This window comes from Psittacula echo (genome assembly GCF_963264785.1).
Source record: "Psittacula echo genome assembly, chromosome: 1".
In the NCBI taxonomy this organism is placed as follows: Eukaryota; Metazoa; Chordata; class Aves; order Psittaciformes; family Psittacidae; genus Psittacula; species Psittacula echo.
In genome coordinates this window covers 83,617,503-83,749,669 of record NC_137735.1, presented here as the reverse complement: position 1 = coordinate 83,749,669, position 132,167 = coordinate 83,617,503, and the positions used below count along the sequence as shown (strand labels likewise).

The following is a 132,167-nucleotide window of genomic DNA, read 5'->3' as shown; positions in this document are numbered from 1 at the left end:
TTGATTCACCATGATGGCAGAGACAAGTTTATTGATTTTTTTGTTTGTCTGCTTGGGGGTTTGTTTGGTTGGTTTGGTTTTGGTTTAAGTTGCATTGCCTTTTTGCATTGCGCTACCACAGAGCTGTGCTTTACCACACAATTCCCATTGATTTGATTCCAGTCACAAAGACTCCAATCAGAGCCAAAGCCAATGCTGCTTTGAAACAAAGCCAGGTTACTCTGAACACTAACATAGGATTCATGTATTCCCAGAGCTTCATCTTCAGATCCCCATGTTCTTTCTGAGCTAGAAAGGAGAGCTCACTGAAATCTTGTGCTGCCTATCAAGAACTGGAGAGGAGTACTGGGAAATACAAGTACCTCTTCCATTGTATCTCTGAGCTACTGGCTTGCATGTGTCAGATATCACTACAAAGCTACAGTTGGGGAAGCATAGACATTCTAAATCCAATAGGAAACAAATGTTAAGTCTTCCAGGCCAGAACCAGTCATTTTGAGTATATGGCTCCTTATCTTGCTGACAGTAATTCTTCCAGGGGCTGCAGGCTAACTGAGCTCTGAATATTTTGCACCATCACCAAGTACATGTCATAACTGCGGCAGTGCCATTTTAAGCAACCCAGAGCAGAACTGCTGGCTCATACTATTCTTAAGAAGGGCTAAGGACAACTCACATTAAGATTTCAAAGCTTACAGATTGAACCAAGCCTACTGGTGTTCAGGGACTCTGCAAATGTTTACTACTAATTTGTTACCAAGTTATCAAGTAATCTCTCTTCCTCACACAGACTCCTTAAACAGAAGACAGCATTTCAGGACAGCGGCCATTCAAAAATCCTTTGAAAACTTTGCACGAGCCTTTGAAAATACTTCTTTTTCCCTTCTATTCATCCTTTGTCTCCTCAGATGTTTGAGACAAAAATATTTTGATTATGTACAGGAATGCAGTTATCCCAGTTCCTTCCCTGGACAGGTTATCTGATGCTGTCTGTTCCTGTAAACCAACAACTTCAAAACATAATTAGCACTACTGTCAAAAAATCCTGCAAGTAATTAGGACTGTATCTGGCCAATGGTTACATTACTTGAAGGACTGTGTTGTGCTTTCCAGTATGGACTGATCAAAAAGATTTGATAGTTCAGGGAAGCAACTGAATTAAGTTCGGTGGCTGTTTCCTTTTCCTGTTTCCACTCTATCACCTTAGACTGAGTGGAAGCATAGAACAGCAAATGGCTACGAAAGGAAACATAGGTCAACCCCCTTCTTCAGGTGTGTATCTTCATTTTAAATTGAGTTATGTTTCAGTGTGACTCATACACCTTTGGGACATCCTTCACTACAGTCTCTCCTGGGCATCAGTCACCTACCAGATAATCTGGTGTCCTCAGCCAGGATGTTCCGCCTCACGACATCTCAACAGCTTCTGGGAGCATAACCCTAAGAAATACCCTGTCCCAACTGTACTGTCATTGAGAACAGTGCAAGATACTTGTGGGAGCTACATAAAAGTCCAGTTCTTTCTGAAAGCTAGTGAAGTATTTGGCTCTACCACTTCCTTCAGCAATGAATTTACCAATGTAATCTCATGATCTGGAAAAGCGTTTCCCCATCTTCACTCCCCAGTTTCATTGAATGGTCCCTTGTTCTCACATTGTGATACAGGAAGAACAGAAGCTCCAAGTCTACTTTTCCTACTCCAGCAATTATTTTATAAACTATCTGTCCACTTTCGTATCTCTCCTTTCCAAAATAGCAATCTCAGTTTTTCCAATCCCTCTCTCTGAGTCCTTACATGCATTAATAGCTCATGTCATCATTTCCTGAAGTCCCCTCTTTAAGGGCAGATGTCCATGTCCTCCCCAGAGCATTCAGGTAAGATTGTCCACACAATGGACATCACACAATGTGTGATGAAATCTCATGTCTGTGATTAATGTAGAGTTAATTTAAACACAGAAGGAGTAACATCAGCCCTTGCCACTGCACTGTTGATATAGAATTTCAATTACTGTGTGCTGTCCAGACTCCTTCCCTGTTTAGGTCTGACCAAAGTATTCCAGAAACCTCTCTAATACAGTTACTCTGAGTAACTTTGTCTTCTGTAGAGGTTGTTGCTTCACTCTTCACTTTTTTTCCTCTTACCAGATGAACAATAGAGAAACACAACACAGGACACAGGATAAATCCTCAAGAGATTCTGCTTTTAACCTTTTGCCATGAAAATTAATTGCTCAATTCCACCCTTTGCTTGCTGCTTATAGGACAGGTCTTGTTTAAAACCAGTTCTTCTCATCTTACACTGTAATGCTTAATGCTTGAAATTCTTACACATTTTTTGTTTGCACAATTTAGGGGAGGCCAATTTTGAAAGTCCCTACTTAGTTCTGATTGTTTTTTTCCTACAGTTCAGCCTGACTTCGGCCACTTTATACATATTCAGTCTTAAACTAGTAGCATCCTTCCAATTACAAGCTCCTTTCCCTACCTGTTGCTTACCACCAGGTGTGCTTCTGGCCAGATCCCTTCCCAGTCTCCATTTTCCCAGGTGAAGTTTTTAAGACCAAAGTTCTGGTGATAGTATCTTCATTCTCCAGAAAATCCTAGAGGCCATTCTTACTCCTGCTTCAGTTTGAATGAATCATTACTGAGAATGAATGATCAGAATTATGAACAATATTCTATACAGGATTTTTAAAATAGAAAATACTCTTGATACTTTCCTGGATCCCATTTACCTTTTAGCAGTTCGTTGTGTGTGATCACCTAATACTCAAAGATCCTTTTCCTCCTTCTCTTTCATTTCCAAGAACTGAGTTCCCAGGGGGAATAAATAAATAAATAAATGTATGTTAGTCCCTATATTCATGGCACTAAATTTTGCATACCCGAATCTCATCCAAGATTTCATTTCATCCAAATCTCAGAGGTCTTTCAGTATTCATTTATAATAGCCTATCATTCTGTCCTTGTGCCATCAGCAAATTTCATCCAAATGCTCTTTTTATTTATGCCAAGGCCATGAATTCAAATATGAAGCAAGATAAGGCCCCAAAGTGACCTACATTAGTAATCCCTTTTCCCTATCAGAATTCTGCCTTTGTGGAGCAGCCTCAAATGCCTTTTAAAAACCTAAATATATCAGATTAAATGTTTCTCTTTTATTAACTTCTTTATTGACACATCCAGAACACTGAGGAGGGGATTTATGAGATACTCTTTGCTTAAATAATTCATCTTGGTTATCATAGTCTTCCAGGTGCTTTGACACATTTTTAATTACCATTCTGACCAGCTTTCAAGAAACAGATAAAAACTTCACTATTCTATTTCCCTGCTTCATCCCCACCTAGCACCTTTTATTTAATTGCAGGTACAGTCTGTATTGTCTCTCTTGATGCTCTGGTACCATGGCATCTTTCTCTGAGAAACCACATATTTCCAAACCCAAGAATCCCAGGTGTCCAACTACTTCTCACTTGAAGTTCTCTGGAATTCTTGGAGGTACGCCATATTATGGTTTAAAATTATTAATTTGGTCCAACATTTCTCCTTACGAGAGCTCAAGCGCAAAAAGCTGCTGCATTGTAAAAAACCAGATTGTTCACAGGATAAGAATATAAAAGCCTCCTACATCCTCAAACCTGAAGGTAGCTATGAAAAAGCAAACTCTCTCTTAATTGTTCCCTTAACCTCCCTTAATTCCAACACATCCAGTAATTCTTTCACAGCCTTCCTGGTCCTCACAGCCTGGAAGACTTTCATTTATACTTTTCAGTAATTTCATTGTTTGCTCTGCGACTTCCCATTCTAGCTTCCCTCCTAATTATTACATGCTGGAAATTCAAGCTTCTGCCTACTGTAAATTTTGAAGAACCTCTTGCCTGACTCCCAGCTTCTCAGAAATTATAACTGAAGTCACATGGGTATCCTATTTTCCTTTTGATCCTCAGGAATGCTTGTCATCCGAGACTATTATTGCTGATATGATAGGTATCCGCAGCACTTCTAAGGATTTTAATATTTGACTATTAACTCTGATGTCTACTTCTCAGTCAGAAAATGCAACAGCATGAACTGCTCATTAGTTTGAGCTATTGCGATCAAACCTTACATCCTGTCTGCACTTTCATAGCATCAGCTTTTGAAGTGGTAGACAGCCTGCTAATCAGACTTACTCTGTGTCAGTGTCTGCCGAGTTTAGTGGCTCTTTGAAAAGCGAGTTGAGATGGTTCTACATTTACCATTTCACAGCAACTTCTTTCCTCACTTAAGGAAGGCAGAGCTTTCCTTGCTGTCAGTCCTGGGATATGACAACAGTTTTCCTTTCCTAGCACCATTGCCTAATATGAAGACTCAAACTCTGAAGCACAACCCAGAGGTTTCCTTTAAGGACAGTTACTAATTGATCTTGTGGTTTGTTCACTATGACTATCTGAAACTTAGAATACAATTTTGTCAATTCAGTACAGAAAGGAGCAATATCCAGCTTCCTCTCTTAGAACTATTTTTTTAATTCTGCAGGGTTAACAGGCAAGAAAAGCAGTAAAAAATATCTCAGCCTGCCAAGCCAGAAGGTTAGTCAGAACGGACCTAAGCATCTTAACTGCTGAGTAAGAAGGTACCTTTTCACGTACAGCTTTTTAGCAGAGAATCGCTAAAAACTCTGCTGCATTGTTTTTTACATTCATTGAACCTATCTAACATAACGCGTAAGAATACCTCTGAGCTTTCGGGCCTTAGAAACTGATATTCATTATAATTTTGTCTAACTACTGAAATGTCTTACTTGTAAGTACTTCATAATCCTTAACATAGGAACACTACATAAACCTTCTGAGTCAGGAAAGTTCAGTTATCACAAAAATAATTTTCTCACGGAAAACTTTTTAGATGTTTTACACTGAAAGAAAACCAGCAGGAACTGAAAATGCACATAGAACAAATTCACTTCTTTCATTGACATCTCCTTCTCCGCCCAAGAAAGCTCCTTTCTTTCATCCAAGTCTGCTAGAATAAAGCACAGCAGAATAGGCCACTGAAAACACTTCAGAAGACCTCAAAGCACTGGTCAGCCAAGAATCCCATTCCCAGGTGTCCCCAGCTCTCTAGCCTTACGAGCACCAAAGTCATGGAGAAGTCTGCATTTAAGTATGACTTCTGTCACCTCTGACTTTACACTCCAAACTGTTCAGCTTGAATGGAAGCTCCAGAACAAGATTCCTGTGTCCGATTTCCCCCCACTAGTCTAGAAGTTATCGCTCATGGAGGCCCATTCAGAGCACATCTCTGCCACAAGGAACCCATAGGAAGGGCTGGGCAGACCAAGCATGTCATGGTTAAAACATCTTCCCCAGCTTGTGGGAGATGTGGACCCCAAATCCTGCCTCCCCACGTTGCTTTCTATCAGAGATATCACAGTCTGAACATGCAATTAAGGATTTTGCTGTAAGCATCTGTCATTTTGCATCTTCCTGGTATCCCACATATATTGATCAAATGTCCTGAAGACAGGAGTTTATAATCCATCTATTTTTGTCTCCATGAATATTTAATCATTCATACAAAGAGGAAGAGCTTCAAGAAAAAAAGGCTTAAAGGAGCAACTGCCTCCAACTATCCAAAGCTGGTAACAAGCATTGACCTAAGATATGCTATCACATCTCTTTCAAATACAGCATTCAACCTTGGGCAGACACAGAAAGAGCAGTCTCCTGCTCATGATCCTTGGGAGTGAGCCCCACTCTGCTCTGGTACTTATCTACAGCCACTGCACCTGTCTGAAAGACTGAGGGCGAAGCAGGTGCCCAGGTTTAAACATTTGCTATAGAGCTACAGTAAGAATGAAAGTCCCTTGAAGAGATCTAAAAAAAACCCCCAAGAACTCTTGTAGAGTTCATGAAAATAAAGAGACCAAACACAGGAGAAAGACTTTATTTTTGTCCTTGCAGAGGGAAGGTCATGGTACACACTAGATTTAAAAGGCATAAGAGAACCAGAATGAAAAGAGACATTACCAATTAGGGGAAAAGCATCAGTTAGAACTTGTGCTTTATCAGTTGTCAAAGAATTCAATTGTGAGACCAAAACTGATAAGCAACCAGGCTTTGTTAGTTCTGCAATTACACAACTACCTGCTTCAAAGCACATTAAAGTGCAGCTGTAGTCTGAAAAATTACTATCACAACCAAGCCGATGGCTTGGAGCCTACACAGTCAGGCCTGGAAGGAACAAAGACCAAACCATCAGTCACTGAGAAATGGAGACTAGAGCTTCACTTCTTTTGCAAAAGACTTTCTGTATTGAAATTACTACTAACGTCCTGCTCTAGGCTTGCGCAGGCTTCAGGGAAAGCCTCCTACAGTTGCAGGTCCTCCTTGAAAGCAGGATTGGGCCCATGGCAGAGACAGGGCAGTCCATGTAAAACTACTTCTGTGGGTGGTGACAGACAGAAGGGCTTCTGTCTACCTGAAGTATTCCATTATCTTTCCTGCGACTGACTCCTCTGAAGCAGGGCTGACTTTATTTTTTTAATGTAATCTGGCACAGGTACACTGGCACACTCCTTTAGCAGTCACAGTTGTAACAGACAGAACACATTCTGAGCTCGAGTGGAGCCTAGGTGGGGAAAGGATATACTTCATCGCGTGAATTCAGTCACAGCTGCTGCGCAAATGACTCAATCAAATTTAATGGCTCCTTTTACTCCCATTTACAGTGGCACGATAGCCAAGTATGACAGCAAGAGGGATACTGCGCTGCCCCGCGTCATCACCATCACACACCCAAGCGCTGCACGGTACGCTTGAACCGAGCACCCCAACGCCTGACACTGGGCACAGCCCCGCTCCACCCGCAAACGTAACAGACGCTGCGTGAAACTGCGGGAAACAACACGCAGACGCCTTCTGCCATTTTACCCGAGCCGCTCCCCACACGTAGCGAGGCACCGGCTACCAGGAGACTGCGAGGCGAAACAGCCCGGCGCCGCCCCAACATGACATGCGCGGCTGCAGCCGCACGGCCCGACGCCACCATCCCCGCCGCGCATGCGCTGGCCGCCGGCCGAAGGACACGGACACCCGGCGGGGGCGGCGGCGCTCTCCGGAAACCGTCGGCCCCGGACAGGAAGTGACTGGTGCGCACGGTGACAAACAGCCCCGCCGTGACGACCCGCGCTCCGCTCCAGCCGGCCGCGCGGCCCTTTATGACTCATCTGACTGACAAGCTGGGGGTGACCAATGGGAGCTGCTCTTCCCTTCCCTCTGGCCCGCCTTCTGTCGGGCAGAGGCCAATCGGAAGGACGCATTCTCCTCCGCCGCCGTCGCCCTTTGATGGACGTTCGCAGGAGCCAACCAGGCAGAGGGCTGCGGGATAGCCCTGCCCCCGCTTCCCGCCAATGAGCGCTGTGGAATGAAGGCGCTAGCGGGACTGCGCCAGGCACCCCCGCCCCAGCACACCCGCCGCCGCTCTTGCCCCTCTGCCCGTGGGAGGCGTGCGCCCTGTCCCCTGGGCCGGGGCAGTCTCGGCGGCGCGTCCCCGCAGCGGCTGGGCGCCCCGCCACACGTTCCCAGGCTGGATGCGACACGGGGCGGGGAGGAGCCGCCCGCGCGCTGCGTGCGGGGGCTCCTCGCGCTCTTAAGGTGGCCCCATACCCTTCCTCGCGGCCTGGCCGCGGCGGGAGGGGGAGCAGCTTGTGGGGTGCCCCGCTCCGCCGATGGGAGCGGCTGTCCTGGAGAGGGGTGGGAAATGAAGCTGCGCACGGTAGCGGCGGCCACGTTGCTTCAGGCGGCAGCCGCGTGGAGTGAGGGCGGCGCAGGGAGTGCTCGGCGGCTTCACTGCCCCAGCAGGCTTCCAGGGCAAGGAGTTGCCCGGGGAGAACGACCCGCTTTGCCGTCCGGGTGAGGGGGCCGGGAGGAAGAAGAGGCCTGTGCTGGCTTAATGTTCCGGGAGATAAGAGCCTGTCACATGAGCCTGACTGCTGTGGAGACGGGGCGCAGTCACACCGAGGGAAAGGCAGCTGGAGACCAAGTGTCTGCTGTCACAGGTGTCCGAGGCCGGGCCACCAAGCACGTCGTGCCCAGACTCCCGTCCCGAGCAGCCCCGGTTGGTGTGGTAGAGATGAAGAGTACACATCCTTTCTTGTAATCAAGATCCTAAACGTGCTCTAAGAGCCCGGTTTTAACCACGAGTTTCAGCCTCTTGATCATTGCATGGGGCTACCCTGAAAAGGGGGCAGATACGTAATTTCCTTAAAGCACACTGAGAAATGATTCAGGGAACATAACCTGAGCATCTAAATTTTTCTATAAATATTTACACACAAATACATAAAGGAAGGATTTTGCTGGTTAAGAAGAGGTTTTGGAAAAAAGCCACAAACCAACCACCAAACCCTACTCAAGGAGGAAAATAGATTAGAATACCTGTATGTCACTGAGATTACTGTGATGCTTGTTTACTACTAATTACAAATGAAAGAGTCCTTCAGCTAGGAAGTGGAAGAGAATTCCTTCCCAAATACCATCAGTTTCAATGTCAAAATTTGTAGCTTTCCCTAGACAAGTGTTAAGAATTCAGTCATGCACAAATCCAACGGCATCCTGAGAAACTGTGAGAAGAATAAAATACATTGAAACTAATGTAAAAAGTTATGTGGTGACTAGTTTACTTTTTCCCCCATGTCTCTGTTATTCTCTATCTTCTGCTTAGCTTGCAAAGGCTTTGGGTTTAGGTTGTCTGAATGCTAAATATGATAATGGATCGTGAGCCATCCACGTGTGCATTTCCACAGTACTGATTCTTTGACTTGCCTCCCTATGGCTTTGTGTGTGTGTTGGACGGCATTTTTGTATTTACATTCTTTCAAGTAGTGGAATAAATTAGTTACATCATATATTCATTTGGGAGAGAGAATCCTGAAAACCAAAAGGAAAAATAAATAGGGAACACACATTGGAAGCCTGGCACATGCCAAATCCAACCACAGTTTTCTAACACCTCTGCAGTTGGCTATAGATCAAAGAAGTCGCAGATACCACCCATCAGTGCCTCCCAGCACAATGATTCTTCTGCCTAGTCTGTCAGTAGAGTTAAGAGAAACCTGTGCACAGTATGGACACAAATCCTAGCTAGAGAGGAACTGGAGAGCTTGGTGTGTGAATAGCAGAGACCCAAAGACCACCTAGCCCAAACAGAAGTCAAAGGAGGGGCAGAAGGCCAGAGAACTGGAGCTAAGATGTTTATTCAGGACTGGAAGGAGGCTCGGAGAAAGGACAGAATAAGACACAGCTCTGATGTGGATGTGTGAGGGATTGAGATTGTTGTTGGCCCTTGGTAATGATTAGGAACACTGTAATGGGATCTGCAATGGGATAATATGAAGAAACCTCTCCTTGTCAGAACAGGTAGTAGCATAAGGAGAAGAGCTATGGACAGAGCTGCTAGCATAGAAGCAGAGAAAGGTTTGGTGTAGAAGAGGACACAGCATCCAGAGAGATTGGAGATTGAGGTGCATTCTTGTGACTTCTTGAAATAAAGGCATGGGACACTGGCACAGCTTTTGACCTGTTGAAGGAACACAAATGTGAAACTACCCATGGAAAGAAGAGATTATCAAATACAGGGTGTCTTTGAGAGAGCTTGGGGTAGGACCCCCACGAGAGGGTGTTTCATGGTAATGCATTTTGGATTTCCGTGTAAAAGTGGCCTGCCAACTACACTGGCTTCACATGTAGGGGGATCTCAGGCAGTGCCTGTTCCTTCTTACAGACACATTTTGAAGTATTTGATCGATTCAGTTTACTTCACTGGAGAGAAACCTTTAATGTTGTAAAATAATGGATGGTTGCCTTGGTCTGTCCCAAAGACCGGCCTTGAAACATACCAACAAGAGACTCCCAGTTTTCAGCTAAGTGGGTAAAAGTGAAACAATTAATGTGGGTTTTGGTATGGTTTTACCTGGTTGTAACAGAGAGGTAGCAATGGGTTGTAATGGAAACACCTCCTAAGATGCGGGGATGTTACCGCCGTAGTTTATTGGCAAATATAAGGTGCAAAGAAATACCAGGGATGAACTGAGAAATTTTCTGGGGAGCGAGAGAAGCCTCTGAGCAGACAGTTCTGGACCAGCATACAACCACTCTGTGCCTTACGTGAGCAGAGATCACCCAAGGTGGCCAGCCCGATCCTGCCGGGCCCGGTCCTAGGCGCGGACCCAAGCAGCCATTCGGGAGCTACACCGGGCCGGAGGAGATGAGCGGGTGAGCGCCTGCTGCAAGGGTAGCCCAACAGCTGCCGCTGCCAACTGGGGGGCGGCAAGAGGCTGCTGCTGGCAGCGCCCAAGGCGCAAGAGTCCCGCAGCCGGCAGCCATCTTCGGGGTGATTCGAACCCCCGGGCCGAGGTAGGAGCAAGTGAGGCCGGGGCAGGCCGCGGTCCCGGCTGGTGCCGACGGGCTGCCAGACCCTCCGAGCAGAGCCTGGCTCTCACTTCCAGCGGGTAGAAGGGCGCGGCCCCTGCTGGGCAGCCGCAGGGCTCCAGACCGGCTCCTCCTTAACCCGCGGAGGCGGGGGCGGCCGCGGCCAGGGGGGAGCCGGGGGAGGCGGGGCGGAGGCCGGGGAGGAGCCGGGGCCTGCAGTGGAGCCGCAGCCAGGAGCGGGAGCGGCGGGGCCTGGAGAGGTTGAACGTCGCCCGGCTGGGGTCCCTCGCACCGGAACCCGGGGAGCCCCCCGGGGACGAAGCCGAGGCCCGGCGGAAGGCGGCGGAGACGGCCGCTCATCCCGGCGAGCTGCCGCGGCCTCTCCTGGTAGCCGGGCCCGGGCAAGAGGAGCTAGGGCCTGGGGGGGAAGCCAGGGACAAGCTCCGGGCAGCCGGGGTGGGGGGACACCCCCGTAGCCTGCAGGGGTGGGGGAGAGACCCTGCCTGCCGCCCCCCGCCCCATCCGCAGCCGTGAAGGGCCACCGGGTTAGGCAGTCCCGCTCACGGCGGCGGGGGACACCCCGGCGGCCCCGCCTCGCTGGCAGGCCGGGGCGCACCCGCCTGCCAGCCCCCTTCCCTGCAGCTGGTGGGGGAGCTTAACACTTGCCCCCATCCCCACTAACGAGCCCAGGGTGGGCAGAGGTCCCCGGCACCAAGCCCTCGTAACTATCTAGAATCGGGTCTGCTCTTCCTCTCTGTGGAATAGAGCCTCCTGGAGCTCCTTCAGTACCTGTTTTGTGGAGAGGTGTTCTCGGACCCCAGTTTCTGAGGGCTTTGAGAATAACCCTTAACACCTACTCCCCCCCTGCTACTGAGGAAATTCTTCCCCCAAGCAGAGGAGGAGGCAGTTCTTGCCCAGACCAGCTGGTAACAGGGCAGTCTTCACCGAAGAAACCCCGTGTGCCCAAGAGAGGCAGTCCCCAAGACAGAAATAAGCAGGAGCTCCTGATACTACCTAGTAATTTTGATTATTTATATCTGCTTAGCAGGCAACAGAGAAAGCAAATCAGGGGAGAGAAAGCAGAGGCAGATTTAGATACTCTTCTTCCCTTTTCCAGTTGCTGTTAACCACTGGAGATAAAGGTAATTTCCAATACTGACCTCATCCTCCTCCATCCCAAGGAAGATCCCTCATCCCTTAATCCCAAGAGGGTTTTCTTCAGATATCCTGTGCAAGGAGAGAAGACTCACCTCCCAATTCCAGGGAAAGAAAAAGGCAGATTTTGCTAATAATATCCACAGAGATAGCAAGATTTAATTTTTTTCTTCCAGAGAAACAGATTTGTCCACACTTAAGGACAAGGTGCACCTAGAGGAAGGAGAAGAGAGGTTTACAGGTAGGGACATTGGAGAAACTGATCTCTCAAATAATCTGAGAATCAGTGAAAAGGTTGTCTTCCAGGGAACACCGCTTTAGTAGTTAGCTGCCGGAGGGGAGAGAGGAGCTTCATCCTGGGATAAAACCAGCAGGTTTAGGGGACTGACAATCCCAAGCAGATTGTTTTAATACTGAAGATCCTGATTTCATCCACAATCCCTTCGCCCTCAAAATATTTCTTGAAGAAGCTCCTGGAATAGCTGACAGCAACGCTCTGAGGATGGGTCTCAGAGAAGGAGCGTGAAGGGCAGCACCGCAGAAACCAGCACTGAAGATAATCCACCTCCCACCAGAAAATCTTCCAGAGTGAGTGACCAGATTATATCACCTCTCTATTCCTAGCAGTCCTTGTATTTTTGCCTTCTCGTTTTCCATATGTCTTCTCACTGTATCTGCTTGCTTTTTAATCTTTTCTCTCTCTTGTTTCTGAAGCTCTCCCCAGGCTTCTTTTTTCCTGTGTGCCTTTCTTCATCTCTCTCATTTAGCTCCCTTATATGCTATATGGAATTGACCTGATTCTTCCCCTCAGTGTTTAGCTTACATGAGACCTTAGCCCTATTTAATTGTAAGAAACCTCTCTGCTCTTTCCATTTTACTTTCTTTCACTGGTGTGTTCATACTCTACTCAGTCGTTATCATCACCAATGTGAAATTAATTTCTGTCATTCAGGGGTCATTGAGAAGGATAATCCTAGCCAAAAGGCTTTGAGGAGGCAGAAGCAGTGATTTCTAGTGCTACTGTCCAAGGATGCAGTCGTGGGGTTGGAGTGTTAGTTGTTCTCCATGTGGGTCCTACTATGCTCATTACTGTGGGAATAAAATCCTTGTGTGATGCAGACCTCGCTGTGCTTGGGGGCTGAACGTTCAGATTCCAGTGCTAGTACTCTGAGATGTGTGCCTTAATGTACCTAAGGGTTGTGGGATGAATTCTGGAAAGAGTGCCCTTGAGACTGAGTTCTGTGGTGTCCAAGGGCCTGGGAATGAAAATCGTGGCAGTGCTGGTGGAAGCTGCTCTTAAAGCCAGAAGAAGCCATTCCATTGCCATTAGTCTTCATCTGTGTTTTATGCTGTGTTCAGGGGCTAGAAATGTTAATTCTAATGCTACTGAGCCAAGCTGGCTGCTTTTTGTAAATGAGGCTGTTAATTTCCAATCACAAATGAGTATTCTCACATTAATGCAGTGATTTCTTGAGAAATCAAGTCCAAGGGGGACTTCATCTCAGATGAAGCCAAAGCAGATCCCTGTAGCTGAAGAATTGTGCCTAAGGATATCTCACCTGACATATTCCTGTTTCTGTTCTCCAGTGAAATAGCAGTGAGGAAATACAAGATCACAGGGTCCTTGGTCAGGACAGGAACCCTTCTGGAATCCATTTGGGAGCACAGTGGTTAACAGGGAGTCCCTGAATAAGGAACTCCTGGGTGTAATTTGCTAGCAAGATCAGACAAAAGATGCCAAAGTGATTCCCCATTTTGGCAGAGAATTTTGACAGTTATCCGTAGCTTCAGAAGGTGCATTTCTCTGAGGGTAGGCTGAACCATGAAGTGTACATATGTTCTGGGGGTACTGTCAGATGCCCTCCTACCTGTTGCCCTATAGTTATGCAATCAGCCTGTTTTTGAGTACAGCTGTGTTATCTAGCACAAGGGAAGAGATAACTGAGGCATATTGGCCTTTGTACATTCAAGGGGGGAACTGACTTTTTATACTTCTGAGGTAAATTTACCTTGTTCTGTCCCCCTTCCTCACAGTAATGACTTGACATTTTTCAAGTGCTTTTGGCTCTGGTGGACGCCAGGGCACTTCACAGAATATTTATGCCAGCCTTACAGAATTCTGCTCTCCCACAACAAGTATCTTTCTATATACTAAATGGGTTGGTTTGTTTTGAGTTTTTTTTTCTTCATTATTATTGATAAAGAGTAAGATTTTTGTATTAGCTGCCTGATCTTTATGTGTTCATGACAGACATATAAGGCTGGAAGTCATGTGCTGTAGAGTGATTGTTATTTATTTGTTAACTGCTAACAGGGCAGTTGGTGCTGACTCGGACCACAAAATTAAGATGATCTCTGTTCTGATGATCTCATAGTCTAAAACAAAGCAATACAAAAGCTAGGACAAACTGATAAATTGGAGGAGGTGAATAATTTTTAGACAGCATAGGTCTTTGGCGTGATCATGATATTTCCATCAAATGTTTATCACAGGTGAAAATGCAGTTTCCTCTGAAGTGGAATACTGCAGCTGTTGTGCACCATTTACTTTATACAAAAGTATGCGTACAGGAAAAAGGAAGAGTATTATTTGTCTTCATAAAAGTGCAAGGTACTCAATAGACACATTTAAATGAAAGTGTTATATCTTTAAGAGTTTACATTAAGCATATTAAACCTGAACACCTAAAATTAGACTTTAAAAACCCCATTTGGGTACCTGAGTAAATAGTAAATTCTCCTAAATGCCCATAAACGTAGAGTTGACTTCAACAGAAGCAATGAAGTCTTCAACATTGAAGTAAAGAGACAGTTACACTTATATGGGTTTGTAAATTTAAATTTGGACATGCATGCTTCCAAAAGTTGACTTCTAAAGTTGAAGCACTCTCATCCTGTCCTATGGGCACTCTGCGCCCATCTGAGAACTGTGAGTGTGGCATTTTTCAGGTCAAGCAATTAAGTGAAATGAAATGAGAAGGTCTGGAGAGTTATGGGAAAAGGATTATGTTGCTGCAAGATCATGAGGTTATATTAATGTTTAAGTATGCATTCTGTAAGTTCTTGGATTTTTTTCTTGGAATCTGGTTCTTTAGGGAAGTTTCTAGGATAGAATAAAAAAAAATCACAAAAGCTGGGATGAAATGCAGTAAACAGTTTGAGGTTGGATATAATTTCCCAGTCCGAGACAGGATTGTGACTACTGTAGTTTTTTGAAGGGTTTTCTTTGGGTTGTATTATTATTATATTTTATTTTATTATGTTTCCCCTACAAAAATGCAGCCAAATGCTGGTGTCTGAAGAAATTTTTTCTTACTGCAGAGGTTGAGGTATCTTTGCTTGCTACCTCCTCCCCTAAACTTCAGCTGACTTTCTTAATAGTGGATGACTCAATCTGTATCACAGTTTGGATCTTTGGCCCTTTCCTTCCAGTATCAGAAAGGAGGTATGGTTAATGGCAACTGTGATATGGACAGCTGTCCCTCAAGAGCAGGACTGAGCTGATTATCTCATTTCACACAGCTGTCAGGAATTACATCTCAGTCATTAGCAACCAAAAGATGAAATATGTTTGGACTCATTTTTCCATTTGCTTCTCCCAACCTTGGGTAGAATTGTAACCAGCAACTTTCACAAAGAACCCTCTGTGTTTTGTACTACTCCATTTACAGAATCTGTTACTGAGTGGTGCTGCTTCAGAATTGAAACTTTAAAATACATTGGTTCTAGCATTTTTGGTTTGGAAGACAACTTTGAAAAGATGAGTAGTGCCTAGATTAATGGACAGCCAAAAATAGTATCTCCGAAGTTTTTCAACTCCCCAGTGGTGTTAACTCTGAGGCCTGAAGAAAAGCATTTAAATCTCTGTATTGCTGGCTCTTGCACATTGTGTTACTGTAGCAAAAATATCCAGTTGATATGTTCAACCCCCAAATGTTTATCATCTTGGTAGGAGTCAGTATTGCTGCTTGCTATGGATTCTGCTGTTTTTGTTTTCTTATTCCTTCTAAGGAATGTATGAGCTTAAAAACCTGTAACACATTTGTGTCCGCTCATCTTTTCACTTTTAAAGGAAATCTGTGTATGTATGTTACGGCGAGCAAGCATGCTGCAGTATGTTTTCACAATTAAGGCAAACTTTCATTTTAAGTTTGAAATGAAAATGCAGAATATTGGGAATGTTTCAGTATTCAGAGAGCTCACAGCATTTAATATTGTGTCTGTGGTGCTTTGCAAAGATTTGGACTAGACCATTGTTTTATCATTCTGTCTTTGACCTGCCCCATCCACCTACTCAATCCTGTCATGAACTTCGGAGTTGGTGTCACAGATTTTGCTGGTTCCTGTCCTTTATGAACCCTTTCCTGAACCTTGTCCTGGGCTTCCTAGCATCTTATCACAGCCAAGTTCCTCTCCTGCACCTTTAAGGCCCAGCATATTTCCACCCCGCCTACTTCTTCACTCTCATTTCCTCCTACATCCCACTCCTCCTCCCAGCTCTCTCTGTACTGCTGTTTGCATCTCATTTTCCGTGCTGTCCCTTTGGCATTCTGTCCTGTAGTCCTATAAGCCTAAAACGCGGCTTCTCTCTTCACCAGGCATGCATCCCTCATCTCCTCTCTAGGATTCTTCACTGACATGAATCCTTTCTTACTAAATCTTACAGGCCCCACTTTTACTTTCACACCTGCATTTGACCTGTTCTTGGTTTGTCTTTCATTAGATTACGTGCTTGTGGACACACAGAGGATTTTTTTGTCTGAGGTTACGTCAAGAAACCTGTTCTTTTTTCCACTTTATAATAAATAGAATTTTGAAATATCCAGTTCTGCTAGGCTGGGAAATGGCACTTCTGTCACTCATTCTCTCACCATCCCTTTTCCCCTGCCCTCTTCCCTTCCTCAGGAACAGCTGGATTTTAGTTGGTTAGCACAAAAATCCCTTGTGTGACATTCTCTAGTCCTTCCAGTGCTTCAGTATCTTGGTTTTGAGAATTGGGATGAGCAACTCATGCAAGGCCCCCTGCCTCATTCCTCATCTTTCTGAGCTGGTCAATTTACTTGATGTGAAGTCAAGAAATCAGGGAATATGTGGGGGTTTTTATGTATAAGAGAGACTGAGTAATGAGGGAGAGATGACGAGTGACAGCTTTTTACCTCGAGGAAAAAAATATTTACTTTTTTGGTTTTTACAATTAGCAATTCAAATTTTGTTTATGCTCTGTGCTATATAAAGACTGTGGCTGGTTATAGCAGAAATATGTAATTACTGTTAAAAGTTCAAAAGTTCAAATCTGAATAATTGGAGAGGGATCTGAACTCTTTGTGGTCACAAATTAAACGAGTAAAGTTTCTGAATTCTTATTTTCCCCAAAAAACCCTCTTGTTGAGTAAAACTAAAGCAATTCTCCCTCCCTATCAGAAATTTGCAGAGAAAAATAAGCTGCTCAAATAGTTACCTCTGAAATTTGCTTTATCTCTATCTGAACAAAGCAGACAAGCTTTGAAAGCAGAGAATGAGTCTGGGATTTGAGACCTGTGTTCTCTGCATGGTTCCGCTACTCCTTTGCTATTTGACCTTGGGCTTCGTGCTTCTCCATGCATGGCTTCCCATTTATCCTGGAATAGGGTATTGATCCTTTTTAAGGGCTATGAAATATAAGGATGAAAACACTTTGTAAAGGCTGGCTGTTCTTTTTGCTGTTGATTACCTTAATTACAGTGCAGTACTGAACTCAAAACCTCTGTATGCCACTTCTTGTGGCATTAAGAAACAGTAAAAGCATGATGCCTGGATTAATTTTTGTTTCATTGAAGGACCTGTGACTCTAGAACTGAAAGATCCTGCATCTGTCCGCAGCCTAGAACTGTTTTTTAAGTTGACTTAAGTATAGATGTTCTAACTCCCTTGAAGCTTCTCCTAAGTTCTCTAATGACCTTTTCTTGGCCAGGTCTCAGGGTCTCTATTCCATCTTCATCCTTCTTGGCTTCCCTGCTGTTTTTGACACTTGATCATGCCCAGTCTTGTCCTCCTTTGACTTATGTGTCAGTATTTTCCTGGTTTCCCTCCTACTGTTCTAGTAATTCAGTAGCTCCTGCACTAATTTATTTACCTTCCTCCATATTTTATTTTTTTTTTCTTTTAAAATTAGATACAAAGCCCCACCTTTTATCTTCTTGTTTCTTTTCTTTACCTCCTTCATGCCAGTGACATTCAATTATGCAGCTTGGCATACTACCTTAACAGCTTTTTTGAATGATTTGCTGCAAGTTTAAGACTGCTGAGGCCAAGATGGAACTCCAGAAAGCTCCTTTGAGATTTCCCTTTGTTTCCTGCTTTCCTCTGTGAGTAGCCACAGTTGAGCCTATAACACAGGGTTTCTTGCACTCTTCTTGCTCTTCGTATACAGGATAGGGATGACTCATCCAGATTCATGGCCTGAATCTCCAGTTTCTTTCTTAGTCTCTTTGGGTAACCCTTACGCTTTCTCCTTCATTTACCATCTTGTTTACTAATAGCTGTTCTTGCTGGCGTCTCACAACTGTGTTACCTTCTTGTCTTCTTAAAAACACAGTTACTGAAGCTGTGCTCCTGGCATGTCTTGTCAACATGTGGCTGCCTCCTCCTTGACAAGCCTGTTTTTTGGCTATCATCCACCACATAAGCTTTCAGCTTCTTGTACTCACTCTAAGGGGTCTTCACGTTTATATCTCTGCCCTATTTGTTGCTGTGTCTTATTGTTTTGTCCTTTGCTTTGCCAGCAACACAAGCACGACATCGTGCTTTTTCCATTTCTTGCATGAGCATCTCTTCACATTCTTCTTCAGCTGACTCATACCTTGATACATATAGAAAAATTGCCAGCCAGTAGAGGCCAGACATACTGGAAACCACTTATTTTCATGGTTTAAAATAATTTGAAAGGTCTAACTAACTCAGAGGTAGTTGTCATATTACATGTACCTTCCTCTCCCTGGCTTCTGTTGCGAAGACACAACATCTCAAAGACTAGAAAGATAAGGGTTAAAGTGGAATAATATTTACTTGCAGTTGCAAGTTGGCAAGTGGTGTGGAAGAAAGCATCTTCTTTCAGTATCTTTAAGGAAATGAACAGAAGATTTAGTTTCAGGATGATACACAAAATGGAGTGTTTTAGGAGGAGGATGCAGAAAGCCAAGTAGCAATAGTAGTGTTTTAGGACAGAAGAAACTGTTAATGGGGGTGTGTTCCTTGCTATTGTGGTTCTGAATCCTCTTGACTTTCAAGCTTGGTACAGACATTTACGAGTTGTGAGCCTGGCTAGGGATTGTCAGGTGTTTGTCTCCTGGAGGACAGTTCATTCTGTTTAGTTCAGAATAACAACTAACAGAATAGTGAAAAGGAATTGTGTTAAAACAGTGGTTGAGACCTAATTTATGAACTTCACACAGTATTACTTAAGTCTTCTGATCATTATCCAGCTTCAATTTCAGCTGTGTGTTGCTTCCAGACTCCTCTTTAACAAGCTTTTCTGCAGTGCTTTGGTAATTTTAACTCTGGCAGTATGTGCTGTGTGTATGTTTTGCCCACATGGGGCTAATCTGCACTTGATACAAATTTCCTAATTTTCTATGAATTCAGTACATAGTTTTTGTTGGTGCTTGATACCCATTTCCACAAGTGGGACAGAATGGGTTGTGGCTCCTTTCAGCAACTATTGCAGAGTTGATATTGGCTAATCTGTTTTCAGTGGTTCAGCCTTTGTTGAACAGGTTTTGACCACTTGCAGTCAGATTTTCATTTTCACTATGCCTGGCTGGCATTCATTTAGCCTGGAGAGCTCTCTTACATAGAAGCTTTGTAGTATTACTATTACTAAACTGCCAGGTTAGCTGTCATTTTCCCCTGATAGACCCATTTTTTAAATAGGAAAAATAATACAGTTTTTATGTATAATTACATACATGTATTCTTTTAACCTGGGTTTCTGTACCATTCTTTGCAATGATGTGAAGATCTTCTGAGCAAGATATTCTGCATGCTGATCTACTTCTGATGTTTAATCTAATTTCAGAGACAGTCTGGGTATTGTATCAGTGTTTGCATATTCTGTACTGAAGGCTTACCTACTGGATGTGATTCTGATGGGCTACTAAAATTGCAGTCCTTCTTTCAGGTTGAAAACCTGGGTGCTCCCAAAAAGCTGGGGGAAATACCTTCTCTTGGATACAGTTTCTGTCCTGCAGACTTCCTGGTTTCCATGGGAGAATTTCATTCCAGATACGTGCTCATAAATTTGAGTTATTCCAAAACCAGTACCTGATACCTTTCTCAGTGTAAGAATAATTGTTCTGTTAATGTTCTTAAAGAACATGCTGAAGATTTCTCTTGCTTGCTTTGGCATATGTTTAAAATTGCAGTTCCTGCTTCCAATGGTAAAATATTGCATAGTGGTACTGAGGAAAGAGGGATGCTGTAGAGACGTTTCTGCTGTAGTGATGTATTTTCATTGTGCTTCTTCAAAGTGCTTGGTCTACTTCTTATTTCAAATCTGTTATTGGGAGGGTTGTCCTGGGACATTTGGCTTATTATTACAATAAATCTTTTATAGAAGTCTTATTGTAAAGAAAATAATGCTCAAAAGTATTTTAGGCATACCAGTATTCTCAGTATCATTTGCTCTTTCTTTTGACGTGTTATGTATTCGCCACTTCACTTACAGCATTAATAAGCAAACTAATCTTAACTTTGAACACATATTTTCAGACTGTCTGAGGGGTCTTTGCAATGTTTGTGTAGGATTTCTCAGTGCATTTTTGCTGCATGCTTATATAGCAGACAACAAAAATACTTGATTAGTTGGTCTTCTTAAAATCTGGTGAGGGACTAGTTGTGCTTAATCATAGCCTTTTATGTCTGTAAAGATACTGTCTCCCTTGACATGAGCATATTTTAGACTTCGGCTGTAATGCCATCTGTTAATAAGTTTAAATAAGCGGGTCAGGTTTTGTAAACTATACCATTTCGTCAGTAGTTTCATATAAAACTAGGACATAATTGCTTCCTGACACGCTTCCAACATGGGGGTTTTGGTGACTTTATAGGCCCCACAAGAAGTCATCCTTCGTTAGTACCAAGTATGCATGCGTAGTCAGTGCTCTTCATTCACTAAATTCAAACAAAAAAATTATATGCTCCTCATGCACCTTTCACAAAATGGAGGGAATCAAAAGCTCCTAAGTTAAAATATGTTGTTGTGATATTTCTGTTATTAATAACTATTATGAAAACAAATTTATTTTTCCTTGAGACTTACATGAACCTTGTTGCTGAGATTTGTTTGTTAGAGGAAAACCATAGCTGTATAAGAACTGAACTATAATAAAATAAACAGTCCAGTGATTTATATTAAGCTATGCATGATCTAAGAGTTTTCATCTTCCTCTAACTGATTTTTTTGCAGTACCATCTTAGTGAATTATGGTGTAACTTGTAACAAATTTCCAGTTCAGGGTGCCGTAATTGCGGTACCACTTGTGTGCTTTTACGCAACATAGCATTGACCATTCAAAGACATTGGCTTGCACACCAGGTAATTTTGAGCAGAGTCAGACTAGTGTGACATAGGCACAGATTGTGACAGTTTGTATTCGTATAGGTGATACCATATTGTGTGCTCTTAGGTGATAGTAACTTCCTTTGGTTGAATTCTTTTTTCCTTTGTGGTTTATGCCTAGCAAGAACTGTGTGCCCCCTGTTGCCAGATCTGCAAGCATATAGTGTATTGGGGAAAGGTTTTTCAGCTTGCTCCCAAAGAAGGGAACTGTGGCTGTAGGGTATGATTTCTCTTACATCTTTGCCCCAGGGACTGTTTTCCTTCCTCTCATGTGGCACTGCAGACAGAAGTGTACTTTCAAACTGCAGCGCTTTTCTTTTGGTTTGCTGATACACTAACATGACACCTACCACTCCTTCCAGGTTAAGTTTCATTTCATGAACAATACCCAGCAGCTTCTGTCTCCCTTCTGTGTTTGATTCCAGAAACATAAACATTTCCTGAAGGCTTCTCACAAGTAGTTTCCAAGTGATGCATAACTATTTCAGACTGTGCAGGTAATCAGTATCCTTTTTTTCCATTTTTTTTACATGAAATTAATATCTCTCAGTGAGAATGTTTGCTTGGAGAAGATATGAGTGTTTTGTTCCTGCCTTATTAGTTCGTATCTCCTTATTTTCGAGGGAAAGCACGTCTTAAAATGGCAAGTGTCTCTTCCTGCCAGAGTTAGCAAAGTTCTTTCCCTCTCTCTGTATTGGTATAAGAATACAGGTTTCTTGCATGTGTAATTTATACATGTATGTCAACATTACCTTTTTCCATCAAAGCAGAAGCTGTCCATTTCTCCATGCATGTGGTATTCTTATGTTTTACTTCCTTACTCTTTGAGGCATTTTCTTCTAATTGGCATCATGTTCACCTTTCTCCTTCTGAAAGGTTACAGTCAAATGGTGGTTTTTTGCCAGTTTGGGCTTGAGGTGTTTTGTTTGTTAAATACTGCAGAAGCTAGGTGTTCCTCTGAGTGTATTGGTTCTATATTGTTAGATCCCTGGATTCAGGCACCTAAATAGAAGTGGCCTTATTTTAATAGTGTTCTACAGCAATGCCTCTCACTGCTTGGTAGCCTGTTGCACATTTCTTCCTTCTCAAAGTTTGAGTGTCCTTTGAATGTTTGCCAGTAGTGTTTCATTGGGTTGGAATAGGAGCCAATAAAGCAACAGTGAAAGTAAATATAGAAAAGTAAACATACAGATTTATGCTAGAACAGGCATCTTCTGTAGGCTGTGCACAGTGTTATTTCATTCATTGTATGACTCTCTACTTTAGTCATAACTGATTATGACGGGCCAGCCTTTGAGTTCAGCCTTAGAGAATGTTTCAAGCTATAAATGTTTATTAACTGCATTCAGAATGACCCTTAGAGTGCCATTTCCTACATTTCATACATTTTTCGGTCCTGATACATAAGTAGCAGTGACCTTGGATAAGATTTGGCTGGCTTAGAGCAAGCATTTGCAGAATAGTACGGCAGGCAAAGTACAGATTTCTTCAGTCCTGCTGCAGGGATAGTGCTAGCTCATAGACACAAGGCTGGTTTGCATTTTCAGCCTGAGGTTTGATTTGCTACTTGCAAATATTCAAAGTAAGGCAATAGCTTTCCTGGAACACTGTAGTGAAGTATTACTAGTTCCAAGTGATGAATTAGTGGTTATTAAAAGGTGTTCAGTGCTAGGATTTTATTTTATATATTCTTCTTATGAATCAGATTCTAGTCCATCTAATTGTAGTTTCGGGTCAGTGCTCAGCTGTCATTTTTGCATGTCTCTGACCTGTTTTGACTTGGGGTTGTACTGGAACTAGCTAGTGCTTGAGAAGACTCTGTAGTCAATTTCCAGCTGTTGATGGTGGTTATGACTTGGCTACCTTACCCTTGGCTTTTTAAGTCAACAAAATACAGATACAGATACCACTTACCATGTAAAGTGGGAGGTTATGAATTCTGGTCTTTGACTTTCTTTTTACTTCTTCAAAGTTAATTCTGGCTTGCTAATGTGGTAGGATTTTTCTTAAACACCCTTGATTTCAGTTCAATGTGTTTGTTAGTCATTAGTGGTTTGGGTTGGTTTTTTTTTCCTTTGTTGAGTAGGATCATAAGAGAAGAGTTTGAAAGAAGGTTTGCCAGGCAATAAACTGGGAAGGGAAAGTTGGAAGACTCACGAGTTGTTCTGGTTTGGCTGTGGTCTCATTTTATCTTACCATTAAGTAGTGTCAAGTGTGCTGCTTGGATCAGGTGAATGAGATATGCAGCACGAAGTCTAGCAAGCATTACTGTTAGAGTAGGTATTATTTCAAATAATTTAATAGCTAATTACACCAAGTCATTTTTGTACTGAGAAGTGGTGAATGCTCCATCCCTGGGAATGTTCAAGGCAAGGCTGGACAGAGCCTTGGCAACATGTTCTGGTGTGAGGTGCCCCTGCCCATTGGAGAGGGGTTGAAACTGGGCGGTATTAAGGTCCTGCCCAACCCAAACCATTCTGTTGATAGTGTTCTGGAAGTGCTACCTTACCTAAGGTTTGACTGTGCCTGATTATTACAAGATCCCATATTGCAGGATACAGACTTAGAAATCCAGTATCACGATCAAGTACAAATTGGGAAAAAAAGCCTTATTCCACTGTCTTTGAAATTTCCCGTATGATTCCTATTGGGTCAGTCTTCACTTTCTGCCCTAAATTACTGTCTAGCTTATATGTTCTTGAAGAGCTGCTGATTTTACTGAAAAGTGGTTGTTTCAGTACTGGGTGATCACTGCATGTGTATAAACAGGATTTTTTTATTTAATATTTTGGAGGTTTGTTTTGTCATTGAAGATTTTTATAACGCAGGGAATGAGAATGCTCAGCTGCTTAATATGAGCGTAATATGACTCAATTCTAACCTTGCTTGCCTCCCTCACAAGTGTATTTACACAAATACACAGAATTTTGTGTATTTGACAATGGGTGTTTTTCTTATTGACCTTACATTTCACTGCATAGCAGATAATCCCAAAAGCTCTAGTGACATAACCTGGGCAAATCTGAAGCTCTGTGCAAACTGCAGTGCTTTTTTCTGCTGCTTGATTTTCTGGTGTTTCAAATTGGTATCTTAAACTGACATAGGCTTTTATAACCTATTGTCTTGATTTCTGTGTTTGTCTTAAAAGGGGGGGGAGGATGGGAAATTTGTATTGTTAGTGCAGTGATATTTCATTATGGTTTCAACATGCATATGATAAGCAGCAGTAATTTGTTCTCTGATTGCACTGTGGAAATTAAAATCTATATGAGGCACACTCACAGAATTAAGCGTTCAACTGATACTTAGTTCATGTTTGTTTTCTCCCAAACTGAGTATTACTTTCAGTGAGGACTGTAGCTGTAAACTTACCATGCAAATGTAACTATGTTTCAGTGACTTGGATACCTCAGTGGTCTGTCCATCCCCCACAAGATAAAAATACATTGGTGCTTTTCCCTTGTATAATTCAAGAAGGAATAGTGCTGCTTGCCGTTTTCTTTTTTAATTTAAAATGTTTTAGACTAGATCAGTTCAGCCAAAAAGAGCAATTATATTCAATAAGCACCAACTTGAGGAGGGTGGATAATGGAAAGCCTTTTTCGGCTCTGATGGTCCAGTTAGCTGTGTAACAAGTAGTCGTCGCTATCATATGTGATAAGTGTGGCAGATGAGTAGATAGATAAGTTAGTAGCAGTCGGGCTTTTCCTTTCCTCCACAGACAGAAAAATGTTTCCACTCACTATAGATACTGTAGTGCTGCAATTTTGTTTCTTGGTCTGCGCGTGCACATGAGTGTGAGTGATAATGTTAGCTGTGCAGTTAGGAGGTGTTTTCTGAGCTCAGGGCTTTGGAGCCACTGCCTGTGGCAGTTGAGGGATGGATTTTGTTGTGGTTTGAGCCCTAAGAGGTGTGATTAGCGTGTGTATGAAAATTAAAGGTTTAGTGCAGACAAACGTGTTGGAGTGTAGATTCTTGCGTGCTTTTGTTTTGCAAGAGCGCTTAAGTGCTTAAGTGCAAGGTGTAATGCATATGTTTGTGGGGGAAGAACAGGGAGCTTCTGTGTCAAAATGCTGGGCGCATCTGTCTCTGGATCTGTGCATCCACACTGTGTTATTGTCAAATACCTATTTTTAGAATGAGTATCTAATTGGTATTCATGCAGATGAGTGTCTCCCTGTCTCATCTGATCCACTCCTCTGAGTGATGCACTTGGTGGGAGGTGTCTGCTGATGAATCTTTCCTAAGCAGAGTGTGTTCATGTCTGTCAGTTCTCTCTTACTGTGCTTCATTTGTTACATGAGTGTGTATGTAAGTGTATGTGTTTGTGCATTTACCTTTTGTATGCACTAGCATGCTCAAGTATTGCCTAATTCTCTACAAAGATTAATTTCAAAATGAAAGATGCAGAAATGAAAGATGCAGCCCTTCAAGACATGATTCTTCTTGTTATGCAAAGAATAAATGCAAAGGAGTGCAGGTTGTGGCCATGGAAACTTAAGCTACCTCAGTCCAGACTTCAAGGGATTGCTTCTGGTATAGTGATGAGTAAGAGTGTGATGATCTTTCTCCTGCCTTGACTACTACAAAAGACAGCATACAAGTTTGTGTGCTAAGTGTACAAGTTCATACAAGTTCATGCTGCTAAATATTTTCTTCATATAAAATAATTAGTAAGTAGAAAACCCTGAGTACAAGTGCTAGTCATGTTGGACAGGTGTGTTTTATAAAGGGAAATATATAATATTTATGAGGGGAAAGATCCAGAGTCTGTTTATACCCTGTGGCAAACTTGTTGTGTGACTTTGGACAAGTAAGTTTTTATTGTGTCTCAGATAGGGGAAAATACTTGCTTGTTATATTGTGAATTAAGCGAGACTTAATAAAATCATATGTATATTTAGGAAAAATAGGTTATGGTAGGCAAAGTTTTAACTATTATGAGCTTAATATAGTCTGTTCCGCCTCAACATGGTAGATGTAATTATCTATATATAGTATTATGCATGATCTTGGTGTTTTAAAATGATATGTAATCCTAGCTCTAAGGAGTAGGATTCATTATGTCACCTAAGGCAAAAAGAGAGGTTAGGCCTTAGATAGAAATTAATTAATCTCCAAATTAAGATAGTCACAATGCTGAGTTTCCAGATGATCTAATTAAATTGTGAGTTTGTATATGGCATGAAGGAGTATTCCCTTTTAGCTATGATTTTCCTCTTATCTGACACAGTAAACCTACTAGATTATAGGTAATCCTTGTGAAGGGTCCCAAAGTTATATCACTTATATGGCAAAAGAGTGAATGTGATACAGCTGCTGAAAAGGCTCTACATCCTTTGAGGAGATCTTAGTTCTTTGTCTGGGAACAGTTGAGATGCTCTGGCTAAGACTGTTCTAGCACTGTTACCATCAGCACTGTCCCAGCTGCTATGAACAAGGATGGCCCTCCCAGAGACATGGTCATAGTTGGGTTTGGATGATTCTTTCTGGCTGAGAATAAGGTATATGAAGTAGGATGATCTTCACACTGGTATTTGTGGTAGGGGGAGAAGCAGAGGAGGAATGCAAACAAATGTTTCTGTTCTTAATGTTCACCTTGTTTGTGTCTCAGGAGTTCCTTTCTCTTTTCTTTTCTCCTTACAGATACTCCTGCTTCCAGCATCATGGCCTCTGACCTAGAAAGCAGCCTCACTTCCATAGACTGGCTCCCACAGCTTACTTTAAGGGCTACTATTGAAAAATTAGGGGGTTCCTCACAAGCAGGACCTCCAGGGACTGCCCGAAAGTGTCCCCCAGGCTCACCAACTGATCCCAATGCCACCCTGAGTAAGGATGAGGCTGCAGTGCACCAAGATGGGAAGCCACGTTACAGCTATGCCACTTTGATTACGTATGCCATCAATTCATCACCTGCCAAGAAGATGACGCTTAGCGAGATCTACCGTTGGATCTGTGACAACTTTCCCTATTACAAAAATGCTGGTATTGGTTGGAAGGTGAGGGCTTGCATTGCTAAGGTACCCTTTTTGTCTAATTACAAGAATTATTTTCTTAATTGTATGCAAACTATCCTCATTGAGCAAAATATAAAGATGGATGTGAAACTAAGTTGACCAACTGGAGAAAATGCAGAGCCAGAAGTTCTTGTTTTCTCCAAGAATTTTGTTGTATGTATGTCATGGCCTCTAGGAAGGAGTATGCAAAACCCCACCACCAACAACCAAGAAAAACAAAACCACCACCACCCTTCCCCAAAACCTACATCACTACCAACCTCTGCATCACACTGATACTGTTTTCACTGCGTCTTCTGTAGATGTATGCATGGTTCAGCCCCATATTCATCCTAATCCATCCCTTTCCTTTACACAGCTTCTGCTGTGCTCTGTTCTGGGCATATGTAGTGAGCTTTGGCTTTTGAGCCTGCAGCATCCTTCTATTTTCTGTGCCTGCTCCCACTCTTACTCAGAAGGCTGTATGTTTTTGTTATAGCACTTACCTGTATCTCTTACTGTCTCCTCAGAACTCTATTCGTCACAACCTCTCTCTAAATAAATGTTTCCGGAAGGTGCCTCGACCAAGAGATGATCCTGGGAAGGTAAGAAATCTGCATGCTCCTAGGCAAGCAGTTTAAAACTGCAGGGAATAAGCTGGGCTTGCCCTTTCTAACTCATGCTTGGAATTTGAAACCTAAAGTGTAGGCAGAAATGGAAGCAGTAGTAAGATTTACTGCAGTGCTTTGGCATTCACTTTAAAGGGAACTTGTAAAGGGGCCTTAACAGTTTTAGCAGGTATTTTTTCTTACCTGTTATCTTCAGTTGACTTTGAAGATACTGGAAGAAGGGAAAAATGGGGTTGAATGTACTTTATTATTTTTGTTTCTTTTTCTTCTTGATCTTTATGTGTGAAATGTGGGTCTAGTCTACCCTGTTTTATTATGAAAGTCTGTTAGTGGCTGCTGGTGAATGGCAGCACTATAATGTGACATTATGGGTTTCATGGAGACAAGATCCATGGAAGTGAGAGCAGAACTACTACCTATTTAGGCTGCAAAATGTTTTGTGTTTGGGGGGGGAAATTCACCATAAGATAGTTCAAGTCTGTAGAAATGATTTACAAGTAAAACTCAAGAATTTAGGAATTTGATGGCTAAGTAAGAACTAATAATGCTCTCTTAGTATATATAGATTATAAAGGGGAATTGCTAGCAAAACCAAGACTTGGCATCTTGGCATGCAGATATTACTGTCAAGAAAAAAAAAAACAAACCCAAAAACCGAACAAGCAGAAGGAGAAAGTGGGGACAAGAAGCTGTGTATTTAGAGAGAAAGATTTTTTCTTTTTTTTTTTTCCCTCTCCACCATCCTAAAGTTACCAGGAAGGGCCACTTGCTCAGACCTTTTACTTCAGGTTATATTTAAAGGACTAGGTGGTGTTCAGTTGGCATCTGTAAATGGAAGTAGTATATCTTTGAAGATCACTGCTCAAAAATACCATTGATTATATGGCTTATTCTGGGAAATCCTCACTGACTTCAGTGTACATGTCTGCAAGTGTTCATTGGCATGTTGGGCTGGGTTTGTAATGAAAACCAATTCTGTGCTTGTTACTGATTCTTCAGATTTCAATTAGAGGCCAAAGTGAGCTAAATAACACTCTAGAGTTCTCTTTACACTTATTCAGAAAACAACAGACATAATTATAGACTGTTCTATGTTGGAAGGGACCTCTGGAGGTCAACATGTATCCCCATCCCACAAAGGAACAATTAAATTGGGTTATTGAGGTCCCCGCTGAGTATTTAATATCTCCAGGGATGGGGATACCGCAGCCGGGCACTTGTTCCAGTGCTGCACCACACCATTGTGAAGAAATTTTTCTTTATACCTGACTGTAATTTCCCTTGCTATAACTTGTGTTTGTTGCCTTTTATTCTTGTGCTGTGCATTTTTGAGAAGAGTTTGATTCTGTGTTCTTTATAATCTCCTTATACAGTTGAAGACAATGATTAGATCCCCTTAGCCTTCTTTTGTCTTCTTGGTTTCCTGTTTCAGAGTGATGGAAGTGTAGAGCATTTTGGCTTCCACCAGTAGCATCATACCTCACTATTCAGTACAAATCAGTGCAAGAAATGAATCTCTTTCCAACATGCACGTCTCTCTTGCCTGATGTTGTGCAGAGTGGGCCTTGTGGTCCTAATGTTTAGTTGCTGCATTCTTTAAGTCAGTAACCTCCTGCTTCAAGATGCTTTCTCATTTAATCATACATTCACCAATGGGTTTTCTTTCCAGGGCTCTTACTGGACAATAGATACGTGTCCAGATATATCTCGCAAGAGGCGGCATCCTCCAGATGATGACGTGAGTGTTGTTCTTTACAGACAGCGTGAAGCAGGAGGGGGAATTCCTTTCTTGTTCCTAGTAGTCCTTTCAGCACTGAACTATGTTATCCTTTTGGGGCAGGGTATATACAGAAGGGGAGACAAAGCCTAGGACAGAATGAACTAGCATGTATGTCCTTCTGATTGGCTGTTGTTACTGCTGTTCAGTGAAGTTTAAGCTTGTTTAAAGTCCTTTATCCTGACTCTTCAGTGATTAAGGCCTAGTCCTCCTATTTTCTAAGCCATGAACTTCTACAGTGGGGGAGCTGGCTTCCTATCTGCAGTTTCACTTCTCCATCTGTTTTTGATTTCTGCTCCTTTCCTTTTCTCTTCCTTCCCCATCCACAGATCCCACAAGACTCCCCAGAGCAAGAGGCAAGTAAAAGCCCTCGAGGGGCTGTTCCAGTCAGCACAGAAGCCTCTTTGCCACCTGAGGCCACCCCTCAGCTGTCACTCCAGAGCAACACCTCCATTGCCAACTATAGTCAGGTAAGCAGCGCAAAGGATAGAAGCCTTATAAGGGTGGGAAGAAAGGGAGAGAATAACATGAATAGAAAAGCAGAATGGTGAGAATAGAGGGAATCGTGAAAATTGTGATAGAGAGGCAAAAACAAGGGAAGAAGCTGAAATTGCAGAGATGGAAAATTAAGGAGGAAGTAAATTTTAACAAAGGGCTGGATGGGGATAAGGGTAAAGGCATAATGGTATGAGATAGCTGAAGGAAAGGCTGAAGCCAGTGTGCTGCAGAGGGAGGGAGGTGGTTGATTTTTCTCTAGGCAAATGGCATTTGGGAAGATTGGTTGGGAGATGAGCTAAGTGATACGGGATATCAGTGCATGTTCACCTGTATTTAGTCTCCAGATCCCTGTCTCAACTTACAGACCCTAGTACATTCTAAAGGCCTTCCTTCTACCTTCCTTAGCAGGGTGCAGGGCCTGTGGATGTTGCCTCTACTGTAGCAGGGGGGCAGGGCCGTGAAGGGGCTGATGTGCCACCCCCACTGTACAGTGCCAACCATGACTTCAAGTTCTCCTACTCTGAGATCAACTTCCAGGATCTTAGCTGGTCCTTCCGAAACCTCTACAAATCTATGCTGGAGAAATCATCTTCCTCTCAGCATGGTGAGTAACTATATGCGTCATGTGGGGTGGGCAGGTATCTGCCCACACAGTCTTGTCCACCGATCTATCCTTGGTATCTCTCAGATCTTTCCCTGTTTTTAGGAGCCTGTGCAAACAGACTTTCCTTGTTTGGCATGCTGTAATTAGTTCTGCCAGGAGCAGATAAGAAATCTGCATGTCTTTTTCTATTGCTACCTCTTATTCTCTCAGAATAAAGAGAATAATGATTTAAAAATACCTTGTATTGATACAAAAGTGAATACTAAAATGGCAGAAGCTTAGAGAAAAGCGTGTTGGAGAAGTACTCACAATGTCAGGCTGGAAACCATGAGAGGAGGGGGATTGTTGCATGTGGAATTTCTCTAAAAGGAGAGTGAAAAGTTGTCAGTGCTCAGATGTGTTAAAGCTAGTATTGTTCAAGGCCTTGGAGAAATGAGCTTTGTGGAGAGCGCAGAAGAGATCCTACAGCTCCATTCATAGCTTGCATTTCTGGGATTGAGGAAGCAGCCACAAGAGGGCAGAATGACAGTAGGAATATGATCAGACGTCCATGGGAAACAAGAACAATCTGCAGTTGCTGTTCCCACCTTTAAACACTCTTACAGTCTGGTGTAAAAAGGAATACATTATTACCTATGCTGTCAGACATCACACAGCGCAGGCAGTTTTCTACTTTAGGAGGAGCCTCCTGACTTGTAGCTTCAGTGAAATAAAAATGTATTACTTTTACTGCTTTCATCATGCTGGCACTCATAGTAGAAGCCTGATGTGTGAGGTACTGTAGAATGGACAAGCTACAAAAATGTAGAGAAGAACCATGCCTCTGTTTGTAAAACGTAGCAGCAGTCAGGTTTTTTGTCCTCAGGTCTTCAGCTGTAAGGTAGCCCAGGAAAACTTGAGTTTTGAGGGAATTTTGAGTCAGGGTGGCACATCATCCTTTTGCCACATCACAGTAGTAGTAAGCTCTAAGGGTTGATTTTAAATCTAGTGAAAAACTGATGTTTGCTTGTGAATGGTCAAGTAAGGGCACTCAAAGTAGGAAATGGGTAGCTCAGGTTAGTGGCATGTAATGCCCTTTACTGGTTTTTTTTTTTTTTGTTTTTTTTTCTTCTTTCCTGGAGGTTCCACAATATAAGGGGAGAAGCATGGTTTCAAGAGAACACGGGTTACTTTGGTAAATATAGGGAAAATCCAGCGAGGAATTTAAGTTCCTAACTTTGTACTAGAAGATTAAATCTTGTTGGGGCTTTGCTGTAGAGCCTTTTGTTTTGAAGAGAACCTGGAGCAACTGTGCAGGTGATAGTTGTTAGCAGCCTGTAGAGGGGACTCCAAAAGCTTCACAAATAGCAGAATGAGCAGTGTGAAATTGGAGATGCATAATTTAAGCAGAGGTCTAATCTAGGAGGCTCTTAAAGTTCCCTTCTTTTACTTGGCAGGTTTCTCTTCTCTCCTTGGTGACATGCAGCCTTCCAACCACAACTACTACATGTACCAGCAGCAGCAGCAAGGCCCCTCATCAGTGGGTGCTGCTCCCCCACTCCACACTCCAACCCCAGAGGGTTGCCCATCCCAAGGGGCGAAACAGCAGGGTGGTGAAGGTTATGGCCCTCCGCCAGTGATGTCCATGCACCCACCTCCAATGCAGCATGGAGGCTACCACCAGCATCAGCAACATCACCCACACTCCCACCCACAGCAGCAGCCACATCAGCACCAGCAGCAGCAGTCACAGGCTTCAATCAACAATGCTGGCTTTGGTGAGTCAGGGGCAATGGAAAGAACATCCAGGGAAAAGGGAACAGTGAAACAGTGAAGAGCCCCCAGGCAGAAATTCCACAAGTGAGCTTTCCCTAAATGGTGCCTAAATTGTGTGTGGGAAAAGGGTGAAAGCAAATTATGATTGAAATCTGAGAGGGAAAATGCTTTCTTACTGATTGGAAGGAGAATACATCCACACTGGGTTTGGGATTCTGTTCAGGGATGCAGAATAAAGTCAGGGGCTTAATGAAAGGCACCATCCCTGATCTTCCAAGTGAAAAAGGATTGCCAGTGACCGTAGCATCAGGCTCTTTGGTGAAGAAGGGTCAATCATTTTTATTAAGGGGTGGAGGGAAGGGGCAGTCTGTATTGGAATAATCTTTTCCCCATTTCATTCCAGCATTTCCCCCTGATTGGTGCTCCAACATTGATTCCCTGAAGGAAAGCTTCAAGATGGTAAACCGGCTGAACTGGTCTAGCATTGAGCATTCCCAATTCTCAGGTCAGTGTTGACTTACTGACTGGGTCTAGTGATTCAGTGACTAGGGCTGTAGTCCAGAATGTGAGTGTTGGGCCCAGATCTTTGGGTTTTTTCCAATGTAACGGTGTCAAGTCCATGGGTTTCTCAGGGACTCAACAATTCTATGTGTAAAATGAGGTGTCCTACTTCATGGGTTTTGTTAAAGACCCTGAAACTCTTGAACACTGCAGGAATTTGGGGCAGAGGCAATTAATTCATACAAGAACATCAGTAAGCTAACTCAGATTTTTCCCTTCCCATCCCTACCTGAGTCAGTGAGACAGTATCCTAGATATGGAGCTCTCCAAGAGTTTGGTGACAGATTCAGAGCAGTGAAGTTGGGCTTGTGGGGAGAAGGTAGGATTTAGGGGTAGAAGACAGAAACTCTGCACGGAAGACCACATTGTGAGTGCTGTCTTTGACATTGTCGTTTGTCCCCTGCAGAGCTGATGGAGAGTCTGCGCCAGGCTGAGCGGAAGAACTGGACGCTGGATCAACATCATATTGCTAACCTCTGTGACTCTCTTAATCACTTCCTTACCCAGACTGGCCAGCTTCCTCATCTGGTTGGCCCACAGCACCCCCCCCGAATCTCTGATTCTTGTGCCCTGAACAGTGGCAAACAGGAGCAGTCCATGAACCAAGGTAATTAGGAGGGAGACTAAAATGACATTTAATTCAGGGACAGTTCTGTGAGTGTCCTGAACTACTTGCAGCTTTGCCAGGCAAAGTAGCAGCGAGCAACTCGGGGCTAAGCTGTTAGAGCTGTTCATAGCAACTCAGCTTCTCTGGCTTTAAAGAATTAGTATGTCCTATGGCTGTAGCCTAGGCAGGCCATTACTGTGTGATGCTTACGACTGACATGCAACCTTTCCAGGCAGAAATACATTTGAAAGTTAAACCCATAAAAGAAGGGGGTGGGATGGCTTTTGTAGGGACTAACAGAAAGGAATGGCATGGTAAAGAGATTGCTATTCCAGATGGCAAGAGCTGTAGGAGCTGTTAAGAAGAAAGCTCTTGCATCATTGTTGGGGAAATACTGGCTGGATGAGAAGTAGGAGGATTCACTCTGAATTCTGAGGAGAGCACAGAGGATATTGTGGTCTTGATAGGACTGTGATGGTGTGCGTCGTCTAATACAAAGTGGATGATACTGAGCCAGCTTGTGGTGCTTCTGGATGAAAATGTTCTTCTTTTACAATAGTAGAGAAATTCCTGCTGGCTCCAAAGAACAAGATCTCTGGCCAAGCTATAGCTTGCAGTTAGGACCCAAGAGCTGAACATCTCCCGCAGTATCCTGTGGGTCTAAGTGAGTTGCTCTGTGGCTGAGCTGCCTCCCACTCAGGGCCAAGACAGCTGACCAGCACATTGACAGTTTGGTTTATTTTGGTTTTGGGTTTTTTTGGGGTTTAGGTTTTTCGTTTTTCTTTCTTTTTTTTGTTTTTGTTTTGTTGATTTGGTTTTGGGTTGTTTTTTTTTTTACTCCTTTCACAGTGAACTCCTATGGCCAGCCCCAGCCCCCCCATCTCTTCTCCGGGCCATCTCCTATGTACCAGATTTCCACCCAGGACTCTCCAGGATATAATCGCCCAGGTAAGGGGTGACATTACAGGTAAGGGGTGTGTAGTTCTGGTGTCCTCAATATAAGGACATGAAGCTGTTGGAGCAAGTTCAGAGGAGGCCATGAGGATGATCAGGGGACTGGAGCACCTCCCACACAAAAACAGGCTGAGAAAGCTGGGGCTGTTCAAACTAGAGAAGAGAAGGCTGCGTGGAGACCTTATAGCAGCCTTCCAGTATCTGAAGAGGACTTACAGAGGATGCTGGAGAGGGACTCTTCATCAGGGACTGTAGTGATAGGTCAAGGGGTAATGGGTTCAAACATAAACAGGGGAGGTTCAGGTTACATATAAGGAAGAAGTTCTTTATTGTGAGGCTGGTGAGGCATTCACACAGGCTGCCCAAGGAAGTTGTGAATGCTCCATCCCTGGCAGTGTTCAAGGCCAGGTTGGACAGAGCCTTGGGTGATATGGTCTAGTGTGAGGTGTCCCTGCGCACGGCCGGGGGGTTGGAACTAGGTGGTCTTAAGGTCCTTTCCCACCCAAACCAGTCTATTGATTCTATGATTAAGGTGTATTATACCAGGGAACATCAACGAGCTGGCTCCCAAGCCCTTTGTGCATTTCTCCCAAAGCACTTATTAATCAAATGGAGCACTGAGGGTAGAGAAGGAGACTGGATTACAAGGGGCCCTCCATTTAGGGCTCTGCCATAGCTCTGGCAAGGTTTAAGATTTCAGTGGCCTGATTTCTTTCACTTTACATAAATAGTCTTCTAGCTCAGCCTTGCCCTCAGTTACTTGAAGGCAGCTTTACACAAGAAGCCTCTGTTGATGAAGTCTTTTGTGGTCCATCAGCAGTAAGCTGTAAGGAAGGTTAAGGAGACTCAAACTTAACCTCCATAGAAGCTGTTACGGAGAATTTTATAGCAGACCACCTACAGACATTGGTAGGTGCTGTCTGACAGAGAAAATCATGCCAGTAGTGTTCTTGCTTGTTCAACTGTTGGAAAGGAGAAGGCCCAAATCTCTTATGCTTTCTTTTGCGCAAGGGCCCACTGTGAAAAAAGCGTGACATTTTTTATTCTAACTGTTCTCTTTCCTTTCTGTTCTATTTTTCTGTTGGTTTTGGGCAGCTCACCATCTGGTCCCTCGGCCTCCAGGGCCTCCTCCAGGCGCCACTGAGGAAATCCCTGATGATTTTGACTGGGACTTGATCACCTAACGAGTTATAGACTTGATAGCCCGTCCTTTGTGAAGGACGCGGGAGGGGAGGGAGACATGGGGTCACTGGTGCCAACACCACCCTCCCCAGCCTCCCTGCCTTGCCTGTATATAGATATATATTCTCTATCTCCGCCAGAGAAGCCACCGCAAGATGCTGCCGAAGATAATCCTTCCTTGCGTCCTGTTTTATCTTCTTTTTCTTCTTTTGTTTATTATTATTATTATTGTTATTATTATTACCAATAATTGAGCACAGCCCTCCCCCTCCTCTGGTGGCCTTGGACGCATCAGATTGGCTCTTTTGTGTTGCGTGGTGCCCTGTGGAGGGCGGAAAGATGGGTCCTTGGTGCCATGAAAAGACCTTGGAAGGCTGAATCCTTGAGTGCATCTTTCTCTGCCTCCGTCATTTTGCGTTTAACAATCCCTCTTTCCCTTCAAGGTGGCCGGTGAATTTGTTGTATTGGCTACTGGAGTGAGAGAGCCTAGTGGACCCTGGGAGCCTGTAGTTCTGTTGTTTCGTAAATGTTGTAAAGGTCCGGGGGCTAAAGGGACACTGGGGAGGTGATCTTAGCTCTGTGAACTTTCTTGCACCAGCAGGAAAAGAAGTAGAGTTCCAAAGTACAAAAAGAGGGTAATCCCTGAGATAGGGAGAGCTGAGCTGAGCTGGGAGGGTTGACCTGAGCTTGGAGGAAGGAGAATGTAGCAGAGAAGTTGGGTTTTGGAATGCAGTGCCATCTGTGACAACTGAGGGTGATTTTAAGGGAATCCTGACCTATTTTCGACACTGCCTTTTGCGGTCTCCAGGTGAAGCCTACATGCCCATCAGGTAAAAGAAGCAGTCAGAGGTGTCACATGTGATTCAGCAAATTCTGTTCCCCAGAGCTTTTAACTTCACCCCCCACCCCTTCAAGCCCTTCTTGAAAATAGTATTGAGGCTCTTACTTGCATATGCAAATTTGGAGGTTTTCTCCCATCAATATTTGTTCAGTTGTTTTTGATCCTCCAGCCCTCGGATTTCTTTGGAGACTGCTCTTGCCTGTGGTTCGAGAGTACCAACAGCAACAGGGCTCTCGGTGGTGGTTCCCACTGTGTGAATGGGCTGTGGTGGGAAGAGTTAAGCTGCTTCTCAGAGTGGAGGTGAATGACAGAATGATGGGCAAGGGGCTGGACCCTCTGGTCAAGTAACTGGGAGGCCTTCACGAGTGTTTTTTCTAAGAGGTGCATTAGAAGAGAGGATGAAGTGGGGCAGATTATTAGAATGAACAGCCAAAGAGTGTAGTATAGAATGGAGGATAGTGGGTCAGACCCCTTTGCAATTCAGCTGGGGAGATTGTGGAATCTAGTGTAAATCCCAAAGGATAGGTTTTGTCAGCACTTGTGAATCAGGAAGGTGCAGGAGCAGGAGTGAGTGTTGAGATGCCTCCTCCCCAAAGCTGTGTCCTCTGTTCCCCTTTTTGCTGGTATTGACTCCATTCTGTCAAACCTCTTGTTTCTTCTTAATATTTTGTAAAGCCTCCCCCCAGCCCTTATTCCCTGTTCACCAGTGAAGGGAACCAGGATAGAAATAAAACATTAGGACTGCTTGACAGATCTGGGGCAGGGGAGTAATAACCTCTACTCTGACTGCAGGAAGGTGGGGAACTAGCATTGCTTTTAAAAATTTGCTCTAGGGATAAAGTGATTGGATCTTTGTCAGGGAAGTGGACAGAGTCTCCCTGGGTTGGGAGGGTGGACAGTTTTGGTTTTGTTTTGGGTTTGGTTTTTTTTTCCCTTTTTAAGTGTGTTTTTGGGGGGGAGTTCATCATTGAGTGTTTCCAAGAGAAATGAGGAATCCCAGACAACTGCAGTGTGGAGTCAGCTATTCTCTCTGCTGCCTCAGAATGGGAACGATACAGCTCGGAAGCATGCATGATGGGTTTCTGTGGAAAGTGGCACCAGAGACAGCCAGGAGATGATCTCTGGTGGGTGCCAGTTAGTGCTTTGCAGAGGGTGTTACTGAGAGCCAGACCTGTGGAAGTCTGAAAACACCACTGGAAGAGAAACCACCTGCGATGGCTCCTTCTGCGTATAAAGTGCTCCTCATTTTCATATTTGCCTCATTTGCGTATTAAGTTGTGCCTCATTTGCATATGTAAATACATGCCGGTCAGTGTGCAAATCAGCCTCGTTCCTCTGCCCTGAGATAAACGTGTGTTGTTGGTGCGTGGTTCAGCCCTGGGCAGGCGTGTGGAGCTCCGCAGGGTGCGCGGTGCCAGTCCCCCTCTGCAGGCCCCCCCATGCTTTGTGTCAGTGGCCAGGAGAGAGGAGCGTGGTCTCACGAGTTTATTTTTGTGCATGCTTTCTTAATAAAAACAAAAAGTGAATGTTTATGGTTTAACCCTCTTGGTGCCAGTATTGACTTCTTTGCCAGCGACGCCCAGCTGGTGGGCATGGTTCCCACCTAGTTGCATCAGAACCAGAACTCAGGGGCTAAATGAACAGCCCCCACTGCTTATGTACTTCAAGACCAAGACTTTTTAGGATGTCAGAAGTTCTCAGGGCACAGAGATCAGTGAGTCTCTCAACTCGTGCTTGCCAGAAAGGCAAAGAAAAACTATGCCAATGCTTAGGGACTGTTTGTCAGACCATGTAGTTAGTTTACTCCTTTAGGGAAGGACTAACACAGAAAGGTGGTTTTTAAACCACGTCAGAGTTCCTAGGAAATGTACTTGCACTTTTCAGGAGCAGAGTATCCAGACTTGTAAAACACCCCCAACTAGCCTGACAGGGCACAATTTTTTCCTCTTCCACCAGCAAGACATGAAAGCAGGTTATGACTGTACTGCAACAGGCTTATTCCCCACCTTCTTGGGGTCATAGTGGAGGTTATTATTTCTCAATTCCAAGGCTTTACCAAATGCCTGACAGTCCAGCAGCCACCTAATCTGGTTCAGCAATGAGTGCAGTTGCTCAAATTCTGCTGGTGTGCCATTTTAAAATGCAGTAGGTACATCTGCATGTACCTCCTAAAAGGAAGATTTGGGACTCCAGTGGCAGAGGGAGTGAATGACTGCAGGCTAATGAATATAGCCATAGCATGTGCATTTGACCAGTTACTGCTGTACAGTGGTGTATTTGCCAGGACAAAGAAACATCTTAGGCATCATCTACCAGGGCATGGAAGGCAGCTCAATGCACCTTACTGGGGCAAGTGCTCTTCTAATGCACTGCTGTAAGAAAGTGTAGCACTACCCTCTAGGGAAATGTTCAGAGGAAAAAACCCAACCCTTAGACCCCAAGTACATTCAAAGGAGAGGGAAAAGAGGATGACAGATTCCAAGGAGACATCAAAAGTTGCTTTCATCTGCAGTTTATCAGAGACAGGAGATGTAGAATGTAGACATATGCAAATAACTCTAATGATGTTCTCCTCTAGCAATTCAGAGGTTAAACTACATGATCCCACCACAAATCATCCTGCAAGCCTGCTTTCATCTTTAAAGGTTGAAGTACTACTCTGTCTCCTCCTTCACAAGCATCTTCCCTGACATTATTACTCTTGGTACTTCAACTTCCCATCTCTGTAGGATCTAAAGGGGGTTTGCTGTTGTGAGCTGAACCATCTCAGTGCTTTGTGTGTGGAGCTGCAGATTAATCAAATGTGCTGGAGAAAAAAAAAAAAAAGAAAGCTGTTAAGTGGAGAGTGATTGATCTGCAGGGCGATAGCTCCTATCTCTACAGTGGTTATCGGAAGTCTTGCATTACACTGTGCTGCTCGTGTCCTTCTCTGCTGAAGTCTTGCTTCTTTGAAGAGAGGAGGGGGTGGAACGTGTTGACTCAGTAAAGACACCTTCCAAGATTCCTTGCAGTGAGTGTCGTGCCTTTGCCCTGAAGTCCCGCCCCACAAAAACATAGAGCAGGGGATTGATGCAGCTGTTGGCATATGCAAGTGCTGTAGAGAGGTGATCCCAGAGGATCAATGACTGCCCCAGTCGTGTTCCAAAAGTAGGTATAAGGTACAGAATCCCAACAACGTGGTATGGAGCCCAGCAAATGAAGAATGCAGCTACCACGAGCACAATTGTTTTCAGCATTCTGTTGTGTGGCTTGTGAAACTGTTTTGCATGTGTTCTGAAACCAATGAGGGCATAGCAAACTGCCATTGTGCCAAAGGGGAGTATGAAGCCGAAGACAGCCCTAGTGATGTTTACTGCCACTAAGGCAAGTGACATAGAATAATCACCTTCATAGATGTTAACCCAGGAGTCATTACGACTGTAGTCTAACAGTGAGTATTCTTCCTGTAACTCATTTACAGGACTATCCACATAATCTGGCACTATGTGATCTCCAAAATTGTACCCACACTCAGTTTTGCCATCATGAGTGCTAGTCTCACGGTAGTGGAAGACAGGACAGCAAAAAATGAAGGCCAGGATCCAAATGCCACTGCATATTAGTAATACAGATTTCACTGTTCGATGATTTTGACACCAGATAGGTTTCATCACAAGAAGGCACCGGTCAATGCTGATGGCCGTAAGTAGGAAGACGCTAGCAAACATGGTGAAGATTATGACTGATGGGATGACTTTGCAGAGGAACCAACCATACAGCCAACGTTCATGGAGGGCCAGGTGAACAATGGAAAATGGCAAGGATAGGCAGCAAATGAAGTCAGCCACAGCAAGGTTTAGGAACCAGACAATGTTCACAGACCTTTTCATTTTCAGACCAGCTACCCATATCACCAGTCCGTTGCCTGGGATACCTATGATGAAAATGATGATGAAGATACCAATGGAGACAATGGATTCTGATGCATAATGTTCAGCAGCAGCCTGTTCATGTGAACTGCTGTTATCCAGGAGTTGAGGCATTCTGTAGCTATAAAACAGAAAGCAAATTAGTCAGCAATTCGTGTCCTCCTTTCCAATTCTTCTCTTTATTTGTATGGAAGCATCTCTGAGTCAGGTGACAGTACAGAGCTGTCAGGGTGCAAAGACAGTTTGTGCTAAAGGCTTAACTAATCTGGCCATTATACATGTTCTTCATTCTCATGGTGGCTAAGCTACATAAGCCTCACTATTCGAACAGGAGGGTTGTATACGCTTAAGTCCTCCTGTCACTGTCATCCCCCTTAACTGCAGTCTGGTTCCTTTTAGTCTCCAAAGTGGAGCTGTCTGTTCACATGTCCACGCTGTCACCAGGTGTCTTTTCTGATCAACTTCCAGCTTTGTATACACTTCTTCAGAAAAGTAAGTCAGCATTTAGTTCCTTTTCCCTTTAAAACAAGTGATTTCTTGGCATAATCAGTGTAATAGGTTTAGGTTAAGAAAGCAATGCTTGTCTTCAAGAAATAACCCTGCTCCACTTTCTGGGCATTATAAATAGAACAGACAGGACAGCAATCCTGTTTGCTAAGGGGTATTTTTAGGGAAGTTTCAGTAAGCACTTCCTTCTCCCTGCTTTTGTTCTGAGCTCTCAGCTGGTCCCTTGGAAAGCTAGTCTTGATGAGAAGAAACGCAAGAAATTAATGGTTTAAGAAGAACAGGCATAGATTTGGTTGTAGAAAGAAAAAATACTGAGCAATAGCAGCAATGTTCTTGAGCATTTCAGATATAAGAAGAGGTGTCATTGCAAGACAACTAAACTGAGTCACAGAATGCTTCAGTAACATTTTAGAACTGTGAGAATAGTAATGGAAAAACTTTTAATTGCTCAATTATTGTTGGACTTAGATATTAGTAAACTTAGAAATGAAAGAAAATCCAGCAAAGTCAAGACAGAACTGAGAAAGAGTCTGATTGTCATCCTTTAGGCATTAATAGAATTGTTTATAAAATCCCTGTTAACCCTTTCCATGTGAATGAAGACAGTTGTGTTGCTGAAAGCACTACCAGAATGGAAGGGAGCTGCATAGGTAAGAGCTGAATACAGCTGCAGAAGCAACGGAGGAGACATAAACAACCCAGACTGACTATTTTAACCTCTATTATGCCAGTACTTAAATGCCAGTTGTGTCCAGTCTGTTGTGTGCAGGACTAAGTATCAATATAATTAAAAAAAAAATAAAATCCAAATCAGCAACTGGGGCTTAACTTAAAATCCTAACAAGTCTTGCTGATATATGAAGAAGCAACTTTTACAGGGAAAACTGGAGAACAAGAACTGAATTTTGCTGCCTCCCCATACTGGCTACAGATGATTCTATGAAGGGGAGAGGGAGTCAAGGAACGCTGTGAAGATAGATAGGAATACACATCCTACTCCATAGCAAACTGATGGATGAATCAATAAGAAGATCATGACCACGCTATGTTTTCAAAAGTGCTAACAGGGCTGCTATGTAGTTATGAAAATGGAAGGGGGTAACTGGAGGGGAGGGAGAGGTTTTGAGGAGTGAAGAATAAGAAATTGAAAGGTAAAGAGGAAAGGAGAATTCAGTTTATTATACCTACCCGAGTAAAGCAGGGTATTCCAGTGTGTCCATCAGTCCTGCTCCTGAAGTGACTGAAAACAGAAACTCATATAACATTTTAGGAACTGCTTTTTTTCCTGTGTGTGCATGTGTATGCTAAGTATGTTCTTTCACCATGATGGAAAGGCTTAGAATGACTCAGTTTTGGATGAGATCTGCTGATAAAATAACAAAACCAAAGAAGCTGTCTCAACACCATCAAAATAATTAGTGCCCTGTGTCAAAGAATCATACAAAGCAAGGGAATGTGAGGCACAGACACATACTTCACTGCAGTCTCCGTATGACAACCAGATCACATCTTGCCTGTTGGCATAACGCTGACTTTTGCTTGATGTAATTCATAACTCCAAATCCTGCCATCAGGTGTCTGATCTGTTATCTTGTAGTCATTTCCATGTTTTATCAGATCAGCACATTTACACAGACAATACCATTTCTGGGATTCTTATCAATCTAGATCAGCTTCTGTCCCAGCTTGAGACAGCTTAGTTTACCAAACACATAACATTGTATTTGGCAAACCATAATTGGTCACATCAAAGGGATTCAAATCTGATTTCTGTCCTTTCAGGGTATTTCAAGTCTTATTGTTGGCAGGGGTTTTTTGTTGTTGTTTTAAAGAAGGAACTTGACAGATGAAAAGTTAGAAGTGGTTTAACTGAAATGCTGATAGCACAAAATGTGACAAGACTATAAAAAGAAAAGGCATGTAGAGCAAGGCATTTCAAATGTGCAACAGTAGGGTTCCCCCTCACCCCTCCAATCTAGGAAACCAAGACTGCTAACAGAAGTGACAAAGCTCAGACATACAAGAATCAGTCTTGCTATTTTGGTTTCAGTCTGGAAAATGAACCAGGATGGAGCAGAGTTCCATGCCTGAGCATGTCTCAGTGAAACACAGGAATGCCGCCTCCAACACAAACAAAATCTGAAAGCAGAAACAGGAAGGCAGGCTAGGGCTGGGCTGTACCCCAGAGATGGACAGGCTGGCAGCAGCCTGCCACAAAAATTCCTCTAGCTGCATCCTGTTCTCAGCTGGCATCTTTACTGGGGACTCCTCAGACCCTGGCAGAAAGTGTGCGCAGGAGGATACACCTATTGGCTCCTTTTGGCAAAGGGACACGCAGCCTTTTCCCCACCATGTGCTGGTTCTACTCAAACTCTCCTTTGCAAGCAGCCAGCTCCGATCTTCTCAGTTAAACCCTCTCCCCTGCAGCCAACACTGACACAGCCAGCACTTTACCTTTAGTCTAGCCAGCTCACCCTGGACAGTGGTGAGATGATGTAGCACCTCTCTGTACAGCTTTCCAGATCAATGAGCTTTTTAAGCTATTTGACTAGTGAAGCATTTTGCACCTCAGCAAAAAGGGCCAAGTAACAAAGACACTCAAAGAAGATAGTGCCAGGAGGAAAAAAGGCATTTTTTAACTTCCATAAAATGGTTACATAGAGCAGACCAGACCTTTGACTTGCAGCTTTGATGGCAATCCCAGATCACTATGCTGCATTCTTTTTTTCTCTTCTGGATCTATTTTCTCCGCTGAAGTGTGCTTTTTTGTACATTGCTGAGTACAATCAAGTAAGCACAAGCTTTGGATACCAAGCAGGGAACCACGCTTGGTAAAATTTGCACATTTATAGATCGTGCATAATTAAACGTAGCTCTTCACAATAACAGGTTCTCAGTACTGGCTGAGTGTTCAGGTCCAGTGTTTTGCCAGGGCACTTTCTGGGAAGGAAACACCATTTGTAATAGTAGTTGGATTGTTTTGTAAAAATAATCTTGAGGTTAACCTTTAAGTTATCTCATGAGTTGTTCTGTGAGACTGGTTCCCCTGTACCTTCTGGGCAGAGAAGGAAAATTCCAAATATTTGGTCCATCCATTCTTGGACAATGCCTTATTTTTTTTTTTTTTACATAAGCAAAACAAATGCAAAAAAACAAAAGCCCAAATTATTCTTCTGCATGGTTTATTATGAGGCTACCTATGGATTGGCATGGACATTTTACTCTGCTTGTGTAGGCCTTTTTATTTGCACACCTCATATGATTGAATATTGTAGAGTCCCAGCTAAGATTTCTGCTACTGCTTGGTTTTCAATCATTGAAGATTTCTGTGTGGGAAGAACATGAATCCTCCATTGCTTTCATAGTCCGAGTTTAAATATGTTCTCCTTCAAGATTTCAACCTCACTACTTAATCCTTTAAAAAACAAACAAAACAAAACCCAAAACTTTAGCTATTTTTGGCAATGCTTTGTATTTTCTAGGTCGAGAGATGCTTGTTTATAAAAGAAAATGTTATGTTCTCTGCTAGTTAAGTCTCAGTGGAAATTGAATGGGAGATGTATTCCCAGTGCCCTAGTGCTGCTTGTGCATCTTTCCTCATATGCCTTAGAGAAGTTGGCCCTTGGCCACTCTCTCATCTGAGATTTTGTCCTTCTAGAAGAACTGTGGGAAGATAGTGGCACACTGAATGACACCATAATAAAGAGGCAGGTGAAATTTGATATTGCCAGTTGCAAATTATTGAATTTGGAAAAGCAACCGTAACTACACAGAGTGATGTAAATAAGTTATTACCATTCAAAGAAAAAACTTAGCAGTTACTGCAGAAAGGTTTGTGAAAAACCAATACTAATCAAAAGTTTAAATATAACAGAAGCATTCAGTTGCTTCTTGAATATTGAATGCTGTAACGATCCTCAATCTTAAAAACAATTAGAGAATCACAAATGATACAGAAAATTATGACTAGACAGCCATAGCTCAGAATGGCTTCTTTTGGTGGACAGGCTAAATAGATGAGAATGATTCACCTTGGGAAAGAAACATCTAGGTAGCAGTATGAGAGACACATGAAGAAGGTGACATAAATTCTTACAGCACTAGAACTAGGACATATCAAATTATCAGGTAGAAGTTTGAAAACAAAAATATTACACTTTTTCATGTTGCACAATTAAATTCATGGCTCCAGGGATGATATGGGTAACCGAAAGTATAAAGAAAAACCCAAGTAAATGAATCTACACTGAACAAAAGCCTATAAAATACTGCTAACAAATGCACACAAGCGCCTGGCCCACACAAAGCCCTTATATTAGACTGTGAAGCCAGTATAGTAGGAAAGTAATTCTGTACTGTTTTATAGGCTTTCTTCAGGCAGCTCTCCAGGGTTGGTCTCGTTGGCTTCTTTGCCTTAGTTCTGGCAGTCTGGCAAGCAATATAACAGCGACATATTGCAAGCAGGGAGGCAGAGCCTTCTTTTACACTGTGGCACGTACCTGCATTGAGTATTGGTGCTGTGTATTCCTAGGAGTTCTTGTGTGGGGTGCATGAAATGGTTCAAATCTATCTGCCCACCCCAGCGCGCAGCTTGGCAAGGCACCCCCTCAGCTGGCAGAAGGGAAGGGGAAAAGGAAGCTGCACGTTCACGTCATTCTGTATCTGTTCATCTGCTTAGCTCACACCGCTCACAAGGCTTTCCTGTGTATCTACTCAAACAGCTGTCAATATCATTTCTGGGGAAAACTACGCCAGTGGCACTTAGATATGCTTGTTAAATTGCAAGTATCCTACTTTGCTAGTCTCAGCAACCCAATACTATTCCTGTCCTTGTCTTCAAAACAGTACTTACCAGATCCATGGAATCAGCAAGCTCCCTTTGTTTCAAAGTTTTTCTGCACTGGGCAGCGTCAGAGATTCAATGCTGGGCTAGTTGGAAGTTTGGCCTGACAGAAGGACAGCTTGTTTGACTGCTATGATTGAGGTTCATTACCATCCTGTTCTACTTCTCAATGGAAACAGCAGGAAACAAAACTCCAGATGCAGTTTCAGCTCTCGCTGCATTAACTAATGCGACCCATAGCAGGGGAAAAAAATAAAACAATTCCTTAAACTTAGTGATGTTTCATTCACTTTTTGCTTTACACTCACCAATAAGCTGCACTCACCCAGTCTTCCATGGAAAGCTTAAATGACTGCCTAGCACAATTAGCCCATGCTATACCCATCCCTGGCTACCTGGATATAGAACTTTGTAGCTTTCCTCATGCCTATTCTTCCCGTTTTCAGAGTAAACATTTAGTTGTTTTACGTACTCAGTCACAGGCTACTGCACAGCAGTTAAGCTTCAACACCAGTTTTCACTGGGAAGTCATGATTAAAGTAACTAGTTTAAATGCTACTGGCCTTATTGTATTTGTTAAATAAACTAGTATCTATACACTTATCTTCGCCACATTTCTGGAAAGTCACACTCCTGAAATTAACCTTTATATAACAGGCATTTTCACCACTTCCAGTTGCAAAACTTGGAATGGTTTATGCCACATTTTTGCTTTGGTTTGTGATTTTACCAAAGGCTGCAAAAGCGCTACAGGCCACACAAAAACCCATTTTCACTTAAACCACAAGCTGTAACCCAAGTCTGCAGAAAAGCAAGCCACGCTGGAGAGAAGGCGCTGAGGGCACGCAGGAATCTACAAGCCCCCAGTAGATATTCATGTGGCAGCACAAACCCCAGCCCCCTGTTTTGGCACGTCCCAGCCGTGGCTTCCCAGTTCCCGGAGCGACACCAGCGCCTTTTGCCTGGTGACACCGGTGGTCCAGGAACAGCAGCAAGCGGCACGCCCCATACACCCGCGAACCAAGCTGGCGGAAGGCCGCCCGCCGTGCCCTTCAGGGCCTTCCCAACATCCAGGGCGGGCACCTTGGCTCCCCAGGGCGCCTTAGCCCGCCCGGCTCCGCCCACTCCGCCCAGCTCCAGCATGGCGCCCGGCACCACTTCATCAACCCGAACCAAACATGGCTGCCGTAGGGGAATTGCCAGGGTCCAAGATGGTGCCAGTCGCCGTTGCTTTGTCAGAATCGGCTTCAAGATGGTCGCCTCCCCACCCCGCGCTTTGCTGCCAGGATCTAAGATGCCTTCCTCCACCAGTCCGACGTGCCTCGCTTCCTGCCCGGCGCCCCAGCGACCCTAGGTAGTGTCTGCCCTCATCAAAGATGGCGGTCGGAAGCACCCGGGGTTATTAGGCTCCCACCCCTCGCTCCTCGCCTGGTCGTTGGGGTTCGCGGGCGAGATGGCGGCGGCTGAGCTGGAGTACGAGTCCGTCCTCTGCGTGAAGCCCGATGTCAACGTCTACCGCATCCCGCCGCGAACGTCCAACCGCGGGTACAGGTGAGGGAGCGTGCGGCAGCTAGGATCGCCCAGCCTCGGCTCGGCACGGCACGGCACGGTCCACCCAGCCCCTGCCCGCGGGGATGGGGCCGCAGGCCTGAAAGCAGGACAGCCGCGGGTTGGGCCTGGGACCCCGGGCACAGGTGTCCTCGTCCCGAGTGGGGCCTTGGGAAGCCGTGGCCTGCGGCCGCAAGCAAATCGGGCCTGTGCCCTGCGGCTTTACTTAGTGCAGCGACCGCCGCTTTGGGGACATAGCGGCTTGAGTTGCCAGTTGTGGGTTGTCCGCTGCTTGTGCGGAGGAGGTGAGGGCACCTGAGCAGCTTGCTTCTCCAACCTTAGCTCCTAATATGCCCAGTTCCCTGGGATGTAATGTGATATAATGGCACATTGAATTTGGCCTGTTGGCTCTCACAGCAGCAGGGAGGAAGCCAAGTGTTAAGCATGATTTTTTTTCAGAAGAGGTTGCAGGACCAGGAGTTAGAAATGCTTTCTGTCATGGACTGAAACCAGTTTAGTGTGGCTTTGTAAGCTGTGCCCACAGACTTGCTGGAGAACGGACAGGGCTTGTGCTCTGAAGAGCTGATGGGTGTTGGTGGTACTCAAGACTTTGGCAGGCTGTTGCTGCTGTGGATGTTGTGCCTGGCCGTAGATGTTTGTTTTCAGTTGTAAAATCTTGGAGGTTGGGGGTTTACTCTCTTTTTTCCCGTTTTTCTCCTTCACAACAGTCTGAGTTTGATGGGATAATCAACATCATTGTGTGTATGATGCTTTACCCAGTTAAGCTAGCTGCCTCTAGGTTCAAGTACTTGATACTATTTTACAACAATAGGGTAGTAGCATAATGGAGTGGCTTTTCAGCATGCTATTAATTAATTTTTGTGGTCTTCCTGATGCTCACAAGTCACTTCCTAGTTGCTTTTGGCTTTACTGTTCTAAGTGAATGTCTGAGTTGTCTCGCCTCTTCTGCAAGCTTATGAAGGTAAAGACAGAGTTGTTCTCTGGACTGTATCTATTTCCATTTACTCAGAGGAAAGAGAGATCAGTCAGAGCCAAGTGTGTCAGTTGGCAGCAACAGAGAGTAACTGAGACCCTCTGTATTGTTTGGAGAGAGAAGTGGAATAAAGCAGCTGCACATGTTAAAGGTGTGGGAGCAGAGGCTTTTGATAAGATGGTTGGGCAGAAGTGAAGGGGGTTGATGGTCAGTGAACAGTTGCTTTTCTTTTCAGGGCGTCTGACTGGAAACTGGACCATCCGGACTGGACAGGGCGGCTTCGTGTCACTTCCAAAGGCAAAACTGCATACATAAAACTGGAGGATAAGGTTTCAGGTAAGGGAAAAGCTGTGGCTTGGCAAGACTGCGACCATGATTGCTGCTTATGAGCCTGTGCTTCTAAGTCTACTTAGAGCTGTGCATGGCAGCCCTGGCCATGGTTTACCACAGGGTTGCTCTTCTTAACACCTAGTTCTTTGTGTGCAGGAGAACTCTTCGCCCAGGCTCCTATAGATCAATACCCTGGCATTGCAGTAGAGACTGTGACAGATTCCAGCCGATATTTTGTCATTCGAATTCAGGATGGGACTGGTGAGTTGGGGGATTATGTATGTGCCAAGTGTTAGGGGTGGAGGAGACTTCAGCCTTATGAGGTTGGGATGTCTGTCAGGCGGATTAAAATGGTGTTGGGAGTGCTGAAAAGGCTGGGTAGTGTGTCTGGAGGGGTAGGAAGGTAAGGTTAACAGAGGAGGGTTCTCAAAGTGCACAGATTCCAGGGGCTGAGAAGGAATGTTCAGTTTCTGAGACTGCCATGTGGGAAGAACGGTGCATCCTGAAGGCTAGGAACAGTGAACTGCTGTGAGCTGCTGGTGTCCAGCTGCAGGTGTGTCAGAGGGAGGTAGCACAAGGTGGTTTAGATGAAGCAGAAGGATTATGGAGTGAATGAACACAAGAGCCCAGTTGCAGGCAGGGCACCTCCAATGACAACTCCTGTCTCCTTGCTAGGACGAAGTGCTTTTATAGGCATTGGCTTCACGGATCGTGGTGATGCCTTTGACTTCAACGTCTCTTTGCAAGATCACTTCAAGTGAGTTGTGCTTTTCTGGAATGCTGTTTTTCCTCTGGCCTGTAGAACGTGGCGGGTGGTGGTGTATGTTCATTTAGCGCAGGCTTTGTTGGGATGGTCATGAAGCCCTACTATGGCTCCATCATGCAGGCTGAGTCCTGCAAGGTCAGATCTGTATGTCCTAAGCTTAGGTCCTGTGATGCTACAAGTGCAGTGGTAGACAGTCTCTTAGGTTTGTGGTGGTTCCAGCTTTTTGCTGAGCTACGCTGGGAGTAGGGAGGTAGCTGGTTTGACAGCGAAAGGTAGATCTTTGGCAGGATGGGGAGAGGAACCAGGTATGTGTTTGTCTGAAACCCTGTTCTGCTTTGCTGCAGGATCTTATGTCTTCCTCTTGTGTTTTTAGGTGGGTGAAGCAGGAGTCTGAGATCTCCAAGGAGTCCCAGGAAGCTGAAACACGTCCCAAATTAGACTTGGGGTTTAAGGAAGGGCAGACCATCAAATTGAACATTGGAGTAAGCAGCCCAGTTTACCCTGCTTCTTTCTTTGGATATGCCAGTGGAGACTTCTCCTCACTTGTCCTTTCTTTTTATACAGAACATGACAACAAAGAAAGGAGGAGCAGCCAAGCCCCGTGTGTCTGGATCAGGGGGCCTAAGCCTGCTGCCACCTCCACCAGGAGGCAAAATTGCTGTCCCTCCTATACCTCCACCTTCTTCCACAGCCATTGCTAACCACGTCACACCTCCACCTGTGCTGAAATCCACTAACATGAGCAGTGCAGGTAAATACTAGCGTAGAGCAAACAGTCTGTCTGCCACTAGAGAGGACTTCCAATATCTGAAGGGGGCCTGCAAGAATGCTGGAGAGGGACTCTTCATCAGGGACTTTAACAACATGACAAGTGGTGATGGATTGAAGAGTTCTTGAAAATGGTGTACCCCAGTAGCATGAGCTGGAGGCTCTGTGCATATTCAGCAAAAGGAGCTGCTGTTACAGCAAAAGCCTTAAAAAGCCTAACTTCCTTTTTCTGGAGGGCAGGCTGGAGTCCCTTTTCTGCCCCTACATCCAGCAGTTTGTATATATCAGTTTGAGCAGTTGTGATATTTTAAATCCTGTGGGTTTTCTACCTCATTAGCTTGATTTGGCTTGTTTTGTTTTTTTGTTTTTGTTTTTTTTTTGTTTTGTTTTCTTTTTTTGTTTAATTTGCTTTAGATATTCTACTAGACTTAGATGCTCCTGCATCTGCATCCAAGGCACCAGCATCAGCTACCACAGACCTCTGGGGAGACTTCAGCACTGCATCTAGGTAAACTGTGGTGAAGAGAGCTGCAGATGAGACGGGTGGTGTCCTGATGGGCACTGGAAGAGCCGTAAGTTAAGAAGTCTTATTAGATCCGCTCCTTTGATTCTCTTCTCTTTATTTCAGTGCTGTTCCAAATCAGACTCCTCAACAGTCCAACTGGGTCCAGTTCTGAATGGTTAAAGTGGAATGGGACAAACTGATGACCAAGAGGCTCTAGAGGCACCAAATGGGATCAGAAGGGGCACAAACCAATCTAGTCTTCAATCAAAAACAAGTTGGGACAATCCTTCCTTTTTAAAGCAGATCTTCACTTCAGTGAGAACTGATCCCACAATGAAATCACTGAACTTAAAGAGATCATACTCACTCCTCACAAGATGGGCAAGGAGGAGAGAGGTAGCCTCATCTCTTCCACCCCCTCAGCTGTTACATGGTACACCCTAGCTCTTTTTGCCCATTTTTTCATACAGGGAAACGAAAATCCTGAAGAAGGTGGATACGGGAGGAGGCTGGGTAGGTGCCTCTGGGTCCCTTGTCCTTTAAATTTTCTCTGGTTAGACTGCTGCTTTTTGTGTGGCTGCTTTCAGTAGTGACTCAAGTCTGCAGCTTTGCCTGCAGTGCTGAGGACAGCCACATTTGGCTGCAGCATGTAAATGGAAGCTGTAAGGAGACAGATGTTGTCTCAACACAAAACCCTTTCTGATTAATTATATCTGTGGTGAGGAGTGAACTACTCCTTGCACACACTACTTTTCTTCTCTTTAGTGCAATTCTTGATAGTGCTGGATGTTCCCATGCTCTTGTGGGAGGAGTCATGCAAGTCCTTGAATAGACCTGCTGCCATTGTGCTGTAGCTCCAGGTGGGCACCCCATCTTGAGGCTCCTTGTTTGACTTGCAGGTTTACTGGAGGAAATTCTCTTATTTTCACTCATATCTCTTGGTCATGCAAAGGCCTCATTGTCATTGAGCTGTTTTAGACCACCAAGTAATCCCACCACTGAGCGTTTCATGTTCCTGCATCGCTATCATGAGCCCTGGCCTTGTGTTGTGACTTGGCACTGTGTTACAAGTATTGCATAACCATGCCACAATAAGATCTGTGGTGGGACAGTAGGTTATTCTTATCCTTTTCAGCTCACGTTTAGAATAAGCCCAGTCTTGAGAACTGTGGCAGCACAATTTTCCCACCTGTGTTCTTTCATGTGGCTTTTCTGAGGCTACTTTCTAGTGATGTGAGCTGGTTATTGTAACTTGGAATTTTTATTTTTTTTATTAAGTTCTTAATATGCCCCAAACCCCCTTTATTTCCTCTGTGGTTTAGGGGGTTAGAAAGAGGTAAAAGGCCCTCACTATCCGCTGTTCTCTTTGGGAGAGTTTCTTAAGGCCCTTTGATCTGGACACTGTTCCATCCTCTGCAGCTATGGCTGTGATCTGGGGTGTGAGTCTGCTGATTCTTTTGGGCAAAGCCCACAGGCAGGCTGGAAACATCACAGTGCCAGCTACCCTCTGTGGTAGATGATAAGCCAAAACACTGGCTGGGAAGGCCATGTCAGTGACTCTTCTGCAACTGTACTGACATTCTTAGAGCACTAGGGTTTTGGTGCTTGAAGTAGAAGGCTTCTTCCTGCTTTGATCATTCAACCAGCAGCAGCACTTTTGTAACTGGGACACACTCTGCATGCATACTTGTGCAAGTAAATTTTTCACTTTGGGCAAAGTCTTCTGGTGAGGCTTTTAAAAGAGAGTAGTTAGCTGTAGACACCATGTACTTGCAAGGGTGTCTTGTCGTTTTTGACTTCTTTTCTGCACCGAGGGCATTTTGGAGATGAAGTTTCACTTAGACCATCCCTCTGGGAAGCAAAATTCTTGAAAATAGCTCTAAAGCTGCTGTAGTTCCACTTATGGAAGTGGGGACCAGACTGCTCTTGGATGTATTTAAGTAGTCGTTTGATTCTGATCCCCTTTCTCTCTTGGTGTTCCCCCTGCCGTCCCTCCCTGCCTTCATAGTCACTCCTGCAATCTTGTACTTCCTGCCTCTACTGGATCTGTGGGTGGCTGTTAATCTGCTGGCAAAGTCATGGACTCTGCTGGTTGGTTTTGGGGTTTTTTTGTTGTGTGTTTTTTTTTTGTTTTGTGTGGGGTTTTTTTTTTTTGGTTTTTTTTGTTTTTTTTTTTTTTTTTTTTGTTTTTTTTTTTTGTTGTTGTTGTTGTTGTTGTTGGTTTGGGTTTTGTTGGTTTTGGGGGGGGGGGGATGGTGTTTGGTTTTTTTTGTTTTCTCTCAAGTTGTTGTGAGGTCCTGTCATTTCAACTATGTATCAGTTCCCCAAACCAAGGAAGTTCATAGCACCAATTAACAGCTAAGTAGGAGCCTCTTCTGTATTGTCTTAGTATTCTGGAGATAATATATTATGTATTTGAAGAGTTGAAGAAGCAAAAATTAAAGATATATGTATATAAAGCATAAGATGTACTGGTGCAAATGGTAATTAAACAAGTAATATCGGGGAAAAGAATGTTCTGAGTCTTCCACGGTGTTGAATTGTTGTCGCTTTGGAAGCCCTTCAGATTGGAGGTCTTTGTATCTCCAGCAAGATGCTAAGTAGCCTGCTTACCTTCTGCAAGTGTGCCTGCAGGCTGGACAGGAGCATCTTTAGGAGTGAACAGGTTCAGGCTGTCTGAGTGAAGAAGTAGGAGCATGGGAGGAGGACACAAAAATAACCTGTGTCTGTTCCAAATAATGTAAAAAAAACCCAAAAAAACAAACAAAAAAAAAAAAACATCAAAAAAACCCCAAACAAACCAAACCCAAACAAAACAGCAATATGGAAACAGCCCTGACTGTAGGGGATGGTGTGATGCTTGGTGAGAATGTGGATAAAGCTAGCAAGTGAGAAAACGTAGTTGCCCTGCCATTTGACATTTTGGACAGATGTTTTAAGAATAGGGTCTTGCCACACTTGTAAATGGGAAGCAGTCTCTGCTGACTGCAGAGGTGAGCAAGGGGAGGTAAGTGGGCCCTTTATCAGGCAGCACCAAGGGCAGGTTGCTCTGAAAAGGAGAGCAAGCTAGGAAGCTGTGTCACAGCAAGGCAAGCAGGGGCAGTGGCCTTGCTGACAGGAGCAGTGCCACAGTATTTCATCAGGAAGATAGAGGAGGTCAGGATAAGGGTTTAGATCAGCGGAGTAGTACATGGCCAGGCAGTGGGTATGGCTGTACTAGCTCAGGCAGGGAATAAGGGTGAGAGCCTTAACTGAGATAAGCTTGCCAACAAACCTTGCTGAGATTTCTCAAAGCCAGACGCCAGTATTATCCCATGTCTTTCTTCAGTGAGGCCTGCTAGAGTGTCAGCTTGATGTGTCTTGTGTAAATCTTCTCCCCCTTCTTGATGACCATCAGGGACGGCTTTTCCATCTGCAGGGAGAGAAGTTGGCTGTGATGGTAAGGTACTGGTGAAATGGCTTGACCTGTGACTTCACTGGCCGAATCTTCTCATCTGTTCTTGCACTTTCTGTTGCCAGTGGTTTCTTGTAACATAGCAAAAGCCAGTATGCAGGCTGCTTGTTATGTACAGTCTCTGATGTTGCAGACAATAGCCTTCTCTAGGTAAAGGATAAGGCCAGGCCTTTAATGTGGATCAGCAGATCAAACTGAGCAGTATCTCCTGAACACTGATTTTGTTCCACGTAATAGATCAGCTGGTTTACTTAGGCAGCTAGGAGGGGCTGCCCCTTGGTCTAAGAGGGGCAATGGTCAAAGGAGGAGATAAGTGCATGCCAACTGGGAGGCAGACTAGCACGTAGAAAGGGTAAAGAAACAAGTGTCAAAGAGAAAATCCCATTTTGTCTGGTTATTGGTTGTCTTTTCTTCTCTAAGAGCTGTTGTTGAGGTGGGATGTGAGCATTTCTTCCCCTCCTCCCATTCTGTTCTGTGTTCTGTAGCTTAAAATTCTAGTACAGTGACTACTACAGCTGTGCAGTGGCTACTACAGCCACACAATCTGGATTGCAGGCACAAGCTCGCTAGCTTTAGCTAAGCCTTGGTGCTGTGTGTGGGCTCCTGAAGAAATTGAAAGGAAGAGATATCCTTTGGAGGAAATCAAACAAAAACCAAACAAGAAACCAAAAACCCTGAAGTCTTCCTGAGCTTTGGTGATGGAGGAACAGGATCTGAACCTGAACTCACCCTGTTAAATCAGTATAAGTCTACAAAGCTCCAGCAGGGAGCACAGCTAGGCTGTCATGCATAAAAATGGAGCACTGGGACCTATGTAGCCAACACACTCTGTAATGCATTAAGGTCAAGGCATTCTACTACGTGCTCATTGTTATATGAACAACAGATTCTGAGTCTAGAGACTGTTTTGGGTCTCTTTCTTCCAAGTTAATAGGTTTGTCCATGCAATAGGAAAAGCACATAGCAGGATGAAGTTTTGTCTTAATTTTGCCAGCTGCCGTTAGCTGTGGCAGTGTGCCCTCATCCAGAGTTGGGGCTCTGAAAGACATTTGAAAATGCCTCTGAGCATGGGAAGATCAATCAGCAGCAGCTGGTACATGTAGTGGCTCTTGATCAGAACCATGTTATGCCATCTGTCACTGCTGGCAGCTTGTGGTGAACTTTCTGCATCACTTGTGTTTGGGGCAGGCCAGCCAGGTAACTTGCAATAGCCTGCTTTCCCAGGCATTGTAGGATGGCAGCTCCTGCATGTTGAGGCAGAGGCATCTGGCTTGCTTAGGAGACCAGATTGAAGAGAACATTCCCTGAAGGAGGGAGCTGCGTGTAACTTGCAGCCCTTGTGTTGAGTCTTGTGGTTTAGGGATGTGAAGAGGCATGGTGCTCCCCTGCCCTCCTACCTGGTCTGCAAGTCTCGCTGGGTTGCTAATGCCTGCGACCAGGGCGTGCAATCTCAGTGTCATCCACGATCACATGCTGCCATCTGCTGCTGAATCCCCCTTGATGAGGGGCTTGCTGCAATCCCTGGGCTCAGCCATCATCTCCAGAGACCGGCTGGGCCCCCAGCAGTTGGAAGGCGGGTATACAGGCAACCATTTCCTAGCACCTAGGCTAGCACTGATTCTTTGGCTCTCTGAAGAGGAATTGCAGCTGGCATCTGTCAGCAAGAGCATGCAGACTCCTGCAGCGATGACTTCTGGGCAGGGGAGAGCCGTGTCTGGGAGGGACATGGACAAGTGCTGGACCTGAGTATGGAACAAGCCACAAAGCAGAACTGCAGCATCTGGAGGTGTTCTCAGGAGCATCTGAGATAGAAAGGGAAAGGAACCGGTGTCTTGACTTTAACGTGCAGGAGTCATAAAGAAGAAGGAGGTAGGCAATCATAAGATGCCAGAACAAGAGCTTTGATGGGTCTGGTTTAAAATGGACCAGAACAGCTTTGCATGACAGCAGAGTTTGTATGGGCTTTTATTGAAAGCTTCCTTCAGTCCAATAGCGGCTTTGCCTTCATGCCCACCAGTATCATAGCTTGTAACTCAAATGCTTTCCTGAATGACGACCCCGGTTGAGTTTACAGAAGCACAATTTAAAGATTTTTATTTTCTTCATCTCTCTTGACAGGTTGGCAGTAATGGAGCTGATGCTTCCAAGTGTAACCATGTTCTGCTATCCTAATCCCCACTGCCTCATTGCCTTCATGCACAGACAGCGTAGTGTAGGGCTTGGAATCAAGATGTCTCGGAGCAGGCACATATCTCATTTTGTGGTCTGCCAGTGTGCATGCATGTGTGTACGTATGTTGTCTTCAAAGTTTAGTTCATAGGAGCTGAACTCCTAGTCTTTTTTAAAGTGTAGTCTAAGCACTTGTCCATAAGCGCTGACATGGTGTTAAGCAAACTGTTCAAAGATGTGTGGAGGTGCTACATCAGTAGTACTAAACAAACCATCACTTTGTTTAGCTGTCAGGGGCAAGGAACTGGATTCCAGTACCAAGAAGAAAGGGATAGGAAAGCATTTTCTTTGGAGAATATGTGTTACAGTGCTATAGATGCAGCATCATAGGCTCTGTCTGGCCCAGAGTTAGGGACTGCTGTCACTAATACCTAAAGCTGAAGTCAGTGTCATTGGTATGTGTACAAAGTACGCTTGGACATGACTGCTGCAGATTTTTGGGGTAGAAGAACAGGAGAAGTCCTTAAGCAAAATATCCCATGCAGAAATAGGTTACTGTAAGCAGAGAACCTGCCCTGAGTAGCCTGGTCTAGCTTCACAAGTAGTCCTGCTTTGTGCAAGGTTTGAACAAAATACCTACAGCATGAACTATTTCCTAGCACAACTTTTGCGTTAGGCTCTGGTGAGGTAGGTCCTGCAGTGGGCTGGCAGTCTCTCTGGTGAGACGTCTGGCATGCAGGGTTGGTAGGTGGCGAGGAGAGCTGATGGTGATCCTTCAGCTCGGGGAGGGCAGAGGCTGTGCAAGGACCAGCAGGGTGTGCTGTGCCTGCCCGCTCTTAAAATGCTGAGTATGCAGGTAACTCTGAATGAGAGGCAGAGTCTAAGAGACGGGGCCACGGTGCCACAGGCCAGCGTGAGTGAGTCAGCAAGGAGTACTTCACTCTCTGCATCAGTTGCTGCTGTTCTGCAGGGAGGCAGCAGCAGGGCCCTTCCTCATTTGAGTCAATGCTGGCTCTGTGCTGGAGGCTGGCACCCAGGAGTGCCTTTTGCCTGCCCTTCACTTTACTGTGCAGATGCTGACTTTAGTGTGGTAAAAGCAGGTGATGTGGTCACCTAAAGAGTGTGCTCTTTAAAACCCAAAGTGATTGTGTTGATGTCTATGTCATGAGGAGGCTACTATGTGTGGTTGAACCCAACAGCTAGAGTACTCGCTGCCTGTCATTAAAACCTCCCCAGCATATTTCAGTGATGCAGTGCCAGGGAGCGCCTGGCTGAGTTGGCTGTACTCCCTGGGTTTAATTCAGCTTTATGCAGTTGTTTCCAGATGGCGTTTGCCTTGTCCCACCGTGGCTGGACATGCAGGATGGCTGCATGGGCTCTGGGGGCAGGTTGGTGTCCCTTTCACTGACGCTGGCTGCCGAAAGCATAGCACACAATGGGTGCAGAGGCTCCAAACGGCATGCAGGGCCTCCCTGTCTTTAAGGCACAGGGTAGACGACGGGGGAGGCTATTTACAATCTTCCTGCCGAATTTACCCTTGAGGCTAGCAGCAGTGTGAAGGAGCCACGCGATGCCCGTCCGTGGTCGGGTCTGGGAGGTTTCTCGTGCTGTTCCAGTGCCATCTGGTGGGACAGTCTAACCAGTGCAGCTCTCCCGAAGGCCTCTCTCTGAGAAGGCTTTACTGCACTCCGCTCGTGCACGGAGAGGATGTAACGGAAACAGCTTGAAATCAAATCAGAGCAGTCCTCAAGTTACCGCATGGGGCTGGAGGACCTTACCTTCCACCTTCCATGCTTGCCTGGCAACTGTGGTTGTTTTCTATTTTTGTGCTTTTCTTCCCACTCCCCCTGAACCCCCTTAAAAAGGGAGATGAGGTGCATTCACCTTACTGAGCAGAGGTGTAGCCAAACGGAATCCAAGACCATTGAGATCTTGGACAGAACTAACAAAGAAGCAGGAAGGCTTGCTTCTGTGGGGAGGTATTATGTAGCTACAGCTTGTCCGTGTAAGTCCTATGTGCCTGCTCTGGCAAGACAAACTTCACAGCCCTGCCTCTGAAACAGGCCACAGGGTCTGACGAGGACTTGGATATGGCCCAGGTTTGGAGTCATATGTGCACCTGGGGCAAGCAACTGCAGTATCTGGATCTGATCTCCAACAGTTTCTGGCCTTGACACCTGTGGCTCAGATCCAAAAGAGGAAGGGGATGAAGATGCAATGTTCCCAGTAATAGCATAGAACAAAGCTGTGAGATAATGCATCGTAAGGAAGTTGTCCTCTGTTGGCTTTGTTTGGATAATTTGTTAATTAGGGGAAATAAACATGTCTCTTCTCTTCTGAAGAAACAATCCTGGGTTAATGCTATAGGTAAAGAAGTGGGTTGGGGCTTCTTGTCTGTTTGAAAGTTTCCTGGATACTGTTCTTCCTTCTCTTATTTCTTCCCTTACTGAGGGATTTTGGGAGCCTATCATCACAGGTGAGCACATGACTTTGCCTTTCTGAAGCTGATTGAGTTTGAACTCCCTCAGCTCAGATAGCTTGGGACATGGTCTGGAATGCTTGAACAGCTCTTGCTAAAACTTGGCAGACATAGAGCAGAGGAGGAATGCACAAACCCATTTATTTGGAGGAACATTTCTTTCTCATCCCTGCTACTTTTCTTTCCTTCCACCATATTCTGCATGGGACTGTAACTAGCATTTTGGGGAGTTGCTGGTCTCTGTCAAAGTGCTACAGTGTTACTCTGTGTGGTTTTGCTCAGAGGACAGTGCTGCTGCTGACTCAGGCCTGCTTACAGTGAGGTGCTGCCACATGCTAGAAATTAGTGTGGCTTTGCAGCGCTACCTTCTGTTTCACCCATCCCTCTCTCTGCTTCTATCTCCCTTTCTCACTCTCCCTTCAGTTCTTCCCTTTTTCCTCCTTACTTCTGGATGCTCAGATGTCCTTTTCTCTGAGCTTTCACAGATCCATGTAACCCATTTCTTCCTAGGTCTCCTAGTATAGCTGTATGGCTCCCTGGTTCACTTTCTGTCATCAGTAGAAGTACCTGCCTTCCAGAAGAGGTCTCTTCTCCCTGCAGCTCTGGCCAGTGTTGTCAGCCTTGCATGACAAGTGGGTAGGATGCCTTTCTCTCTGGTCCCAGCAGGCTTTGGTGCTTCATTGTCCCCTGGAGCTGGGGCAATTCAGCTCCTGCAGTGAGAACTTCAGCATCCTGTTCTAACCAGTTCCTTGCAGCAGGATACACAGTGGGATCTCTTATTGCTAGATCCCCCCTAACCAGCCAAATTCCTCATGAGTTCTAAAGAAGATCCCTTTGATTACATATGTGCCATCCCTTACTGACTACTCAATGTCAGGCCTTGGGGCCCCATTCTCCATGCTTTGACGCCTTTTTATGCTCTTCTCTTAGCTCTAAGGGTTCTGCTCTCCATGGCCTTTGTGCCTAGGAGAGGAGCAAGGTGGTGTGGAGAGGGAAGACCAAGAGGGCAGCATGCATTCACTTCTGATGCTCTTCTCACCCAGGTGCAGGGACAAAAAGCCAGGATTGGGTTTAGGCTTTGTCTGAGTGAGCTGGAGAATTGTGGTAGCTAGAGGGTGCCGTAAGAGCAGGTGATGCAGAGCTGTTATTTCAGTGGGCACCTATGGTCCAGGTAAGATCAGAGCAGAGTGTTTTATGAAAGGACTGTGTGTGAGCTGTGCTTGAATAAGTCTTGTGAGAAGATCTTGTGTTATCAATGCTCCATTCAAGAAACTGAACAAAACCACACATAAGGCTGAGTGATGATAAATATTTGGTTACATGAATGACAGTAAACTGAGAAAATACAGTTTGGTTAGAAAAATTTCCCACTGCTTCCTCCCCATTTCTGTCTTTCTGCCTTTTTTGCTCTCTGTTTTTCTTTCCAGAAAGCAGCAAGCTGCCTTCCCTGTGTCTGTGCTTCTGCCACAAATGGCAGAAGACTGCTCCCTGAAAAACTGCTTTTCTACCAAAGGTCGCCCCACTGTCAGCCCAGCTGGTTGGGGAAACTGAAACCTGCTCAGAGGATGAGAACCACATCAGCAACAGCCCTCATGCTGTTGGCTGCAGAACCTGAAGGTGTGTTCTCTGCACCTGGCCAACCTTCACTCGCTATATGCTTTGGACAAATGATCTGAGAAAGACCACACTGATGTCAGTGCCTAAAGAATAAAAAGAGGGCATGCATACAAATTGTTCTGCTTTAGTGCTTTGCCTCATATCAAATGTTATCAGAATAGGAACTTGCTGACTAGAGTGTGGTTACTTTGCATTAAGTAAACTCTCAGTGCATCTCTCACATTAGTTTTTGACACTTTCCACCTTTAAGCCAAGTAAGCTTTCAGGATGACCAGCATCCTGGATAAAGGAGTGTATTGCTCTAAGCTGTGTTTGTGAAGAACCACCTTGCTTCATTAACTGACCCCTTTTATCACCCATAGTTCTTGTATTAAAAGAAACAGAAATGACTCAGTCCTCACTCAGCCTTTCCTTGATGGTTCTGTAAACCTCTTGTCTCTTCCCATCTTCAGGGTAGAACTGTCCTATTTCTATTGTTCTTTATGCAGCAGTCATGCTACACCATTTTTTCACCCTTTTTTTGTTCTGAGCCTTTTCTGGACCTGCTGTGCACTTCTTCAGGTGGTTTGAGTTATGAGGACATAACAACACAGTGCCACAACAATATTTTCTGTTTCATTCTTTGTGCCCTTTTCACTGTGCCGGGTGTTTAATTTGCTGCTCATTCTTCCTCAGATCAGGTTTTCTCACACAACTATTACAGTGTGAGTTATATTTTCTTTACGTGTGCAATAGTTACCTCCAAACCCGCTATTTTATGTGTGAAGTTAGTGCTGATTTTCCTAAAGTGCTTTGCTTCATTACCCACTTCCCTAAAGAGCATTGCTTTACATACACAGGACTCTGCCCTTTTACCACTCTGCTGCTTGGTCTCATCTTTCTGCAGTTCTTTGCGACTGGCTTTTGAACAACTGCCCTGATAGATTTGGTATCATTAGCGGATTTTGTCATATCATTTGTCTTTGCCGTATTGTTTAAGGAAATGTTAGTGTGTATCCTATTACAGACCTGGTAGAGTTCTGTAGGTGCTCTCCTTCCACTGTGGGAATTGACCATTAATTACCTTAATTGATCATTAATGACCATTGACCTACTCACCTTTTCTGTCTGCTTACCTTGAAAAGATCTTTCTTCTTATCCCATGGCTGTCCACTTTCCTTAGAAGTGTTTGCTGAGGAACTCAACAGATAGCTAGATTATTCTCTTACATGATTATTGATCTCTTCAAAGAACTACAAGAGGCAGAATTTGCTTACAAGTCTTATATTGGCTCTTCCCAAAGTACATCATACTTATACACATGTCTATGAATTTTATTCTTTTGTTACAATTTCTATTAACTTGGCCACTACAGATGTCAAACCTCTAACTTCCTAAATCTCCCTAGACTTCTCTCCTCCCCACACTTTGATGTATTCCTTGCCATCCTGTGATTTGCTGATTAAAAGGCAATTTAAGGCGAGAGGCCTCCCACTGCTATTAGCAACTGTTCCCCCCGAGGTTCTCAGGAACCCCGGGACCATTTTTTCTAGACCTACTAATTCCATACCTTTTGCACAATCCCTTTTATTTTGGATAGGTCCTTTGGTTTAGTCTCCCACAAAACAGGGGGTTTATGTAGGAATTTCTCCAGTTTCTTCTACTGTCACAGGTAATTACTTTAGCTTTGTTTTGATGTCCTTGTTCTGTCTGACTGCTTGTTTTGTACCCTGCTCTTCAGTTGTCCTCAAAGCTTGTGAAAAGGTTTCTGCTTTCATTAGCTGTAGGAAAGGATTTATTACTAGTTCTGATGGCTTCTGCTAGTGTTTTTCGGTCTCTTTTTTTACCTTTGCTTTGTTGTGCTTTAACACTTACTGGAGGTTATGATCACTTCAGTGTTCCTCATCTGAATGCGAGGTCAGCTTGTTGAGGAATGCATGCTGATAATCCCTTTGGCTTGACATTTTAGCCACGTCAGATTCCTTTTGCCTTTTGTCAGATCTTCTAAAGAGGTACTAGGTATTGGCTTTGGGCTGCCAATGTGATGTCTCTGTATAACCTCCATGCCGCTTTTGATGACTAAATTTGCTCAGCTGCCCCTTTCTGTATTCTGGCTGGCTTATAACAAGTGTCTCATTTCCCTGCAGCTTCCACCACAGCTGTGCTCAACTTCAAAAGGGGATTTTTTTTTAGGAATGTGTGGGATCCCAGCTTTAGGATTCAAGTCCTAAGCTCAATTTTAACCCACCTGCTTCAGCTTGATTTTCAAAAGAAGGTGTGTGCAATGGTGCTGTCTCCTGCTGTTACATGGACCTGCTTACTAAACTGGGTGAAACTGTCTGTGAGGTGTAAGGCTTGCAGATACTACTTTGCCCAAACTTCATCAACAGGTAGGGGAGAAAGGGTATTAGTGCCTCTGCTGCTTTCTGTTTGGGTCAGCTAGCCAAATGGGACCCACACAGCTTGCAGAGCAACCAACTAAAGGTAGTTTACGCTGGAGCGTAAGGAAGGGAAAACAGGACTGTTGTGTTGAGCAAATACACAAGTCTTAGAAAGGAGCTGGGGCTTGTAAGGTATGTGGGAATTAGGAGAGTGGGAGGTACCTGGCAGTGCTAAGTAGGGTTTAGATGAAAGATTTTTGTGGGGAAATACATGTATTGTGGGAGGACAAGGGTGTTCTGCATGGGGTGGGCAGAACACAGGTGGAAGGGGAAGGAAGGACCTGAGGAACAGCAGGGGGAATGCAAGGAAATAAAGTGCGAGGTTTTGTTTGTTTATTTATTTATTTTTTTAAGCAAGGTTTACTTTTCCCTGTTTACGCGCCATCAGTGCTATGAAATTTAAAGCACAAATTTTACTCTTAGGAATATTACCTCACTGTTGTTGTGCAAGGGCCCAGCATTATATCCCATGGAAGTATTATTCAGGGTTGAATTTTGACAGGAAGCAACAACTCTGATGGCTGAGATGAAAGAACTGAGCTGTCTCCTGATGTCTGAGCATAATCGAATGTGTTCTAATAAAATCAACAGCTAGATCCTGAATTTGCATTTGAAATGCCTCAGCTGTGTTTGGAGATGTTTCAGTGGCAAAAAGGTCATGAAGATACACTGTGACTTCCTTCTCTATCTGCTGATTGTATTTCCTGTATTTCTTCATGGTGGAAAGCTTGAAACCCTGCAGGGAAGTAAGGCTTTTCCCCCATTGTGGTTTGGTTGGCCAGAGCAGGAGGGAAGCATACAGAAGATTGCTCTGACTGAAATCTCAGTTTGAGGCATAACTAGGTTTCAGCAAACACTTTGGGAAGCTTAATTCCTGTGAGAAGGCCAAGTCTGAAGACAAAAGAAAGTGCCGGAAGGATGCTGGAAAGAAAAGCAGGCAGCATGCATCTTCTCAAGGGACCAGGCTTCTGTCCTGTACCTGTTCTGTAAAAATTACTGTCTTTGCACACAATACAAAAAGGAGAAGTGAAGCCAGCTCAGTGCACACAATGCATGAGGAGGCCCCTTGCTAAAGAAATCCAGCTACATATGCCTTGTTGATATGTACAGGGGGCAGATTCTCCATAATCTGTGACAGACATGCATTACTTCCCTTCCTTGCCCCTTACCTTCTGCCGCATTGTTCTCCTCTATTGTCTGATGCATATTCTTTCTTGCACTGTCCTATCTCACCTCCAGCTCAGCCCTCATCTCAAGTCAGGAAGGAAGAAATTCCATCTAGGCAAACTAACCAAGCAAAGCTTTCTCCTCCTTCCTTCTGGTTGTTTTGGAGACATTACTGTAGCTTTTCAATACTTAGAGGGGGCTTATGAGAAAGATGGAGATTTTTTACCCCCACCTGTAGTGACAGGCCAAGGGGCATAGGTTTTAAACTGAAAGAAGCTAGATTTAGATTACCTATAAGGAATAAATTCTTTATGATGAAGCTGATGAGACACAGGAGCAGGTTGCCCAGGGAAGCTGTGGCTGCCCCATCCCTGGCAGTGTTCAAGGCCAGGTTGGACGGGGCTTGGTGCAACCTGGTCCAGTGGAAGGTGTCCCTGTCTGTGGTGGGGGGTTGGAACTGGATGACCTTTAAGGACTCTTCTAACCAAAGCTGTTTTGTGATTCCTGAGGCCCATCTGCTGACTGAACCATTTTTCTCCAGGGTATCCTGACTCACTGGCATTTCCTCTCAGAAGCCTTCCTGATTCAGCGTGCATCTCAGCAGCCATTTCTCTTAAATGTCTCCTTTAAACGTCTGCCCCAGCTTGAAATCAGACTAAGCAGTAGTCTGACATTTTCCACAAGGTAATATCAGAGGCCTTTACCGGAAAGCAGAAAGGGGAGATAAAAGTCAGTGTTGGAGAAAAAAATACAAACCATCCCTTTTCAGCCTCAGAAATGGAGCCTGACTCCCTGCAGCAAACAGTGCTCTGAATTTCCACAGGTTGTGGTAGAAAGGTGTCTGCGTGTGCTCTTCCCAGCAACCTTTCAAAGCAGCAACACCATTTTGCTTCTTTTTTTCCTACTTTTGTTGTTCTCCTCCCCAGCCCTGGCCTCATTCTTCTCTGTTTCTTCTTGAATATGTCAAACTTCTGATTATTTCTCTTCCTGTGTCTAAGGCTGAAATTCTCCAGTCTCACTTTTGAGGCAGTTCCTCTTTTGTGATTTGTTCTATTGCCAACTGGGGCTGACTTCCCAGGATGGGACATGGCATGCAATATTTGATGTAGCAAACACATCTTAACCACAAATGACAAGTGAGGGCAGAATGCATTTTATACAGGGATGTGTCACAGCTTAAACTGGGCTAAGATCCGGGATAGCTGCAAACCTAAGAGCAATGGTAGAATTACTAACAGACTAAGAAAGTCATGAAGATAAGGGAAGGAGAGAGAGTTAAAAAAGGAAGGATGGAAAAAGAAAAACAAACTAAGAGATCTTAAAAAGGAAACCTATCAGCTGAGAATCTGACATGGGGAAGTAAGAATGCAACTTCCTTTTCAGTTGTTAGTTTCTCATTTTTCTTTTCTCTCTCAGAAGTTTCCATACTGTCAAGTCTGATGTCCTGGGCTAAGAAACAGACCATTTTTGAATTCCCAGGAGTTCTTAGGTTATCACCAGTACTTCCAGTGTTCAGCACAGCCTTCTTTGACAGACAGAAGGTGGAGGAGCAGATGCGAAAGGCTCAGTAACTTATTGGTGTCTCCCTCTGGAACCAGGCACCTAAAAGACCCACGTTTTACGTGGCAAAACTAAGGACAGGGCCAGTGATCACGCTGTGATTAAATGGCATCAGAAATCACTTATGCTGAGGTGAAGTTCCAGAATACATCACCAGCTGCAGTGGTCAAAGGTAAGGATGGGTTATTCAGAGGAAGGGGGCTGAAAAACAGGGAACAGAGACTGATTTCTGCGACTCTGCTTCCTACCTGGTCTTGACAAATGGTTGAGAAAAACTAGTTGTTTACCACTACATGAGCAGGAGACTGGAGGAATTTTGTATGTTATGTAGTCTTGAATGAGAGAATAATTTTTGGACAAATGCTGAGTACCAATAGAGACTGTGATTTATTGTGAACAGTCTGGTCTGCTACAAGGGTTGAGTGGCTCCTGGGGCAGCAAATGACAGCAAATAAGCCCAAGCCCTGGCTGCTACTGCCCTTGCCTCCAGGACAGTAAGGACAGACTCCTGCCCATGAAAAGAGCAGTAGTAGGGAACCAACATGCCTCCTTATAGTAGAGCAGTCAGTTGTCCTCTGCAGCTTTGTGAGAGGTGGCACTGAATGCAGAAACTTATATCGTCCATTGTTCTTGATTGAGAACTGAGTCCTTGGAGAAGAGAGAGAACCAAAGCTACAAGGAAAAATGGGCTTGAAGAAAACACCCTAAAATATACAGAGAAAGAATTATCTAAGATCTGTGGAAAGATCCAATTCTGTGATTTGATGTCTACCACTCCTGAAAAATAATTAACACATCAAACAAACAAATTTTTATGGCTATTACAAGTCTTGGCTGTAAAATGGTGCCTTTTCTGGGCTTTGGGCAAATATAAGTCATGTTCTGATCAGTATGTTTTCTGTAATCATTATGCCACACACAGGAACACATAGAGATGTTCCATGTGTGGCTCATTTCTTCCACCCTTAGATACAGGACCCCACACAACAGCAGGTTCCAGAGGGGTTAAAGTATGTATGTGTAAATGAATGAATGAATGAATAAATAATTGTTTATTGCTGCTAAGGATATTAACGTGCCTATTTACCGCTTTATCTTAGTTTTATAATTCCAAACAGAGCAGGCATCAGCTCCAGGATATTTCCTGCCTGCTCTGAGGCATGAGTCATGGAAATAAAGAATGTACATACTCCTGACTGACTTGAAAGTTCACTGGTTTCAATGCACCAAGATGAGCTGGTTCTGGTTACAGCTGACATTTCCATCATGGTGAGCTGGGGATGGTAGAAGTTCTTAATTGAACTATGACCTATTCCAAAGAACCTTATTGAGCCATGTTTCCTTGAGCTGCTGATGCTGCTCATGCTATAGGTTTGGGTGTGTAGCTTTGAATTCAAAGGAACCACCAGTAGTACCATTACATGCAGTGCTAATATCTCTCACACAGCTCCATGGTATGCTCATAAGATGAGAGTTATGATTGAAAATTGTTGAAAGATTGGGGTAGTCTTGCTGCTCTGTAGTCCTTCTGAGTGCTTATTCTGGCCATCCAGACTCCGTGTTGGTAATGGCCAAGCATACCTGGGTTTTCCCATTTTGTAGCCTCTTCCAGTTGGACTCTAGATATACCGAAATTGGCAGTCATTGGAAGATAGAGAGGAGAAGGCAGCAGCTAATCAACATATGATCTGTGGCAGGAGATGGCAGAGAGTACAGGGGGAAGTTTCACACCACAGTGCAGTTAGGGTTCCTGTATTTCCAACTGGGTTACATGTGCCTAGCAGATGTTGGAGTTACATGCTGAATCATCAGCACATACTTATGAGGTTTGTTGTGCTGTGATCGTGCTGGACATATCGCAAGCATGCAGGCTAACTGTAAGAAGCATTTTACAAGGAGATTAACCCACTGAGTATGCAAAGGTCTACTGCACTTCAGTTGTGTTGGTGAGGTGCATGCACACTGCAGTGTTCTCTCTGCCACCTGGGTGTGAGTGAGGGGTGCACAGGATGAACAGCCAAACTATAGACATGCAGCACATTGAAAAATCACTTGGACTGCTCAGATCTACTGTCTGAAGTAGGTGGCTGGACTCCAGATCATGACCAGGGTCCTTGTTTTCCCTACAGACAAAAGCTCTGGCTAGAAAAATATGATTCGGCCAGAGAAATCTGGGTCTTGTCAGTTTCTGAGTCTTTTCTGATAATGAAAGGTGATCTGCCCCAAGCCTTTGGGAAGCAGTCAGAGGGCTTCTCCAAATAGCAAGTTTCTGGAAGTCTTGCATACTAGGCATGGGTGGCAGGCACACGTGGCCACTGGCAGACTTAGGAGTTTCATGCTGAGCAATGAATGAGGTCTCTAAAACTTATTGTTAATTGTAGTCTCTCACAAAACTTATTTACTCCTGTCCTGCACTGAGTGCTCTTGTTTCTTTACCTTCCTGTTTTCCCTGGCTTGTGTACCTGCCACAACCTAGAACAGTCTCCTAACAAGTATTTGCTTCTCCTTCCCTTTGACCTCCTGCCTGCTCCCAAAGCCTCTTCAGTTCTGCCAGTATCCCTCTAGAGAAAAGTCAAGCCCTGGCAAGTCTGAATCTGAGTGGGATATTTTACTGAGGCTGCTGGATACAGCCCTCTGTTCTCCTCAGGCATCCAGCCTAGCACAGCCTCATTTTACTACAGCAGATCAGAGAACCATGGGTCAGGAAGGAGGCATAGAAGGGGTTTGGTTTGGTTTGGGGTTTTTTTTAAGCTTCAGTGATTCTGTGGCATCAGAGCTTTGCACATTTTTTGTCTCCTGTCCTCATGTGGCTTACACCAACCTTCTACACAGGAAGTCCAAAAAGCTACAAAGGAACTGAAGCAGGCATAAAAAGTTTTCTGGGGAGACGTAAGCGTGAAATCTTCATGTGAATGTCTCAGGTATCATGGACAGAGCAATGCTGTATTCAGCAACTTTGGGCTTAATCTAGGAGGACATGGTTTCAGTCCAGATTTTGAGGCTCTGTGAAGACCTCTTCCGCAACACCAGCAATTAACATCTATAGCTCATTAGCTGGTCTGGGGCTGTGAACACTGTGAACTCCAGAAGCCACAGAGGTCTCCTGCTCTGTCCCGGTCTGCCCCTCTCCCATGCTGTGTAACTTCCACATCAGAACTGAAATAGCATTTTTTTGGAGTAGCTCCCCCTTGAGCTGTACACCCTTGATATGTGGACTGTCTGAAGCACAGTTGACTGTGGTGTTCCTTCACTTTTAGTACCTCCTGAGACAAAGAAGCAACAGCACCATCCACAGAAATACCCCCTATGGCTCCCGTGGCTGATCTCACTGCTGCTCCTCCTGCTGTGCATTGCCCTTGTTACTGTTCTCCTTGGTGAGTATGTGTAGGCTGGTTGCAAGAGAGAGGTCTAGGGGAAGTGCTGGAAGAAAAGCAAAGAAATCAGAGCCAAGAGGGGAATATCTTCTAACCAGGAGACAGCTTGTACTAGGGAACTGTTTTGTCATGGGAAAGGATGTAAGCACCAGAACTCAGAAAACCTGCATGTTGAATATTTGAAAGGTATGTTTAAGAGCAAAATCTTTCCTGACTATTAGAACATTGGGGATTTAAGGGTGCAGTTGCAACATGACACAAACGAGCCAAACCAGACGTTTGGTTTGCAGGAGCAAGGACTACCACAGCATTATGCCATATGGTTCTGTTATACCCATCCTCTGAGAATGACAGTTAGGTGGGAAGGGGCTTCTGGAGGTCTCTAGACTAGTTGAAGCATGGCCATCTTCAGAATTCCAGGAGGGTTTGGGCTTTCTGTAAGGTCTCACTTTGCATGTGTCTGCATGTATCTCCTAAGTCTTCCACTGTCTACCCTGAGGCCTCTTCAGTGTTCCCAGATCGAGGGTTCTATGATCATCATTTTTAGTATGATTGCACATCCCCATCTTGCAGAGCCTCTTTGGAACTGTGGAACAATTCTCTGCCTTCATACCACAAAGAAAGAACTTAATTACATGAATGAAAGGGGTGAGGAAGAAATGGAGATGGGAGCACAAGTGTACAGGCAGCTGAACCTGCACTTGAGCTCTCTAAGGGGCTTGGCACACACTTCATGTCCTAATGGAAAAAAATGGCTTTTCACAGTCCTGGCACCTCCAGGAGTCTTACAGTATACTAGAACAATTCATGAAGTTACACTTGCACACAGTCTGTGGAGATTGCGACCACTGTTTCACTCTCATTTTCTGTGAAAGATCATTTTTGTACAAAAGATCATGTTTGTACAAATTGTCAGTAAAGATGATGGATTCTGGAGGAGGCATGTTGTAAGGATAAATTGCTGCCCTTCCTTTTGCTGTCGTTAGTTCCCGAGTCCTGGAAGTTAGTGTGATAGGTGGCAGCAGGCCACGTCAACAACCCAACGGACTTATCACCAACTCAAACATTCAGGGGTATTCACTGGAAACTGATCAGGGTGTGATAAGTAATACATATGTCTATTATGTAAATGCCTGTAGCCGGATGGAGTCAACTCCATCCTGTTTGTCATCTCAGTGTGATGTCCTTCCAGTGGTCTTTCTGCTCTCTGACATGGAAGATTGTCTCTTTCTGGAAAGGCAGCCATACCACTTGTTTGGGCTGGTTTTCTCAGAGCTGTGGAACAGGGCTCCACCAACCCCACTCTTTCAGCTCCACAGCATCCCAGGAGGACCCTATGTCAGCTGCTCAGGGCTGGGACAGGCTCTGTTGACAAACAGCTATGGCCACCAGGTGCTGCTCGGGTGGGTCTCAGGCTTCTTTAGCTTTGTTGGCCAGGTCATCCCCAGCTAGTCCTTGTCAGTCAGTGGTGGGCAGGAGTCCTTGTGGGCAGCTGTGGGATGCTGAGAGCAGAAATGCCTTTTCCCTTTGCTTATGAAGTGGAAAGAGCCCAAGGAGCGGTGACACTGGGGCAGTGCTTGGTGGGGAAATGGAGAAACGAGTGAAGCCCAGAGATGCTGTGTGAGGAGCTGGGATGAAGGAGTAATCCTGCTGCCTTTCCTCTCCCTTTCCAGTAGCTCCATTCTCCCATAGCGGTGATCAGCCCCCAGCCTTGAAGCAGAAATTCAAGGAGTGGTCGTGTGATTCAGCAGTGCCAGGAGGCAAAGGTCAGTAGTGCTGGCAGAGGTGCAGGACAGGAACAGTCAATGCTGGGGTCTGCTCTGACAGCAAGTGACAGTGGGAGCAGGCTCCAAAGAGACAGACTCCTGTGGAGAGAGGTCGGGAGAAAAAGGATTTCCTGCTAATGGCTTATGGAAAGTAGAGGGACATGTTAATGATGTCCTGGAGGACAGGGTGGCTGTGAACACTGTCAAAACAAAAGGGACAGCATATGGTGGCACAGGAAAGGTTAACAATGGAGCAACAATAAAAGTGCAGCTCTAGTCAGAGAAAGAAGCAATATCCCCTGTTCCCTATCTCTAAATGCCTAATGTAAAAGGAGAAGGCAAACCAGATCACTAAAAGTGACTTTGTCGAGACTGGATTTCTATGCATTTGTGTACACAAAGCTTACTGATCATGCCTCAAAGCAATGGCAAGAAATATCTGTATTACCCTTATTTTTTCAAGCACTTTCTGTCAGGATAAGTGATCTAAGGAGAACATGAGCAGCCTTCCAGTACTTAAAGATGGCCTACAAGAAATCTGGAGAGAAACTTTTTACAAAGGACTGTAGTGACAGAGTAAGGGGGAAGGGGTTTAAGATGAAAGGGGAGATTTTAGATATTAAGAAGAAATTCTTCATTGTGAGGGTGGGAAGATGCTGGAACAGGTTGCCCAAAGAAGTTGCCCTGGCAGTGTTCAAGGCCAGGTTGGACGGGGCTTTGAGCAACCTGGTCTAGTGGAAGGTGTCCCTGCCTGTGGCAGGGAGTTGGAACTGGATGAGCTTTAAGGTCCCTTCCAACCCAAACCAATCTGGGATTCTATGACTGTCCCTGGAGGACAGAGATCCTTGTAATTGCCATCTCTTTTGTTCTTAGCATTCACCTCTGTGGTTTCTCCCCCCACAGAGGAGGGCTGGGCATGCTGCCCGAAGGGCTGGAAACGCTTCCAAGGAAGCTGCTACTATCTCTCGGGTGATGCGATGTCCTGGACTGACAGTGAGCAGAACTGCACCGGGATGGGCTCTCACCTGGTGGTGATCAACAGCAAAGCAGAGCAGGTATGTGCAGGGCTGAGAGCGGGGCACAGCAGCCAGAGCCCCAGTGGCAGCACGGGAGGGGACTCAGTCCCTCTTTGTCCTGCAAGGGAGGGGGGATGGATGTCCTTTGTGCATCCCTTCAGCACTGGCTCCCCTCGCCACCAGCCCCACTCCACAGGGACTCCTGCCACCTCCCTCTGCTTAGGCCTGTATCTCATGGACATTGCACTCTCCCTCATTTCCAGGATTTCCTCTCTAAGGAGGTTAAAAAGCCTTCAAGAGGAGAGAATCACTACATTGGTCTGAGTGCACAGAAGATGGGCCAGTGGCATTGGGTGGACCAGACTCCATTTAATGTGACAGCAGCGTGAGTATTCCCAGATGGAAGAGTGTTTGGTGTGGCTTCTGTAGTGCGAGAAAGTAGAGGAGATGTGTGTGTGTCTGTTGGTACGTGAGAGGGAAGTGGCGTAACTCCTGATGAGATGTCTGTGAGGAGCAGGAGAGTGCTGTGTAGAAGAGGCTGAGAAAGTTGGGGCTGTTCAGCCTTGAGAAGAGAAGACTGCGTGGAGACCTCATAGCAGCCTTCCAGTATCTGAAGGGGGCCTACAAGGATGCTGGAGAGGGACTATTCATCAGGGACTGTAGTGACAGGACAAGGGGTAACGGGTTCAAACTTAAACAGGGGAAGTTTAGATTGGATATAAGGAAGAAATTCTTTACTGTGAGGGTGGTGAGGCACTGGAATGGGTTGTACAGGGAGGTTGTGAGTGCTCCATCCTTGGCAGTGTTCAAGGCCAGGTTGGATGAGGCCTTGGGTGACATGGTTTAGTGTGAGGTGTCCCTGCCCATGGCAGGGGGGTTGGAACTAGATGATCTTAAGGTCCTTTCCAACCCTAACTATTCTATGATTCTATGACACTAGGTTCACATGGCCCTATCAATGCTGGTTATTGGTTATTAATTAACTATCTGTGATGTGGCCATCAATGCTATAGGTACAAAAGAAGCTGCATCTTGCCAGCAGGAAGAACCCTTCAGAGGTGACCGGCCTTGCCTGACCTCCATAGTGCTCCCACCATGCCTATGCACACATATATACACAAGCATGCCAGTGCTCTGGTGCTGTGGAAGCGATGGGGCACAGGGAAAGATCAGCAGGGCTGTTCTTGCTGTGTCTTCTTCTGAAGGACAGACTTGCCAGGGAGGCAGAAACATGCCTCTGCTGGGTGTGAAGAAGTGATAAGCAGCTCCCCCTGTCAGGACTGGGCAGGGTTTGCTGTTGTGTTCGCTGTAGGAAGAAGGCAAGTTTCCACATGAGACTGGTACCAGTGGGATATCTGAGTGAGAGGAAGAGCACTGCTTCTGTCCGTGAATCAGCATCTGGAATTTTTCTCTCTTCCCTCCAAGCCTTGCGTCCCACTGTGGCCTTTTCCAGCAGTCCTCTACAGGGTACGCTGCGGAATAACATGCCTATCTCTATCTCAGGTTCTGGCGGGAAGGTGAACCAAGTAATCCAGATTATGAGAAGTGCGTTGTAATCCATCGGACTTCAGGAGCACTCAACAACTGGAATGATGTCCAATGTAACAGTCATAATAGAATTTGTGAAGCTGCGGCAATAATTGTGTGATGGAGATACCCTTATCCTGAGTAAAACTGGGAGATGAGCAATGAGCTGGTAACAGGGCAGTGTTGGGAGGGGTGGGGAACTCTGGAGCCTTCATCTTCACTGTGTTAGGTGGGATGATGCGAGTGGAAATGATACTACCCTGTGTCCAGCATCCCCAGTGCATACAATGGCTCAGACAATACATGAAGGCTCAGAATCATCAGAGCAGATCCTGGTCTCTTACGTCCTCTTCTCTCTGAGTGGGTCCAGCAGCCACTAGTTGAAAAGAGATTGAGTTCTCCAGGAAGAAGACACAGGAATGTAAGACAGATGTTCAGAGCTGCAATTTCCTTTGTATCCTTGAGCAGAGGTGCCTGCTTTTTGTTGAGTCACACAGAGAATGACCTCCAGTTGCACTGGTTTTGCTGAACAATTACTGAATTCTTATGCAAGAGAAAATACAGTATCAGACCAATGAAAAAGGCTTTGTGCAGTGTGTATCTCTCTTTCCCTCACTAAGTTGCAGGTGTTTCATGTAACCATAGAATCACAGGACGGTTTGGGTTGGAAGGGACCTTAAATCTCACTCAGTTCCAACCCCCTTCCACAGGCAGGGACATCTTCCACTAGACCAGGTTGCTCCAAGCCCTATGCAACCTGGCCTTGAACACTGTCAGGGATGGGGCAGCCACAGCTTCTCTGGGCAACCCCTGCCAGTGCCAAACCATCCTCACAGGGAAGAACTTCTTCCTAACATCTAATCTAAATCCCCCCTTTTTCAGTATAAAGCCAATCTCCCTTGTCCTGTCCCCACATGCCCTGTAAAAAGTCTCCCTCCAGATTTCTTGTAGGCCCCTTTAGCTACTGGAAGGCTGCTACAAGTTCTTCATGGAGCCTTCTCTTCTCCAGGCAGAACAACTCCAACTCTCTCAGCTTCTTTTCACAGGGGCCCCCCCCCCCCCCCCAGGCCATCTTTGTGACCCTCCTACAGATGTACTCCCATGGGAGGAGCAATCCACACAGCCTTCCCCAGCCACTTCCTTGTAGGCACTATGGGGACCTTATCTCCTCCCACAGTATGTAAGGGTTTTGTTTGGGCAGGACCAGAATAAAAAGTTGTGGCTGTGACAGGATACAGCCTTACGCAACTACTGCAGCAGAAGTTGCATCCACCCAATGACAGTAAACCCCTCAGAGACAACCTGGCTACACAATTCCATTGCAAACAGTCAAAGCTATGGAGGGGACTGGGTACAGGAAACAAGTTCTAGGGGCATTATGAACATTCGGGTTGAACGTTAAGGCCCCTTCCAATCTAAACCATTATATGATTCTATGATTTGTTTCCATGGTGGAAAGTCTTGCCGCAGAAAGTAACAGGAACTTGTGCCAGGAGTCTCAGCAAGGTCAGGTCATGCTTCAACCAAGTGTGAGGAGCTGTGCCCAGTGGCAAAATGACTGGGGCCTTCAATGTCACCTTGAGGAAGAAGTCTCTCTGCCCAGCTTGGAGCTGATCCCAAGCTTACCTGATGCAGCAGCCTTCCTGTGAAGCTAAAGCCCAGTGGTCCCTGTAAGGACATACCTGCCCAGGCCAGACCTTGCTGCAGAAGAGGCAGGAAAGGGCAGAGCTGCTGCACATAAGGACCCTTCCACAAGTGCATTCCTATTGAATTGTCTTCATGTCTGTTGAGGTTTAAGCCCAGCCAGTAACTCAGAACTTGCTTGCTCACTCCCCCTTTCGTTCCTCCCCCTGCTCCCAGAGGGATGGGGAGGAGAATCGAAAGAATGTAACTCCCACGGGTTGAGATAAGAACAGTCCAGTAACTAAGGTATAACACAAACCACTACTGCTACCACCAATAATAATAATGATAAGGGAAATAACAAAGGAAGAGAATACAACCGCTCACCACCCTCCGACCGATACCCAGCCCGACCCGAGCAGTGATCTAACCCTTCCAGGTAACTGCCCCCAATTTCTATCCTGGGCATGCTGTGCTGTGGTATGGAATACCTCTTTGGCTAGTTTGGCTCAGGTGTCCTGTCTCTGCTTCCTCCCGACTTCCCCTCCTCCCTGGCGGAGCATGCGACTCAGAAAGTCCTTGGTCAGTGTAAACATGACTTAGCAACAACTAAAAACATCGGTGTTATCAGCGCTGTTCCCAGGCCACAAAGTCAAAAACACAGCACTGCACCAGCTACTAGGAAGGAGAAAAAAATGACTGCTACTGCTGAACCCAGGACAATGTCCTACTGCAGACCATATGCCACCATGGATCCCACCTTTTATCCACCCATTACCACTTCCTGGCCCCTGTGCCCCACTTCTGTTTGCCTTAGGAAACATCATCTGCCTAAGCTTTCCCAACCAAACAATGCCAGCTCCTCACAGAGCATTGGTGGGCATCTGGCTGTGTGACTTTGTCCTACCTATAAAAGTGAATCCTCTCTCTGTATCTCAAAGAGAGGAGAGAACTTGTAATGGAGGCAGAGTGATCAGGAGATTTGGCTTCCTAAGCTTATCAATGGGAGTAGTTCTATGAATGATTGTGCATGGTGGCAGAAATCACTGAATCCCATAGCCCAGCAGAGGCAAGGCTGCTGCAGTTCTGTGTCTCCAGCTCCAGATGGTAGTGAGACTGAGCATGGATGTACAATATGTACATATATAGATACATGTGGAAGAAAAGGAAGTATGCATACAAGCAACCACACAGATCAGCACAGACAGAAAGCACTGACACAAACACAAACAGCATGAGCAGCCTGATTCTGGATGAATGCCTGCTAGCAGAAAAAAATATATGTTTACACATATACAGTACAGACCTCTCCAACTGTAAGGCTTAGTCATTTATCCATACCAGATGACAGAGTTCTCTGGTAACGTCACTGAGCCTGGCCCCATGGAGGCAGCAGACTTCCCTGTGAGTCGAGTCGGGTTGTGTTGACATATCGGCCCCCTGTTCCTCTCAGGATGGAATCAACAATCACAACCACTCTTTTTTTCCCAGTAGATTTGGTGTTCCAGGGTTTGAGGATTCCCGGTGAGAGAGGCAAGACACAAATAGAGAACTCACAACCAGTTTATTAATATAGGAAAATATAGAGATACTAACAGAGACAGTAAAGGATATTTCTGATGTTTGGTTATCTCACCAACCCCAAAGACCATGTAATGATGATCAGGAAACCAGCTCCAAGGATCATCATCGCAGTTCCAGGTGGCAGGCTCAACCTTAGCAGGCATCCCCTCAGAGGCAATGCTGCCCTGGGTGGTATGAGGTTCTGCCTCTCCGCATCGTGTGAAGGTCTGGCTTTTATACTGACAAAAATGCACCTTCATTCCGACGCAGGGAGCCAGCCTACATTGGAAGAAGTGGCCAGCAATATCTAGAAAGGTCTCCGAGGGTCAGGACTTTTCCGGGGGTTCTAAAGCAGGACCTTCTGGGGAGGAACTCAAGCTGGACTTTCCAGGGAGCAGCCAAAGCAGGACTCTCCGGGGAGGAGGCAAAGCAGACAAACAGTACTTTTCTATCTTTGTGTGTTTCACCACGGACCACTATCTATTGTCCCTGACACATTTGGTCATGATACAAGGTCTGACTCACCCATGGCGACCCTTCTAACTTGGATGATCCCTTATCTACTTCATCACATTCCTCGTTTCCCTGATCCTCAAGTACCAGGGCCTCAAATCTGTTGTGGAGGGGTACTTGGGAAGGTGACAAGCTGGGGGATAATAAATACACCATGTACTCTAAGGAGTAATCTGCTTCCAAGTTCCCCTGTCTCTTAGGTCCCTGGTGACAAGATGGTAAGGGATCCTTAATTTCTTTTGGCTCATGTGGCTGGCTTACTTCTGTCACTTACGGCTCCACCAGTCAATCTCCTCCTCAGACTCCCTTGGTCATTCCACCTCTTCTGATGGCTCTGTCACCATGCAGAGCAAAACATCAACCTGGTCACATCTTAGACAGCCACCGTCTAATACCGCCAGCAGGCTCTGGCACTCACAGCAGCCAGATGCCTGGACAGCTACATGTTTATAAGGGACCCCTGTCTGGGTTGCCACATCCTTTCTGAGAGAACTTTATCTTCTTTGCCTTCTGCCGAGAGGATGCCATCCTTGAGCACCTTCTTGATGACCACTGGCTGAGCTCTCCTCTGAAACTTGCTGGGTTTCTGGGCCCTTTCTGCTCACCTTGCCCGTATGAGCTGCTGCACAAGCTGCCACACCACGCTCTGTTCACCCACTCTGTTCCCTGCGCTCCCCAGGTGGTGTTTTATCCACCCAGGAATGGTGCCTGATGTATTTCCCCTAGTTCACGTTCCATTAATCTTCTCTGTACCCACGCTGTGCATGTTGACTCACGTCTATATTGCAAGGGGGTGTGAAAGTAGATTGAAGGTTCTCTAGTGCCTCTTCTAGGAGTGCACTTGTTATAACCAAGTACCACTGTCTCCAGTGGTTCAGGGGCAGGAATCCCTGACAGTTCTGCGTTGCAAGGTGCCACCCTGTTGCCACAGCATGCTGATCTGACACATGTATTTGTGAAGTGAAATAACCAAGGGTCACTCAGGAAGCTCTTCATGACTGGAGCAGATAGAAAACAGCTGAGAATCTTTACTTACAGAACTGTGGAAAGACCCACAGGAATACTGAGGTCACTGATACGTGCTCTCCTCAAGCATGCTGCTAGTGTTTATGGAGCAGGAAAGAGAAATAGGTTCCTGCCATTTTGGAAATAAAAGGTATTTACAATGATTCCAGAGCTTCCCACTGAGAAAATAACATCTCCCATCACTGGTCCTAGCTCCCTGGCACCAGGACTACTAAGGAGTTTCTGTGCAGTCCAGTGCAGAGTTTGTCTACTGTCACCACTTTGTGACTCTATTTCAGAGTGGGACAGAGCTATTCGCCATCTGAGCGTTGTGAGCTCAGCTGTTGATTTCCCCGATGCAGTAGCTTGATTTGTGATGCTGAAAAGAAAGTAATTTGCTTTCTCTCTGCTTTAGATCTTGTGCAAACACCAAAGTGAATTCATGTGAATTCATTGCACAGACCTTCATCTTTGTCAAATGGGCTGGAGAGCAACAACTGCTAAAGTAGGAATGTCAGTGTAAACAATTGTGTGAATTGAATACTGGAAACTATCTGAGAGGGCATTTGCTCCAAACCCATTTGCCATGGAATTAGCAAAAGTCTTTTAAGAGAGACAATAATTGGTCCAAAACCAAAGTTTAGAAGAAGCAAGAACAGTTTTAACAAAGAGAAAGAAGCAGGAACAAAGTGACAGTCAACACCTGGTTTGACAGTCACCCTGCAACCTCTGTCTGTGACAGAGCATCCTCCCTGCTGAATACAGAGGGCAGCCTGCATTCCTGGCAGTAAGGGTGCAACATGTACAGACCCACAACTTTAGTGTGCATATGTGACCTTGTGCTTTCTCACTGGCCTGTGGGTAAGCAGACTGTAGGAAGTGGTGTGGATACACACGTACCCTACACCTCCAGTAGGAAGTGCGTAAGAATAAGGGAATCACTGCTCTTAGAAAAGGGGAACGTGGGAAGTTGCACAAGTAATCACATGAATGTGTGTGTATGTGGGGTTTACAGTTTTTGGGGTTAGCTACTTAGAGACATTTAGAAATTTGTACCTGTTTGTTGACATTTTGTGTCTGGTATTGTGCTTTATCTGGGTTGCTGACGCTGATCCTGAATATACAGGTAACGGTTTGCCAGTTAATTACATGTGATGAATTAATTGGTAAACTGCTCAGATCCATCCTGACTAGACCACATGAACTAAGCACATTTTCCTGCTGGCAGTTTTACATCCTTTCCATCTGCCATACTGATCAGCCAAAGTCAGCTCCCTGCCTGTAAGCACAAAATCAAGTGTATTTTAAAAATAAAATAAAATGCAAATAAAATGCACTCTCATTTTCTAACATCTGTGGTGCATTTCAGTGCTGTTCTCCAGTATGATGGCTGGGAACTTTTAAATATGTCATGTGAGGATCTCGCTGCGCTGTGTATCCAGTAGCTTGTGCCTTCTAGTAGCTTATAGTTTCTATGACAGTACCAGCAAGCACATGTATGGACCATCTTTCCAATGTAACATAGCTGTTGGATGGTTTAACCTGCTTGCAGCCTGCTGTGCATGAAAAAACATACTCAGAGGATATCTTCTACATACAATTTAGGGTTGTTCTCATTTGTAACTGGTTTTGTGCCCTGCTCTTTCGAGACTTCAACTGATACGGTTGTGCTATTGCATCCATTCCTTCCTCAGTGCATCCATTCATGCCTTTTCACGGGGAGAAGGTGCTGATGGAGCATGGAAGAGCAAAGGCTGTCTACCTACCTGAGTCCATTCAGAATGCAATGAGATCCAGTAGGGATTCTTTATCCTCACGGGTATTCTTAGGGACAAAACATGCAAGGTTTTGAATCAAGTTGCCTTGAGCAGTGCCAGAACCACCAGCTATGGCTGTGCCTTTTGTAATTGTGACCAAGTAAAACTTTGAGATCTGTAATGCACAGGGATTCTGACACCGCTTGGTGATCCTTTCCAACCTCCAGCTCCATGGTGACAGGTCATATGCAATGCCTCCGCTCAAAGCTCTATCCTCTTTTCCCAAGCAATTAGTTAACAACAGTGTTGTCAAATTCTTCGTTGTGCTCTGGGTTACTGGGCGCAGGCTTCACATAGGGGCCTGCCCAGACTGAGTCACAGATATGTTTTCTTACCATGTTTTGACTCTCTTTTGCAGGACATTGTGAGTCGGTTTAGCCCCTTGCTACCAAATGCCAACAGCATAGGCATTTTCACACACGTTTTCACTTGCCAGGAAAGAACAAATACCGAAGGTGTAAGGCCAGTAGCACGTCCTATGAAACCGCTTCAATACGTGCAAAAGGCAGTCGTTTGAGCTGGGTTGGTGCTACCCTTCATCTGTTTTCATTTCCCTCTGTAAGTTTCTGTGTTGCAAGGAGCATCTTGTGAAACATCCTGGCAGAGAAGCAATGACAATTCCCCCATCTCCATGTGCTGTGGGGAACACCCAGGCTACAGCTTTTTCTGCTTACCGGATTAGAGGATGTGAAGGCTCTTCACCAGTGTGTGAGCTACCCTAGTGTGGTCTTCTGTGCAGGAGGAAGGCTGTATTTGTGGCCACATTGGTAATGTGGACTCTTGAGGAAGAGTGATACCATGGTAGAGATAATGAATCACCACGAGAGAGTCAGTCCTGGAACTGCAGGTAACCACAAAGCCTTCCTTTCTGTCCTCCTATGGATGGAGGAGGTGCGGGACAAAGAGCTGGGATAGATAATGGGCATGGCACAGTTGCTGGCCTCAAAGCAACAGATGAGGTAACTGGGGAGTGCCCAGGCTGGGAGCAATGACCTTTTTCCCAGAGCCAGGGGGAATGAAAATCCAGGCAGATTATGGTCTGCCATCCTCTTCAGTGCTTTTTTCTGTAAATGATGCATCTGAAGAGTGCTATTGTACTATCCTTATCCAGGTAGAACTATTTGCATCAAGCTAGGCGCAAGTCACTGCTCCCATCTGTGGTGTCTCTAAGGAGAACCAAGTGAGGGCTTTCCCAGGAGCTTCAAAGTGTCTGTTTTCCCTGTGGAAACAATCTCTTCTGCGTGTCTGCCTCTGCAAACACTGAGCTGGACAGTCACTCCTTTGAGTGAATATATACTATTGTGTAAAAGGCCTTGGGGATGGAGAGCCAAAATAAAGATAGCTGAGAAGCTCTAAAGAGAGATGAAGAAGAGGGAGGAACAGAAAGAGCGTCCAGTGCAAGACAGAAGTAATGAGGGCAACAAGGAAGATGTGTTGAAGAAAAAGGAAATGTGACAGGACAAAGAAAAGACGAGTGCAGTTTGGGAAGAGTACAGGTGGGACTGGTGATAAACAGTGAAATAAAAGAGCAGCTTCAGGCAGTCCCTACTCTGTGGGTCTGACCCACTGCTAATGATGGGCAACAGGACCTGGTTACAGCATCTGTGGGGCTCCCCAGCCTTGGAACAAGGATAGCAGCAGGTGGTTGGGGTATGGAGCCAACTGGGTTATCCTGCCCCTGTGTCTGGGCTGGGGGATTCCCACTCACGCCTTGTGTTTTTCAGCCTCAGCAGAAGAGAGACGCTGCTCCCGGCTGAACCCCTGGGTCTTCATTGCTTCTGGCCTTGCCATCAAAACTGCCATTGTAACCGTCTGCCTTGGTGGGTTCCAGGCCCTGTTAATGCCCTAGGGATGAAGGAGGCAGTTGACTGCCTTTTGTCAGGTGGAGAAACAATACCTTAGCCTTTCTACCTGCAGGCATTTATGCCCTTTGGCAAAGCAGCCTGTTCTGCTGCCCCACTCCCACCTCTGTCCTCTTACTCAGGGAGCAGGGTCCCTTCCACAATTAAAGTTTGTTCCCTGGCAGGGCCTTCCCACTGCTCCTCTCACTTTCCCTCCTGCCTTCATAAAGCCAGTCCTGGATGAAACCAGCTCCCACCAAGAGCTGAGAAGTCTAAAGATAGTGTCAGGGGACATCTGAGCAGGTTCCCTGAAGGGAATGCTCTTGGATGCTGGTTCTCCTGAGTTGTTCTCTCTCTCAGAGCTCCTTGTGACAATATTGAAACCAAGGAGCCAGTGTGATATTCTGGGAAATACTGGTGCCAGGCTGCCCATATTTTAGCAGGGTGGGGGGGAATCCATCAAAATGCTCCAGCCACACTGCCTGACCGACCGAAAGGGACATCCTTTGCTTGTACTGTCCTGGAGTTTCACACTGCTCTGTGATGACTTTTTCTTGTTTTTTCTTAACTCTCTTAGGTGAGGCGTTAATGCACAACAGCATTAAGGCCTTCTTGGTAAGGGTAAAAGTGGTGCTCTAACGCTGCAGTGCCTGGGAAGATTTATGAGGGAATTTATATTAATATTCCACCATTATTAAGTTTATCCCATGACTTCTTTGACCCTCTCATGGCCTCATCATCAAAGGGTGTCTAAGCTGATTTTGTCAGCTGGGAAAATGAGTCTCTCAGCCCGCAGAGGCGAGAGGATCTTATCCAGCCGGTGCCTGCTCAAAGGAAGGAGTGACCCCTAGAGGGAGAAACGGCCAGCTGTTCTCATCTGCTTTCTCATCTGCTTTTCTTATCTCATTCGACACCCATTTCTGGGGCTGCTAACACAGAGTCTCTGCGGTACAGCCAGAAGGTGGAGCTATGATAGGACAGGTTGCTCATGGATGAGGACGAAAAGATGACAGTATCACTTTCCTTCTCTTCCCAGTTGTTTTCCTTCATGGAGACTATGGCCAGTACATGACTCTGGTCCAGAATGCTACAGAGTGGCGCTGCGTCCCCAGCGTGTCTGCAGGCATAGGTGAGTGATGCGAAGAGCTTCCTACGCAACTCTAACAAACTCACCAAAATCTATTCTGGTTTCAGTTAGCCTTTGAGTTTGGGAATGTGATTGTCAGCCAGAGCTGGATTGTTTTAAAGAAGGAAGCTTGAGAACTGAGGAAAGACAATGCTGTATTGCCAGCTTTCTTAGGATGCTATAGAAACCTGTTCTGGACCAGTGGAAGAGTGTGGCTTCTTCCAGACCTACTTCTGGCTACTCTTCCTACTCTTCCCCTCTCACTGGCCCTCACACAACTCCTCAACTGCTATTCCAGTTCACTGATCTAGCTGGAAGTGCTCCATCCCTTTGTAAGGGCTGATTCAGTCCAGCTTCTCTCCCTGGGCTGCCTCACTGCCTGTTCACACAAGCATCACATTCAGTGTGAGGGACAGAGGTAGCAGTGGTAAGAGGATGTTGTTATGCAAGTTAGGGTTGGGATAGTTAGGGGTGGAACTAGATGATGTTAAGGTTCTTTCCAACCTTAATTATTCCATGATTCTATGAAGTTAGAGGAATGGAGAGCTGGGCTGCAATCGTGCATGAAATGACAGCAATGGCAAGTGCTTGAATTCCTGCAGTGCAAATTCCCCAGCTCAGTTTGGGGTCTGTTCTCATGTAGCCTCATGATTTGAGAGAATACATCCGTGCTTATCTGATCCATGATGTGACTTTCTGGCTATAAGGCAGATCTCTAGGAAATCCTGGCTAGTCTAAGGAGCTGCCTGTCGTGGCAGCAAGGCCGTCAGAGCAGTTCATTGTACGTGTACGTCTCTGTCAGTCTGCATGAGTTGAGAACTAAATACTTGGACAACACTTCTCTGATGGAAGTGTTCCCAGAGGAACATGAGCCAGCTACTTCCCATCTTGCTTCCTCAAGAATGATAAGGCAGAAACTGTCTCTCACCAATGAGAGGTTGCATGGACACTGCAGAACAGATAGAGAAAGGGAAAGACACTTCAGGCAGGGGCCTTGAGACAGAAACCTATCAGGCTGTTTACAGCTTTACATGTGGAGCATGGAAGAGAGCGTTTACCTCTGTTCAGACTAAAGGTGTGGTTCAAACCCCTCCCCTAACATCTGGGACCCTTCATTGAGCTCATGGAGCTGAAGGGCAGCACATCTTGTTTGAAAGCGGCATTTTCCCCCCACAGAGGAGGGCTGGGCATGCTGCCCGAAGGGCTGGAAACGCTTCCAAGGAAGCTGCTACTATCTCTCGGGTGATGCGATGTCCTGGACTGACAGTGAGCAGAACTGCACCGGGATGGGCTCTCACCTGGTGGTGATCAACAGCAAAGCAGAGCAGGTATGTGCAGGGCTGAGAGCGGGGCACAGCAGCCAGAGCCCCAATGGCAGCATGGGAGGGGACTCAGTCCCTCTTTGTCCTGCAAGGGAGGGGGGATGGATGTCCTTTGTGCATCCCTTCAGCACTGGCTCCCCTCGCCACCAGCCCCACTCCACAGGGACTCCTGCCACCTCCCTCTGCTTAGGCCTGTATCTCATGGACATTGCACTCTCCCTCATTTCCAGGATTTCCTCTTCGACTTGGTGAAAGGAGTATTTACTAACGCCTATGAAACAAAATACTACATAGGCTTAACTGCTTACAAAACCGGGCAATGGCAGTGGGTGGATCAGACTCCATATGATATGACAACCACGTGAGTATCGTGGGGGAGTGAGGAAGGTTCCTCAATGTAATTCACAACCCTCAGTCTAAGTGACCAATACACTGTGTAAGGCAGGTATGTGCCAGAGGGGGATTTCTGTCTCCAACTCTATTGTAAGTCAGAAAACTCAACTACTCTTCCAGTCAAAACTATGACTCTTGATCTCTCTTACAGTAAACTTCCCCTTTCTCTTCCACAACTGTTTGAGGTGACTTCACCCCCACTGTCATGCATGCAAATACATTCCCAATAGAGGAACTTTCTTTTACAGGTTCTGGAAACGTGGGGAACCCAATTTACTCTTTGCAGAAAAATGTGCTGCAATTCACGTCAAAGGAAACAGAGACCCTAACACTTACAGTAACTGGAATAACGTCCTGTGCTTCACAAGTTGCTATCGAATTTGTGAACTGCCAGTCAAATCTGTTTGAGGAAGGAAATTCCACTTCTGTTGAAGGAGCTGAAGGAGCATCTTTGAGAAAGGGCAGCTCACGAAATACCTGATGAAAAGCTGGCCTGAGCTCACACAAATGCTTCATCTTGCGATGCAGATCTGACAGACCTCAGTTCCCAGGCTGTGCCCCTGCGTCTCTTTCCAAGATGGAGATCAGTCCTGGATGAAAATGCTCAGGCTGATGTCAAGGACCTACTGTGCCCCTTTTCATGGTCCTCCTTCACAGATGAGTGCCCTAATCCTCCAGTACTTCCCTTGACTCCTTGTCCAGTCAGTATCTCAGTGATGTGGAAAAGGCCATCTCTGTTCCATGGACGGATACTGGTCCTACAAGTCACTAGAGCAGAATTTGAAAGAAGAGCATGCAGTGGAGCATGCCTGGCCCACCCCTGAAGTGATCACTTATTCATGGTTTATCTTTAATGTTTCCTTCTTCCTTCAGCAGGTTCTGTGTTGATAAGTTAAAAACCCCGTATCAGTAAATGTTAAATCCGCTCAATGCATGAGGTTGTCTTCTGACAAGTCCCAGCACCCTATCAACCCTATCAACCTAGGCTCCTTCCTGCATGAGGGTTCTAACCTTTCAGTGTGTTCGGTACTTCCAGGTGAGAATATTACTGTGAGTGTGCTGGAGTGGCCAGGAGCAGGAAAAATCCAGTGTTCATCTGCAGAGCATGTGAGAAAGGCTCTGAACACTTGTGGAGAATCAGAAGCAACAGAGCAGGCTGTGCAGGAGTCAGTGCCAACAACTTTTTGCTCAGGATGTAGCAGAAAGGAGATGGATTTTGAAGATCCTACTGAGATATGTGGCAGGAGTAAGCATGACAACGAAAGGGAGAGAAAGCAATCAATTATCACGTGAAGTTTCCCCAGGAGGGATTTATATAATGTGAGAAAAAGGCAGAAGACCCCTATGAGAGGCATCACTGTAAATCAAACACACAGAAGTCTTGAGCAAGTGCTCTGCTCCCCTCAAATTTCCCAAACCTCTGTCTGTATATTCTTCCTTTTCATCAATGATATCCTGCTTCTTGAAGAGCTGGGAGTTTCCAGTTTGTGACTAAAAATATAACCTGAAAAATCAGTTGTTTTTTTTTAATTCATCTAAAATGTGAGCACAAATTTGTGTCATTTTCGTAAGAAGCAGTTTGCCAGGTTTCTGTTTTAGCCACAGGACCAAAAGCTCGGCTCTTACGAGGTCTTGGCCTCCTATTTTCTAAAGTTGCTGGGATCTTTTCGCGATGGAGCAAACTTTGTTGTCCTGTCCAGCATGGTGGCAAACAAAAACATTGCAATGGACTTCTCTTTTCAGTTTCCCCCAGCTCATTTATGGAAACCACAGCAGCAGGGTTTTGAGGAAGAAGAAGGGTTAGATAAGACACACAGTGACTAATGTATTACAGAAAATCTTAGAGGCGGCTGCAGTTCTAGCTCCTGGGAGGGCAGAGCAAAGCTCACACCATAAGACTGGTTTCCAAGAAAATGTAACTAGCTAGAAACAGTGTCCATGTCCCAGATTTGGAACACAGTTGTTCCTGAGATGTCCTGACAAAAGAGGGATCTTGGGAGATGATACTGGGTTTGCCTGCAGAATCACTGAAGGGAAGTTCCTCCAGTTCCTGTATGTTCCTGTATGCAGACACATGCACACATGCACGCAGTCTGAACCCATTCTTTTACATTAGTTGTATAATACAGTAAATGGAGGTCCCTTCTTTGTGTGTCCACTGTTGAAGGATAAGTGGTGAAACTTTGCGTAAGAGTTTCAGTTGTGTCTCTGAGCAAAGCCAATGCCCTTGACTAGTCCATCCCAATAGCAGCACTCAGGTTTCAGGCAGGGATGGACTCCACACATGGTACATGTTTGCACAGATGTAGAATAAAGCAAAAGCCTTCCTCTTACTGTATTCTTCAATATGGATTTATCTGACAGATGCACCTTTCTTCAGCTTATAAGAAACAGGCATTATGTCTCAAGTTTGTCTGGGTTCGGAATGCAGCATGTGTCACAGCAAGACAATACAAGACTGTATGTCAGGTCTAGTGCTTTCAGAAAGCTTCAGAAGGGCAATCCCTGCATATTGAACCACGAGGTTGGCTGGAAAGGACAAAAAGTTTATCAGATTAGCATACTTCATGAAAACATCTGCAGTCCTCGTTTTCAGGTGGACACCCTGGCCACATCCCAACTGCCTGTTAGAGCAAGACCTAGATGCTCACCACTCCTTGGCACATTAACTTTTCCTTTGGAAAGGAACTCGGCTCTGAGGATAGGAAAGGAGCCACAGTGACATTCACTTCTGAGGATACTTACACTGAAAACATGGTTTGACTGCAGAAAAACCCCCAAATAAAACCGTGGTGGTTCAAACTTGGGCTAGCTTCTGGTTTTCCTCAAGAAACCCTGTGATGCCCAGTCTTTGAGATGATGTTTTCAGCTGGGAAAACATCAGAAGAGCCATATTGGAAAGACATCCTACGAATATACCTCATTCCCCTGCATATTGCCTCTTTTTGCAGAGGAAAGCACAGACACTTCTCCCCACTCCCTCAATCTTGCTCTTCAAGCCTTAGAAATTCCCCAGTGGGAATCTTGTTATGGAGTAAGTGGTGCCATGCCCTCTTGGTTTTGTCCCACCTGCTCAGATACCAGCCCAGGTAGAAAGGGAAGTTGTGTTCCTTTCTGCTGCTGGCAAGCACTATGTCTGTTGATGGCATCATCAGCATGAAATGGAAACACATGTCAGGCATTACCAGGGAAAGAAAGAGAAGCAAAAGTGGGAAAGAGACAGGACTGCATTCTGCTTTCAGAAAACATCTCGGCAAACTTGCTGAGGGCACAGAGTCTTACACAGTCTTCTATTCTAAGTTAATGCAGCAACACCTTCTGCTCTCTGCAGTTTGATATCCATTCAGAAGATATAGAAGAGGACAAGAAGAAGAAAAATAAAGGGAAAAAAACCCTTTTTTGTTAACTTCTGTAGATAGTCCTCTGTGCTCTGTCAATGTTACATGCAAAAGTGCCATGGGTAATCTCCCTCAGGAGGATCCTTGTCGGTTCGTCTTCCTTTCTTTCTGTGCTGGCTGCTGGGAAGCCATTCTACTGCACAACACTGTTCACATAGAGAAGAAAGGAAAACTGAGAGTAGTGGGTAAGGTTGGGATGAGTGTGCTGAGGGAGAGATCAATGTCATCATTTACTCCTGCCTGAAAAGTGGTTGATGTGGAAGCCATATAATGTGGCTACACCGCAGAGCCAAAGCATTATGAGTCATTCCAAAATTGTGAGACTGTTTCGTAGCTCTGAAAAGCAAGTGGTGGCTTCCTGTTTCTAGAGCGCTGTGGGTTTTGCTGAGGTTTCTGGCCATCCCTCCACAGCTACTGATATCACGAAAGAGTTATTAAAGCAAACGAAAGCAGTGGATGAAAACTGTCCAAGTAACAGACACTATCACACTCTTCATGGCAGCGTACCAACCCTGCTCTTGGTAGTTTCAAACAATGGAGTTATTGATGACTTGTATCCACATGAGAACAAGCACCTGCACTGCTTACACAAGCATTCAAGTACCCTACAGAAAACAAACACAATTCCATGAGGGAAGCTCCTGTCTATGCCAAACCAATGCATGTACTGCAATTGCAACCCTGTTCTGTCCAAATGCCTACCCATGCCTGTGGACTAGGCTAGAAGTTCAGGCAGTTCTGTCAGGAAGCAGGCAGTATGTATCACTTCAACAAGGCAGTCTGTGTAGTTCTAGCTCTCCTGCAACTGATATGTAGCAAGGCAACCACAGAGCCACCATTGCCGTTTATATTTCTTCTGGCAAAGCCATATGAGCAGGAGAACATCCCATATTTCTGCTAGGCATGTGGGTTGAGTGGTGGTAGAACACTGCTGGCTCCATGCAGATGCAACAGTGCTGGCATGCTGCAGAGCACAGAGGACCTAGGTCTTCAGTCATTCTGTTGGTGTCCCAGAACAGAACAGCTGTTATCGAAGCCCATCTACCAAAGCAGTAGAGAGCTGAGGTGCTAACCTGCTGCTGTGGTTCCCTTTTGGATCTCCTAGACAAACTCCTGTTAAGTGGAAGTTTCTTAAAAGTAGCCTTTAGATCATCTCTTTGTTGGGGCCACCTCTGCCCCAGGGGACAATTCTCTTCTGTAGGGAACTGAGGCCCCCCATGTGCCAACCTCATGCATAATTTAGACAGGTTTGCTGATTGCCAGGGGGTGGTATTCGTGATGTGGAAACATTGCTAATACTTGTCCTTCCCTCAGACTATTACTCCCTGCTGCTCTTCCATGTGGGCAACAATCAATACTCCTGAGGGAGATCTGGAGCACATCAAACAGGACTACATGGCTTAGGGGGCAAGGGGCAAGGGCATGAGAGCCCAAATGATGTTCTGATCCTGCCAGTGACAGGGAAGGGCCTGAGGAGGAGTGGATGGATCCTGTGGATCAACAACTAGTTGTACAGCTTGTGCTGGTGTTTTGCACTAAGAAATGCTGCTTCATTATGATCCCAGTAAGAAAGACATTCAGGCTGTGAAGTACCATTTAAAATGCTATGTATCAGAGGTAACACTATAAAGAAAGAGTGAATAGTGCAGATATTCCTATGTCCCTTCTGATGCTGGGAACCCCGAGTTGTGCAGCATTGAATGGTTCTACAATCAGGTCACAGGACGCTGAGCAGATCCTGTCTCTGCAAGGATTACCTCATTTTGCTCCTCTAAATTCTTATAGGACTTTATTAAAAGGAAAACAATTCTACTCATCATTTCTTCTGTGCAATAAAAAGGTGTTCACATGCGTAATTCTTGCTGCAGCCTTAGGCCCCACAAGTTCAATCCATACCATAGCGAGCTGTTTGACAGCTAATAGACTGATCATCTCCTTTCAGCCCAGTTCCAACCTCTTCTTTTTTTTTGTTGCCTTGTGCTCACTAAACCTCACCAGTTTACTGAGGTTTAATACCCAGCCTCAGAGACATAAAGGCTTTATGTTTCCAGTACCCTGGCCAGGCAGTATCTGCACAGGGGATGGAAGAGAGGAAGGACTGCAAGGGTCTGGCAAGCCAAGAAGGGAACCTACTTGAAAGGAAAAGGAGGGAGGGGCACTGTAAGGTGAGCCATTCACATTTCAGAAGAACAGGGGTTGGAAACATCTGGCAAGCCCTGCCAGATGAGTCCATGTCATGCACTGTTGACATGACCTGCCATGCAGTCCCATGGCAGGTCATATCAAAAGGGGACTGCTGAGCTCAGATATTTGTCACATCCCAAGGCCAAGATCATGCAACTGGGTCCCTTCCCAGAGCTGGGCCAGATCTTCCTTGTGACAACAGCTGTGGGCAGAGGTTCCATGTTGTGTGTTGGTGTCAGTTGCTCAGGGCAGCCCTGCAGAATCTGCCAGTTGGTGGAGAACAGGCTCTGCTCCACAGCTAGGCTCCACAGGCTGAGCTGGGAAGAGTCAGACTTGCTGCCCGGGATATCCCTGGCTAAGGTAAGCACATCCACCCTCTCCCTGGGCTTTCTTCAGAGCAGAGAGATCCTCAGCAGCTGACTCTACTCGCATCTAGTGACAGTTCAGCCAACACAACCCAAGGCTCTACTGCTGGAAATGCCCCCAGCTCTCATCTGTGTGAGGACATTTACCTCCTCCCAAAGAGTTTTCCTTCTGGATCAAAACTGCTGTTGATAAACAAGTCTTCTGCAGGACTTGAGGGGAGGTTGTCATGCCATCTTCTTCTCAGGGGGACAGAAGGAAATGCTGCCCTTGATGAAGTAGGTGACTAACAAGGCAAGAATGTTCAGGTACAGTGCTGATATTCAGGATAGACCCTTTCAGGTATGCAATGTCCAGCTCCTGATGACAAGTTCCTCACTGGGGAAGGACTGAAGAGGATTCATGGGAAGCAACGCCTACCCAGCTTGGTGCCAGACCTTCCACAGTGCCTGTTTTTCCTTTGCCTTCCAATGCAGACCTTACCTACCTTCCAAAATTTCATCCAGAAACAAAAAGATTCAGGGGTATTCACACCAATGTTCCAAATGATTGCATGGGAGCAGGGTTTGGCTGCTAGTATCCTCATGAGTGATGATGTTAATATTGTGGAAAATATCGGGTCCCATTCCACCTGTTAGTATAAGAAATATCTCCTTTGTCTACAGTATCATCCACCTCTTGGTGGTGTTTTTGATCCCATCCATCCTCATTATCTTCTTCTACCAGGAGGTCACCAAGTACTTTTGGATAATAGGCACTGACAGCAGGGCTTTCAGGAAGAGAACAAATATTGTCCCAAGAAGAAAAGTGAAAGCCATCAGGACTGCATCTCATGTTAAACTCGGAGTTTCTCCTCTGCTGCCTCCTTTCCTATGTGGTGAGGCACTTTGAAGAAACTGACTGAAAAAAGAGCTCCCTCGTGACATACTGGATACCTTCCTGTATCAGCAAGGGACAGGGCAGAGACCTAGAAATACAGCCATGGGGTGAAGAAATAGTATGCTACTTCACACCTACCCCAGGCTGGATTGAATGGAAACTACTATTTAATACATGCTTCCTATAACCTCAGTGAAGTGACTGGCTGATTTAAACCCATTTTTCTGGCAGCCAAGAACAGGTCAAAACAGCCACCATGCGCAGTTTTCTGCTGTCAGTTTCAGCTGAATGTCAGGGTCCTGAGTGCACCAAAAGCCCATGAATCATATCAAACCAGATCTGCGAATCCCTCACTGAGATCACCCATTTAAGGTTGTTTCCTTTCCTCTGTTTGTGCTGGTCAAACCGCAGGCACTGAGCCTTGTGTTCTCAGGGTAGGAACAGGCAAAACCAGGCCACTGAGGGCAGAGCAGCTTTGAGGCCACATGCGTTTTAGTGCATGCTGGATGAGAAAGGCCCCACCTCAACAATGTAAACAGACTTGGAATAAGCAGCCTGCTGGCGCGGAAGCTGGACAAACTATCCAGAACAGAAGGATGAGAGAAAAAGGGCATGGTAGAGACCATAAATATCAGAGGTGGCTTGCTATATGGAGACTCATCTCACTCCCCACACCCAGTGCTGCCTGTCAGAGAAGTGCACTCTTGGTCACAAGCAGCAAGGAAGCCTGTGAGGGTGCAAGACAGTGCCCACACACCATGTGGCCATCTCCGGACTTGGAGTTACAGCCAGCCATGTGCTTCAGCCAGGAGGAACCCGCAGGAGGGTGATTCAGTTGGAATTTGCACTGTCATGCAAAGTCATCTGTTATGGTTTAAGCCACCTGTCACCAGGCCTTTAACACCACATAGATGGCACTGTCTCCTGCTAGTGGGGTCAAGCATTTCCTCTCAGACCACAGAGGTCCCTGACTTACTCACGTCCCTTTCCACAGCTCAATGACAGCCATGTCCTCCACCTCTGAAGCTGCTCCTGTTTGACACATCCTTGAACCTCTCCTCTATGTGAGCATTCTGGGACATCCTAAAGCACAGCTAAAAATACGTCTCCACTGACAGTCTCTAAGCTGCTTCTTCTCTTCTACAGTATTAACATCAATGAAATTGTTCTTCTGTATTTCCACACTGTTCTCCACGGAGCAGTTTAATCCACCATGCAGCTCAGGACCTTGTTATTTGTTTTTGGTGTGCTGTGGGAATTTCAGGGAACTCTGATTCAAAACCACATTTGTTGGGAAAATGCTTCTTTATGAGGTAGCTTAAGATTAATCCCTTAGCTACACTTAAATTTTTGTGGGATAATTTCCTCTCTTTTGCAGTCACACATGCATGTTTATTTCAAACCATGCGACATCCAAGTACACTAATAATCCCACACTGGTCATGGGATTGCTTTTGGACTCCCAGGAGCTGGATCCAAGTTTAGAAACTGTACACCACACACATACCTTTTTACATTCTGCAGAAGCAGCAACTGCTTTTGGCTGATTCTGTGCCTGGCCCTGTATTTTCCCATGTAAGGAACGGCAGTAGGCCATGCACCACAGCTCTCTTGTGTTTTAGGTACATTTATCAGCCATTAGACGAGCTGGACCATATTCAATTTTGCTTGGGTTTATTCACAGCCAACTTGGTGAAGCCATATCCCTTACCAATACCGAAGACCATGCACCCGCCAAGACATCTTGGTGACACCCAACACTGCTCTGTTATACCTCTTGGTCATCCTATTTATCCTTGTGCCTTACATTGCTTATGCTCATCTCAATCAACCACGTCAGCTTACTCTATATGAAGGCTGTAGCAGAGCCATAGTCTGTCTACATCAGTGCACACATCAGTTCCATACCTAAGCTCACACACTGGCATTCTACGGATCACAGAGTTGCCAAAGTTTGTATTTCAGTTTCATCTGTGTAGAGGATCTTGACTCCACTGATTTAGGGGAGAATAGTGATGTACCCAGTCCCACTGAATTCAATACTCCAAGCAGCTCCCAAAGAAATCATCAAGATGGTCAGTGTATTGAGCTCAAAGTCAGCAATACCAAGCCTTCTTAGGACCCGGAGGAAGAAATAGGTCCAAAGACCCAAGTAGGAGATGTACATGTTAACCACACAATGGGAGAGTCCCAATCTGATGGTTCTATCAACTTCTGACCTCCTGGGCTCTTACTCCACCATGATCTTTGAACCCAAATAATGGCCATGCTGGACAAAGACAAGGCTTCTGGTTTGCAAGCACCTGTGCTCTCAGCCAGTGACTTTTTCCCTCACCAGGGGCCTTCCAGTGTAATTAATGCCCAGCTGTTTTTTCAGTTCCATCCAGGCACAGAGACTATCTAAATTATTATCATGCAAGCTTTAATCCAGTGTCACACAATAGGGACAATTTTTACTGTAGAGGCAAATGCAGAAAGTAACAGCTGTTGATTCATCTATGTAGCCCAGGGTTTCAGTAACGCGCCCTGCTTTTAACCCTTTTTCATGTAGGTCCAGAAAGAGAAGGTACACAAATATTGCATACAAGAAAGACAATATCAGATACTTAGGAATGCAACTCATTTAATGCTGAAAAGGAGTCTCATCTAAGTAGTGGGTTTTTGGATTACAGTTTCATGAAAGTCCACAGACACTAAGCAATGTGAACTATCAAGTTCACAAGGTATGTTGTATCATCCAAGCTGTACTGTACTGATTCTTTTTCAAAAAAGAACAGGGATGATTTACCAGAATTATGTCTGTATATTTTGCAGAATTCTATTTATTTTGGAGGGCATGGTGCTCAGGTGCTCACTGTTATAGAAGGCAACTTAAGCTTAAAACAATGCTGTAGTTTGGTATGATGATTACAGGGTAAGTAAAGCAGCTCCCTCAGAATAGTCCAAACATCTGCAGGTTTGCTGCGCAATTCATGAAAAAAAAAAAAAGAAAAAACCTAAATCCTGTCACACTTAGGTAAGAGATCTGATAATATTTTGAGTATTTTGTTAATGGACATGAATTCAGCTTTCACTGGTAAACTCACTAGGGGTGAAATCTGCTTCTGTAGATAGGGTCAGGTCTAAATCTTTATACCACGTGAATTTTCATCTGAATCTCCAAATCAGGACCAAAACAGTACTAAAACATTGTCTAAGCTAAGATTAGCCTCTGCGTTTATTTTGTGGGCAGAACAACTCATACTAGGAAGGAATAAGAGTTGAAAGAAAGTTTGAAAGACAAAGCAAAATATGAGGCCAGTGAATTAAAGGAAAATCAACCACATCTGGGCCAGAACAAAAAATGAAAAGGTGCTGTAACAAATCCTTGGGTCATTTCTAGTTAGGCTTTTCATTTTTTTACTGTGAGACAATGAAGCAGGACCACATACACAACCTGAGAGTCCACATGATTGTTTTATTTACGCTGTTACACAAAGAATGGGTTGGGACTGGTATGCTATTAGGCCAAGCATTAACACATTTGCCAGTTCCTGTAATAGTAAAGCAATTGTGGAAAAAGTAGCAAAACCATTAAGTTCTGTTGCTCCTTGGAAAAGGCTGGGCCTCTGTTTTGATGAACTGTTGTCTTCCTCCTCTCTGGCTATAATCAAATTCCCTCTTTGGTTCCACTCTCCTGTCTTGCATGGCATGCATCTTGCTGTCAGGCTATGGCAACTTATGCACATGAAGCTGGATGCTGGGCCACAGTCATACCATGTAGGAAGAAATCTACAGCATTTCAGTGTATTATATAAGCTGTATATAAGCATTATAAGGTCACTTTCATGACAGCAGGCGTGGAAGTTCTGCATACTTAGAGCAATTAAAAATTAGGGATTTTGGGTAACCAAAACAACAGTGAAAAGCTCATGTCACTGTGATTATAATCGAAGAATACAACATTGTGGAGGCTACTATTTACTTTAAAGATCCAATATTCTATCGGTATTGTCCTTGAGACTGCTCCAGTGACTGCTCCACCCAGAAAAGTTCCATTTCATAAGAGACAGGTTCTGCAGGAACTAAATCTACTCAGAATTACATTCCTCCTGAGGTGAAAAATGCAGAACAAAGTTTGTGCATCATTTAACCCTCCAGAAAATGGCTTAAATTGTTGCTGATCCACATACCAGATTCAGCTGAATTTTGGTTGCAGCTGACCTCCATTGACAGCGAGAAGCTAAAGCTAAGCACCCAGTGAGCTATCATGGACGCTGTCATGAGCTATCAACATACAAGGATAAAAAGATAGGACACAGCTAGTATGAGAATCAAGATTTACATCTTTTCCCTTCATGGTCTATAGGATCTCATTGGGTCCTGTTCCCAGCTGGGTAGATAGGACAGTTCCACAGACAGCTCTTTCTTGATAGGCCATCCCCAGGCTGTGAAAAATGGAGCCAAGTTCTTATTCACCTGCTGAGAAAACTTCTGTGCCCATAAGTTCATCTTAGAAGGGTTGTCTTTCGGGATGGTGGACATTTTCTGGTAGTCAGAGAAGAGATGGATGAAGGGGTCCCAACCAAACCCTTCCTGCAACTGATGGAGAAGAATATATTGTAAAAAGAATGAAGTTCTCATTTCACTGGCAGTATACCTGTGTGGTAAGCAATAGAAAATCCCATAGGTTTCTGCAGCAGTTTTTAGAATAAATGTGGTGTTCGATGAACGCGTCCAACTTTCAGGCTTCAGAGTGTAATTCAGATCATTAGATACAGAAAAATACACTTTCCCATTACAATAGCCTCCTAAAACAGAGTCAAAAGATGCACTGGGAGCAGCCAGAAATGACACCAACCTATTATACAAACTGCTGCTTTGAGCAGAGGAAAGCTCCTTCTGCAGTGAAAAAGCATCAAAGAAGACACCAACAGAAAACCTGGAAAGAAGGAGCACAGGAGAACAAGGAGCAATCAGAAAACAGGAAGGAGAGATTGTGAGCAGGGCATACTTTGGGTAGGAATAAGAACAAAAGGGATTCAAATAGAAAAACTGCTGTTGCTGTTACAACAACCTACATTGTTGCTCAAGATAAGCTTACTACGAAGAGCTGACTTGGAATAACAGCATGACAGGATGCAGAATGTCTACTCAATGTCCATAGTTCTTTACAAAACCATGACTTACATCTCGCTTTCTGATACGAAACAGATTGACACTATACTGCATTCCACAAATTCTCCATCATGCTGAAACAGCTAAGCAGTTCAACACTTATACCTTAGGCAGAAAAAACAGGCAGGTTATCTACCTTTGATAATTCCCTATTGATACGAAAACTCCTGGTGCTGAGACTAGCTCTGGACTAGGCAGTTCCTATGAGGATTAAGCGAAAGGGGAAAGTGAAAAATCTCTCTTTTATGCTCCTTCGGGATAACGCACTTTAATCTAGGACAGGCTTCTTGATTTAGAGTCTTGACCACAGTGAGGGATCCGGTTACACGTGCAGGAGGATAAACAGAACCTGTTCCCTTGTCGCTTGATGGACTACACTGGCTCTACTCAGAGCATTGGCTGATATGAACACCCTGCTCTTTGCTATGTTTTGCAGAGCGTAGCCATGTAACTCACCAGGATACTGATAGAATCCTGGCTCTTCTACACACTTTACAATGCCAAGGGGCTTTTTACCAACTAGCTCAATGTCTCACAGGAAATGTGCAGCAGATTAAAGAGCTGTGCCCAAGTTTGTTCACCCTTTTCCCATGCTGTGTAACAAGGCGCAGTTCCTGTTTCTGCCCTAGGGAAAAAGATTTGTATATTACACTAAGCCCTCTCCCTGAGCGGTTAAGCCCAAGTCTGGCAAAGGAAGGTTTTCAGAAGACATCAGCATTAGACACCTCTGTTGTATACCTCTCAGGTGCCTTCTGGACCCAGCATGAACCCAGACTGTAAGCAAACACAAGACATGACAGCTACATTCACCAGGCCGCAGGCATTCTTCTGACAGAGGCTTCACTGACTGTGCTAATACATCTGCTTTTCCCAGTTACCTGCAGGTATGTCTCCAGAGCAGTCCACACCTTCCAGTCCTTCAACTGAGCACCTTTCTTCAGATACTCTCTTATCCTTTCCTCCCGACACTGTGACTTTAGAGCCTGATGGGCCTGATGCCTGGGAATCCCCAGCACCTTCTCATGAACATAGACAGACCAGAGGTTGCAGGTGGCCTCTGTGGTATGAGGAGGAAACTCCCATCCTTGCTGCTGTTGATTGTGTCCCAGCTCATGGACAGGACCCCAAAGACCAGTAGTTTGCATATGCTTCACATCTAACATCTCCTTCACCGAATCCAGGTGCCCCATGATGGGGTAGCCAGCATGCATCCAACCTGCAGGAAAGATAGGTACCAACACGCATCGTAAGTGATCACTCCAATGCCTCTTAGACATAATGACTGTATATTTTTCTTTCAAATCTCTAGTGCCTTTACTTCATCTCACAAATCACACTGTATTTCAATGAATGAAAACTTTTTTCCTTTGTGAGATACAGAAATACTACGTTTCATCCTAACAAATAATCAAATAATCAGTATAAAGGTAGTACTACCAGAAGGGTCAGTTAAGCACAGTTTAACACAAGCATATGCTCATGGTTGGACTGAAGTTGAGATTTCCGGACGAAGGCAGAAGCCTGACTATTGCCCACAATACACCTGAACTCTCACAAACTGGGCACAGTTGATGCCAATCCAACCATGCAATAATGTGGTTCAGCACCCTGGCAGAGCTTGAGTCTTCCCATGCAGACTGTAGATACTGCATGTCTGCACTTCAGTATCAGCAGTGTGGATGAGACACATGGAAGTCAGAGTTTGTCATGTCCAAGGGTTGCAAAGCTGGTCATGCTTACACAGTATCACAGTATCACAGTATGTTAGAGATTGGAAGGGACCTCAAAAGATCATCTAGTCCAATCCCCCTGCCAGAGCAGGAACACCTAGATAAGGTTACACAGGAATGTGTCCAGGCGGGTTTTGAATGTCTCCAGAGAAGGAGACTCCACAACCTCCCTGGGCAGCCTGTTCCAGTGTTCTGTCACCCTCACTGAGAAGAAGTTTCTTCTCAAATTTAAGTGGAACCTCTTGTGTTCCAGTTTATACCCATTACCCCTTGTCTTATCATTGTTTGCCATTGAGAAGAGCCTGGCTCCATCCTCATGACACTCCCCCTTTATATATTTATATACACTAATAAGGTCCCCCCGCAGTCTCCTCTTCACCAAACTATAGAGACCCAGCTCCCTCAGCCTTTCCTCATAAGGGAGATGCTCCACTCCCTTAATCATCTTTGTCGCCCTGCGCTGGACTCTCTCCAGCAGGTCCCTGTCCTTCTTGAACTGAGGGGCCCAGAACTGGACACAATATTCCAGATGCGGTCTCACCAGGGCAGAGTAGAGGGGAAGGAGGACCTCTCTCGACCTACTGACCACCCCCCTTCTAATACACCCTAGGATGCCATTGGCCTTCTTGGCCACAAGGGCACAGTGTTGGCTCATGGTCATCCTGCCATCCACTAGGACCCCCAGGTCCCTCTCCCCTACACTACTCTCTAACAGGTCGTTCCCCAACCTATATTGGAACCTGGGGTTGTTCCTGCCCAGATGCAGGACTCTACACTTTCCCTTGTTATATTTCATCAAGTTTCTCCCTGCCCAACTCTCCAGCCTGTCCAGGTCTCTCTGGATGGCAGCACAGCCTTCTGGCGTGTCAGCCACTCCTCCCAGCTTAGTGTCATCAGCAAACTTGCTGACAGTACACTCAATTCCCTCATCTAAATCATTGATGAATATATTAAATAATACTGGTCCCAATACTGACCCTTGAGGCACTCCACTAGATACAGGCCTCCAACTGGACTCCGCCCCATAGACTACAACTCTCTGGCTTCTGTCCTTCAGCCAGTTCACAGTCCATCTCACTACCTGATCATCCAGGCCACACTTCCTCAATTTAGCTATGAGGATGCTGTGGGAGACTGTGTCAAATGCTTTGCTGAAGTTAAGGTAGACCACATCCACCGCTCTGCCATCATCCATCCACAATGTTATTTCCTCATAAAAGGCTATGAGGTTGGTCAAGCATGACTTCCCCTTGGTAAAGCCATGTTGACTGCCCCTCATAACCCTCAGGTTTGAGGCTTAAGCCTGTTCTTAACCTCACAGACAGCTATTCTATAAACAACTTCCTAGCATCATGCTAGGCAAGAATCTTGCACTGCAAGGGATTTTATTTATGTCTCCTTGGTGTCTTCATCCCTAATTTGTCCTTATTTTTGAAGATTCCCAAAGGTTTATACAAAAGTCAGATACCTGAACTCAAACACCTACTGTAGCAGGGGAATAAGCAGCTCTTTACACTCTCTACACAGGGAGCCTACATAACTTTCTTTGTACAACTCAGGTTGTAGAGAACATGAAGCAAGTTTGAGAACTTCGCAACAACATGGCAAGCCCCTTCCTGCAGGAACCATTTAAGATCTTGAGCTCTCTCTTTTTTTTAGTAAGACGGATACACGTATTTAGCAGCCACTGCCACTCAAAAAAATCAGGTCCAAAAATGTGACTGAAACCATTTAGCCCACCTGAAACAGAAGGGAATTTTTTGTCTGCAGACTATGATTTTTAAACTGCCATTTCCTCAAGACAGCAGAACTTAACACTCCCAAGATGTGCAACAAATTCTTTCCATGTGGCTTAGCAAAGGATTAGTACATTAGTGTTCATGCCAAGCCCTTGTCTCATTGTGGGATGATGAATTTATCCATCTATTTTGAAAAACAGCTGAACAAAATTTGCATTGCAAAGTTCCACATTTACCATATAATTTGACTATAGATCAAATTCACTCAGTTCAGAACTGGAAAAGCTGGGGGGGGAAGGGGGGGATGGAGTAACAGCTGCAAAACTACACAGTCATGAGCTTTGACAGTTAATACTGGTTCTACTTCTCCACTGCCGTCATCTCAGGCACACATCTTTTCTGGCTAAGCTGTGCCCACAGTAACCATCAATACCTGTGGAGCAGGTAGGCACACACAGGTTCAACAGTTGGCACTGAATGTGTGAGAACCGTCCTGTGCCTGAGGCAGGGCAAAACCAGAAGTCACATTGCTGTCTCACAGCTGTATTGACTCTACAGTGCACTCAGGAGGGAGAATGAATGAGAACTACATGTGAGTCAAAGCCTCTGTAGTCAGCAGCTCTGCCTCTTAACACAAGCAGGCAGAAGAAGAGCTGAGTGAGACAACATTCAGAGAGAGGAGGAGGCCTCTGAAAGGGTCAATGCATTTTTCAAACCCTGCCTTACCATGTTTCCATCCTGATGAAATAGCTCAAAATTATGCATGGGTCACAGTCATTTAACACCTTACATATATTCCCAGTCTGGACTTCGCAAAACAACCTCGAAGGAACAGACATTGGTGCTAGAGGCCACTTGTCTCTTAGCCCTTGAGAAGACCACATGGCAATGTACCTACCACATGAGATCTGGACATCCGTTACAATCCTCTCTGGCCTTGGGAATTTTGTTGGTATGGCTGCCAATTTGCTTATTGCCACCATGATCTCGTTCCACAGGGTCAGCAGCGGCTGTGGGTTCTCCATGTGACGGATGCTGTCAGATGGCACTGTCAGGATGAGATTCTCAACAGCCAGTTCTGCCCAGGGAGCAGGGTAGTGCCGGATACAGGCTTTCCACTCTCTTTCACAGGTCTCCCCTACACCAATAACACAGAAAAGCGATTTAGCACAGCTCTGACTTTTGAACATGCTCCCAGAGGTTAAGCTGGAGAAAATGATCACAGCCATGAAATTCTCTTGGAAAACAGTACGGGGTAGCTGCGTGACTGGGGGTGGTGGCTTTTAGCTAGTTAATCCTTATGCTGTGCTTAAGAAGTCTCCTCAGGCTCTTTAATGGATGGGAAACAGACAGAAAAGGACTGGCATATAACAGAGTAATAGCATAGCTAGAACAGATCCCTTTTTTCCATCTGAGAACAAGAAGCATCAGGCTTCTCCAGTGTCTGTTGATGACCTCATTTCTTCTTCTTCATTACAGATTTGCTGTTTCATATGACAACCCTGGTTTTCTTTAGTTTGACAGAAGAGCAAGAAGAAACTACATAACCGAAGAGACACTGACAGCAACATGGGAAATTCAGCAGAGATTTACTGTAGGGACCAGAAATGGCCATATGGGGGCACAGTAAAGCAGGCAGAAGGCAAAGCAAGCTTCATTGTGACAGGGTCAGCCTGTCTCCCTCCAACACAATGGTTTCCATCGGAAATAACAACTCCAACATCCAAGAAATGTTGGTTTGGACAAACCCTGCCCATTTTGTGACAGCTCCTTCACCTATCTCCTGCCATGTAACATGCACAGTGTGACTAAGTCCTGGAATCCCAGAGGACAACAAAGCAAGGAAACTAAATCTGGGTATTCCTAACCCCAGGCATTTCTAAGATATTCCTAAGCACAGAATCATCCTTCCTTTCAGGCACAGGATAGCAGCATCTTTGAACAGCGCTAAGGAGAAAGGCACCAAGGTAAACAAACAAACCTACCAAGCTTGAAGAAAGGAGCTCTGACTGCCCCTTCCACTGTGATCGGCACTTTTCCCAGACTGCTTTTTGCTGGTACTACGATGTAAATGAGGCCACCCCAGAGGCAGGAAACAGTCTGTTTCTGGCTGGCAATATCACATGTGCGTATTACCACTGGGGCCCGTTTCAGCTCTGCGGCGTGAGAGAGGTCATCCGTGTGACACCCAATCTGAACCTGGCAAAGATGAGGGTAAGAACAGCTGGTCAAAGGGCTCCAAGTGTCACTTGGCAGACCGACCACAACACCTTGAGTCATCTGCTGCAGCACTGTCCCTGCAGCGCACACACACAGAAGGCCTTCCAGCCTAGTGCAAGTTTTCAGCCTGTGGTGACAAGAAGCAGCAAACAGAGTGAAAAAAACACTGGTGAAGTTTAGTGCTATCCCTATCTCAGGGAGTCTTACAGCTATATTCCCATTATTACTGGCCCAACTACATCCTTCACCAGCAGGTCAGGGTACTGCAGTGACATCTGTTGTTGCATTGTACTTGCATTGCTAATTCCTTCACCCTTCACCAGCACCAAAGTCACATCCTGTAACATATCAGTTGGAGAGATGTGATCACTGTTGGCTTCTTTTATTGTGCCTCATCCTTGCTCCTCATACAGTAAACCAGACAGCACGTGGCTGTAGAGAAACAGAGAGAAACCAGAAACACCTGAGTTTATTTTGCATGTCAGCTACAGGGAGCTCACTGCAAAAAATATCCAAGCAGGTAAGCATTTATTTGCTTGTTCTTTGCAAAGAACAAGATCCCGAGTAACTAGTTTATACCTGATCTGGATACATCTACATAGCAATAGTGATAGCACTGTGCAAGTACCTTATGAGAGATCTGAGGCTTGATTATGACGTTGGACAGAGCCTTGGGTGACATAGTTTAGAGTGAGGTCTCCCTGCGCATGGCACGGGGGTTGTAACTAGATGACCTTAAGGTCCTTTCTGACCCTAACTATTCTATGATTCTATGATCTGGAGAGACAGAACTAAATTTGATGCATAGAAGGACTCTATTTATTTTGGCCCTGAAAATTACTTTGATCAGTTCTCTGCACAGTGACAACAAAAAAACCCCAATACAGCTGCCTTCAGGCAGCAGCCACACTCGCTTTCCCTGCCAGCACACAGAAATAAGAGGAATACAACAGGAAAGTGGAATACAACAAGAAAAATCAGACCAATTAATAAAAAGTGTCACAGAGTGGCAGCAGTAGGAAATAACTGAAAAGGCAGCCAAACCAGTGAGAAAACCCTTCCTGGTGCTAATTCCTGAGTGCTCACCTGACAAATACATGGATGTAAACAGAAGCCAAATTAGAGACAGCTTACCTTTAGACCAGCACCCACCACCTGGCAAGGGAACGATATAACTGCTGTGGGCCCTTCTGGGACGTAGAGTCCTGTACTCCTCCAGGCTGTCTTACCTAAAAGGTAAGAGAACATAGTCTTAAATAGCCAAGCACTTCTTTGTCCTGATATTACAGATTCTGAAGATTTCAAGCTGCAACAGAAGACTCTTCAATCATTTTATTTTCCCTTGCTCTACACTCACAGAACTGTCTCATGTTTTACCTAGCCTGTCAGAAATACAGTTTTAAAGCAACAGGGTACCAGTGTGAACAAGATCATCACACCACTAGCAAGCAGGCCCACTCAGACTTGAACTTCTGTAAATGCCAAGCTTAAATGTGTTTACTAGTATCTTCTAAAAATAATCATCACCATAAAAAAAAATAAGAGAAGAAACCAAAACACCTATATTTCCCCCACTCTCACCCTCTTACCCTAAAGCCCTCAAAAGAGGTGCACATTGTGGTGGTATTAAACATGTCTGAAGTTGTAATGGTTACAAAACATTTCCTAAATAACAGACCGATAGTGACATTGCATTTTTCCTTACTGACTGGCCCAGCACCAGGAATTTCCATTTCTAGCTGCCTGAAGTTATGAGAAAGCCTAAAATGCTTCGCTATGCTAGGTGTAACTGTAAGATGAGTATCCCACCATACTACTACAATTTATAGTGGTTTTAGACAGTCTTTCCAAGGAAATGCAAGTCTCCTCTGCCTAGGTCTCTGTAAACATCTGTAATACACAGAACAAAACTGATTCATCTCTATAGTACTGATCAGGCAAAATCCACTCCCTAATTCTGACATAAAGTTTACTCAAGCATATTTCAACACAGACAGCAAAAGTCCTAAAAAGAGCTGAACTGTCATAAAGCACCCAAATGACAGCCCTTCCTGCCCTCTAAGAATGCAGGACCAGTTTTGTCAAGCAAAACCTAATCCAAGGAAAAGTGCAAATAAGACCGTATCACAGTGTTTCACCAATTTTTCTCAGTTTTGCTGACTATGCACCAAAGGCAGTTTTGAAACGGTGTCCAGGGTTTCCTAGCATTTCTTTCGTTTATACGAAATGACACAAATTCTGAGCATTTCTGGTCAAAAATACTGTGCTCAATCCAATATATTCAGCCTCATTTTCACCCCCAGAACCAGACCTTCACTCCATCAGCTGTGCTAACACAAGCTGTGAGACTGTGCTATAACTGGCTGAAATTATCAAGATAAAAACCAAACCTGTTGTTCCTAACTCCTACCTTTTCGTAAGATGGCCCATGGATGGCTGTATCAGCGCAACTCTGGCAACAACCACCTGCATCGCAGAGACTAGGGTTTCTCAAGAAAGCTTTCTCGCCAAAGCCATTGTGCCGTGCAAGTACTCTGAGGCACTTCTGACAGGTGGTTCTTCTGCCACAAGTGTCAGTGCACCAACAGTGAGAAAACAGGACTTTATGGGGTGTTTCAGAGTGCTGAAATCAAGGCTGGTCACATAAGCAGCCTGTCTGCCACTACACAGAGGACAGCCTCCTCACAAGTCTACAGTGAAACTGCACATCTGTGCTCATGTTCAGATGTATGCAGACACATGGACGCTGAGGACAGACACCCCACCAATCCCCACAACAGGATGCCAGAAAGAAGTGAGATATACTCCTCACCTGGGTTTGTGCCATCTATTTCCACAGTGATGGGGAAGGCACAGATCCCAGGAGCAGATTTCTGCACTAAGGCTGCACTGTCTGTCATGGTTAAAGACAGCTCAGTTGCCATGCACAGAAGGACTGCCTCTTTGGAGTTGCTCTTGACAGGGCAGTTCTTGCTGACTTGTGGGATCCCGCTTCTCTGAAGCACTTTGGTCAGGATGCGGTGGAGCGAAGCATACGCAGGGCAGCCATGGACTGGGATGTGTAGAAAGGCAGCGCAGTCTTGTGCTAGCCTTTGCAGCCAGTCCTTCATGGGGTCCTGGACCTCCTCATGCTTGTCTACATACCTGCTGAAAAGAGCGAGTGCCTTGCGGAAGTGGTAGTGCTCCCCAGGCCCCACAGGCAGGTACTTAGCTGCCTTGGTGCTCTGCCCCAGGATGCTCAGCCCAAAGCGATTCAGGATTTTGTTGCCGGGATATTGTGCCACAGCAGCTTTGCCGCAGTTCTGGGAAGCCCAGTACCAAGCCTGGCCCCCAATCAGCAGGCCACCTCCCTCTGCCACAAAAGCATGAACCCTCTCTGCCTCTCTAATGGCATGAGAAGAGCAGCAGTACACACTCATGTCTCCTGTCAGCTGTGACACCTGCGACTTCACCTCTCCCTGACGGAGGAGGCTACACAGCTTCTTCAGGCTGGTATCCACACCCACCAGCCCCTTTCTCCCAGCATCCAGCCAGCAGACAGCATTGAGCAGGAATCTGGACAGCTTTGGGGAGAACAGCTGGCTCTCATGGCTTGCCACCACAACACGGCCTCGGCCATAGCGTCCTGCAGCTAAGAGGCAGCGGTGTGAGCTGTCCAGGCAGAGCGGGAAGCAGAGTTCGCCGTGCACCAGCAAGGTGGAGGGTATGCCCCCGGTCACCAAATCCAACTCCAACACACCATTCAGGAGAAACTCAGCGTCACAGCTGAGGTTGGCCTGGTGCCTGCAGAACCAAGAGAGGTCCAGATTAGCCACAGCCTCAGAATCTTCTGCACAAAAGGCCACCTTGTCCACCTCACTCTCTTCTTATTACTTATCCTAGTACATCACATCATCAGTTCTTTCATAAAAAATAAAATATTCACCAGTACCTAATTTTTCCCTTTTTAAAGCCTCAGTTTTTGCAGCCAAGCAAATCTGTAAGGATCTCAGCACTCATTTAAAAGAACAGAGAGAAAGAAGAGGTCAAAACAAAGTTTTGAGACCTATAAAGAGCAGCTTGACAATCTAAATACACTGCAGAAACTAAAAAATCAGAAGACTTTCTGTATTGTTTAAACTGCAAATGATGTGGGAACTGGCACATCATTTATCTCACCATTCTGTTATCTCCTAAACAGAAACTTTCTCCATTTACCCTACCCTAGTCATTATGAACTAGGCAAGCCCCAAAGATTTCTGTGTCTTCTCCCATCCTCTGCCATTGTTGAGCTAGGCCAGATGGGCAAGATGGACAGGCAGACACACAGCTAGAGAAATAACAAGTGACTAAAAGATGAATCAGGGCTCTAAAACATAATCCTCACATTACTGCTAGTTGGCGTCCACAATATAAAGAGATTATAGTGTGTAAGGCCCTCTTATCTCTGCTATTTCCAAATGACTCCTGTATGTTACTGTGGAGAAAGACATGTTGAAATTACTTTCATTTACTTTGCTTACACTTTCTCCTGGTTCTGCCAAACATGGTTTTGCCCCAATACCTGGAAAAAATCTGTTGTTACGTGGCCATTGCAGCCAACTCAATCAGAATAAACAATGCTACCCTTTCGCATGCCCATAGGACAGGAATTAAATCTGTAGCTTTCCGCTGGTTATTACTTCACTGAGACCCTTTGTCAACACAGTATGTACCCAGGCATATGGCACAGCACCTGCCTCAGCTAAACTGGGAGCATAGAGATTTCCTGCCCACAGCCTGTGTCAGGAGCTGAGAAGAGAGGTGGCACTCAGCCCACCTCCTCAGCTATTTGCCAGTCCCAAGGTTTCACTTGCAGAAGGTGAATTTCTGCAAATAACAGGCTAAACAGGTTTAGCAGCTGCCAGCCACAGCCTGGCCCAGAGGGCTAGCCTGGAGCTCCATCTCCAACCTGGTTTTGAACTGTGGGAAACTTGCCCTGAACCTGTATACACATGTGGGGAGAGGGAGAGGTACCTCCTCCTGTCCCCATGTTCTGTGTTGTACTCAGACACACTTAGTCAGGCAGTCTGCTCTGAAAGTTGGCTCTCCTCTTTTTCTTCCCCTTCCAATGAATTCCCCAGGCCTGGCCCAGCTGTTCTGGAAGCAAAGACACCTTACTTTCTGATTGCAACCAGTGGAGAGATCCCCCTTCCATTGGAAAAAGACAGTTGTATCCCACCCTCGCTAGTAAAGAACCAGCATTCACCATCATCCTCATTTTTCACCTCAAGAATCTTCTATAAACACCTCACCTGCATAACCTAATCAGTTGTTCAGATGGAGAGCGATTCAGATACTTACGGGACAACTAATGGGACCTTGGGAATTTTCTTGGCAACTTTGAAGATGCCTTTCTCCACAGCATTTCCTGTGAAGTACACACCAGCCACACTGGTCACTTGGTTCCCAGGGAATTCAAACAGCACCTTCTCCTTGCCATGTTGTCTAGCCCAGTACCAGGCTTGGCCACCAACAAGCAGCCCTCCGCCTCCCTTTAAAAAGCCAACCAGGTCTTTTGCCTGCGCACAGTCATAGGCCTCCATACAGTACACCCCCAGGGAGGGACTAAGCTCTGCCCCAACATGTACTTTGGTGCCAGTCCTGAGTAGCAGCTGGGAGAGGGAATCCAGACGAGGATGGACCCCAACCAGGGCCTCTGGGGAAGGCTTGAGCCACTCCACAGCATTTGTGAGGAACTGGAAAAACTTGGAGTCCTTCAAGATTCCTTCATGGGAAACAACCACCATCCGGCCCTTCCCATACTGTGAAACGGCAATCAGAACCTGCTTCTTAGAGCTCAAAAGCACAGGATAGGCATCCTCTCCAACAAGCAGCAATTCACAAGGAACAAAACCACCAGTGAAGTCCCATGGCCCAACACCATTTACTAACATCTCATAGGTGGCAGAGGGCTTCATCTTCATAGGCCACACCTATCTGGTGGAGAGAAGACAAACATTTAGTACAGTACGGCTCAGCAATCACAAACAGCTGTAACAACCCTGTAGAGTCATTTTTTTGTTGTCTAGTAGGAACTCCAAACACATGGCAATCATTTACTGGAACTGGCTTTGTGGGCACAACTTTTCCAGAGATTTGAATTCTTTTTGTTTGCTTGTTTGACTTTTGTTATCAAACTCTTTACAATTTAAACAGGAGTGACAAGTGTATCAAGATGATGGAGGAAAAGAAAGTGACTGTTTCAATAAATTCTACTATGCATCATGGAGGAAAACAGGGAAATAAAAGTATTCACTTTCTCATTAATGATTTACACAGAGTGGGAGAGTGCCAGAGGCTCCAGGAAGTCTACAAGGAACTTGCCTGATAGAGGTTGTTTACATGGAAATAGTCAGGAAGTTAAAAGACCTTATCAACACAACACATGGCATAATTCAAACACGCAGTTCACATTTTAATTCCTAATTGGATACATACTGAGCTGCACACAGTTGCTGCGAGATGGTATTCCAAAACTGTACCTCTGATTAAGCACTATAAGCCCTTGATTAGTGCTGTGAGTGGGAGGAGAGGCAGTAGAAATTATGGAGTCAACCAACTCCCCTGGAATAACTGAATTTAAGTCACAGTACCTAGAAGAGCAGGTTTGAGCATAGGAGATTCATGCCCTAGTTCCCTGATCCAAAATGCCCCATGATCTCAAGGAAACAATTTCCCTCTTCTGTAGCTTTGTTTCATCTGTTTTCCTATCTACAAAGTAAGGAGAGTGGTACTGACCTCGATTGCCAAGCCCTTTGAGGTCTATGGGTCAAGTGTTCTATTCAGGCTTCCTCAGCTTGAAAGTTTAGCTCAGCTCTTCAAGAGTTATCTTCTCCTGAGCCTGGGCGGCTGTGACTGTGAAAACAGGAAGGTTTTGAGTACGGCCCAGTCACACCCAGTTCCTGCCAGTCAGGATTCACAAGGCTGACTTGGAGCACAATCCCTGTGGCAAGGTAGAAAGCTGCTCCGGGGCCAGCCCGGCCGTTTCCCTGGGAGCACCGTGCCAGCACTGGAGCTGCATTCTCTGATCTTCACGTGCATTTCAGATCTGGCTACCCTGAAAGCAAATTCTTGGCATGCAAACACAGGGAAATAGAAAAATCCTTGGAGAAGCAGCATCCTTGATTTGGATTTGTCACAAGCCACAGGGTGCTTGGAAACAGCAACCTGATCAAGAATGACAGTACAATTCCTACTGCTTATCCTCTGGACTTACCTGCAAGCTCCTGTTTTTTTTCACCCAGACTCTCGTGGGACTCCACTGTTGTTTTACATAGGATTTATGTGTCAAAGCTGCTGATTAGCATATGATAAAAATTACATTGTCCAGAAATTTAGTGCTGGTTTGCTGGCTTAGTCTGAATTCCAGCTTTGTTTCCCCAGGTTTGAATAAGCCCTACATTTAAAGGCAAACATAAAGGCAAACACGAGGTCTAAGTGGTTTAGGTTGTTTTACCAGGAATCATGCAACAGAGTAGTGGCACGGCTTGGGAAAATACTGAGGGTTTTTTTCTGGTGGCTTCTGTGGATCTGATACTAATGTACTGATACAGTGACCCTAGTGTAGGGGAGAGGAAAGCCAGGTAGGTAGTTTCAGCAATTCGTATTCTACAGAGGACTACCCTACAGGACTAGGTTTGTAGTAAAAAAAAAAATCTTTACTTATTAGCTCACACCCTTCTTATCACAGGATTTGAAAGCTAACATCCTAAACTCCAGGCACATAAAACGATGGGTGCTCCCTGGCGTTTTTCCAGAACAAGGTGTGGTTGTCTTGGCAAGGATTTGAATTCTCTCTTAACCTGAATGCAATTATCACCATATAACAGAATTCCCAATGTCTATGTAATCACAAGTTCTGTTTCCATTGTATTAACCATTTTAGTGTGGAGAGAAGGAGTACTCATTAGACGCCAAGCAGACACAACTGCAGGTGAACTCCTCTTTCTAGAGAGAGAAGGGAGAAGACCCAGCAGGCACAGAGAACACCTGCGTTGAACAAGAATTGTAGGATGCTGCAGAAGACTGAGCTGTATGTCACATTACATAGGAGGGAAACAACTATTAGATCTGTGCACACACAGAGGGAAGAGAAAGACCTTGGTTCCTCAATTCTTAACATGGAAGTAGAAGTTCTCCATGACAGCGTCTTGAATGAGTCAAAGATTCAATTCCTTGTCTTCCCTCCTGCCTCTTCCACCTCTCACATCCAGACAAATGCCACATCCACTTCCCGCAGATCTGAGAATATTGAGAATAGGTATTGGAGTATACATATATAAATCCTACCAGATGACTAATTCTCTCCTAGTCTTTATTCTGTCTCTGAAAATGGGACAAAATTATGATGGGAAGGTACTTGGGCTTCATTAAATGCAGACTTCAGATTGCATCATCTGCTGTACAAGAAGCCACCATACCCAGGCAAAAGGGATGTGGTACAAAGGAAGGGGTATCCCTTGGTACACTCAGGAAGGATATCTCTGGGAGAGACATAAGCTGGAGGGGCTCTAAGGGTGCATAGGGGAAACAGACTTTGAACGTCAAGTGCTCGGTCACTTTGAGGTGAGTCTTTGAGGTCCTTGTAAAGCCTGTGAGGATCTTCATGAGTAAAAAGTATGGGACTATGTGGTATCTGAGTGAAAAGACAAAAGGCACAAGACAGCCACTAGGTGGATCACTTGTTAGGAACACAGACAGCCTAAGCAAGTGAGACAATTCTTAGGGATTTGGCTGCTCTTCCTAAATAGGGTGACTCTTGGGCTTTCCAGTCTTTCCTCTCTTGCAGATTTACAGTCTATCTGCCTGCACAATAACCAAGCACCAAGTATGCTTCAAAGTCTGCAGGGAGTAAAGAATCAGTAGGCTCTTGCTTCTTCATGTTTATCAAAAAATAGAGCAAGGAAAGGAACACTAACATTCAGCATTTGCTGAAGAGACAGAAGTACTTATATTCATTATGTCTGTTCAACAAGGTTTTAAATTGAAAGAGGGTAGATTTAGACTGGATATAAGGAAGACATTTTCTATGATGAGGGTGGTAAGACACTGGAATGCTGTTAACCAGAGAAGCTGTGGATTCCCCATCAGTGGAAGCATTCGAAGTCAGGTTGGACAGAGCTTTGAGTAACCTGATTTAGTGAAAGATGTCCCAGCAGGGCAGGAGAGTTGGACTAGATGACCACTGAAAGTCCCTCCCAACCCAAACTATTCTATGATTCCACAATTCTGTGTCTCAAGTACTGTGTAGCACAAATGCAAATTTAACATACATAAAACTGCAAGTGTAATTCAAAGTTCTATGGCACGTTCTTATAAAGAAAGGCAGAGTCTACACTGCAAGAGTAAGTGGGCTCTAAGGTTGACCTAAGCGTACAAGTGAGAACCTGGGCTGATGTTAGGGCAGTAGTATGCTCAGGCTCTGCCCTGCTGAAGGATCAGGAACTCTGTTTTAGCCAGTGTGTTCTCACATATATACAGAACACAGGGTCACTGTGAGGCTGGACCACTTGAGAACAGGCTCAAATTTGTTACCTTGAAGTTGGAGACAACGACTCTCAGGACTGAACATCTCAGGTATGTTCTGCATGCTTCTCCACCCCTTTCAACAGCTCTGAAAGCATAAGCACTATGAAGCCACCAGTGGGGTAGGCTAAAGCAGTAATGCCTGAAATGTAAAGATCAAGCAACGTGCAAGAAGGGTGGTGAGATGAAGCAATAAATCAATAAATTCAGGTGCAACAAATTGCATGCAAAAAGGAATACAACATTTAAGCTTCAACAACCTTTCTTGAAGAACTGCTCAAAGCTACCATAAAAAGAAGGCATCTCATGGAGATCACAGAATCATAAAATATCTCAAGTTTGAAGGAAAACACATGGATCATCAAGTTCAACTCCCTGCTCCTCACAGGATTACCTAAAATTAAACAATATTACTAAGAGTGTCATCTAGATGCTCCTTGAACTTGGACAGGCCTGGTGCCATGACCACTTCCCTGGGGAGCCTGTTACAGTGACTGACCACTGTCTCAGTGAAGAACCTTCTCCTAATGTCCAAGGTGAACTGCCCCTGACACTGCTGGAAAAGTGCAGTGGAGAAGTGGGAGGCAGCCAAGCCAGAAAGCTCACATGGGAAAGACAAATTTAGAAGAAAATACACCAAAAAAGCATTTCTATTGTTATATAACAAAAGTCAAAGAAACAAAGCTAAATACAGCAAAGGGAAATAGAGCCAAAGAAGAAGTAGACTAGGTTGTAAATTAACGACAACTCTAAAATTGGGTCAAGAAAGCAATTACCAAAGGAATTTCCTAATTTTTTTAACCACCACAGCGTTTACAGTTATTAGAAAAAAAGAAGTACCTTTTTAGTAAAAATGCAAGAGAATTGGTCAGCCAATTTCTAAGCCTAGTAAAATGCTGCTATGCTATCTATGGACAGATGTTTATGCAAAATCCTGCTCTTTAGTATTTTTAAAAATCTACATCTGTGATCTAAACAGGACAGCACATATCACATAAATGAGATTACCAAATAACAGTAAGCAGCAGAAGCACAGAAAAAATCAGAACCTTACTAGAAAATAATTTAAAAAAAACCCAAACAAGAAGTTGCCTAAATGCAAATGCTGTGGCCTGTAGTTTTAGAAAAGTGTTGACATCTATTGGTGAACAAGAAGCAGAGCAGCTCAGAAACCTTCTGGAACTGCAGACCCAAAGCTCTTTTCCAACCCTATTCTGCCATGTAACAGCTCAGATCATTTCCCTCTAAAGGTTGCTAGGTTTTAAAGCAGGGGATGAGCGTAACACCATTGTTTTCATTTGAAAATTAACAGAGAAGAGATGTAACACTCTTTGCATGTGGGCCATGACAATCTACTATAGTCTGCAGTGATGTGGTAAAGTATAAGGAAAAACAACTTCACCCCTTCTAAACTAAAAAAACAACACAGGACTTTGTTTTGCTATATACTGCTGGGGAGGAAGGGAAAGCAGGGATTCTGGGACAGCCCACTGAAGCTGAGAGTGAAGAACAGGCAGGGTATAACTCAGGCGGTGGGCAACAGTCACATCCTTATGGCCTGTCACAGACATGTCACACAAACTAATAGCATAGGATTAGACTGATGAAGGCTTGTGCCCTACTGTGAACTTCAAGGGAAGCACTGCTTACTGCAGCAAAATAATGTGGAATTCACATAAACTTAACATTGCTCCCTCTGTCCAACCTGGCCTTGAACACATGGAGCACGTCCTCATCAGACTCGAGCCATGCTGTGTCAAATTGTGTCTTCCCTGGCAGCTGGCATCAGGAGTGCTGCTGCTCATGGCTGTGCTGTTGGTCCATCTGCCAGTGGGCAGCTAGTCTGAGTTGGCAAAGAACATAATGACTTCTGTCTTTATTCCTTTCTTATGCCCCATGCTCATCCCTTTCAAGCCAATCAAGCATGAGCCCAGTGCTCATGATGAGTTGGGCTCAGTTTGTGTTCCAATCACAAATTAATATTCAGGGTTGTTCCCTTTTTGGTTATTCTGTGACTTGTTATCTCATATTGTTATCTTTGAGCTTGCACAGACTTGCATTCCTCATTTCCTCTTATCCCTGTTTATGGGAGTCTGTGGTGCCAGCTTGATCCACACAACTGAGCAAGTGAAACTCCAAGCCACAGCCTGTCATGGCAGGGCTTTGGTCAACCTACGCAGTCCAGTGACTTGAGCAATGACATACCTCGAAAGTTGACCCTTTGACAGCTGACCCCAAAGGTCCTTCCTTCTTGATGGGCTAGGCCACCTTGAGTTCTGCTCTTGCCTGTGTAGGACCTGTCAACAAAGCTACAGCTGAGCTGCCTTGCCGTAAGTCATCTTTCTATGTTTTATGTCCAAACCTTGCTATCTCCAGCAACTTTATTTAAACCTGTTCATAAATACAGCATGTTGCTGACCAGTTTTGGACAGCCTTCATGTCCTGGAAAGCTGTTGAAGACTCTTGGTGCAATTCATTTGGTTTTCAGGATATATAACACCCAAGCTATTCTCTGATTTTTTAGGCAATCACCTCACTTGTCCTTTTGCTCTGTCTGAAAGCTATTGCCAAAATTCTCATTTTCACCTCTCCTGAGTGTATCCATTGAGTTCCGAAAATCTTATCTTTATATTCTTACCACATTGCTTAGCTACTGTCTTTAGTTGTCTCTACTATATATCTTCTGAAAATAGGCCTGACATGATATTAAGGCTCCTTTCCGATGCCATGATACTATAAACATGCCTTTTAAGGCTTAAAAGAAGCCTTAAAAGACAGGGCAGACTCTTCTGACCTATTTTCTACCCATACATACCCCTGTGAAAGTATTACAGCATTGACATCGTCTATAAAATCTACGGCCTTTTTTCTGCTATCTCTGTCCCCTTCTCCACAAAGCCCTCCACATACAGCCCACTTTCAACTTTTGTCTGTTGCACCCTAGGGGAGGCCCTTAAATAATATCTAAGCAGTCCTTGAGAAGTTACTAAGGGACGTAACCTGCAGTACTGGGTTTAAATTACTTATCTAAGAGTTTGCATTACTATGCTAAAAACAGGTGAATGGCTGAAAATATGAGATATATAAAACCTATAAGAGATCTTCACTAAAAGCTCTCCTTTCCTTTTTCACTATTTATCACTTTCCTAAATTTGGTTCTAGCACGTTTGGCAGTTGTAGATGATTTAGCAACATTTCTACATACTGCAATTTTTAAATGCTGGATTATTAAGTATATAACTGAAAAAGTACTAGTCCAGAACAGAAACTTCATTGCCAAGCATAAAGCAAATGACCAGAAAAAACTTATTGAAAACAAAATATAGTTTGCACGGAGTCCTCACAGCAGCCTTCCAGTATACTGGAAGGGGGCCTACAAGGATGCTGGAGAGGGATTCTTCACCAGGGACTGTAGTGATAGGACAAGTGGTGACAGGTTTAAACAGGGAAGTCCAGGTTAGATATAAGGAAGAAGTTCTTTACTGTGAGGGTGGTGAGGCACTGGCACCAGTTGCCCAAAGAACTGGTGAATGCTCCATCCCTGGCAGTGTTCAAGGCCAGGCTGGACACAGCCTTGGGTGACATGGTCTACTGCGAGGCATCCCTGCCCATGGCAGGGAGTTGGAACTTGATGATCTTAAGTTTTATAGTTGGCTCATTAGAAAATCTAGGTGAAAAGAGAGGTCAGATTTGATGTATTGGGAGTGCAGAGAATTTGTGTGTTAGTGCTGACTGGAGAATGTAAATTCAGTACCATACAGACTCACTAGGCAGGGGACAGATAAAGAAATATCTCCCGGTTTTGCTATGCCTCCCCTAACAAGACTTGCTGGACCAGAGCCAGCTTAGGTGCTTTTGTGTTCCTCAGTTTATTAGGGTCTATGCACGGAACCAGCTCTATACTGCCTACAGATTTGATCTGTAACCAGGTAAATCATCCATGTTACATTGCAAATTGTCAGCAGTAGAAGCTTCTAGACTAAATGCATCCAGAAACCACAATTGGTTTTTTGCCTCTCCACCTTCCCCAACTTAGTTGAAAGTGCACTAAAGTGTATGTCTGCTTGGGGTTGAAAACCATGCTCATTTTCAGGGGAAACCTGTAGATTTAGCAGTTTACACCCACTTGCTAAAGTAACTACAGATTCTTTATTTAGGCTCTTCTGCTACTACTTTCCTTTGGCATTAGCAGAACCCACCTAAGACTGCTGTAGTCATTGTGCACTGTGCACAGATGCAGCTTTATAATGGCACAGAACAACTCCAGGTTGCATGCAGAGTCAGCACAGACGTAACACACGCTCGCAGGGCTATCTCACATACTGCCGCCAAGCCTTCTGCAGCCTTTCCACGGATCCCTTCTGAACTCAGAGGTCTGCACTGCCTTAAGACGGCAGAAACGCAACTCTGGGATATTTGACCACCAGCCTGTGAGCCTCCTCCCTTTTACCTTCAGTGGCCGGCTTTGTAACCGAAAGCTCAAACATCACACCGAAGACGCAGAAGCACACGGCACATCGGCAGCCGTCTGTCCTTTCCTCTGCCAGCGGCAGGGGGAGTGTGCGCTACATCCGCTGTTCCGGAGCCCCAGCTTTTGTGGTTTTAGACCCGACGGTGCCGTGAGCGCCTGCGGCAGGCAGAAGGGACCTCTGTGGGCCTGCCTGCTCAGGATCTGTCGAGAAAATGGATGAAAGAAAAGTTCAAGAAGGGCCGGAAAGGCGCCGCCTGATGCGGGGAGCCAGTGTTAATGGATTCCAGTGGGAGGTTGAACTTCTGTAATACTTTTTACTTTAATTATTTGTTATGTCAGAAATAATGGGCAAGGTCCTGGTCTGATTCTGCATCACTTGAAGTTGGAAAATACTTGGCCAAAAGTAGCTTACAACCTGTGAGGTTTGTACAGATGCTGAGTAACCCCAGGACTTGGTCTGCTAATTCCCCTACGCTTGCACTAATGCTCTTCATATTCAGAAGTAGCATCTCTTTATTGATGAATACCCAAATCCTGCAGCTGCATGTCAAGGCACGAAATGGTGCTACTTACCCTGGTGGAGCTCACACTCCGTGCCCTGAGCATGTCTTCACTTTTCTTGGCCCGGGGTAACCAACTGTTTTTAAGCACACGGTTTCTAGCAGGATCCCCAGCCCTGCAAGCCAAGGGATGCCTGAGCTCCCCAGGCTTCATGACATGTTGCTTCCATGCCTGTTTCTACCACTTTTCTGTAAACATCCACAAGCGCGCGGTGGATGAAAAAACGAGCCCATGCATCTGCAAAGGACTGCTAACACTGAGGAAGGCTGGTCTGAGTTAAGCGCAGCCAGCGCTGTGTAAAGCGCGCCCATCCTCCCTCCTCTACTGAATAAAACTCCTCTTACTCGCCTCTTCCCCCTTTCCCAGACACGGCGGCGATGGCGTCTCTGTCCCCAAGGGCAACACACACTTCCTGCCCGGCCCCTGGCACTGCCGGGCGCTTTGTGGCAGCGCAGCTGCCTCTCTAGAAACTTCTCGGTCCGTCCCTCCTCCTCCCCTCCCCTTCCTCCTCCCCACTCGACCGGGGGCCGGCGCTGCGGCGAAGGCAGGAGGGAAGGAGGGGCGCAGCGCCCGCCCGCGCTGCTTCGAGTCGGAGGCGCAGCGACGCGATAGCAGTAGCCCGGCGAGAGGCCGGTGCCGACCCCAACTCCGACCCCGTGAGGCGGCCCTTCCAGGCGCAGCTGTGGCAGCAGCAAGCGCGATGACGGCGGAGGAGACAAAAGCGGATGGGGCACCCTTGGAAGGGACAGACATCACCCCCAAGCAGGATGAGGGCGTCCTCAAGGTACCGAGCGGCTGCTCCCCGCTTCGGGTCCGCGCACCGGCGGGAGAACGGTATCTCCCCGGGGGCTCTTCCCGCTGAAGGGACGAGAACCAGGCCGTTAGTGAGCTGACCGCTGCCTGGCGGCCCCAGCGATTCAATATAAGCGGCGAGGAGGGGGGGGAGGCCGCCTCGGCCGCGCAGGCGCTGCTCGCCCGCGGGGGCTCCCACGCGGCGGCCCGGGGCTGTCAGCAGCTCCTTCCCGCGCTGCCGCCGGGGAGCCCCGGGTCGCAGCGGGGAGAGGCTCTGCCTCCGGGTATCCCCCCGGGGCTGGCCGGGCCCGCGGCTGTGCCCGCACCGCTGTGTTTTGGGGGCTCCGAGCCCGCCCCCCACCCTCCCCGCACGTGTTCAGGGGCTAAGAGTTAAAGATGGTGCTTGGGCAGCGCACGTGTGTTTCGTATCGTGCTTAGCTGGCGCCAGGCCGTGCTGCCTGCTTCTGCCTGCGTCTCAGGCGCCGAAAATGGGGCTTCTCCATCTTGATACTAGCAGCCTCTCAGAGCTGAGGTGCTGCGTTATACGTGGGGGCCTGATGGAAGTGCACCCCGACGGCAGGAGCCGGAAAGGCTGATCCTTGGTTCAGTTTTAGAGGGGAATTGAGCCCTTAAGAAGCTGCAGGTGAGGTCGGTAGGGCTGGTTGCGGGCGCGGTTTGTGCCGTGTATCCAGGATGCCGGTAGACTGGCTTCTTTCCTTTGTACTGGGAAGTCGGTTGATATGGGTAGCAGAATTAATACCATGAGGGGGAGTTGCACTAACCCTCTCTGTCAGATAGTTCCTATTTCCATATCTCTGGAAGCTTCTTTAGTCTCTTAAATGGTAACGATCACTAGAAGCGTTTTTTAATCGCAGTGAAATTTCAGGTTACAATGTTCGAAAGAAGAAAAACAGCACCACAGCAAAGGCAAAATTCTGGATATAATCTTTGGAACCCTCTAGCTTAAAATTCTGAGTTTGCCGTAGAGGTCCTGCCTCCAGTGATACCGGGGACCAAGCTGAAGATATTCTGCTTTCCCATTTTTCCTGCTAATGTGCTTTGATGAGTGTCTATTTTTTCCATGTAGCACAGTATCAGGTTAGAGTTCTCATTGGCATGGCTGTCCAGGAAGCTGCCTGCTGGTCTCCTGCAGCTCAGAGCCCTGAGCATGGTATAAGGCAGTGTCAGCCTGCTCCATGCAGTGCCCACTTTCTGATGATGGAGAAGCAGTAGGTGATAAGTTTTCTCTTTTAAATTTTTAAAAAGGAGGGGAGGACAAAATACTTGCAAAAGAACGGAGGCTGTGAGAACCTCAGAAAAGGCAAGATTGTGAATGGATAAGGCAAAAGATGGGAAAGATCATGAAGTGCACTCTTCATGGATTTTTCTAGAAGTTGCCAGAAAGCAGAATACACCCATTGAAATCAAAGGTCTAACTCTGAAGTAATCCCCACCCAATTTTGACTGGTATCATTGCATTGATTCCAGGAGGGTTTTGGGCTTTTTTAAATTTGTTTATTAGCTTTGTATGCGAATATAGTATCCAGGGGTTTTTACCTGGTATCGCTGAATGTGCTTGCACTGTTTCTAGTGTAAGCATTTAAGTTTAAAAACAGAAACATTTGCAAACACAATGTGAAGAGAAGAATAGGGGTTTTCCACCAGCAAGGGAAATGTAAACCTTATGAAAAAGAGGGTTACTATATTCGGTATATGAAAAAAGTGGAATTTGAGTCTCTTGAAAATGAAACAAATGCAAAAGGTTAATATTGTATAAATACAGAAAATGAGATATTCATTGCTTTCATGTTGGCTGACTTTCTGTGTCACTTCTAGAATATGGTATGTGAAAAGCTTAGTATTAAATGTGGTTATTGCAGAGGGACTTCAGACTGACTCCTTTAAAATCACTAGTTTGGAACAGTTCTATTTTTTTCTTTTTTTTTTTTTTCCCCTCTTCTGTGTTTGCAGTGAGATGCTCCAGCTTGAGTCTGACAGGAGCTGTCATTGCCTCAGCTTTGGGTGGAGGGTGTTGGTGTTTTCAGTCATACAGTCAATTGCAGGGTTGGTGGGAGGCAAAGGAAGAGACTTGGTTGGTTGCAAGTACCTGAAATTTGGGAACGAGGCTCCCTAGGGTCTGCTTCCTTCAATGAAAAACATGATTGGTACAGTAGCATGGCATTTGTGTAGCTTTTCTTTAAAAGAGGAACACCAATCAATGCTTCTGGATGACTGTCCTTGAATAAATGTTTATCTTCATGAACTCCATAGATGCAAACAATTACAGTCCTCCATTGGGTCTCTTTTGCCTAGCTCTAAAGTAATGCACAGCTTTGGCTTGGAGCTAGATGGTTTCAGTCAGTATTGGGGAAAACTCAAATTTGTCCTGTTATGGGCAAGGCTTCATATTCTTGCTCTCTGTGATATGTCAGTATTCTTATCTATTTTTATACATATTTCAAATTAACACCAGAAAGATTGGCCAATCTTGGTTTTTGTATACCAAGGTTAGTTGATTCGAGTCTTACTAGGTAAGCTGGGGAATCTTGAGGAGAAAATCAAATCTTTGCAGCTGTATGTGGAATCATGGTGATAACAATCTGTGCCAAAGTTCTAGGAAGACAAAATTAATGCCACATAATAATCCTGAAGTGTTCCTCTGTTGACTGCTTGCACTGACCTTTGTTTGGGTGAGATTCTGTTAATCTTTGTTAAACTTTCTGGTTTAACTTGAATGATCTCAGACCACGTGTTAGAATAGACTACATGGAAAGAACCAGCTCATTTTCTGGTTTAAGTGCTTTGCCTAGAGTGCCAAACTTGGGGGTAGTGATAGAGTGGTAGTGAAGAAGGTACTTAAATAAAGCCTAATGGTTTAGCGGGAACATGTAAAATCTTGTTGAGGAAAGGTAAGTGACATTGCTAACTATAGATGCAAAGATCTGTAAACTGGTGCCAATTAACTTCTCATGACAGCAAGAGCCATCTTGAGGTTTCTGCATGTGCACCACTGGTGATCTGCAGGCAGAATAGTAAATCCATTTCCAGGTAACTGAAGAAAACCTGCAGATCCGTTATGTACTGGGGATAACTTATGCATCTAAGTCGATGGAATTCATGTCTAATAAGCAACGTTAGTTTTCATGCTCATAGAATTGTGTATGTTTTTCTTAGGTTGTCAAGAAAGAAGGCAGTGGGACAGAGTCTCCGATGATTGGTGATAAAGTGACCGTCCATTACACAGGATGGCTTCTTGATGGCACAAAATTTGACTCCAGTCTGGACAGGAGAGACAAATTTTCATTTGACTTGGGCAAAGGTAATATCTTGTGCTTGGTATTGCTCAGTTTTGGTAATAATTGAGGTGGGATTTCTCTGCATGTTAAAGTTGCTATTTAAACTTGTTTTCAGAGCTTACGGTTTATTCTGTTAGAATGACCCAATTGGAGCAACTTTGAGATTTTTCTGAATGAGAAAACTGTGTAGCCTCTTGATTGAAACCTGCTGAAGAATTAGTTGGCCTCGGACAGAGTGCTCCAGGGGAGCAAATTTGCCCTGAGGCACCATGATAAAGGGTAGTTAAATAGCCAGGAAGTGCGTTTTGTTGATTTTTGCCAAAGATCTGCATTCAGAAGTACTTGACTGTGACTAGATACTGGGCCAGGGTGCGTGGGGGCAGCCGTCAGCTGCAGTGTGATGAAACATAATCTCTTTTCCCCTAAGTTCCTAAATTAACCCAAAGGTTAATCTTGAAGTAGTGCCTCTCTTCATTTTCAAAAGACTTTGGTTCGTTTGGTTTTTGTTGTTTGGTTTTTTTTTAATTAAAAAATCTGAACATCCTTGTTATAGCAAATCTTACCACTCTTTTTTTTTTTTTTTTTTTTTTTTCCGTTCTTTCCCCTGGCAGTTCATTACTTGCTGCTTTTTCATTTAGGAGATAAATTCTGCAGTGTACCTGAATTTGAGATGACATGAAGTTTACCTCTTAATGCAAGACTGATAGAAGGCTTGATTGAGTTGAAAGGAACAGCAAGTAGGAGAGCTTGAGTTTAGAGATAGGATTTTGTTACTTGAGGTTCCAGCTTCTGCTCACTTTTGTGTTTAGAAAGAATACTACTTGTCCTACTTTTCTTCCCCATTCTGTTACAAGCGCATGTAACTTTTAGTAACCACTCGTGCTGCTCTTTGCCAACTGATAAAAGTACAGAGAGAAAATGCTCTTTGGATTGCTTTCAAAATACAAGTAGGCAATCTCTCACCCTAAGACCTTCCTCTTCGGAGAGTTACTGTTACTTCCTCGCACTTGAGATTGTGCCAAGCACTTCAGCCCATATCTGTTCAGATGACTCTACAGGCAAGGAAGTAAGGGGAGGAGAAGAATCACCAGCTACACCTACAATGAAGGAATTTAGCCGAATCTGGGTCCCGAGATAACTGTAATTGGATTAAGATTAAAACTGATGTACAGAAATTGTAGTGAGCACTGGCCTTTCAGTATTTCTGCTGTCTTAGCTTTTTTATACTAAAAGTGGTGATGCTGAGTTTCACAGCTGGTTGTGCCTTTATGTATGCCTAGCAATCATGTGATTGAAATTTGACTTGCATAGGTGAAGTGATCAAAGCATGGGACATTGCTGTGGCAACTATGAAAGTTGGTGAAATCTGTCGGATTACATGTAAACCAGAATATGCCTATGGCTCAGCTGGAAGCCCCCCAAAGATACCTCCCAATGCTACACTGATCTTTGAGGTAAGTGAGAGATGGTTATTAAAACTGTAAGCTTGAAAAACTAAATCAGAAAATCTTATTTCACTGTAGAAATAGGATATTACATCATGTAGAAGATACATGATGTGATACCCTTTCAAACAGGAATTTTGGGTTTTTCTGAAGAGTATGGTCAATTATGGTAGTGTGGGTAAAGCACAGAATTCTGGTTTGGCTGCTACTGATCTGCAGTGGCTCAGGTTCCCTTATTTGGAGTTTTCAAAATACTAGGCTGTTTTACAGTGTTCACAGTTTTAATTTTACAGTATGGAATATTCACTGTAAGAAAGTACGGGTTGGGAAGGTGTATAGGCTCAGTGGTAGACTCTGGAGTAGTTGAAAAAATGAAAACCTTGAATCTTCTTTCCACTTCATAAGACTCAAAGGAATAATACATTATAAAGTTTTCAGCAACAGAAAGAGCAATTAATGTCCTTAGCAATGTATTTTTCATAGTCTTTTGGGTTTTCTTTGCGAAATTAACACAAGGTTATATGAGCTATTTAGGGGAGAAAGAGATAGTTGCCTCATATAAACTGTTAGAATATAGTGTATTTGAACGGCCCTGAAACTGTGAACTGAAGAGCTGAGCATTTTAATAAGCTTTAAAGCACCCCAAGAACAGTATGGATTCAGGTTGCCTGTTGAGTAGCAAAGTCTCTGTGGATCCAGGTTACAGATCAGTCTTACCATGATCCAAAGTCTTTTGTACACACTTGGTCCTGTGACAGATTCATCAATTTTGAGTTTGGTGTTTGAGTAATGCTGTTCACATGGTCAGTTTCTCCTTGGTGAACTGCAGGTCTTGGTGAGCATGGGTGTTTCTTAATGCCACCAGCAGAGGACAGAATTTGTTTCCTACTGATCTTTAAAGCATCCTCTCCCTCTTTCCCCTCACACTCCCAAAAGAGGGTGGAAATAGCAGCTCTCTTGTGTATTATTTCAGTAGTGAGATTGGTTTCACAGAATGCTGAGACTTTTTTTTCTCCATAGGGGATGATACTAAAGCTGTTTCTGGAGCATGCTGTGACAGTCCAGTGTTTTGGGAGGATATATTTTTCTTATTACTGAAACAGTTCAATTTCTCACTTGAGAGAAGCCAGATGTACACTTTTTAAGTACGATTTCTAAAATTACTTCATCGCTGTAAGATTGAATGTTTTATTTAATATCTGAAAAATAGGTCATGGAGTAGTACTGAAAGCTTGTTTAGACTTTAATGGAAACAATGAGCATCTGTTAAGGGTACATTAAACATAGTGGGATATTGTATTTGTATTAAATTTGGATAGTCTATTTGCATTTATTTTCTTTGCATTTCACTTACTTGTGAGTAATTGCCTGTAACGTTTTTTCAGGGGGGTGGGGGGTGTTGTTTTTTGTTTGGTTTGTTTGTTTTGTTTTGGTGGGGTTTTGGTTGGTTGGTTGGTTTGTTGTTTTTTTGGGGGGGGGGTGGTGTTGGCTTTATTGTTTGGTTTTTTGAAAGACCAGAATACTATTTATTAGATATCCATCAAAATAGTATTATAGATGTATTTTGTGAGGAAGGATTAAGAAAAAAAGACTGCCATCAGGTTGTATTCCAGGCCACTAAGGGATGAGAATTCACTTATTTTGAGTACATCAGAATTAATGCTTTTATTTCTGCAGTTGACTGTTGAAAAAGAATGCCTTGTAAAGCTGTTTGTAAATAGCATTTATATATATATAAATCTGAAGATACTCATGGTGTACTTGTGTTGGATGAACCACACATGCTGGAACGCTGTGTGTTTTGTACAAATGCAAGCGATGCGGAGAGATAAAAACACTAAAATATTCACTCTCCTGACCTGGTGATTCGAATGCGAACTTTAATGTTGTTTGGGTTGGTTTGTGGGATTTGTTTGTTTGTTTTTTTATTTAGGGGGGTTTGTTTGTTTTATTGGGGTTTTTGCTTGTTTGGTTTGGTGTTTTGCGTTTTCCTGTGTCACTTTTTTCTGCTCACTTCAGTTTGGTTGAGGGAAAGGAAAAACAAAACAGAACTACAGTGTAGCAATTATTAAACATGTTCAGCTTCTCTGCTTTTACTGTCCGTGCGCAGTGTCTCAAAGCTCAAGACCTCCCTTGTAGCATAATAAAGCATTTTAAGGGCTTATTTGTTGTTACACAGCAAGAGATAACACCTGACCATTTGATAAACAAATGCTCTAAGAGCAAGATGTGTTTTGTTTCATCAGAGTACTATCTGATACAGTCACTTAGATTATTCGCTTCCCACTAGGTTTTTCTCAATGATGCCAGTCTGACTTCTCTATCTTGTAGGTGCTATTTAGATAAAAAGTGTTTCATTCATGAGCCTTTATAGCCCCAAATGTCTGCCTGAGCAGTATGGTTAGAGGGAGAAAAGGAAGAAAGAAAAGCACCCAAGCCTTGACTGGTTTTTTTGGAGGGTGGGGTGTTGTTTTGTTTTGTGTTGTGTGGTGGTGGTTGTTTTGAGGGGAGAGGGTTTGTTGGTTTTGGGTTATTTTTTTGGGGGGGGGAGTTGTCTTTTTTGGTTTTGTTTGTTTGTTTGTTTGTTTGTTTTGGTTTTTTTTTTAAGACCAGAATACTATTTATTAGATATCTGTCAAAATACAGAGTGGAGGTACTCTTTCTGCTGGTGCATATTCAATTCCTTTTACATTCCAAGTTTCTTAAGTTCAGTGTTACAAACCTCCACAGCATTAGCACTGAACTTTGTTTTTTAAGCAAGGTACTTGGCCTAAACAATCACTCTTATAATAACTTGCTCTTTCCTGCTGTTCACTACTGTTTTAATCAAACACAGGATAGCAAAAGATTACTGATTTTTTTGTCTTAATTTCACAGCAGCAACAACAAGTTTCTTTGTGGCTGGATTATTTTTTCCATCTTATCATGGCACTCCCACTTTCAACTGCAATTTGCATTAGAGACTTGGGAGGACATGTGAAGATTAAGGCTGCGTAGTTATCTCCTACATTATCATCATCTCTTAAAAACTCTAGACACATTGTTGCAGTAGCAAGTTTGCATTAAATGTGGGCCAGATCATGGTTCTGTTATTTTATCCTTCTTCTGGAAATAATTGTTTTCTGAAATGATCCCACAGTACACAATGATAAGGCAGGACTAGAGGGGAAGAGGTTACAGGAGTAGAAAGTGAACGTTATCTCTGTTCAGGCATGCAGTGGAGTTTTGGAAAGATTGTTCTGTGGCAAAAGAGATTGAAGAAATGGGTGGGGAATTGCTAAAGTCTGAAAAGATGCTCTTGAATTCATTTAAATGTAGCAGGACAAGCATTGGGAGTCAGGTTGGGCTCCATTCCAAGCATTTTGAAGTTGATATGAATTTGACTATAGATGGAATTTAGGGTATAGTCAGGACTTAAGGATTGCATCTTTATATTTAATTTTCTTGCTCGTTTTGTCCTTGCATTACTTACAAACCTCCCTGGCCCTTGGATGCAGTGACACTGTTGGTGATTGTACTTGACCGTAGAGTAAGAGGGTGTGACAGCTGCTTTGGTTCCACTTCACAGTGGCATTTGAGAGCAAATTCCTCCTGGCTTAATGTGTTCAAAATGTTTTTTTCCTTCATATTAAAAACAAACAACCCCTAACAAATAAAAACCAACCAAACAAAAAAAACAACACCAAAAAGCCCCAGACCTTCAAGCTGAAAAACCACTATCCGTACTTCTGCCTGCAGACATTAGCAAAAATACTATTAAAGGCAGTAGAATATTTTTTTGCAGTAGTCCCTAAATAATTGTGGCTCGTGTAAGCTTTATTCAGAAGCCAGGTTCACAGTCCTTTAATTGAAATGATCTAATTTGTAGTATCAAGAGACCAAGATTACTGGAGAAAAAAGCTGTGAGGGCCTCAATATAATCTGAAACTCACAGTTTTTCATTCAGCATCTGCTGAATTACAGCATCTTCATAGTGCTGGCTGTCTAACATCTTACGAGATGTTAATGAAGGTCGTGGCTTCCTGAACTGTTACAGTTTCAAAGATCTCTGGAAAACAAATCACATTGATGTAATGGGAATAAATGCAAGGCTTTTCTTCCCTCTGCAGATAGAACTTTTTGAGTTCAAGGGGGAGGACCTCACTGATGATGAAGATGGTGGCATCATCCGAAGAATCCGTAAAAAAGGGGAAGGCTACTCCAAGCCCAATGAGGGTGCACTTGTAGAGAGTAAGTATGTTACACAAATAGTAAAGGGGTTTATCCTGTGGGAGGACAGAACCTTTCCCCAGTTTACAACTCCTTGCCCTGACAGAGAGGAATATATAGCTTCTCTTTCTTTTGCCAGGCAACTTACCAACCTAGAATAAGCTTTCATTCTCTTATTTCTAACAAGGTTTACACTTTCCAGCAGCAACTGTGTTCTCCGGAGGAACTGAATCTGATAAAATGCTTATCTCATCACAAAAGGTAGATGAGTGTAATAAGGTTTTTCCATTTGTTTAGGAACAAGAGGGGAAGTAGTTCTGGCACTTGCTAGGGGAGGAAGAGGGAGAGAACAACTGAAAAAAAGGGATTTATTAAGTTTAGCAACAGAAGTTTTACTTGCTGCCAGTCGCCACCATGCATAAGTGACTGTTAAAAGAGAGAAGACCATTTAGGAGGAGGATTTGGCACTCCCTATATCACCTATGCTACCTGCGCCGTACCATACATAGATAAATTACGATTTTTTTTCTCTGCTTTTTGTTACCAGTCCAGTTTGAAGGTCGATACGGAGATCGTGTTTTCGACAGGCGGGAATTGCAGTTTGAGATTGGAGAAGGTGACAACTATGATCTTCCTCATGGTCTTGAGAAAGCAATTCAAAAAATGGAGAAATCGGAGGAATCGGTGTTCTATCTCAAACCCAAGTATGCTGTTTCTGATCTTTTGGTACTTCAGTATAAACTTACATATCTCAGTATATCTACTAAGTATTTGGCAAGATGAAGTGTTTTGCTATAATGCTTTACAGCTTTTTTTTCTTTTTTCAATGCTTTAGTAAAAACTTGATCAGCCCCAAAAGTTTGATGTGTAAGAAACAGGAAGCCAAGATCACTTTGCCACTTGGTTGGAAGTAGCAGCATTCCAAAAGAAATTTACTTATGTCTGTATAGTGTTGATCTTGGTGGATATTAAATATTGTTGCTCTCTGACATTTTTCTGGTTCCTTTTAATGAAACAGTACTTTTGCTGTACATGAAGAACAGCTCAGAATAGGAAAAGAGCCAGTGAGCCTTCTGAGCAACCTGATGTGACCAGATAGCTAGTCCTTACGTGATGTGGTTAGTGAAGAGTGTCAGATGTCTTTTATCAGAAGATGATGTTCACTGGTGTTCTGAAAGCCGTTTGGAAAAAGACTTATTAAAGATTCTTGTGAGATTATTTTTTTATTTTTTTTTTTAATCTCTCCCAACCTCCAATCTTACAGCTATGGTTTTGGAAGTGCTGGGAAGGAGAAATTTCAGATCCCTCCAGATGCAGAGCTACAATATGAAGTGAAACTCAAAAGCTTCGAAAAGGTAGGAAGGAGAGACGAAGTCCAAAGAAAGACTGGGAGGTGGGGGGGAAGTATGAGTGCAGTTTAAACAAGGCTGATGGAATCCTTGAAAGTTGATCTGAAATAGGGAAGCCATTGTTGTCAAAGATGACGCTGGGAGCTCGTGGCTGAAACTGTCTGTTATTACTGTATTCCTTTCTGTTGCTGTTGGTGTTTATCCTGTTCCAGCCCAGTTTCCAGTATCAGTGCAAAACTCCACTTTGCCAGACCTATCTACCATACTGTTAGTGGGAAGCAGGGTAGCTGCATAGTCGTTGGTTTCCCAGAAGTTGTAGCATTGACTTGAACTGTTCCTGTTTGGGTAGGCTAAGGAGTCTTGGGAAATGAACACAGATGAGAAGCTGGAACAAAGCTGCATTGTGAAGGAGAGGGGCACTCAGTACTTCAAGGTAAATGATAATCCCCATGTAATAATAGCATTTCTTAGTCCATATCGTGAGCTGATAACGCTGATGACAGCTTCTGTTATTTTGGAGTGGTGTTTATGGTAATCTGTGGTGTTTTACAGGGAGGACTGGAAGGGAAGGTGCCTTTAAAAAAAAAAAGCCTCAGAGTTGGAATAACTAAAGAACTAACTCTGCAGGGAGTTCTTTCTGTCAGAGCTGATTGCTCTACCTACAGATAAATTTGGGGTATACATTGATTAGTAGCAAGGTTACAGTATAAATTCCTGCTGTGGGATAGTACTGTGAATGAACAGCACTCATTTGGGTAGAGACGTACAGAGAAGCTGTTTCAAACAATATGACCAACTGAAGGCAGACCTTCCTGTTTCTTTCATAACGCAGCAATAGTTCTCCTGTTTGAAAATGCCCCATCTTCCTTGTCTTGTACCAAAAGCTGTGTGTGAGATGGAAGTTGAGATGAAATACCAGTGCTAGCCTATACCCCTAGCTTTAGTGGGGGAACCAGCAGGTCTTCCTAAAGATCTTCTGATCCTATGCAGGAATGGCTTTCAGAAGTAATATATTCTTTATGATAGAAGTTATTTTCTGATAGATTTTTTTTTTTTTTTTAATCTATTTTTCAAGGTAGAGCAGAAGGGTCAAAAGGGAGCTAAAATATCCTGTGAGTTGTGTGATAATTTAACTGCCTTGCTTACAGGAGGGGAAATACAAACGGGCAGCATTACAGTATAAGAAGATTGTGTCATGGCTGGAGCATGAATCGGGACTCTCCGATGAGGAGGATACGAAAGCTAAAAGCTTGAGGCTTGCTGCTCACCTTAATCTAGCTATGTGCCACCTCAAGCTGAAGGAATACTCCCTGGCTTTGGAAAACTGCAATAAGGTAGTAAGGGTTTCTTTATTCTTAAGTTGCAGAGGCCATCTGACAGGTTCTCTCTTTCTTTAACAATTTGAGGGATACCAGACCATGTGGTGTTTGGCCTTTCTCACCAGCTTGCAGTATAGCAGTTGGGCAGTACTGAATACAAACTATAAAAATATCCAACAGTTTATTGTTGGATATTTCTTATATGCTTCTACCACCTTTCTGCTACATTTTGAATAGTGAAGTATTTAGATATGGTGAATGTAGTAATGTTGGCAAAGGTCCGTCAAAGAGCTGTTAATACAGCCAGGACTAAATCTTAGACTTGCTGGTTCTTTGTCAAGTCAGCCTACTGTATTCAGTCCTTTTTGTATTCAGTTCACTTTATTAGTAAACCCTGACAAGATTCATAACTCTACAATAGAAGGTACAGTTTCTAGCAGTCTCTCGTGTTCTGACTGCATATTTTAAAAAAACCTCAAGTGAATCTTGTTTATCTTGTTTAATGCAGGCACTCGAATTGGATAGCAACAACGAAAAAGGCCTCTTCCGGCGTGGAGAAGCGCACTTGGCCGTCAATGACTTTGACTTGGCTCGGGGAGATTTCCAGAAAGTGATACAACTTTATCCAAGTAACAAAGCTGCCAAAGTGCAGCTGGTAACTTGTCAGCAGAAAATCCGGGAGCAGCATGAGAAAGAGAAAAAGATGTATGCCAACATGTTCCAAAGGCTTGCAGACAAAGACTTAAAGGTAAGTAACACTGCACCAGAAGACAAGAGGTGGTGGCATGTATTAGACAAGGAATACTATTTTAGGTATCTAGCTTACTTAACACAGGAAGAACACTCGAGTACGTTCCCTGGGGAGTTGGTAGGAGGTGGAAATAGCCTGCAGTCAAAATGATTAGGCCATCTTGTTTGAACAAGACAACTAGTAGTTGCACAGAATGCTTTTACTTATTTCAGCTGAAGTTGGAAGGCCAGTTAGTGTTAATCAGAAAACATTTGAAGTGATGAGATGCAAAAGTAAGATTCAAGAACTGAAAAAAAAAGTGCCTATTCTCCTCAAACTGATTGCTGCAAGGGACAGTCTGTTTTGGTGTCTTTCCTTTTTTTTCTTTTTTTTTTTTTTTTTTCCATTAATGTCTGTTGTACAGATGGTGCTGAGCACCCATTTGCTTCTCATGGAGACATTAAGATGTGATTGATGCGCTCTATCTCAAATGTCACAAATTATGAAGTGTGAGTAGTCAGACTGTCGTAAGATTCATTATTCTACTGTATGGATTGTTTTGCTGCTAAGTGTTCACTAGAATTTTAGTAAATACTAGTTCAGTTAACGATGGCAATATTTGAATACAGGTTGTAACTAAGTTGTATCAGCTAGCAAGATATGGTCTAAGTTACTGGTGAGAATCACATACACTAAGAAAATGTTGTGTTTGTATTCCTGAAATCTGATGATCCAGAAGGAGTAGGTAAACCTGTAACTTCCAAGACAAATCTGAGATTTATATCACTCAGATTTTCTCAGTAATATTGGGGAGTGCAGAAGCTTGTATATCGTGAGGTTTTTTTCACAGATCTTTGTGTCCACCTTCCAGAAGACACATGAAGAATCTAAAAAATTGTCAGATACTGGTAGCCACAGGAAATTGGCATAACTTGTGCCAGTGAGTCTCGCCAGGGGCCCACTGTACTCAGATGAGTGTATCCTGACAACTCAGGTATCTTGAACTGTCAGCTGATAATTTCCTGCATGAAACACTTCACAAACCTCTGTTTCTTCCCTTCCTGCATTCTTTCAAAATGAGATATATCTGAAATTGATTTATGTCCCAGAGACAGTGGGAGAGGTATTCCATTTTTCATCTCTTAGTCTAAAGTAGAAGTCATACAGGGTAATCACTCCTAACTGGATGGTTGAGTGCACAAGCTGTTCTGCCTGCTAGTGGCTTTTTGGTTTTGTGGGGTTTTTTGTGTTCGTTTTGTTTTGGTTTTTTTCTCCTCAGATATTAGCAGTAGTCAAGTGGATTTGGTTCTACTTCTCATGAAGGAGTGTAAACAAATACACATGGAGACATTCTCCACTGTTTCTGCAAGGAAAGTGTCATTGTCCATGTAGTTAAATGTGGCTAAAGCAGCCTGATGTCATCAGTCCTTGCTTATTGGAGCTTGGAGAAAACTATCCTGTTCTTCTAGACTTGTCATGTATAGCCATGCAGTACCATGATTTTTGGTAAGCTTTAATGAAACATCTTGGGAAGATAAAGGCACAGGAACTAAAGTAGAATTATTTCACTGTTGGACATCTTCACGTTTGAAATTGCAGGTTTTAATTGCCAGCTGCCAGGCTGTGCTGTGCAGGTTCCCTTCAGGTAGCACAGCTGCTGGGAATCTGGCTTTCTCCACTAGGTGTGGGACAGAGCAAAATTTATTCAGAGAGGAGGAGTGGATTGCTGAAACAAGCTGTACCCACTAAAAGTATGAAAGGGCTGCCGTTGTGCTTTTCAGAATGTACACCTCAGACCCCAAGATGAGAACTTGGTAGGGTTGTATACTTGGCAAAACGCAGACTCACAGACTTTGCATTGCAGACTGTCCTGGATTCTGCAAAGGCATGGCACTTAGTTCCAATTTTCCCGTCTACTTCAGATAGAATCAGCTTACAGAGTCATGGAATCATTTGGATTGGAAAAGACCTTTACCATCATTGAGTCCAACTTAACATGGCACTACCAAGCCCCCCACTAAACCATGTCCCCAGGTGCCACATCAAATGACATGCATGTCATTTGAATACCTTCAGGGATGGTGACTCAGCTGCTTCCCTGGGCAGCCTGTTCCAATGCTTGACAACCCTTTAGGTGAAAAAATATTTGTAATATCCAATCTAAACTTCCCTTGGTGCAATTTCAGGCCATTTCTTCTTGTCCTATCACTTGTTACTTACAAGACACCCATCTCACTACAGCCTCCTTTCAGTAGCTGTAGAGAGTGATAAAGTCTCCCCTCAGCC

The 132,167-nt window shown here is 44.6% G+C and overlaps 7 protein-coding genes across 12 annotated transcripts in view; 5 read left to right on the top strand and 2 right to left on the bottom strand.

Annotated features, from left to right (window-relative positions):
- Nucleotides 1–10,629: 10,629 nt before the first annotated feature.
- FOXJ2 (forkhead box J2) lies at nt 10,630–38,112 on the top strand. 3 transcript variants are annotated; one of them, XM_080623855.1, is made up of 12 exons: nt 10,630–12,161; nt 21,594–21,665; nt 26,815–27,167; nt 27,695–27,769; nt 29,463–29,531; nt 29,900–30,040; nt 30,474–30,672; nt 32,109–32,429; nt 32,831–32,932; nt 33,395–33,595; nt 34,445–34,543; nt 35,645–38,112. In XM_080623855.1, the coding sequence occupies exons 3-12, from the start codon at nt 26,835–26,837 to the stop codon at nt 35,731–35,733; spliced, it is 1,629 nt and encodes a 542-aa protein (XP_080479981.1). In that variant the 5' UTR covers nt 10,630–12,161; nt 21,594–21,665; nt 26,815–26,834; the 3' UTR covers nt 35,734–38,112. The 3 variants fall into 3 exon arrangements, with proteins under 3 accessions (XP_080479981.1, XP_080479982.1, XP_080479980.1); XM_080623856.1 differs by lacking the exon at nt 21,594–21,665 and having other exon boundaries at nt 30,477–30,672; XM_080623854.1 differs by lacking the exon at nt 21,594–21,665.
- A 503-nt stretch (nt 38,113–38,615) lies between these two features.
- C3AR1 (complement C3a receptor 1) lies at nt 38,616–42,197 on the bottom strand. Its single transcript, XM_080620995.1, has 2 exons — nt 42,176–42,197; nt 38,616–40,601 (listed from the first exon to the last, which is right to left on the bottom strand). Exon 2 carries the CDS (start codon nt 40,592–40,594, stop codon nt 39,476–39,478), a length of 1,119 nt encoding a protein of 372 aa, XP_080477121.1. The 5' UTR covers nt 40,595–40,601; nt 42,176–42,197; the 3' UTR covers nt 38,616–39,475.
- Nucleotides 42,198–47,056: 4,859 nt separating this feature from the next.
- On the top strand, nt 47,057–64,685 carry NECAP1 (NECAP endocytosis associated 1). Of its 3 annotated transcripts, none has more exons than XR_013958849.1 (9): nt 47,057–47,381; nt 48,608–48,708; nt 48,859–48,963; nt 49,378–49,459; nt 49,842–49,950; nt 50,033–50,219; nt 50,651–50,744; nt 50,865–51,254; nt 64,589–64,685. XR_013958849.1 is itself a non-coding variant. In XM_080638837.1 (8 exons), the coding sequence occupies exons 1-8, from the start codon at nt 47,284–47,286 to the stop codon at nt 50,911–50,913; spliced, it is 825 nt and encodes a 274-aa protein (XP_080494963.1). In that variant the 5' UTR covers nt 47,057–47,283; the 3' UTR covers nt 50,914–52,978. The 3 variants fall into 3 exon arrangements, 1 of the variants encoding a protein (XP_080494963.1); XR_013958850.1 differs by lacking the exon at nt 64,589–64,685 and adding an exon at nt 60,271–60,334 and having other exon boundaries at nt 50,865–51,174; XM_080638837.1 differs by lacking the exon at nt 64,589–64,685 and having other exon boundaries at nt 50,865–52,978.
- Nucleotides 64,686–65,690: 1,005 nt separating this feature from the next.
- On the top strand, nt 65,691–73,844 carry LOC308232615 (C-type lectin domain family 4 member A-like). Its single transcript, XM_080638838.1, has 6 exons — nt 65,691–65,779; nt 68,865–68,981; nt 70,655–70,747; nt 71,651–71,802; nt 72,027–72,148; nt 73,267–73,844. Exons 1-6 carry the CDS (start codon nt 65,713–65,715, stop codon nt 73,409–73,411), a joined length of 696 nt encoding a protein of 231 aa, XP_080494964.1. The 5' UTR covers nt 65,691–65,712; the 3' UTR covers nt 73,412–73,844.
- A 7,686-nt stretch (nt 73,845–81,530) lies between these two features.
- LOC308232621 (C-type lectin domain family 4 member E-like) lies at nt 81,531–85,163 on the top strand. Its single transcript, XM_080638839.1, has 5 exons — nt 81,531–81,631; nt 82,689–82,781; nt 83,955–84,106; nt 84,331–84,461; nt 84,742–85,163. Exons 2-5 carry the CDS (start codon nt 82,721–82,723, stop codon nt 84,899–84,901), a joined length of 504 nt encoding a protein of 167 aa, XP_080494965.1. The 5' UTR covers nt 81,531–81,631; nt 82,689–82,720; the 3' UTR covers nt 84,902–85,163.
- A 10,489-nt stretch (nt 85,164–95,652) lies between these two features.
- Nucleotides 95,653–109,045, bottom strand: TCAF2 (TRPM8 channel associated factor 2; the record flags this gene model as incomplete). Its single annotated transcript, XM_080624577.1, has 8 exons — nt 108,923–109,045; nt 107,486–108,121; nt 104,976–105,946; nt 103,298–103,392; nt 101,929–102,142; nt 100,842–101,081; nt 97,353–97,690; nt 95,653–95,898 (listed from the first exon to the last, which is right to left on the bottom strand). The coding sequence occupies exons 2-8, from the start codon at nt 108,106–108,108 to the stop codon at nt 95,653–95,655; spliced, it is 2,727 nt and encodes a 908-aa protein (XP_080480703.1). The 5' UTR covers nt 108,109–108,121; nt 108,923–109,045.
- Nucleotides 109,046–117,285: 8,240 nt separating this feature from the next.
- FKBP4 (FKBP prolyl isomerase 4) overlaps nt 117,286–132,167 on the top strand; it is a 17,471-nt gene continuing 2,589 nt past the window's right edge. Inside the window, exons 1-9 of one of the 2 annotated variants that reach the window (XM_080630347.1) lie at nt 117,286–117,525; nt 120,708–120,852; nt 122,141–122,283; nt 126,384–126,504; nt 127,031–127,187; nt 127,748–127,838; nt 128,182–128,265; nt 128,981–129,166; nt 129,660–129,899. In XM_080630347.1, the coding sequence (XP_080486473.1) occupies nt 117,442–117,525; nt 120,708–120,852; nt 122,141–122,283; nt 126,384–126,504; nt 127,031–127,187; nt 127,748–127,838; nt 128,182–128,265; nt 128,981–129,166; nt 129,660–129,899 (1,251 nt within the window). In that variant the 5' untranslated portion in view covers nt 117,286–117,441. Of the gene's footprint in view, nt 117,526–120,707; nt 120,853–122,140; nt 122,284–126,383; nt 126,505–127,030; nt 127,188–127,747; nt 127,839–128,181; nt 128,266–128,980; nt 129,167–129,659; nt 131,928–132,167 lie in introns of those variants that run through there. The other variant, XM_080630346.1, reaches the window with a different exon arrangement.

Coding starts and splice junctions, on each gene's coding strand:
- LOC308232615 (XM_080638838.1), top strand. CDS start 65,713: ATGGCATCAGAAATCACTTATGCTGAGGTGAAGTTCCAGAATACATCA. Junction 65,780..68,864: donor ACCAGCTGCAGTGGTCAAAG/GTAAGGATGGGT, acceptor CTTCACTTTTAG/TACCTCCTGAGACAAAGAAG. Junction 71,803..72,026: donor TCAACAGCAAAGCAGAGCAG/GTATGTGCAGGG, acceptor CCTCATTTCCAG/GATTTCCTCTCTAAGGAGGT.
- LOC308232621 (XM_080638839.1), top strand. CDS start 82,721: ATGACTCTGGTCCAGAATGCTACAGAGTGGCGCTGCGTCCCCAGCGTG. Junction 84,107..84,330: donor TCAACAGCAAAGCAGAGCAG/GTATGTGCAGGG, acceptor CCTCATTTCCAG/GATTTCCTCTTCGACTTGGT. Junction 84,462..84,741: donor CCATATGATATGACAACCAC/GTGAGTATCGTG, acceptor TTTCTTTTACAG/GTTCTGGAAACGTGGGGAAC.
- NECAP1 (XM_080638837.1), top strand. CDS start 47,284: ATGGCGGCGGCTGAGCTGGAGTACGAGTCCGTCCTCTGCGTGAAGCCC. Junction 48,964..49,377: donor TCGAATTCAGGATGGGACTG/GTGAGTTGGGGG, acceptor TCTCCTTGCTAG/GACGAAGTGCTTTTATAGGC. Junction 50,745..50,864: donor GACTTCAGCACTGCATCTAG/GTAAACTGTGGT, acceptor TCTTTATTTCAG/TGCTGTTCCAAATCAGACTC.
- FOXJ2 (XM_080623854.1), top strand. CDS start 26,835: ATGGCCTCTGACCTAGAAAGCAGCCTCACTTCCATAGACTGGCTCCCA. Junction 27,168..27,694: donor ATGCTGGTATTGGTTGGAAG/GTGAGGGCTTGC, acceptor CTGTCTCCTCAG/AACTCTATTCGTCACAACCT. Junction 29,532..29,899: donor GGCATCCTCCAGATGATGAC/GTGAGTGTTGTT, acceptor CCCCATCCACAG/ATCCCACAAGACTCCCCAGA.
- C3AR1 (XM_080620995.1), bottom strand. CDS start 40,594: ATGCCTCAACTCCTGGATAACAGCAGTTCACATGAACAGGCTGCTGCT.